Source organism: Mobula hypostoma, chromosome 13 (genome assembly GCF_963921235.1).
Source record: "Mobula hypostoma chromosome 13, sMobHyp1.1, whole genome shotgun sequence".
In the NCBI taxonomy this organism is placed as follows: domain Eukaryota; kingdom Metazoa; phylum Chordata; class Chondrichthyes; order Myliobatiformes; family Myliobatidae; genus Mobula; species Mobula hypostoma.
Window position 1 is genome coordinate 25666119 of NC_086109.1, and position 127766 is coordinate 25793884.

General features: G+C 41.1%; 1 protein-coding gene and 1 long non-coding RNA gene across 4 annotated transcripts; one reads left to right on the plus strand and one right to left on the minus strand.

The window, feature by feature from the left end:
- Nucleotides 1–24227: 24227 nt before the first annotated feature.
- LOC134355921 (uncharacterized) lies at nucleotides 24228–40011 on the minus strand. Its single transcript, XR_010020219.1, has 3 exons — nucleotides 39761–40011; nucleotides 25759–25819; nucleotides 24228–24356 (listed from the first exon to the last, which is right to left on the minus strand). It is a non-coding gene; the product is annotated as an uncharacterized LOC134355921 (long non-coding RNA).
- On the plus strand, nucleotides 36916–110535 carry alx3 (ALX homeobox 3). Of its 3 annotated transcripts, XM_063066461.1 has the most exons (5): nucleotides 36916–37266; nucleotides 82798–83087; nucleotides 85515–85643; nucleotides 99858–99927; nucleotides 110459–110535. In XM_063066461.1, exons 1-4 carry the CDS (start codon nucleotides 36945–36947, stop codon nucleotides 99912–99914), a joined length of 798 nt encoding a protein of 265 aa, XP_062922531.1. In that variant the 5' UTR covers nucleotides 36916–36944; the 3' UTR covers nucleotides 99915–99927; nucleotides 110459–110535. The 3 variants fall into 3 exon arrangements, with proteins under 3 accessions (XP_062922531.1, XP_062922528.1, XP_062922529.1); XM_063066458.1 differs by lacking the exons at nucleotides 99858–99927; nucleotides 110459–110535 and adding an exon at nucleotides 89869–92677; XM_063066459.1 differs by lacking the exons at nucleotides 99858–99927; nucleotides 110459–110535 and adding an exon at nucleotides 89869–92677 and having other exon boundaries at nucleotides 82798–83003.
- Nucleotides 110536–127766: the final 17231 nt, after the last annotated feature.

Sequence of the window (127766 nt, forward strand, 5' to 3'; positions counted from 1 at the left end):
GCAACATCCTGGTAAATCTCCTCTGCACCCTCTCCATAGCTTCCACATCCTTCCTATAATGAGGTACAGAACTGAACACAATACTCTAAGTGTGGTCTCACCAGAGATTTGTAGAGTTGCAACATGACCTCTCTACTCTTGAACTCAATCACCCTATTACTGAAGCCTAGCATCCCATAGGCCTTCTTAACTATCTATCAACCTGTGTAGCGACCTTGAGGAATGTATGGATTTGAACCCCCTCTGTTCATCCACGCTCTTAAGTAACTGACCATTAACCCTGTACTCAGCTTTCTGGTTTGTCCTTCCAAAATGCATCACCTCACACTTATCCAGATTGAACTCCATCTGCCACTTTTTTGCCCAACTCTGCATCCTGTCTATATCCTCTTGTAACCTTCAACAACCTATAGCTCCATCCACAACTCCTCCAATCTTCGTGTCATCCACAAACTTACACATCCATCCTTCTGCCTCTTCATCCAGGCCATTTATAAAAATCACAAAGAACAGGGGTCCCAGGACAGATCCTTGTGGCACTCCACTAGTCACCGACCTCCAGGCAGAATACTTTCCTTCCACTACTACCCTCTGCTTTCTTCCTGTAAGCCATTTTTTTTTTATCCAAACAGCCAAGGTTTCACTAATCTCATGCCTCATGACTTCCTGGATGAGTCTCTCGTGGGGACCTTGTCAAATGCCTTGCTAAAATCCATGTAGACCACAACTACTGCCCTACCCTCATCAATTTATTTTGTTACCTCTTCAAAAATCTCAATTAGGCACGTGAGGCACGACCTTCCCTTCACAAAGCAATGTTGACTATTCTTGAGTAGACTGTAATTCTCCAAATGCTCGTAGATCATATCCTTAAGAATCCTTTCCAATAGTTTGCAGACCACCGTAGGACTCACCGGTCTATAGTTCCCAGGATTCTCCCTATTACCTTTTTTAAGCAAGTCATTGCATCTGCACAGAATCAGTAAATCCATGGAGCATTATTAGGTCAAAACAGGATTACTGGCTCAGTTTGTGATCATTGTATCAATATACTCATTAGATTATATGGGAATAATGGGATCAGGTCAAGATTATCGGATAAATGCAAACTCATTAGATTATTACCATATTTTAGATCAAACCAGGATCAACACTTATTATAGGATCAAAGCGTAGTTTTTGTATTAATGCAAAATTACGTGGCAATGTAAAATCTTTGATTCAATACATGGACCAAAGAAAAATCATTGGACAAATATGAAATCATTCAATCGGTGAAAGATACGTCAGTTCAATAAATTGATGTGGGATCTACAAATGAATGGTGACTTGTTGGATCATTGCTGAGAAATTGGATCAGTTTTGAATTGCTAAAACCTTAGAGTATCTGAAAATGTTATAAGGTACATGTTACAGCATTTAATGAAATCAGGGAAGAGTAGAAAGAGAAAAAGTGGGGGAGGGAGGATAAAATTCAAGACAGTAAAACATATTCTGCTTTCCACAGCAGTATTTCATTTCATTTTCAGTTGGAATGCCAAGACAGACAGTTAGGCTGAAAGGCAGTCAGAGGTCAATTCAATTACCTCAGGAGCTCAAAGACTGCAGACAGTTAATTCAATGCTGGATTATTTTTGTGGCATTGCACAGTATCTTTCCATCAGAGGGAACCATGCTTGTTATGGTTCAGTCTGACTGGCAGATGTTAGCCTGAGGGGTCATGGGGGAAGAAGGCAACAGTGGAAGTAGTTAAATGAAAAAAAATTCTGAGGCAGGCCTTTGACTGACAAGGTGCGGGCATGCTGAATTATTGTGGCGTGGCTCAGTACTGACCTCTCGATGGTCGTTAGGTCAATGTTCCTCTCACCATGTTCAGACATAGGTTTGAATGAAATGCAGGCACATTTTATGATATACAGAGCATTTTTGATAACATTAATGCACAGCCCAAATCCCTCCACACTAGTCATTTTCCGTAATGAATTTTATGGGAATATAAATCCAGATATTGCTGCATTTTCGAGCACAGACTGCATGGATCACAGTGTGTATATTGGAATTTATCAGAGAACAGACATTATATTGTGTTACTTTCAGAGTATAGCTTACATATTGTAGTTTCTTAAAGCCAAACCTACAATTTGAAGTCTGTTAGGTTACAGTTCACATATTGTTGTGTATTAGGTAACAGCCTGAATAATGTTATGATACACATATATTTTTATGACTGCACCATCTACATGATTTACTCTATTAAAATGTAGTCTGTATTACTTTATTGCTTTGTACTTCATTGTCGCCAAACAATTGATACTAGAACGTACAAACATCACAGCGATATATTGCCGTGTATATAGATATACTACACAAACTGTAGTCTCTGAGAAAATATTAGATGCTCTGATATTATGCATTTGAGCACGGATCATGCATTGTTGTATATCAAGTTATTGTTCATATTGTGCAGCCTTAACAGAATGCAGAATAGATTTTGCCCTGTGGCAGAACACAGCCTGTATAATCAGTCAAGTAGTGCACAGTTTACTTATTGCTGCGAATTTCAGAAAATGCTGGAGGAACTCAACAGGTCAGGCTTCATCTATCGAGAGAAATAAATAGCCAACATTTCAGACTGAGGTTCTTCATCGGGACATTTCTCAGGATGAGTCTTATTCTTGTGTAGTTGCAACCCAAATGGTGAAGTTGTTTTACAGTTGCACAATGCAGCTAGAGGGTAAGAGTATTGTGACTCAGCTACAATAAACAGTGGTATATTTCCAAGTCAAAATGATGACCATGTCATTGAGAGCAACTAGTAATCAGTGGTGTAATCAAGTACCTGTAATTCTTGTATTACTGGTTGGTGCATGTTAGTGCTTTAGGAGATGCTCTTGGAAAAACTATGCTCCAGTAAGAAGCTCCAGGTCATATGCTGATAATATATGTTGCGACTGCGGGGAAGTCATACCATTGCTGAGATCCAGAAAGGGCATTTCAAGATAGCAAAGGAATTCACAGGATGAAACCCGGGTGTAAATCTTTGTGAAATTTCCTTTAAGCATCTGTGCTCTGGATTGTTTTGCACATGGACAGTCCTCTACTGACTTCTAACACCTGCAATGAAGTGAATGAAAATCTCACAAAAGGCATCCATACATGTATTAGGTAACATGGAGTGTGTCAGAGTCATCCATATTAAATGTATGGTTGAATTTGGAATAAAATAGATGAATTTGTTAATTCCTTGGTATTTAGTTCTGTAGAAATGCTATCATGCAGTGCAAAAAATTATCATGCTAAATTATCTTATTTCTTAGTAATTATATGTGAGTGTATGTGTATGTTTTCGTAAATACAATTATGTTCGTAATTGGATATGTTTCTTTACGTGGAGGGCAGAGTTTAGATATGTCTAAGTATGTCTTTTGTGCTGGAACTTGCTTGTGGATATTCACAAGAATAAGTGAATGGGTGCAGTTGTATTTAATTATGTATGGGAATGTCTGAATAAGTACTTATTTCTCCTGTAATTAGAAATTGGTCGTAGCTGATGATATTTAATAAAAATAGGGCTGGGTTTCAATTGGGTCATTTGCATGCTGAAAGATCAAATTTAGTACTCTCAGACTCTAGAAGTCTTGTAAAATTTACCACATACAGTTCCTAGGCTTAAATATATCTCTGTAGTTGTTTTTCAGAAATCAAATTGCAATAATATGAGTATAGGGCATCCGTTAGTCTTGCGAGACCATGGATCTGCGCCTGGAAAGTCTTCACTCTCCATGGCGCAGGCCTGGGCAAGGTTGTATGGAAGACCAGCAGTTGCCCATGCTGCAAGTCTCCCCTCTCCACAACACCGATGTTGTCCAAGGGAAGGGCATTAGGACCCATACAGCTTGGCACCGGTGTCGTCACAGAGCAATGTGTGATTAAGTGCCTTGCTCAAGGACACAACATGTTCCCTCGGCTGGGGCTAGAACTCACGACCTTTGGGTCGCTAGTCCAATGCCTTAACTATTTGGCCATGTGCCCACCAAATGTGAGCATAATACAACCTCAAACCATAGGACATGGATCTTCAATCTACCACTGCTGTGGACAGAGGTCCCACCTACTTCAAAGGGCAGCAATCATAATGGCACCCAGGAAGGGCAGGTTGAGCTGCCTCAAAGCCTATCACACAATAGCTCTCAAATATACCATAACGAAGTCCTTCAAAAGATTGGTTATGGCTGGAATTAACTCCTGCCTGAGTAAGGACCTGGATTTGTGTAGAGCAGACACAATCTCACTTGCTCTCTACTCTTCTTTGGAGCACCGAGACAACCATAAGACATAAATCGGGCCGATCAGCATTCAACACCATCATCCCCTCAGCAGTACTAATCATCTTGCCAAATCAATACAGAGGTAGTTTAATTCCCTTAACTGGAGCATAGCAATGACATTGGCACCTACAGCTGCTGCACTATTGCTTGGATTCAGAGCCAGGAAAAGAAAGCTGGTGCTTACGTTCTCCTATGAACACAAAAGAAAAACAGCAAAAAGGGATCAATTCCCGCCTCTGCCTGTAAGGAGTTTGTACGTAAGTCTGTGGGACTAGGCAGAAAATAATGGGACTAAGCAGAAAATGGTTCGGCACAGCCAAGAAGGGCCAAAAGGCCTGTTTCTGTGCTGTAGTTTTTCTATGGTTTCTATGGTTTCTATGGTTATCCCCATGACCGTATGGGTTTCCTCCAGGTGCTCCAGTTTCCTCCCACAGTCTGAAACAGTGCCAGTTGGTTAATTGGTCTTTGTAAATTGTCCCGTGATTAGGCTAGGATTAAATTGAGGGATTACTGGGTGGTGCAGAAGGGCCTATTCCGCACTGTATGTCAATAAATGAAATAAGTAAATAATCTGCCCACACATGGTCTACATCCTTTCATCTCTGTCTGTTCAGAGTTCATCTGAATGCCACTTAAACGTGCTGTCATATCTATTTCCACCACTTCCCCGACAGTGCATTCTCTGTGTGTAAAAATATTGCCACGTAAATCTCCCTTAATCTTTCTCTTTAAACTTTCACCTTAAAGCTATGCCCCCGCAGCTTTTGGCTTTTCCACACTGGGAAAAAGACCCAGACTCTCGACCCTATCCGTGACACTCATAATTTTATATACTTCTATTGGGTTACCCTCTCAACCTCAGACACTCCAGAGAAAGCTTATCATACTTTTCCTTATACCTAATACTTTCTTATTGGGACAATATCCTGGCAATCTTCTTCTGCATCCTCTCCAAAGCCTCCACATTCTTCCTGTGATGTGTCAACCAGACCTACACACTGCACTCCAAATCCAGCCAAACCAAAGTTTTCTACCGCTGCAACATGGCATCCCGACATTTACTGTATACTCCACCGATAATGGCAGGGATACGTATACCTTCTCTACTACCCTATATACTTTCAGGGGGCTATGGACTTGCATACCGAGATACTGCAGTACATTAATGCTCCTTCATAACTTGTGAACGTTCCCACAACCTATGAGTTCCCACTGGTTTCAACAACAGCTTTCATTTATATATCCTCACTAAGTCATGCCAAGCCACCTTGTAGATACATTACTAGGCTGAAGTTGTTACATCAGTGATTTCCTTAGGTTCACAATGTCCATGCTTTCAGGTTGAACTGGGCTTATGTACAACGTGCATTTGTGAAATCGGTTGATACAAAGCGAAGTAATTGTGTGCAGTCCGGAAGTGATATACTGTGATTGTTTTGCAACTGGCACTTTACTTTCAGTATTTTTCTCATTTGCTACCCATAACCTCTCACAAGGTCAGTATGCTGATGATCGCTGAACGCTCATATCCCCCATTCGTATACTGTAGGCATCTGAGGAGCAGTGTTGTGGATCTTCAAGAATTTCCCATTCCTCATTATAGAGCAAAGGGGCATGAGATATCTTTCCCTGCTTTTCCATCTCTCCCATTCCAGCTTCTCACTTCATCCCCCCTCCTCCACCAATCTACCTTCCCCATCACCTGGCTTCACCTATCAAAGTTCAAAGTAACCGTGACATTCATTTTTGCAGGCATTCACGGAAAATATAAGATAGAATTAATGAATGACTGCACCCAATCGGACAGACAAATAATCAATGAGCAATAGACAACAAACTGCAAATACAGAAGGAAACAAAGAAAGTAATGGATAGATAGGTAGATAGGTAGCTAGATATGCAAGCAAGCAATAGGTATCATAAACATGAGAAAGTGAGTCCATAGTTTGTGGGAACAGCTCAGTGATAGGGCAAGCGAAGTTGAATGAAGCTATCCCTCTGGTTCAAGGGCCTGATGGTTGAGGGGTGATAACTGTTCCTGAAACTAGTGGTATCACCTTCCAGCTTGTACTCCTTCCTCTCCACCACCATCTTATTCCAGCTCCTTCCCACTTTCTTTCCAGTCCTGATGAAGAGGTTGGCCTGAAACATCGCCTCTTTATTCCATTACATAGATGCTGCCTAAACTACTGTACTGAGTTCCTAAAACATTTTGTGTGTGTTACTCAGGGGCTCGCGAGATTGAATAGAAATAGTGTCACACAGTGCAGAAAATTATTGGGTCATGCAAGCTTATTTCTTGGGAATTATATGTGATGGTCTTTATTACTTGGCTAGTAATCCCTCAGTGAGAGTTTAAAAGCTACAAAGAGAGTAAAGTTGTGGTCAGGAACCTATAAAGGAGACAAACCCAATGCTACAACATGTTTAATGATGTTGCCTGGACCGAACACCAGATATCAAGAAGAAGAATGAAGAAGTATTACGGAAGAAACTAAAAGGTAGGCATTCAATCTTGGTTGAAAGTACTAATGTCAACCTTAAGTTTAATTGTCATTCACCAATTCTTAAAAACCCATGAATACAACCAAATGAAACAGTGTTACTCTGAGGCCAAGGTACAAAACATAGTACCAACAGTCATACACAGCACAGGGCAAATATAGTGCACATAAGATAGCAAGCATATATAAGATAGCAGTAAAATACAGTCACACAAAAAAAATAGTGCAAGTGCCTGAGTCCATGAATGTTGCAACAGTCTGCTGTTGAATGAACACCGGGAGGCAGCAGCGACTGCAGAATGTTCATTACACAACACCACCTCTGGTACTCCGCTGAGACATCTGACTCCAAGGCCTCCACCTGGGTGGCTGCAGAAAGGTGACACCACAGCTTGAGGCCCAGTCCTTGCTACAGACGAGGCCACACAGCTCTCTTGCCATTCGCCAAAACCCAATGAGTAAGACGTGCAGCATTCCACGTCACCAATGTCTGACAGGGGCTTGCGATCACAAGAAAAGCAACTAAGATGATCACTCACTGTTAGACTGCATACCGCTTTCACGCACCAACCCTGATGCAGGCAGCAGCATGGTCCACACCAAATCCAGTTCCTTCAGTTTCTCCACCAATGAGTAACCCGTTGATGGGAGTAGACCTGCAGTACTTTAAATTTGCAATGCCCAGAAAGATCTTGCAATCGTAAAAAATGTTTAAAAAGGACAATAGCACCCTTTTATTTCGTTGACCCCAGAGAAGCTGCTGCATCTGAACGCATCACCATCTTACCAGAAGAGTATATCCAACATAATAGTAGTTGTAGAAAATTTTCCTTGGTGGTTTGTGCTGTACATACATTTCTGAAATTCCATTCCACTGAAAAAGCAGAATACAGCACAGCGGCTGCCACACTGCACATATAGCACAGGCAACCGACAGCACATTCTTACCCATTCAGAGAGGTTTAGAACATAGCGCACTACAGCACAGTACAGACCTTTCAGACGACGATGTTGTGCCAACTTTTTAACCTACTCTGAGATCAGTCAAATCCTTCCCTCCTACATAGTACTCCACTTTTTCTCATCCATGTGCCTATCTAGCAGCTTGTTAAATGTCCCTTATGTATCTGCCTCCAACCCTGGCAGTACATTCTATGCACACACAACTCTCTGTGTGAAAAACTTACTTTTGACATCCTCCCTATACTTTCTTGAATCACCTTGTAATTATATAACCATGTAACCATATAACAATTACAGCACAGAAACAGGCCATTGTGGCCCTTCTAGTCTGTGCTGAACTCTTACTCTCGCCTAGTCCCACCGATCTTCACTCAGCCCATATGTCCTATACCTGGGTACGAGACCTGGGTGTCATTATACACCAGTCATTGAAAGTGGGCATGCAGGTACAGCAGGCGGTGAAAAAGGCGAATGGTATGCTGGCATTTATAGCGAGAGGATTCGAGTACAGGAGCAGGGAGGTACTACTGCAGTTGTAAAAGGAAAAGACTGGTAAAGACAAACGTAGGTCCCCTGCAGACAGAAACAGGTGAATTGATTATGGGGAGCAAGGACATGGCAGACCAATTGAATAATTACTTTGGTTCTGTTTTCACTAAGGAGGACATAAATAATCTTCCAGAAATAGTAAGGGACAGAGGGTCCAGTGAGATGGAGGAACTGAGCAAAATACATATTAGTAGGGAAGTGGTGTTAGGTAAATTGAAGGGATTGAAGGCAGATAAATCCCCAGGGCCAGATGGTCTGCATCCTAGCGTGCTTAAGGAAGTAGCCCAAGAAATAGTGGATGCATTAGTGATAATTTTTCAAAACTCGTTAGATTCTGGGCTAGTTCCTGAGGATTGGAGGGTGGCTAATGTTACCCCACTTTTTAAAAAAGGAGGGAGAGAGAAACCGGGGAATTATAGACCGGTTAGCCTAACGTCGGTGGTGGGGAAACTGCTGGAGTCAGTTATCAAGGATGTGATAACAGCACATTTGGAAAGCGGTGAAATGATCAGACAAAGTCAGCATGGATTTGTGAAAGGAAAATCATGTCTGACGAATCTCATAGAATTTTTTGAGGATGTAACTAGTAGAGTGGATAGGGGAGAACCAGTGGATGTGGTATATTTGGATTTTCAAAAGGCTTTTGACAAGGTCCCACACAGGAGATTAGTGTGCAAACTTAAAGCACACGGTATTGGGGGTAAGGTATTGGTGTGGGTGGAGAATTGGTTAGCAGACAGGAAGCAAAGAGTGGGAATAAACGGGACCTTTTCAGAATGGCAGGCGGTGACTAGTGGGGTACCGCAAGGCTCAGTGCTGGGACCCCAGTTGTTTACAATATATATTAATGACTTGGATGAGGGAATTAAATGCAGCATCTCCAAGTTTGCGAATGACACAAAGCTGGGTGGCAGTGTTAGCAGTGAGGAGGATGCTAAGAGGATGCAGGGTGACTTGGATAGGTTGGGTGAGTGGGCAAATTCATGGCAGATGCAATTTAATGTGGATAAATGTGAAGTTATCCACTTTGGTGGCAAAAATAGGAAAACAGATTATTATCTGAATGGTGGCCGATTAGGAAAAGGGGAGGTGCAACGAGACCTGGGTGTCATTATACACCAGTCATTGAAAGTGGGCATGCAGGTACAGCAGGCGGTGAAAAAGGCGAATGGTATGCTGGCATTTATAGCGAGAGGATTCGAGTACAGGAGCAGGGAGGTACTACTGCAGTTGTACAAGGCCTTGGTGAGACCACACCTGGAGTATTGTGTGCAGTTTTGGTCCCCTAATCTGAGGAAAGACATCTTTGCCATAGAGGGAGTACAAAGAAGGTTCACCAGATTGATTCCTGGGATGGTGGGACTTTCATATGAAGAAAGACTGGATGAATTGGGCTTGTACTCGTTGGAATTTAGAAGATTGAGGGGGGATCTGATTGAAACGTATAAGATCCTAAAGGGATTGGACAGGCTAGATGCAGGAAGATTGTTCCTGATGTTGGGGAAGTCCAGAACGAGGGGTCACAGTTTGAGGATAGAGGGGAAGCCTTTTAGGACCAAGATTAGGAAAAACTTCTTCACACAGAGAGTGGTGAATCTGTGGAATTCTCTGCCACAGGAAACTGTTGAGGCCAGTTCATTGGCTATATTTAAGAGGGAGTTAGATATGGCCCTTGTGGCTACGGGGATCAGGGGGTATGGAGGGAAGGCTGGGGCGGGGTTCTGAGTTGGATGATCAGCCATGATCATAATAAATGGCGGTGCAGGCTTGAAGGGCCGAATGGCCTACTCCTGCACCTGTTTTCTATGTTTCTATTATATTAGACATTTCTGCCCTGGGAAAAAGACCACTTGATCTGTACCTCTTGCCATCTTATACACTTCTATCAAGTCATCTCTTGTCCTCCTTTGCTCCATACAGAAAAGCCCAAGCTCACTCAACCTATCCTCCTAAGACATGCTCTCTAATCCAGGCAGCTTAACCATAACCTTTCCTCATCATTATGTGTATTTCAATGCTCAAGTCATTCGGCTCATCGTCTTCATTGTATCAAGTCTGGACTATACAAACAACAAGTTCTTGCAGGTTGTATAAGTGAATACTGCTTTGAGTCCAGGACTATCTACTGCTTCAACGCACACCATTGTAAACAGCAAAGGAAGCTTTAAAAGACACCAGGGTTTAAATCCATAATCCCCTGTAAACTGAGTGGAAATTAACGGCACGGATGGATCTGGAGTTATATACATCCATATCTTTATTGAAGATTAAAGATGAGCTTTATTTGTCACGTACATCAAAGCATCGAAACACAGAGAGAAATGCATCATTTGCGACAATGACCAACACAGACTGAGGAAGTGCTGGGGCAGCCCGTGAGGGTCGCCATGCTTCTGGCACCAGTATAATATGCCCACAACTTACTGACCCTAATCCATATATCTTCTGCAACGAGTGGGAAAACTGAATCACCCAAAGGAAACCCACGTAGTCACTGGAAGAACATGCAAGCTCCTTACAGCGGCAGGAATTGAACCCTGATCTTCCGATCTCTGGTGTTACACTACCAGCTAAGATTTCTTTCCCTGAATTACCTTAATGAACCAGATGAGTTTAAAGTGCTAACATGAAGAAAGAAAAATGCTTGGATCTACCTGTTATCATTAAATGCAAAACGCAAAATGATGCATCTCACTATACGTTTCAACGTACATGCAACAAATAAAGTTAATCTTACAATCTTATCTTCTCTTATCTTTAACATTTAGAAGCTGGATGCTGCCATCTCTGAGAGAGTGGATGCTCTAGGCATCTAACCGTCTTCCACCATACACAAATAGATATGACAGGATGGCAGAGCTTTGATCTGACTGGTTGGCTGTAGAACCACTTAGTTTTCCTCCATGCTGTCTCACAACAGGACCTCTCATGAAATAGCATAGAGGTACTTGATAGACTATAAGGCAAGATTTTGCCTTATATGATGTTCCAAGCTGAGATTTGATGCTTCTCTCTGGGGAAACTGACACACTGCATCATATTCTGCCTCTGGAGTCAACAGAATGAACTTCAAATACAGGGTGTAACATTCTGAGGTTACTCAATGACCATTACAGTCCAAGGCTGTGCTGGGCTCAGCCCACAAGTGTCGCCATGCTTCCACAACTTACTAACCCATATGTCTTTGGAATATGGGAAGAAACTAGGGCACCTGGTGGAAACCCACATGGCCACAGGAAGAACATAACAACTCCTTACAAACAGTGCCGAGAATCAAATTCTGATTGCCATCGCTGATTCTGTAAAGCATTGTGCTAATATTATGCTAACTTGTCCACTGACATGACTATGGTATGCTAAGTGGAAAAGACAAGGCTGGAGCATTAACATAAATGTTTATCCAGGAATGCCAAGTGTTAATTTCAGATTCCTGAGAACTCGTCAATGCAGAAACCAATCTTCAGCATATTTGATTCATTGCATATGGTATCAAAAAAATGATAAAATCACTGAATACCATAAAATACTGTGGGACCAGACAACTTTGTAGCTGGGGTAGTGAAAATGTGCACTCCAGAAGCAGCCCATCATTAACCAAGCTGTTCCTATTATTATATTGACATCAACCAACCCATGTGAGAAATTGCCATGGAACAGTATGCTATTTAAAAAAAACGTTACCATCAAACCTGCCAACAAAGGGGATGCTGTTGTAGTGTGATGGACTGACCTCTACCTTACTGATGCCAGATGGTGTTTCTCTGACACCCATTAATACCTACCCCTTGAAGAGGACCCCACTCTGGACCATCAGAAAACTGTCTCGAACACCATCACTGACCCCTTCAACTCTGGAGAACGCTCATCCACTGCCATCAAATTCATAGTTCCCTGCCTGCATTTCTTGCTTCTACCTCCTACCTAAGATCCACAGACCTGACTGTCCAAGTAGGATCATTGTCTCTGCCTGCTTCTGCCCCACCGAATTCATCTCGTCATACTTCAACTCCAATTCTATCCCCCTTGGTTCAGTCCCTTCCCACCTACAACTTTGTCATTTCTCATGCTTTTGATCTCCTCACTAACTTTCAATTCCCATTTTTCACCATGGAGCTCTGTTCCCTATAACTTGTATCCCCCCATCAAGAAGGAATTAAACCTCTCCATTTCTTTCTCAATAAAAGAACCGGCTAGTTCCTCTCCTCCACCACCCTCTTCTGTCTGACAGAACTGGTCCTCCTCCTCAATAATTTCTCCTTCAGCTTCTCCCACTTTCTCTAGACTTGAGGGGTAGCCATGAGCACCAACATGGGCCCCAGTTATGCCTGGCTTTTCGATGGTTACATAGAACAGTACATGTTCCAAGCCTTCTCAGTAATGCTCCCCATTTCTTCTTTCACTACATTGACAATCGCATTGATGCTGTTTCATGCACCCATGCTGATCTCGTCAATTTCATCAACTTTGCCTCCATGTTCGACACTGCCCTTAAATTCACCATTTCTAACACCTCCCTCCCCTTTCTCGATCTCTCTGTCTCCATCTCTGGAGACAAACTGCTGACCAGCATCTTATATAAACCTACTGATTCCCATGGCTATCTTGACTATGCTACTTCTCATCCTGTCTCCTGTAAAAATGCTATTACCTTTCCTCTGTTCCTTTACCTCTGCCGCATCTGTTCCCAGAGCGTAGGAGATGTCCTTCTTCTTCAAAGAATGGGGTGGAGCTTAGAAGACAATGGCACCTAATGGTGACTCCTTTGTTTGCATCTTTGGAACCAGCTCTACCTCTATCTTTAATATCTCTATTTAATCCTTCAGGGTTCTTTTGAAGACCCTGACCTTGAGATACACGCTGACTTTGGTTCTTTGCAGGAATGGGACCCGCTCTCAGGGTCTCATGACTGGCCGTTATTCGATATACCAAGGATGCGGCCTAGAAGATTAGCGCGCCTTTGGAGTTTCGGGATTTGCTGGCTCTGGAGGCGGGCGGACTTGAGGTTGGTGCCTCTGCAGGAGATCATGTGTCGTGGGAGACGGAAGTTCTCTGGCTGTGTGCCCAGAGACCTGACTTCTTTGGGCACAGAGCTCAGAAAAAGCAATGCAATGGACTCTCAACATCGTAAATCAGCAAGGTGTTTGTTATGTCCCCCCTCTCACTGTGAAACGGAGACACCTCTTATTAGGGAGAGAATAAGAGCCTGTGGTATGTCGAATTACCGGTGAATGTATAGTCTTTGGGATACTGCAAGTCTGTGTCTTTATTGATGCTTTGCTGCACGCTTCAGTGCTTGTTGGAGGGCACTGATGCTTTTTTTGCTGGTGGCGGGAGGGGGGTTCGTTGCTTTGCTGCTGCTTACACGTGGGAGGGGGGAGCTGGGGGGGGTCTTTGGGGTTCTAGCATCTAACTGTCATTCATTTTTTGAGGCACTCCTCTGTTTTCAGGGATGGTTGCAAAGGGAAAGCATTTCAGGATGTATATTGTATACATTTCTCTGACATTAAATGTAGCTTTGAAAGTGTCCTCCACCATTGAAACGGTCCTCACCCACATCTCCTCCATTTTCCAGACATCCGCACTCATCCCATCATCCTGTCACCTTAACAGTGATAGAGTTTCTCTTGTCCTTACCTTTCACCCTGAGCCTCCACATCCAACACCTTAATCTCTGCAAATTCCACCATCTCCAAAGGAATCGTACCACCAAACACATCTTTATCTCCTCCCCCACCCCCCCCCAATCTCTGCTTTCCACTTGGAGTGCTTCCTCCATGATTTCCTTGTCCATTCATGAATCTCCCCCCGCAAGTGGCCAAAGTGCTACAGCTGCCCATTCATTTCCTTCCTCACCTATATTCAGGGTGCCAAAGAGTCCCTCCTGATGAGACAACACCTAACCTGCGAATCTACTCAGGTCATCCACTGTATCCAGTGCTCCTGATACAGCCTCAATAGACAATAGACAATAGGTGCAGGAGTAGGCCATTCAGCCCTTCGAGCCAGCACCGCTATTCGCTGTGATCATGGCTGATCATCCACAATCAGTATCCAGTTCCTGCCTTATCCCCATAACCTTTGATTCTGCTATCTTTAAGAGCTCTATCTATCTCTTTCTTGAAAGAATCCAGGAACTTGGCCTCCACAACCTTCTGGGGCAGAGCATTCCATATATCCACCTTTCTCTGGGTGGAAAAAGTTTTTCCTCAACTCCGTTCTAAATGGCCTACCCCTTATTCTTAAACTGTGGCCTCTGGTTCTGGACTCACCCATCAGCGGGAACATGCTTCCTGCCTGCAGCGTGTCCAATCCCTTAATAATCTTATATGTTTCAATAAGGTCCCCTCTCAGCCTTCTAAATTCCAGAGTATACAAGCCCAGTCGCTCCAATCTTTCAACATATGACAGTCCCGCCATCCCAGCAATTAACCTTGTGAACCTACGCTGCACTCCCTCAGTAGCAAGAATGCTCTTCCTCAAATTTGGAGACCAAAACTGCACACAGTACTCCAGGTGTGGTCTCACCAGAGCCCTGTACAGCTGCAGAAGGACCTCTTTGCTCTTATACTCAATTCCCCTTGTTATGAAGGCCAGCATGCCATTAGCTTTCTTCACTGCCTGCTGTACTTGCATGCTTGCTTTCAATGACTGATGTACAAGAACACCTAGATCTTGTTGTGCTTCCCCTTTTCCTAACTTGACTCCATTTAGATGATAATCTGCCTTCCTGTTCTTACCACCAAAGTGGATAACCTCACATTTATCCACATTAAGCTGCATCTGCCATGCATCCGCCCACTCACCCAGCCTGTCCAAATCACCCTGCATTCTCACAACATCCTCCTCACATTTCATATTGCCACCCAGCTTTGTGTCATCTGCAAATTTGCTAATGTTACTTTTGATTCCCTCATCTAAATCTTTAATATATAATGTAAACAGCTGCAGTCCCAGCACTGAATCCTGCGGTACCCCACTGGTCACCGCCTGCCATTCCGAAAGGGACCCGTTAATTGCTACTCTTTGTTTTCTGTCAGCCAGCCAATTTTCAATCCATGTCAGTACTCTGTCCCCAAAACCATGTGCCCTAATTTTGCCCACTAATCTCCAATGTGGGACTTTATCAAAGGCTTTCTGAAAGTCCAGGTACACTACATCCACTGGCTCTCCCTTGTCCATTTTCATAGTTACATCCCCAAAAAATTCCAGAAGATTAGTCAAGCACGATTTCCCCTTCGTAAATCCATGCTGACTCAGACCGATCCTGTTACTGCTATCCAGATGTGTCATAATTTCATCTTTTATAATTGACTCCAGCATCTTTCCCATCACTGACGTCAGGCTAACCAGTCTATAATTCCCTGTTTTCTCTCTTCCTCCCTTCTTGAAGAGAGGGACAACATTAGCCACCCTCCAATCCACAGGAACTGAGCCTGAATCTATAGAACATTGGAAAATGATTACCAGGGCCTCCTCTACATTGGTAAGACTCATCATAAATTGTGGGACTCTTTCGTTCAGCACCGCCTGACAGAGCATCTACCAAAAGTGGAATTTCCCAGAGGCTCAAGGTTTTAATTCTTATTCCCATTCCTATTTCCATTCCAACACGTCAGTCTTTGGTCTCCTCCTGTGCCACTTTGAGATCACCATCAGGGTGGAGGAGCCACAGCTTATATTCCATCTGCGTGGCCTCCAACCTGATGGCATGAATGTCAATTTCTCCTTCTGATTAAAAAAAATTTCGCTCCCAGTGCCCTGTTCTTCCATTCCCCACTCTGGCCTCTTCCATCTGTTCACCTGCCTATCACCTACCCCAATTGTCTTCTTCCTTCCCTTTCTCCCATCGTCCATTTTCGTCTCCTATCACATTCCTTCATCTCTGGTGTGTTTACCTTTCCCACCCACCTGGCTTCATCTATCACCTTCTAGCTCTTCTTCTTCCCATTCCCCTCCTTCTTGTTCTGCCATCTTCCTCTTCCCTTCCAGTCCTGAAAAAGAGGAACTCAGCCCTAAGCATTGACTGTTCACTTCCGTGAAAGCTGCCTGATCTGCTGAGTTCTTCCAGCATTTTATGTGTGTTGCAGGGAAAATTCAATTGAGTTAATTAGTGCTCAATCAACCAATATTGAATCGTGAGCAAAATGAAGGAGGATATTGATTACAATGCAAACAGGTGGCACCTATTCTCCAATAACCTGACTATCGATGCCCAGTTTAGACATTGCCAGGAACACTCTGCACCAGATTTCATCACAGTCAGGGACCAAAGAGCTGAATTCCAGATATGAGGTTTCTCTGTTGTCTGTTCTTGACATCAAGGCAGCATTTTATTAAGTATGACAATCAAGGAACTTCACAGATACTGCACAAAGGAGTTAACACCATTTGGCTGAATGGTGTAATAACAACTACCTCTCACTCAATGGCAATAAGACTAAGGAACTGATGGTGGATTTCAGGAGAGGGAAACCAGAAGTCCATGAGCTAGTCATCATCAGAGGATCAGAGGTGGACAGGGTCAGTAACTTTAAATTTCTGGGTGTCACTATCTCAGAAGACCTGTCCTGGACCCATCATATGAATATTATTGTGAAGAAAGCACGATAGTGCCTCTACTTCCTAAGGAGTCTGTGGAGGTTCAGCATGTTATAAAAAAAACTTTGGCAAACTTCTATAGATGTGTGGTGTAAAGTGTGTTGACTGGCTGCTTTATGGCCTGGTATGGGAACACCAATGCCTTTGAGCAGAAAATCCTACAAAAGGCAGTGGATTCAGCCCAGTATATCATGAGTAAAGCCTTCCCAACCATTGAGCACAACTACATGAAACGTTGCGATAGAAAAGCAGCAGCATCCATCATCAAAGATCCTCACCACCCAGGATACCCCTTTCTTGTTGCTGCCATCAGGTAGAAGGTACAGGTGCCTCAGGACTCAGATCAGCAGCTTCAAGGACAGTTACTAACCTTCAACCATCAGGCTCTTGAACAAAAGGGGATAGCTACGCATTTAAGAACTTTGTTATATGGTTATTTCATGCTCATTATTTATTGCTATTTATTTGTACCTGCATTTGCAAAGTTTTCTTATAGTTTACAGTTACTATTCTATAGATTTAATAAGTAGGCCCACAGAAAAAAAATCTCAGGATTGTATGTGGTGGTGAGTATGTTCTCTACATTTTACATTGAACTTTGAACTTTAAATGCAAAAGCAAAGAATGCATCTCAGAATGAATTTCCCCAAATCTCTGCTTACTGCCAATGATCACTTACCATTCAAGAGTGCAGTTTGAGAAACTTGCATTGTGAAAATATTCACAGAAGCTAGTAGCTCCAGTTCTGTGTTAAGAAGCTTCCAAGCAGATGGAAGGACAAGGTAGAGAACCTGGAGTCATGTGGTTTGGATGGTTGGACATGGCGTGTTTGAGCTGGGACTTGATTGTGGCTTTAATGATAACCATGTGTTCCTTCGTAGGATTGGCTCACAATTAAAATCTCGGGTGTTCACTGGACTGGATTCACTGATGGTGCCGCTGAGTCTGATTTTCACTAAACAACAAATGATCCCGCAAATACTGCCCTCATTTCATTGAAGCCCAAAAGTCAGTTGGAAATCTGGAAGTAGAAGCTCAATGCCCAGAATCTGAAGACTGATTATTAAAGGCCCGGAAGCCAGTTCTGGGATTACAGTAGAGGGCTGTCCATGCGTGTTTATGGGTGGCTGTGATGGAGGAAAGGGCTTGCTTTGTTGTCATTGCTCTGTTACTTGTTGGGTTCTGCTTTGTGATACTCTGTGTTGTTCTGCCAAGCATTGTCAGCACTGGAATGTGTGGGGACACTAGCACGCTGTTCCAAGCACATCCTTAGATGTTAAGGCAAATGACTCATTAAACTGTACGTTTCTCTGTACATGTGATAAATAAATGAATCTTAATCTGGACCATACAACATGGGTATTTGTTGTGCAATATGCAATCCAATTTCAATTTAGAATCAAAAGCAAACACAACTAAAAATGAGAGAATTAAGCCAGTCACAAAAAGTCTTCAATTTTTGCTTAGGACTCAAAGAGTAATTTGCAGTAACACAGTCATCATGCAACGTGTACAGAGCATTCGGAATTTCCAATTTTATCCATCTTATCCATAAAACCCACCAGTTATTCATTCAGAAACAGGCTTTCCCAGTCTCTGGGAGGATTATTTCTCCATGCATTCATACAGTCCTAAAACTGAGCTGGAAATTCTTGACAAGTAGGTCCCCCTCAAACAGCTCTACACTCTGCAATTCCAGAATATGCCAAGGAGAGGCCTGTCCAGTAGCACAGGATGCCTTTGGGCTCCTGCCAACTAAATTCCTAATGATTGTCCCAGGAAAATACATTTATGAACCTGAAAAAAATCAATCTTGGAAAAAAAAACAATTTAGAGGTGTTGACTAATTTCTGCCAGTGCTTATTTGAATTCCTACTTTCACAAAGTCACAAAAAGCATTACAATCATTGTTAATAATTCCGGCAGTACGGTAGTGTAGTGGTTAAAATAACACTTTACAACACCAGCCATCCAGGTTCAACTCCCACCACTAGTTGTAAGGAGTTGGTGTGTTCTCCCCGAGTCTACATGGGTTTCCTCCAAGTGCTCTGGTTTCCTCCCACATTCCAAAGACATACAGGTAATGATCAGTATGTTGTGGGTATCCTGTGTTGGCGCTCAAAGCATGGCAGCACTTGTGGGCTGCCCCTAGCACATCCTAGGACTACACTGGTCGCTGATGCAAATGGTGCATTTTGCAGCATGTTTCAATGTACAGAAAACAAATAAAGCTAATCCTTGATATCTTTAATCTTTAAATTACTTTCGAGGTGTATTCACCATTGTAGTATAGGAAGCATGGTAGAAAAGTGAAGGAGCATTGGATGGAACTGTGAATCTCAAGTCAATGCACTGGGAGCAGACAGAAATAGAAGGAATAACTCCCAAGACATCCACAACAAATCCTTGCAATCAGCTCCAGTACTCTTGTGGAAAAATGGGCAGACACACATTTGTCAGTTACCAGTTTCCCTATACCACCACTCTGCTCTGTCTAGCAGAATTAGTCCTTACTCTTAATAATTTCTCCTTTGGCTCCTCCCACTTCTTCCAAACTAAAGGTGTAGCTATGGGCACCCGTATGGGTCCCAGCTATGCCTGCCTTTTTGTTGGCTTTGTGGAACAATCTATGTTCCAAACCTATTCTGGTATCTGTCCCTCACTTTTCCTTCGCTTCATCGACGACTGCATTGGCGCTGCTTCCTGCACGCATGCTGAGCTCGTTGACTTCATTAACTTTGCCTCCAATTTTCACCCTGCCCTCAAGTTTACCTGGTCCATTTCCAACACCTCCCACCCCTTTCTAGATCTTTCTGTCTCTATCCCTGGAGACAGCTTATCTACTGATGTCTAATATAAGCCTACTGACTCTCACAGCTATCTGGACTATTCCTCTTCTCACCCTGTCTCTTGCAAAAATGCCATCCCCTTCTCGCAATTCCTCCGTCTCCACTGCATCTGCTCTCAGGATGAGGCTTTTCTTTCCAGGACAAGGGAGATGTCTTCCTTTTTTAAAGAAAGGGGCTTCCCTTCCTCCACCATCAATGCTGCTCTCAAACGCATCTCTCCCATTTCATGCACATCTGCTGTCACTTCATCCTCCCACCACCCCACTAGGAATAGGGTTCCCCTTGTCCTCACCTACCACCCACCAGCCTCCGGGTCCAACATATTATTCTCCGTAACTTCCGCCAGCTCCAACGGGATCCCACCACTAAGCACATCTTTCCCTCCCTCCCCCTCTGCTTTCCGCAGGGATCGCTCCCTACACAACTCCCTTGTCCATTCGTCCCCCCCATCCCTCCCCACTGATCTCCCTCCTGGCACTTATCCGTGTAAGCAGAACAAGTGCTACACATGCCCTTACACTTCCTCCCTTACCACCATTCAGGGCCCCAGACAGTCCTTCCAGGTGAGGCAACACTTCACCTGTGAGTCGGCTGGGGTGATATACTGCGTCCGGTGCTCCCGATGCAGCCTTCTGTACAGTATATTGGCGAGACCCGACGCAGACTGGGAGATTGTTTCCACCTACGCTCTGTCCGCCAGAGAAAGCAGGATCTCCCAGTGGCCACACATTTTAATTCCACGTCCCATTCCCGTTCTGATATGTCTATCCACAGCCTCCTCTACTGTAAAGATGAAGCCACACTCAGGTTGGAGGAACAACACCTTATATTCCGTCTGGGTAGCCTCCAACCTGATGGCATGAACATTGACTTCTCAACCTTGCGCTAATGCCGCACCTCCCCCTCGTACCCCATCAGTTATTTATTTATATACACACATTCTTTTGCTCTCTCTCCTTTTTCTCCCTCTGTCCCTCTCACTATACACCTTGCCCATCCTCTGGTTTTCCCCCCTCCCCCTTTTCTTTCTCCCTAGGCCTCCTGTCCCATGATCCTCTCATATCCCTTTTGCCAATCACCTGTCCAGCTCTTGGCTCCATCCCTCTCCCTCCTGTCTTCTCCTATCATTTTGGATCTCCCCCTCCCTCTCCCACATTCAATTCTCTTAATAGCTCTTCTTTCAGTTAGTCCTGATGAAGGGTCTCGGCCCGAAACGTCGACTGCACCTCTTCCTAGAGATGCTGCCTGGCCTGCTGCGTTCACCAGCAACTTTGATGTGTGTTGCTTGAATTTCCAGCATCTGCAGATTTCCTCGTGTTTGCATTTTTGAAGACACACATTTGTCTCATCAGTCATCTCAGGCTCAACAGAATGAGAGTGAAAGCAAGTTATCCATAATTGCAAGCGACTGTCAGAAAAGGAGATCTTTCCTGTAATTTCAGATGAAAGACTATCATAAAATGAAGCTTAAGATTCATGACAAAACTTAAGAACGGCTAAGAAACTGTCTGGAGAATAGAAAATAGCATTTACTCATTAGAAGTTTCATTTCAGGATAGGGAGATATCGCCAGCAGCCACAGCCTCAGCCATCCTACAGGAGAAGAGCGAGAGATATAAGGGTCCAGCATCTCCAAGTGTCCCTCCAAGCCATACACAATACTTAGGTGAACATGTCGTTTCATCTACACCGGCAGTAAGAGCTGCAAAGACACCTGGAGCTGGCAGCAGTTCAAGACGATTCAGCACCTACTTCAAAGCACCATGGACTATGTATAAAAGCTCTGAATGTTGTGCCGATATTCGGTTGATAGAAGAGTCATTTATCCTAACCCAAATATACATGTTCAAGGACTATAGATGATTAATGATTGCCGTTGTTATATTCATCGACGGTTGATTCAATCCACGAAATGCACTCCGCGTGAGACTGACAATCGATTTAATGGACACATCGCATGAAGCAAAGCTATTACCTGCTCCCTTCAGTTTGAGCAAGACGAGAAAGAAGTCCCTAAAGGAGTTTCGGAGCGGTGTGTTAATTCTGTTTCCCTAATGTTATGCCATTCTATCAACATTTATTTATTTATGTGAAATGTATACTGAAGTGAAATGGATGTTTCCTCAACTCCTCGATATGTTAAACTTTGTTTCTATAGTATTCTCTCATGCAATTAAGTCGATTTTTCTTCCATCTTCTCCCTATTTGATTTGCAATCTTATCCCCTACATGCTTCACAGCTAGTTCTGTTAACACTTAACTCTTTGTGTATGCAATGTTATCATATCTGCTTATTACCCTAAGCATATAGACAGATTCTTTAGTAAACATGGCAGTAAAGTGAAGGATTCGGGGGAGTAGATTTAGGACGGAGATGAGGAACTGTTTTTCCTAGAGAGTGATGAATCTGTGGAATTCTCTGCCCAATGAAGCAGAAGAGGCTACCTCAGTAAATATATTTAAGACAAGGTTGGATAGATTTTTGCATAGTAGGGGAATTAAAAGTTATGGGAAAAGGCAAGTAGGTGGAGATGAGTTCGTGGCCAGATCAGCCACGATCGATCTTATTGAATGGCGGAGCAGGTTCGACGGGCCAGATGGTCTACTCCTGCTCCTATTTCTTTTGTTCTAGGAGCATTTGGTGGAACAGTGAATCTCATGTCAATGCACTGGAAGCACACAGAAATGGAAAGAATAACTCCCAAAATATGCACCAACAAATCCTTGCAAACAACTCCAGTACACGTGTGCCAAAAATGGGTTGGACCAGAGGTGCTGCCTTTCAGGTAACTTAATTTCTCTAGAGGATGTAAAAGGTGCTGTGGCGATATTCAAAGAAGAGCAGAAACATTCCTTCCAGAATTTTGGCTAACGTTTAGCCATCAACCTGCATCGCTAGTAATACGTTTATTTCATTAATTGCATGACTACGAATAAATTAACTGCCAAATTCACCTACGTTGTGAAGGTGTCCATCTATTAACTAAATATTTAACTTCTCTGGGGTGTTGCGATAAGTGCTAAATCTTTAGGGAAATGAAAATAAAATTACATCTAAAGAATTGTCATAAATTGAAAAATTATTTCAATACGAGATAAATGTGGGATTAACATCACTTGAAATAGACATTCAGTTTGAACTCTGGAGGAATAAAGCAAAGAATCCTTTAAGAACAAATTGAAGCTGTAACAGTGAGACTTGAATCTCTCAAGATTGACCTTCTCATTGTAAATATTAGGTGATCGTGTAAAAACAATGCCGGCATATCTGGATTTTAAATTGACCGTTCTTCTTTCTATTCTTTCTCCACTTTGAAGAGAGCGCGTTTTCAAACCGGGGTGACAGATGCAAATCGCCCCAGAACTTAAAAGTCTAAATCCCGTATCCAGCCATTTTTCATTTATCTTCGTTTGGTAGCCTTCAGAATTCGCAAAATCATTGTTTTAAGTAAACCCACGCTATCGCTGCAATCTATCAATGCGTTTAATCCCAACCTTTCGACGTCAGTAAGACAAAGACGATTTGCATCCATATCTTCCTTTGATCTAACGAAGTATTGGAAAAATTATCCACCTCAATACTGAACCGATTCCACAACCTATGGACTCATTTCCAAGAACTCTACTATTCATCTTCTCAGTATTATTTACCGTATCAGCCATTTATTGTTGTTATTTTGTGAATTTGCAGAGTTTGTCTTTTTTTGATGTTAATTTTACGGCAGCAGTACAATGAAATACATGATAAAAAAAAGTATAAAGAAAAAATTGAGCGATATATATCTTTTAAATAGATTAAGTTAAAACAGGTGGTGCAAAAACAGAAATAAAGTAAGTGTAGTGAGCTAGTGTTTACGGGTTCAATGTCCATTTAGAAATCATTGGTTGTTTGCCTGTCTGTGTGCAGTTCTTCATAGATTTGAATTGTGTTTCTTTGCATCTGATACGAATGCCTGCAAGAATGTACGTATTTGCGTACTTTGATAATAAATCTACTTTGTACTAAACCGAATTGACAAGATTTCAAATTTCCGCCTTCTCTCCAGAAAGAACTAACCGCGGCCACTTTTGTTATAAATTCCTCCCATAGTTTAAGTGGCGAACCCACTAATCGATTGACTGCTACAGTGCAAAACGGTGTCAGGATGAGTTTGAACGTGCAAATCTGCTCATGGCCTCCAAACCACAGGCATTAACTGCTTGGTTCAGATGTTCTGGACCTGCTTTGCATATCCCAGCTATTTTCCTTCCTATAGTATTTTAAACGAATTGACCTTAGATAAAGGTCAAACACGGATCATACAGTTAAAAGTACAAATCTCAAAATGCAAACATTTAGCAGGAGAAAACCAGAAGGAACTTCAAATAAATTCAACAAAATACGAACAACTCGAAAAAAATCTAACTCGTTTCAGTAAGTGAGTCAAAACATAGTATGGTCAATCATGAAGTGGTGCTCTTTTCATTTTAATTGTTTTTCTGCGGTTACAGATTCAAACAGATTCCATCGGATCTACTTTAAATCACATCCTTCCCAAGATCTTACAGTTGTATGTTGTGAATAGCTGTAAAAAAAATCAAAGTATGAATTTAAGTCATGCGGTAATTTTTAATTCTAACCTTGATTACCAAGATAAAAATTGCAGAAAATACTTAAATAAAAACATGCTAAAATGTTATAATCCCCCTTTCGATAGTATGCAATCAGAGTTTACCACAAGTTTCAGCGCGTTCAGCTGGGAATCTCAAATTAAATTGACCAGAGGAATTTTTTTAAGTGCTATAATCATGAGATTGAGTCCTTGAACTTGGTCATGATCAATTGGCGGGTATTTTAAAAAGTGAGGTGAGTGGATTGGTATCAGATACGACGCTTTCAATTAAATATCGAGGACAGAAGTTGCTCTCTTCGCCTGCACGGTTTATATACGGATCAACTATTGCCTGGTCACAATTACAATTTGCTTCATTTAAATATTATTTTTGAATTGTTAAAAATTAAACCCATTTTCTGGGGTAGGTTGGCTTTCAATGCCGTGCCTTGCTCAATACCCTACACCATTTCTCAAATTCCAATTTCTAAGTTTTCAAGATTTTGCAAGGATTATGATTCACTCTTTATGCTGCGTCCATAAATCATGTGTAATCAATGCGATTCATAAACTCTCGTGCTCTGGGGAGTATTTATGCCGACCTAAGCAAGAATTATTTGATGAGGGTAATTAATTTAAAAACACCAATGCAAAACTGATTTCACAATGATATTTATTTGCTGCAATTCTAAGAACATTTTTGTTAATAGCCGAATGCGTTCAGTTGTTAGATAACATCTGAGCTCGAACTGCGTTAACTATCTAAATCTTTAAGAGTTAAACCTTGCAGGAAATCTTGCGTCTTCGTGAAAGCAATTTATAGAAGTTCCCAACCTGTTTAGCGGCGCATTTGTCAATGAATTGTAGCTGACCCGACAACGAAAGAAATCTCCAAAATTCGACTAGTTAATTTTAATGATCTCCCGGAACAATGTCAACATCCCTCTTCAAAATGTCAAAAATGGGCCCCTAATAGGAGGACCCTCGGTGTTTTATTGGCTCTCTGCAATAAAGTGTTCTTTTTCTGCTCATTACGCTTTTGAAACAAACTTCTGAAATGCGGAATATGGCGGGTGCTGGAAGCCAGAAATAAACACAGAAACGTTGGAAACAGTTGGCAGGTCAGGTACGGACAGAAAAACAAAGTCAACCTTTCGGGTTAATAACCTTTCATCAGAACTTCGAACAGAAAATATTTTACAGCTAACAAGACATTCTAGTGAAAATACTTAATATTCTCGGACGGAATCTTTGATCATATTGTTCGAACCAGGAAGAGTGGATCTTTTCTGGAACTGCAGATGTGTCCTGACACACGGTAATAAATGTAATGAGTATTTACGTCGGGAACGTATGAAGGCAATTCCATTGTTACCTGACAGCAGCTCCTCTTGATTGACATTGATCCCAAATTGCAGTGTATCTTCAAGTCGTTTCTATGTTTAATAGAAAGTATTTTGTGTTACACATCAGATTATACGTCAAATGACGAGAACCGCGACAGTTTACAAGGAACGTAATTGTCTCATAAAAATGACCCATAAAATTAATCTGTCGGGGTTTTTTCCAACACAATTGTAAAATCTTAAATCATGATCAATTGAATATGCAGAGTTTGAATTTACATAAAGTCTTTCACAAACTTGGGAGCGGCCAAATGTACTGAAAAACATATTGAGAGCCGTAGTCATTATTGTACGTAAATATTTTGGTTTGAACTGGACGTAACTAAAGTCGAGGATAAGTACGAGTGCCCCGTCCCATCCCCAATCAATCACATTTAGCAGCCTGCGAAATTTCGAGCTTTCTCGTTATAGTTTTTTTTCTGTAATTTATCCCACAAGTCATTTAAGAGTTCCAGGATGTTTGTACTTTATAAAGCAAGATCTTATTATCAAGATATAATTGAGTCAAAACGAATGAACGGTGTGTAGCTTCCTATTTATCACATTATCCTCACTGCCCCTCCCCCGTGAAATAAGAACCTGCTATTTACTTTTCAATTCTGCAACTATTTTAAAATTAAATCACCTACTCTACCTCACTCAGGTGTAGAGAAACAGAAGAATAAACCTTTCCACCATCTACCATATAAGTAATCAATTTATATCTTTATAGCTGCAACGTATTATGTTTACATTTAAAATTAGAGTGGAATTATATCTAAAGAATTGCCAAATGTATTTCTAAATTAAAACATGAATACTTTACATTAAAATAACCATCTTAATTAATTGGCAATTATTTAAAAAGGAGTGAACCTTTTAACAGACCTTAAAGAAAATTTGAACCCTCCTTAACAATGGCTTCTTGATCCCCATGAATCCCATGTCACCCATTTTCATCCCTACCCAACCAAATCCACATCTACATTATCACTTTTGCACAAAATGTTTGCACTATTTTCAAACAGTGCAATCCTGAAGTGCGGCTAACAATATTTTGTCAATGTAAATGTGCGCACAGTGGCCACTTCCTCAGGTAACTCTTGTGTACAGTCGGGTGGCCACGGATTGTATGTTCATGGTCTTCTGCTGCTGTAGCCCATCCACTTCAAGGTTCGATGTGTTGCCCATTCAGAGGTACTCTTCTGCATACCACTGTTGTACCATGTGGTTATTTGAGTTACTGTCACTTTCCCGTCATCTTGAACCAATCTGACCATTCTCCTCTTACCCCTCTCATTAACAAGGCATTTTTGCCCACAGAACTGCCACTCACTGCTTTTGGGGGGGGTTTGTACCATTCTCGGTAAACTCTAAAGACTTCTGCACGTGAAAATCCCAGATCAACAGTTTCTAAGATACATAAACTATAACAATCTGGCACCAACAATAATTCCATGGTCAAAGGCACTTTTCTTCTCCCTTCTGATGTCGAGTCTGAACAACTGATCCTCTTGGCCATGCTTTTGAGCTGGCTGATCATTAATGAGCAGGTGTACCTGAACTCAACTGGTAAAATTATCATAATACTTGTTAAAGGGGATATTAGCATGTGTGGAGTCAAATTACTTGAAAGCAAAGTTCTGGATCAAATACTTCTGAATTTCTACAATCAGTTAGCCAGAAAGGGACTGGGAGATGCAGAAATTATTTGGATATTTACTGTCTATCCTTGAAACTATTTAGAATACTAACTGGATATATAAGCTCAATAAAAATGTATCTAGCTTAGTTGTTATAAAGCAACAGATGTTAGCAGATGAATATTACAGAAGGAACAATGGAAAACATGTGGTGCAAATGTACAAAACAAAGTGAAGTATTAAAGCAAGCATTAGATACTTGACCAAGTAACTGTAATCCATGATAGAATGGGGGAAAAGTGACAAAGTTCCAGTTCACTCCATTTATAGGAATGAATGAAATCTCCCTCATACTGGTATTTCGTAGATAAACCTTTCGCTTTTCTCTGGATAATGCTTACATGTGAGAACTTAATAGAATTTAAGTAATTTCAGTGGCTGCTGGTATTTTATTGAGTACTGTTTTGCTTTTATTTTAAGGTTATTGCAAATACGAGACTATTTTTGTTCTGTTTCCTAAACTAAGTTTTGGTATAATTACAGGCAATTATTGGGTGGACGTTATCGTAGAAACATAGAAAACCTACAGCACAATACAGGCCCTTCGGCCCACAAAGCTGTGCCGAACATGTCCTTACCTTGGAAATTACCTAGGGTTACCCATAGCCCTCTATTTTTCTGAGCTCCATGTACCTGTCCAGGAGTCTCTTATCATAGAAATAGAATGGGAGAGGAGGAGGGCAATGAGCCTATCAGTCTACGTCTGCTACTTTGGAGAGAAATCTGTTCCCTTCTCTGTCCTCAATGTACTATTTCCTCTTTCAAATATTTCTTGAGGATATGCCTTAGACTTCATCTATCAGAGCATTCATAATAAAAGCATAAGACATAGGAGTACAATTAGGCCACTAAGCCCATCTAGGCTGATTTATTATCTCTCTCAACCCCATCCTCCTGCTTTCTCATCGTAATCTCTGACACCCTAACTAATCAAGAACCTACCAACCTCCACTTTAAATATTCTCAATGACTTGGCACCCACAGCTATCTATGGCAATTAATTCCACAGATTCACCACCCTCTGGCTAAAGAAATTCCTTCTCATCTCTATTCTAAATGGTCATCCATCTATTCTGACGCTGTACCCTTTGGTCCTAGACTCATCCACTCTTAGGAAACATCCTCTATGCATCAACTCTATTTAGGGCTTTCAATATTTGATAGGTGCCAATGACATTCCCCCCCCCCCCACTTCCTCTTTTCCCCACTCTGAACTTTCACTATTTCTCACCTGCCTATACTTCCCCCCTCCTTCCCCTTCTCCTATTGTCTACTCCCCTCTCCTATCAGACTCTTTCTTAACCATCAGTTGTCTACTCCCCTCTCCTATCAGATTCTTTCTTTCCCACCCACCTGGCTTCACCTATTACCTTCCAGCTAGCCTCTTTCCCCTCCTCTCATCTTTTTATTCTTGCATCTTCCACCTTCATTCTCAGTCCTGAAGAAATGTCTTGGTCTGAAATATCAAACGTTTGCTCTTTCCTATGGATGCTGCCTGTCCTGCTGGGTCCCTCCAGCAGTCGGTATGTCTTGCTTTGGATTTCTAGCATCTGCAGACTTTCTTGTGTTTATAACATTACATTTGCCTTCTTTACCACTGACTCAACTTACAAGTTAACCTTTAGGGAATCCTGCACAAAGACTCCCAAGTCCTTTTGCACCTCTGATTTTTTAAATTTTCTTCTCATTTTTAAACTAGTCTATGCCTTTACTCCTTTTATCAAAGTGCATGACCATACACTTCCCTACACTATATTCCGTCTGCCACTTCTTTGCCCAATCTCGCAATCTGTCCAAGTCCTTCTGCAGACTCTCTGCTTCCTTATCACTACCAGTCCTTCCAGTTATCTTCATCTCATCTGCAAACTTGTCCATGCCTTCAATTCCATCATCCAAATCATTTACATATAATGTCAAAAGATGTGGTTCCTATACCAATCCCTGCAGAACACCACTAGTCACCGGCAGCCAACCTAAATTGGCCCCTTTTATTCCCATTCTTTTACTTCTGCCAGTCAGCCAATCTCCGATACATGCTAGAATCTTTTCTGTAATACCATGGGATCTTATCTTGTTAAGCACCCTCATGTGAAGTGCCTTGTCAAAGGCCTTCTGAAAGTCCAAGTAAACAACATCCACTGACTCCCCTTTGTCTATCCTTCCTGTTATTTCCTCAAAGAATTCCAAAAAAATTGTCAGACAAGATTTCCCATTAAGGAAACCAGGCTGACCTTGGCCTTTGCTATCATGCACCTCCAAGTTCCCCATAACCTCATCCTTAATAATGGACTCCAACATCTTGCCAACCACTGAATTCAAGCTAAATGGCCTAAAATTTCCTTTCTTTTGCCTCCCTCCCTTCTTAAAGAAGGGAGTGACATTTTCAATTTTCCATTTCTCTGGAAAAATTCCATATCTAGTGATTCTTAAAAGATCATTGCTAATGCCTCCATAATCTTTTGGATACCGCTTTCAGAACCCTGGGGTGTAGTGCATCTGGTCCAGGTGACTTATCCACTTTCAGACCTTTCAGCTTTGCAAACACCTTTGCAACTACACTCACTTCTGTCCTCTAAAACTCTTGACTTTTTGGGATATTGCTAGTGTGTTCCACAGTGAAGACTGATGCAGAATACTTATTAAGTTCGTCTGCCATTTCTTTGTCCCTCATTACTACCTCTCCAGCATCATTTTCCAGCAGTCCGATACCCACTCTCGCCTCCCTTTTACTCTTTATATATCTGAAAATCCTAGACCTAACCATGCACAGGCTAGAGTACTTTACCTCCTTCACAGCTCTTCCATTTCTTTTACAAACTATTTTAAAACTGTGCTCTTTGGCATTTATAAATATCTCCTCTAATAAACTGGAATAGAAAAGATTTAAGTTCCATCCACTATAAAAGTTTCTCTTATTACTTCTGGTTTGGTTGCTAGCTTTCAAAAGGCAAAAAAACGGATATAGTCTCTCCAAATTAACCACAGAAATGTACATCCATTTCTGGAACCATTTTAGAAAATCTCTTTTCTGTGTTCCCCAAAGCCTTTCTAAAGACGGGTATTCAGAGAGACTGATCTATCTGCAGCTCATGCATTCTTTTGGTATAACTGCCTTTGGCACCCCTTGGCATTATCTAAGAAGCCTGTAATCTCATTACTTTGGAATTGCTCAGTTAACCTCTAAATATTTGTGGGGAATCATCTTCTTTCATCCCATTTAAAACTGTTTCACCTACCTCATGCTGTCTCTCTTCATTCTTCCCACCTAAATGTTTCACTGTAAGTATCACTATTGTGAATCTCCCCCATCCCAATAACTCATTCAAGTCAACATTATTCTTTTCCTGAAGAAGGGTCTTGGACTGGACCATTAGCTGTTTATTCATTTCCATAAATACAGCCTGGACTGCTGAGTTCCTCCAGCATTTTGTGTGTGGATTTCCAGCATCTGCAGAATTTCTTGTGATTAATATTTTTCCCACTGTTCAATACACCTCCAAGCAAATCTTCCCCACATTTCAAAGTTGTACTTTATCCCCAAGGTCGAATTGATAAATGGTTGACAATATGTTTGTATGATTCTGCCTTCACGAGATTTGGAAAAGCAATTCAAATGTATTTTGTGTCACTGACCCTTACTGCAAGGGCTTCAACTTTGGTAACTGCATATTTTGTAGCACCTTATCAATGGTATTTGGATGAAGTTTTGCCTCAACAGTTTCATTTAAGTTCTAAGAGTACAAAAATACTTTAAAAAGTAGCCAAGTTTCCATCAAACTCAATATATAAGTTTGCTGATGACAAAACAATTGTAGGCCGTATCTCTGGTAATGATGAGTTTGAGTACAGAGAGGAAATTAAGAACCTGGTGGCATGGTGCGAAGACAATAACCTATCCCTTAACATCAGCAAGATGAAGGAATTGTTTGTTGACTTCAGAAAGATTAGTGGACCGCACGACCCAATTTACATCAGTGGTGCGCAAGTGGAACAGGTCAAAAGCTTTAAGTTCCTCGGGGTCAATATCACCAATGACCTGACTTGGTCCAACCAAGCAGAGTTCACTGCCAAGAAGGACCACCAGCATCTTTACTTCCTGAGAAAACTAAAGAAATTTGGCCTGTCCCCTAAAACCCTCACTAATTTTATAGATGCACCATAGAAAGCATTCGTCTAGGATGCATCACAACCTGGTATGGAAGTTGACCTGTCCAAGATCAAAAGAAGCTGCAGAAGATCGTGAACACAGAGCAGCACATCACACAAACTACTCTTCCGTCCATGGACTCACTTTACACCGCACACTGTCGGAGCAGTGCTGCCAGGATAATCAAGTACACGACCCACCCAGCCAACAGACTTTTCATCCCTCTTCCCTCTGGGAGAAGGTTCAGCAGCTTGAAGACGCATATGGCCAGATTTGGGAACAGCTTCTCTCCAACTGTGATAAGACTGCTGAACGGATCCTGACCCAGATCTGGGCCATACCCTCCAAATATCCAGACCTGCCTCTCGTTTTTTTTTGCACTACCTTACTTCCCATTTTTCTATTTTCTATTTATGATTTATAATTTATATTTTTAATATTTACTAATTTTAACTATTTTTAATATCTTTAATATTTAATATTTGTAATCCAGGGAATTTGATTCTGAAGCGCAGAATCAAATATCGCTGTGATGATTTACGTTCTAGTACCAATTGTTTGGTGACAATAAAGTATAAAGTATATAATATAATTATGAAAATAAGTCAGGTGCCAAACTAAAACTCTTCTTGCATCAGTTGTTTAATTGCCAGCTAAGCAAACCATTTCAGAAGCCTATCACATTTAAGCTATAATTTACTTTATGTTGTAAGCCTATTACCATGAGGCAGATTTACACTATTGTTGATGATGTAAGCATATGCGTTACCTTTTTAGAAAGAAATGAGTAACATGATTAATATTTTAGATGTTACAAAACTATTCATATTCCATTGTGAAACAGAAAAGAACAAAAGTTGGTCCTTTATAGTTAAATGAACAAATATGCAATTATATAGTAACTATTTACATTTATGAGTTATTTATATGTTATATATAAAAATGATGTTAATTGCTACATGTAGCTTTAAGGAAACGTTAGGGAATCCAGGAGGATGTGTTCAGTCATGTTGGTTATTTCTGCATTATAAACACTAAGTTAACTACAAAATAGGACAATGACTCTCAACTAGATCCTTCTTAGATATTGAAACAAAGATCCACAACAATTAGTCATTAAAGTAAATTAACCAGTGATCAAAAATATATTCCTTTTGATTTGAACTGGGATATCTGGATGCTTGAGTAAGTTAAACAGATTGGAAAGAATATGAATCATTCAGACTGATGCAACACTGGTGATGACCACTGTGACAATTATGTTTATTTATACTTTTTGAAAGACACTTCCAGTTAATCCCAATCTAAACTTTCTTTCCCCACCATCTTGTACTTTTCTTTTTTAATATGAATGAATGCATTATTATTGGGTGCTTCTCTGTCTCTTAAGCAACACATTCCAAGCACATTGACTTGCTAAGGATTAATTTTTCTCCTCATCTTTGTGACAGATTATCAACTCCTCTGCAAGTAAAAAGGATTTCTCCCAATTTAGAAGACTTCATAATTTAAGAACTAAATCTCACTTTTACAAAAGAAGAATCAAAATAAGAATACCATCTCCATTCTATGGAAATATAATTGATTCCCAATTCCATTCTGGTATATCTCTACAAGGTTTAACAATGATTCAAAATAATTGTGCCCAGAATTTGATGTAATACTGTATGCTGAATAAAGCCTTGCTAGTGATTAGTAAAGTTTTCACTTGGTTTGTACAAAGTGATGTTCAACATACAACACAATAATTGGCTATTCAATACTGCATTTCATTCTCTGTAAATCTCCCAAAGTTTACTATCTCATCTCCTTTTATCAACTTCTATTCCATTTTCTTTCATGACTCTTCTGAGTACTTTCTAAAAGTATCTAAGCCATTTCCTTCAACTATTGTCTGTGTTTGGTGCCATTTTCTAATACTTAAGTAATACATCAGTATTTACTCTAAATCAGAATGGCATTATTTTTAAAAAAAATGGTGAAATAACCATAACATGAACAATGACATAACAAAACCATTTGCCTCCCAAAATTTTGTATGAAATGAGTGAGGATTTTTGCAGAAGTTCTAATGACAATCTTGCAAAGTTATCCAGATTTGGAAACAGTCTATAGATTAGAAAACTGAGCATGTTATCTGCTGCTTGAGAAAAGTGAGAGAGGAGAAACCAGTAGGTTATAGACTGTAGCATGAAATCTATGGGTGAAAAATTACCAGAGTTGATAGTTTTGTGGAGTTTGTCTCAATGCATGAAAATCTTAAGCCGATCTGAGGCAGGTGGCATAGTTTTCTTAAAGAATAAATCATGGCTGAAAACTTTGACTGACTTTTCAAATTGTAACTAAATTGGTGGAAAAGTAGAATATGTGATTTACATAAATGTAGACTTTTATGAAATGATTTGATAGTCCCTATGAATACAGGCAAATTGTGATTTTTGAAAGTGGACTGTAAATAGACAGAGCAAAATAATTCCTAATGAGGCAAAAGTTGGAAGTTATGTGTGGCTGTATAGAAACCTGGGTCCTTGTACATATTTATTTCAATGTCACAACAAATGTAGAAGATAAACAAATAACTAATGGAATGTTTGCCTTTTATCAAGAAGTCAGAAGTACAAGAACATAGAATAAAAAATAGAAAATGCTGGAAGTACTGATCAGGTCAGGCTACATATATGGGAAGAGAAACAGAGATAGTATTTCAGGTCAAAGACCCTTCTGTCAGTAGTACTTGCTTGAAACCGTGGGAAGATATAGTGAACTTTTACCAAAATGCCCCGTGAAGGCTCATGGTTAAATAATGAGCAATGCTAATTCCAACCATATCTGCATTCCCTTAGATTGAGAGGGCAAAGGACTGAAAAAAAAATCAATTGAAAAATGGAGAGAAATGAGTCCCACCAGCTGGGATGCTTGGAAGCAGCTAACTTAGGCCCAAGATTTTCAGGACTGAATTGCAGAAATACTTCTCAAAATAGAAGGTGGTTAAAAGAATTGAATTCTTCTCCACTAACCAGAAATAATGTTGTCAGTTGTTAATTTTAACCCTGAGGTTGATCATTTTCTTGTCAACCAAAAATTTCACATTGATCTATATGCCATAGATCAGTAACATTCTCATTAAACAATAGAGGAAAATCAAAGACATAATGCTCTTTTTCTTTCACGTTCAATGTTTTTATGGAAGCATTGTATGAGCAAAGAAACTTTTTTTTCCCTTTGGATTTATTAATAACGATCTTATTGTTGGACATTGGACATGACAATAAAATCTGTACATTTCAAACATTTTTAATCTTGAAAATCTCTATTACATCACGCTTTAATTTCCCCCTTTTATTTAGACTTCCCTAACTATTATATTTTCAATTGGGTACAGTCCTGTAAATCTTTTTTTTCACTTTCTGCAGTAGTTTGTTGTCCTTTTCAATGCACGAAGGCAGATTTCATGTATATTTTAACAGCAATATCCACTTGTCCTGCCAATGTAAAAGAATTGCAGATATGAAGACCTTGTTTTTCTTTTGCTTTATTCTGTTTCCATGGCTCACACCATCTTCTATTCTAAAGTTACCCGTTATTTCACGGTTAACAGCCTTCCTTTCCACCAACCTTTCGGTACTTTTCACGTTTTCTTCTTTCTAACAGCGCGTCCCAATCTGGACAAACCGAGTTTATGGTATACCCCCCTCCAGTCTCAGTCACCATTCGCTGCTTTTACCTTTTAGCTGGTATTATATATCCGTTCCATTCCAGTCTCTTTAGTTTCATAGGATTTAGTTTTGCTATGAATTTGCCGGGTTTTTTTTTTGTTTGTTGATTTGTCTTTTTTTTCGTTTCCTTTCTATTTGATTTAAATTCGTTGAATCATTTTAATTAGTTGCCTGTCCAAAACCACGTTTGCTGCAACAGTCTGCTTTCTTTCAAGGTCATTGCTTTTTTAAAAAAAAAATAAAACGTTAGTACAAACGAGGGTGTACTACCTGAGGGAAATGAGTGCATGCGCCGATTGGGTCGAGAATGCAAATTAATTGTTATAAAATTCAGCGGGTCACTCGATTTAAGTTTCCTGCGTGCGTTGAAGCTTTCAATGCACACCTCCTGCTCGAGGTTTTACTTCAATTAAATACTTATCATTCTTTCAAGAACAATGGTTTTAAAGAAAAGAACAAGTCTCCGAAATTAAAACGCTACAGTCACTGTGTATTTTTCCCCTCAGATTTGGAGGAGATGTATAACTGTGAGGGTTTATGATTAGCACTCGCTGCCGAGAGATTAAAGTGGCTTCGATCCATCAACAGCTTCCCAATATCAGATGAACAAAAATTAAAATACTCACGGACACAATCATTCACGGCCCCATCGACTGGGCGTTTCAAAGCAATTTCAAACTAACTGTGCATGATCCACTTAAACTGGGTCAAAACAGGGAAGTGAATTTATTTCGCCTCAGATGTTTTGTTCAGATAATTTCCTCGCGATACCGGCGGACAATTCTGTTTCCTGGCAGCCTTCTGAGATTTCGGATGTCGGAAAACAAAACTTTCTCTGAACCAATTTTTCTCCGAAATCTCGCGGAGTCAGCATCTTATTCAGTGTTCCGCTCACAATGTGACTCGATGTGTAGCGAGGGGTGTTTTTCAAATTACATTGTTTAATTGATCCAGCAACGGGTATTGTTATTACCATGTTCAGTATACTGTTCAGTTTGTGAACTTCATGCGAGCAAGGAATTTCAAACCATGTTATTCGGGTTAACATGGTGCATTTTTCAAGGTTTTTTCTCCCCTGGGAATATTCATGGTATTAGTTTTTAGGTAGTATTGGGACATTGCTCCGAAAATTTCATAATATATTTATTACTCTTGGCATTCTGCTCGAAGTGCTGGGGATATCGTTCAAGATACGGATCATGTCAAGACTCAGATATTATTGTCGGTATTACTCAGGATACTGTGAAGTATAATGCTGGAAATATTATTCGGAATGTTACTGAGCGCACCAAAAACTTTCACATGTGACTGGATATCAAATCCATCTTTTTAAACAATGATCCTTAAAATACTTTCACGTTAAAGGTTCATGAGCGCGTTGATATATTTGAAATTGAATGTTACCTTGGACCACGGGGATGTGAAAGAGTTAATTGAGGCGGCGAGTGTTCCACGTGATTGAAGTTTTAGGTGGTTATGTCACAGATATCTGAACCCAACCCCACCCCACCCCCTTTGCCCCAAAAGGTCCCATTGTCTTATTTAGTAAACAACCCGCCCATTTCAAAAGGGAAAGACGGAAGAGAGAGGGGTAGAGCATAGAGTTTAATATGAAACATCAGTACAACGGCGGCGAACTGGTCATGGAGTCCCGGGTCTGTTTACCGTACCGCACCCCTTCCAGGCAGACTCACGCAGATTCGGAGCCCAGTGCTACAGCGTTTTATTCCCGTGACAAGCTGCACGGCGCGGCGGGTACCCGCAGCAGCTGCTGCAACTCTCGATCCTACGGAGTTCCGGGGACCCGTTGCGATTACTTGTACATTGATGGTCATCGGAGGTCGTCAGCGGGGAGCCCGCCGAAGTACTTGGAGAGTATCGAAGGAGGTCGGTCCGGGTCGTTAAATGGCGAGGTGGACGCCAGCCCTGAGGGTAAGTTTTGCCTCCAAAAGATAGTGTGCTCTCAGAGCTTCTAGTAGGTGAATTATACTGATCTAAAGCGAAATTCCGCAGCCGGTGCCGTATACATTGAAAACTGCGAGCCGTAGTTGAGGTTAATTAGACCAGTACCAGTTAATTCTGAAGTGGACGAACATTTAAGATTCGCATTTAGATTAGTGTATTGTCAGACACCAGGGTGTAATGAAAATCCCTGCTGGTGCGAAATTCTCAAATCATGGTAATAAGTACAATATTGCCGGATTCATTCACGTCCCTGCATCAGTTACGGATAGCAGAAAATCGCTTTGTGGGAGTATGGATGCGAGCGTTCATTTAATTGTTTACGAAGTGTGCGTTCGTTCCATTGTATTCCTGACTCGTTCATTCGCCCCAATACAAATTGTGTGGAAGCGGATATTGCACGTACGATCTTCTATCTTTATATTTGAGGTTGCAACAATTAGCCGAGAGTATTTTACTTCTAGGGTTGAGATAATAATTTCCTGTTCCTGAGTGGAGGAGTTGTGTTGCATCGTCCGTGTCACTCGGAAACCGCCAATCGATAGCTCTCGTGTGTCAGATCTAAAGCTTTCCCAAATCAATACAGTTACACATTTATAAGTATACTGAATTTTACAGAGTTTGGGTTCAGCGTGTCCGTATGATATTAGAATCGATGCTCAATGAATATAATTACGCTACACGTCATCCGATCAAAATATCTTTACAGTGGTCATCCGGACAACGCGTCTGCCCTCGTCCACGAACATCCAGATTCGTTTTTCTGCTTTCCACCGTCAAGGATGAGGATGCTGACATTTGTTCCGTAGAGAAACAACATTCTGATTTGGTTTCCGACCAGATTTAACATTTTACAAACATTGATTACTCTAAACTTGATTCTCATTTTAAAACCTTTCCTGGGGCGAGAGTGGGACTACGGTGTGATAGCGTCGCAGCACCGAGTCACCGACCGACCGAAGGAGCGCAGTGGTTACTTATTTTGAAACATTGTGCGTAAAAATAATGCGCAGAGGAAAATAAGTAACGTTAAAGAGGCAAGATTGTGTTCTCCTATAATTGCGAAACCACTATTTTGGTCACATCTAATTCCTTCCTAGTTGAAAATGACTACTTCGCTATCTTCTCCCCGGGAATAAGAAGGAGTTTTATTTATCTTTGTTGCGATGTAGTCTGTAGAAAATAATCCCACCCTGTTAAATTATTATGACCAGAAGGGCATCTGGTAGATCCACATTCGAATTGCCACATTTAGTGTCTTAGGTCACCCCAAATCTCTCGCCCTCCGGCTGTGGTTACCATGGAGAAAATTGCTTGGTTTGCAATAAGTATGAAGAATTTCTTAAGGACCTGCTCGGCGTTTACCGCGGGCAACTTGCAATGCAACTTAAAGCAGAACGTATTCCGACTTGATCCAGTTGTAAGGTTCATTGGATTGTCGAAGGTACAGCACATGCTCCAATACGCAACAAGAAGGATTGGGGAAATTCTAGAAGGTTTAACAATCGGGGTATGGAGAATTCAGGATTGCTTGGGATAACGATATTAATTCTCGTGAGAGAAAATTTATTCCATTGGGTTTGCGTGAACTATTCCCAAGAGTATTTAAATTCCCAATTCCCTTGTACTCTTCCTCACCCACCACCTGCAAGATTTCTCCTTTCAGTAGTTATTCGAACTTTTCTAAAGGCTTCTGTTCACTCTACATCTATCACCCTCTCAGGCAAAACACTGTATTTCCTAACCATTCCTCCGTAGAAAACGTTTTACCTGTCACCAGCCATTTTTTATTGGGAAACCATTTTCTTATTTTATATACTAAAGGCAAACTTTGCATGACTTTCAACGTCCCAACACGTCTTACTTTTTTCTCTCTCCAAGATGAACAACACCAAGTTTGACTGGCTCACATAACTATTAATTCATCTTCTCTGGGGTCATTCTAGATTATTTCCCGATCTTCACAAAAACCATGAGAGCTTTCCTAAATATGGTAACTTGAATTGGCCAAGATTCTATAACAGGAGCTGGCGTATTATTCTATATGGATTTGCCAAAGTTTCCTATCTTTTGTACTCTGTGCTGCTAGTTATGCCAAGTTTATCCATCAACTTCAAATACCTGTGGTTCCTAGGTTTGTAGCCTATAACTATACCACGGAAAATGAATATTGCCCCTCCTCATCCAAATGTATCACTGTGCAATTTCTGATGCTCAATATCAGATTAAAATTGTGATTTATTTATCACATGTACGTCGAAACAGGCAGTGAAATATATCGTTTGCGTTAACAAACAGGCACTCCCAAGGATGTGCTGGAGGCAGGCACGCAAGTGTTGCCACACATTTCGGCGCTAACGTAGCATGCCCACTATGTTCCACAGAACAACACAGGCTGCAGCAACAGCAATAAAACAAGACAACAGCTAAACAAGCCCCTTTCCCATCCCTCCCACTCACACACCCAGGAAAGCCTCCAACTCCCGGACAGAAAGCTTCCGGACCTCAAGTCCCGTTCCCTGGATCGCAGGCATTAGGCCTCCAACTTCACCAAGAATCAATGACCTTCGGGCCTCCACTTCCGGACTCGCACGGATACCGTACGGACTTCCAACCCGGGACCGACCGGTCTCCGCCCAGAGAATCGCTGGTCTCCTCAGCATCTTCGACCGCAGGCGCTTCGACCTGGACTTGAACTCCTTCCCAGACCCTTCACTTACCAGCCCCGATCTCCAACTTCCCAAATTCTCTGCCGCTAAACTCTCGTCTGACCCCCCAACTCTCACGACGTCGAAGGACATCATCCGTCATGTGAGCCTATCTGCGTTGGTAAAGACTGATTTTGAAGTCTATTACTGTATCTCTCATTGTTTACTGCACTTAGAACTATTAATGGCACGGGGAATGCAAGTCACAAATTTAAAATTGTGTCCTGTATCCCATTGCATGACTGTATTTCGGAGCTGGAGTAGTTAAGTTAACTCTATCCACCCCAAATGGAAAGAAAATACAGCCCTTACAGAATTTCCCATCTATTTCTTGTTGAAGTTATGTTGATATTTCACCTCATGTGTGTTAATTTTGCTAACAAGCCTAAAACGTAACGCACACAAACTGCTGGAGGAACTCAGCGGGTCAGGCAGCATCGATGGAAGACAGTAAAACATCGACTTTTCCAGACCCTTCCTCGGGACTGAGGAGGGGGAAGATGCCTGATTGTAAAGGAAGTGGGAGGGGAAGGAGGCTAGCAGGGAGGTGATAGATGAAATCAGGTGGGTGGAAGAGAAAGTACTTGATAGGAGAGGAAAGTGGACAATAGGAGAAAGGGAAGAAGGAGATCGGGAGAAGAAATGAGCTGGTGAGAAGAAGTGAAAAAGTCAGAGTGGGGACTAGAGGAGGTTGGGGGGGAGGTGGAAATCTGTTCACCAGAAAGAGAAATTGATATTCATGCCATCAGGTTAGAGGGTACCCAGATGGAATATATGGTGTTACTCCTCCACTTTGAGGGTGGCCTCATCTTGGCACAAGAAGAGGTCATGGATCGACACCTCTGTCTAAAATGTGCCAGTTTTGGAAGTCCATTGAAACTGCAAATCACCATTAAAGTATTAATCCAGTTACATGACACTGACAAACCTGCTTCAGTTATGTAGATTAGTTGTTCCTTTATGTTTTAATTTATATTTGAAATTGTTCCTGTTTCATTTCAATCCTACTGTCACTTTTTAAAGCTGTTGTTTTGCAGTGTTGGTTTGCACCATATCACAGATATTCATTGACTTTCGTCACAGGAAAGTGTCCGTACTTTGACCGTTATGATGAAGGGTTACTAACCTGAAATGTCAGCTGTTTCTTTCCATCCCTGCCCCTCACACCTCACCCTAGATGCTGACTGTCCTGCTAAGCACCACTAGCATCCTCTGTTTTTTTTTCAATCTTCTTATGCTAGCTCTCTATTATTAGTCTATGCTTGTCCAAGTCACTGTTAGTTACCTTTGGGATTATTTCATTATCACCTTTAATAATAGACCAACTGCTCACCATTGTGAAATTATTATTTCACTACATTTTGAATAAGACTTAATCACTTTAAATTATTTAATCCTCGGTTTCCACCCATGTATTAAAAAAAATTGAAAATTGAAATTCCCACCCATACCTCCATCAACAAAGATGCATCTGATGCAAGCTGGTGATTTAATTATTTTAAACACCATCAACATATCTGCAGTTAGTTTGATTAAATGAAGAACATGAGTAGCCTCACTCTTTGGCAAAGTCCTCTTTCTCGGTAAACATCAGTGTAAAATACCATAGCTGTGGCTTCCATCTTGATCAGTCTCCATTTTGATTTCCATTTCATCCTGGTGCTCCTCTATCTGGTCTATATAACTCAACACAGACATAGCACCAGCGAACTATCCTTTTTGCTGTTAACATACACTGACAAGTTCTCTGTCTTCCCTCCTGTAGTTACACCAACTTGTTCTAAACCAGTCTCTTTGACATTCTTAATTTTTTCTTACTTCTCTATGCATTTTGGATATTCCAACTAGTTTATACTTCTTATTTTCAGGATTTCATCTACCAATGCCCCTTCGTTATTGTACAGAAGGCATACTGATACTGAACACACTTAAAAATCATCTACTGACAGCACGGTTATTCCCCACATTCAACATCATACTGATTGTTGCTACTTTACAGGATGTTTCCTGCAGTGAGGAAGTCGAAGTCTACAACCAGAGGGCACAGCCTCAGAATACAAGGATGTCCTTTAGGGCAGAGATGAAAGGGTGCCAAAGGGTGGTAAATATGTGGAATTCATTGGAATGATGACTGTGGAGGCCAAGTCATTGGGTATATTTAAAGTGGAGGTTGGTAGGTTCTTGATCAGTAAGGATGTCAAAGGTTATGGGAAGAAGGCAGGAGAATGCAGTTGAGAGAGATAATAAATCAGCCATGATGGAATAGTGAAACAGAATTGATGAACTGAATGACTTAATTCTGCCCCTATGTCTTACCATCTTTTTATAGTTATTTTCCTCTATAATTTCTTAATCAATTGACTACTTAATTTTCTTTCTATTTAGTCATACATTAAATACAGCTTGGCCTTACAGTGCCTCCATTTTAAAGCTTGTAAAATTCTTTCTGACATTTGATCTCATTTATGTCATATATAGAAATGTTTGTTATATAGAATTTCAATGCACTAAAGGGAGACATTTCAGCCAATATGCTTCCTGCTTATGTTCCATGTGAACCTAGTTCCATACTAACTCACCTGGTTCCATAACAACACTTTGCGTATCATACATGTGCTGACTGTTTCTACTTAATTGTCACTAGCTATTCTCTTTTAAAATGTATTTTTTAAAAGAATGTGCAGGTACTGGAATTTTGCATTAAACTCCACTGGTCATGCTACTGTCCAGTTCACCACCCAGCTTTGTCATTGCCTCGAAAGCAAATGAAAACTACAGACCCTGAAATCTGTCACAAAATAGAAAATGCTGGAAATACTTGCCAGGTCAGGCAGCATATTTGGTGAGAGAAATGAGTTAACATTTCAGATTAAAGAATTAAAGACTCTTGGTCAGCAATCCAATTCGGTGAGCAGTTACACAGTTGTGTTTAGCCATCACTAAATTTCTCTTAACTCCAAACAATTTCTTCTTGACCTTTCAAGACAGTTCCTCTTTCCAGTAAAGTAATATTATCCATAATCAAAATTGTTACTCCTCTTCTTACTCTCTCTCATTCCCATATAACTCTTTGTTATTCTGAATCAGGTCTCCGTTAACAGATTCAAATTCATTTGTTTATAATAATTCTATCAAACATACAGTGAAATGTATTGTTTATGTTAATAACCAACACACCTAAGGATGTGCTGGGGGCAGCCTGCAAGTGTCATGCACACTCTGGCGCCAACATGCCCAACGTGTTCACAGAACACACAAGCAACAACAAACAAACAGCAGCAACATTGACAATTGACCTACCAAACCACACATCTTTAAAATATGGGAGGAAGCTGGAGCACCTGAAAGAAATCCATGTGATCACAACAAGAAAATGCAAACTCCACATGAACGGAGCACTGATGGTTCGGATTGAACCAGGTCACTGCAGTTGTGAGGCTCCAACAACAACTACAAGACAATGCATTACTACTATCCTTTATATGACAATAAAATAAACAAAGATTGGACAAAGGTATCAAGAGCTTGGAGGAAAGATAAATGGATGTGAGATAATGATTGGGCTTGATTTGAATGACAGAACAATGAAGGGTTAATACCCTGTACCTGTACCTGTTCATATACAAGCACATAAGAAAATAGGAGCAACAGTAGGCTATCTGGCCCCACTAGCCTGTTCTTTCATTCAGTATGATCGTGGTTGAAGTATCCTGGTCTCAGACCTTCTTCTGTTCCCATGAAGTCAATCCTTAAAACAAAAATAATCTCTTTAAATGCTTTCAATGATCTACTCCCTGCAAGCCTCCAGAGAGTTCACACACTCTATGAAAAGGAATTCCCACACCTCTCAAAGTTAAATTACTGCCCCTTTATGTTATAACCATACCCTCTCAGTCAAGGTTCTCCAACTAGTTGAAGTATCTCAAACTCTATCCTGTCATGTCTGCTCGGGATCTTATATGTTTAAATAAGACCACCCCTCTTCCTTTGAAGAATACAGATTCTTTAGCTGTTTGTGATAGAACAAACCTCTCACTCCAGGAATTAGCCCAGTGTATCATTTTTTGAACTGTTTCTGATGCAAGTATATTCTTTCTTTAAAAAGGCAGTCAAAACCAACCCTTGTAGAGTGCAACAAACTTTCCTGTATTGAAACTCCAATCATTTTGCAATAAAGGTCAATAAAAAGATAGATGAAGATTGGTTTTAAGATGTTAATATATCAAACAAGACAATTAATATTTTCAAACTCATACATTTTCTTCCGTCAACTTTGATTACTTTCTGTCAATCACAGAGATGTTTGGTACAAAGGAGTTCACAGCTCAGAAATTTCATCCTATTTGCCTTGTGTTTATGTTCCAAAAGTACCTACTCCTGCCAACTTCACAATCCACCCTATGTTCTGTTGATCCCTCAGTTATTTACTCAATATGACCATGCTGTTCTCCTTTGTTCCATCATGTTGCAGCTCCCTCAGGTTTACACTGGGGTGGTTTCAGTCCTAATCACCGGAGCTATATCTGTGTGAAGTTAACACATTCTTGCGGTGACCATATGGGCTTTCTCCAGCTGCTCCAGCATCCTCCCACGTCTCAAAGACGCATGGGTTGGTAATTTAATTGGAAATTGCCCCTAGTGTATAGGCAAGTGATGGAATCTGGGGGAGGGGGTGTGACAAGGAGTCAGTGGCAATGTAGATAGAATATATGAGATTACTATAGGATTGGTGTGAATTACTAACTGTTACCATGCTGTATTTCTATATCACTCACTGCACATATAAATAACTTTCCCCTGAATATATCAGTTGCTCTCTTGTATTAAGCTCTCCTAATTTTATCTTCCCACATGCAATTTTCTTCTACATTAGAACAATGAGGCCCTTATGTGATTTAAGGTCTGTCAGGGTGTTCACTTCCCAAAAGTTAAAAAATTAAAATGTTTCCTTTCACTTCAAAAAAACTGAATTTTAAAACTTAATCTTTAACTTACAGTAACAGCAGAATGCATAGAAGCAGATTAGACAAGTCAACCTGTCAAGTCTGCTACCCCATCAAGAACATTGTAGACAATCTGTTGTCTCAACACCATTTTCCTGTACTCAATCTATAACCCTTAATCAATACCTGAAAATCAATTGATCCCCACACATTTTTAGATAGTATTCCCAGAAGGAATAAGATGGGCCAGAACATGCTACTATCTGGTCAGTGATTCCATCCTCTACACAGGCTAACTTCAAAATGGTGCCTATTTCTGTGGAACCCAAAGGCAATTTGACCTCTCACTTTCCTATTTCATTTAGCTTTTTGCATTCAGCCCTCAGCTTTACACTGGAGATTCACTTTAATCTGATCAGTCTCCTTGACTAAAATGATAAGGAATGTGGATACTTACTTATTTTGTTTATTTATTCTTTGCGTCATTAATTAATTTATGGCATCTTAAGCTGTATTTAAGTTACCCTATATCATTTTTTAAAATTATTGAAATCTAAATGACCAATGTTTAAGTGGCTGGTTATCAGAAACATTTTAAAAGAGTTAGAAAGATTTTTTTCAGCAGTGAGCTGTCAAAAAGCAATCAGGCTAGGCCTTGAAGCCTTTTGCTTGTGATCTAGTAGCTACCAAAAGTCTTTCTCTGTCATTGAAGGGAGAGGGTACAATCTTGTTTGGAATTACAGAGATGCACATGGTAAGTGTGGGGAAAGCACAGGAACTGAGGGGAGAGGGGTAGGGTCATGGTAGGAATGGTTGTGGGTGTGAGTAGGCAGCAGGCAAGATGGAGCAGAAGCAAAATGAAATTAAGATTATCCAGGATGGTAACAAGGCTAAATGGTTAAATTATAAAGAACAGTTACTTCAATGATGGAAGATGTGATCTATTTAAAGTCAATACTTTGTGAAGAATTGAGAGGGTTGATGTAAGAAAATAATCCTGGTAATAATGTTTGGTATCCTAATCAAGAGGCTGAACATAATTCAAGCAAGGCAGTTAGCAGCCAAAATGTGTGTGTGTTTAGAAATCTGCAACTGCCATTTCAAATAAAATGAACACTTCTTCATAATATTGTGAAGGTGATACAGCCAGAAGTAGGCTGTGTAACCCAAAAGGTTGATGGCAGGGTTTACATCCCACATGGGCTTCCTCCAACAGCCTTTCTAAAACCCTGATAACATATCCTTCTCTCTTAGGTGTGTATCCATCTTACTGATGATTACGCATCCAGACTGTTCACCTTGCTGGATACCTGTCTGGAAATGAGTTACAGATTGTAACTATTCTCTGAGTAAAATTTACATTCAACAGGGAATTCTGAAGAAACCAATGCATGGTAAGATAGTGGAACTCACCAGTATAGGAAGTGCTTGAGGCGAATTGCATTGATGTATTGAAGGTAAGACAGGCACATCTTGCAGGAGGAACGGGAGAGTTACCATTATTTATTTAGATGTGGAAAGGTAGATCAGACTGAATGCCTCGTGTCTTCTCCTTATGTCCCAACGTATAATCTTTGTTTCCAGCTACTCCCCTCCCAGAGGGTAATTGGGGAAAGGGGGAGTGAATTCTTGAATATGGCCCTTAATTATTTGCTTGCGAACATCTGGCAAGGGAATTATAGGAAGATGGTCCGATGTACAATGTCATAAATCCTTTCAATACAGCATTGTAAATTAGTTGTTTGCCTGCAAATGCATTTATCGCCTATTTTCTTCCAGTTGTCAGTCCTCCAAGAAACTAGGAGAAGCGTCTTGAACTGTGACAAGGTTATTATTGTTGGATCTGTTGTGTAGTCGATATTGTCGTTGCCTTGAGTTCATTTGCAGAACTAGAATTTGTTTGTTATAAATCACATGTGCGAAGATAAGTGGAAAGTTTTTGATTGCCTGACATCCAGCCAGATCACTCCGTGCTCACATCCAGTACATGGAGGTATTAAAAAGGAAAGCAGAGTGTACACTGTAGCACTACAGTTACAGAAAATGCCGTGTTGCCGACAAGCGCGAGAGCCACCCTAAGGTCGATGAGAAGATCAAGAGTTCATCTTTTTTATGATAAATCGGATTACAGCGGGATCCAAACTCTCCTTGAGCCTGCTGGTCTTAGTAAAAGGATGTTGCAGAACTTCGAGCGCGCAAATTTACACTCAGCCCCTCAGCTTTATACTGAAGATTTGTCCGAATAGAATGGCTGTGCTTGATTGAAACGGTAAGGACAGATGAATAGTTTGCTCCCCACCCTCCCTTTTATTCTTTTTTACCACTGTTGCTGAAACTCCATGTTCTAGCAGCACACACAAAATTCTGGAGAAACTCAGCCGGCCAGGCAGCATCTATAGAAAAAAAGTACAGTCGACGTTTCGGGCCGGTCTGCTGAGTTCCTCCAGCATTTTGCGTGTGTTGCTCGGATTTCCAGCATCTACAGATTTTCTCTTCTGTGTTCTGTTCTTGCTGTTGACGTTCCAAATTTCAACTGCTGCCGGCATTGCCCTCGATCCCTATTTTAGTCGAGCGAGGGAATTAATATTATGCAATTGTACGTCCCTGTGAGTGATTTGATCGCAGACATATTCCACAAAATGAATCACGAGAAATAAGAAAATTGAAACTTTTATCAAAATATATGTGCTACGAAATCATACAGTAATTTATGTCGGCAGAAGTCGGAAATCTGAACACATATGGATTATGAGTCCCGTGAAGTTCCCCTAACACCCCACAGACTCTGTTCCTGAAGCCTTGGTACACAATGTGCCTTGGAGAATTCTTATTAATTTACAGCTTCGGAGCGCATATAAATGCATATAAAACGCACTAGTAAAATTCATTTAACCCTGAAATTAAAAAAAAAATCTATTTTAAAAGCGAGAACCGCTTCACTGAGCTCGGAGAAATTTTACCTGTCCTGGATTCATGAATCCCGGCCTGCGGGGTTAGTCCCAATCCTGCTTTACCGAATGCCGAGCACCGGAGGCTTAAATCTCAGCCCCCAAGCTCCAGAGCTTCAGTCTCAAATTTGAGTCCTGGGGCCCCAGTGGTTTGGAAGAAAAAGTGTATATCTAGTTATCAGAACATTTTCGTGCGTTCCAAGGCGCCGATTGTAATCACTACTAATAATTTAATGTAACGCTCACTATCGGTTATCTTAATTAATTTGTACCAATGAATCTAGTTATCGAATTCCTTTCTGTCTGGGATGGTATTGACTATGATTATTATTTTGTTTGTAATGATAGTCCAATTTGAAGTAACAGGAGTATGTTTCAGCAAATCTTTATAGCTGATATTGAAGTGACTTGGATAAATCCTGCAATAAAGTTGTATTCCAACCGAAGCTCGCGATTTTCCGCTGAAGAAACGAGTCAGGGGCATTCGAGCAGATTGTTCACAGTGAAACGTGCAGGGAAGTTCGGAGGGAGCTTGCTTTCAGAATGGGCGATTCTGGAAAAAAAATCTTTTGACGGCGAAACCAGTTGGGATGTTTCCGTCAAAAGCGATCAGCTTGCTAAATGAATGCGTTCTCCAAAAATATAATGTAAATTAACATTTGAATAAAGTACCTTCACCTGAATTTCTCTGCACTATTTGTTTAGACAACGCGACTTGTTCTTTTTTCCCGCTCTCTTTTCTACCTCAGCTCTTTGTTTCCCCTTCTCACGGCAGAGCTGCTAGTAATCCCAATGAGACGTGGTTTAAATTAGATCGAATTTTATCTGCAATAAATAAAGATTAAAATGCAAGATAATGCTCTGGACAAATCCCTGCTTAGTTTTTTCAGTGAAAAGGGCTGTGTGTGTCTGTCTGTGTGTGTGTGTGTGTGTGTGTGTGTTTGTTGTGGGTGGGGGGTGGGCGGCGGGGTGGGTGAAAGATCTGCACAGTGGAAGCTTGGATAGATTCATTACAATTCCGGGACAGAGAGAAAGCCTGCAAGACACGAGGGGAATAGCCGGTCGTCAGCAAATGTCGTGTTATATAAAATACTAAAAAAGGGCATTTCGTGTGTGACGGGATATAATCAGAACTGGTTCTCATTCTATTTGGATATCTGTGCTATAAAAGTCTGGAATGGTACATTGAATAATTTTGTGGTAAAATGACATATCCGCTAACGTGGCCCCTTTAAAAAGGTAAACTGCTATCAATCATCCTAAATAAGTCTGACTCACTGAACCGGCATGCGTTAGCGCAGCAACCAGTGCGTAAAATCTTCAGGAATTCCTGACGTTTTAATATTGCCCCAATGTGCCAGATTTACCATGAATGTATATGAGGTTCACTCTGAGAGGAGTGCTTAAGTACAGTACCTTGGGTAGAAATGCCATTTCACCGGTCTTCTACTGGCCTCTCTGCAGGTCCTGCTGTAGGAAGGGTGGAATGGACCCGGGAGCTTCGATCCGCTACGGTGGAGGCTAACTGGAAATTCGTTTGTGCCCTAATCTGTGTAGTTTCAGTTTTCTTGACCTGACAGTTCAAAACATAATCGGGCTCCGAACTGTTGGACAAATGTGTCTTGCATCCGATTTAGTGGCGCTAATTTTGGATGGCAATTTCTGTTGTAATTCGCATTATCGCTTTAAATTCCGGTGAACATCGCGAATTCCCCTTTCTACGATTTTACCATTTAACATTATAACTCGATGAAGATAATTGATGCTATCAAACTTTTTTGACCATTATATCCCTTTATGAAACCTCTAAAATATTCTTAAAGGCTTTGATTTACTTTTACGCATTTAAAGATGGATTTTACAAAGAGGAGAGAATGGGTCGGCGGAGATTGTTTGGAATGCTGAAGGTTGAAGGGGAGCTTGATTGATGCGTACAAAATTGTACAGAACTGATAATGAGAAACATTCCTCCTTAGCGAAAGTACCGATAACTAGAGGACATAAGTTTAATGTAAGGGGTAATAGATTTATAAGTTATTTAATCACCGTTAATAGAGACTGATGGAGGCATGGATTTTCACAACATTTATGAAGTATTTGTACTGCCACGGCCTCGGACGGTCCAGACAGGACGATGGAATATGGGGTTGGCTTAGATGGGTATTTCATTTTCAGCACAGATAGAGTGAGCCCAGCAACCTGTCTCCTTGCTGTGTGATTCCGTGACTTTATGATGAAAAGAATCATAAGAATTCAGATAAGAATCTGAATCGGGTTGTTTTGTGGCAGTAGTACATGCAATGACACAAAAATTAGTAAGGCACAATTTTTAAAAAACTAGTGCAAAAGAGGAATGGAGAGTGGGTTCATGAACCATTCAGAAATCGGATGACGAAAGAGAAGAAGTTGTTCTTAAATCTTTAAATGCCGGTCTTTAGACTCCCTCTGTGATTTACTAAGAACAAGTTGAATGAAGAGTTAAGGAACGTGGCCATTTGAAGAAAAGTTGTATTTTCTCCCCCTAAGGGAAAGCGTCATGTTTGAGGATAGCACCATAAAGGAGGAGGGCATTGGGGCCATGTTAGTTGTTCAAAGTTTCTATCCAATTCACTGTATTTTCTGCGCTTTTCCCAACAGCGCCACAGACTCTTCCCACTTTTCAGTGTTAGCGCAGCTACATTTCGCTGCTACCATCTTTCACGCAGTCTGTCCCAGCTAATGTGTTTGTGCGTATATTCTGAGGCCGTTCTGTTTCCCCGTCTCAGCGTCACCAAGGATATCCAGATTCCGGCTATTTGGAAGCTGATTAAATAAGAAACGACTGTCGCTATTAATGACTTTGAGCAGTGTTATTAAATTTCTCCTTGTGCTTATGGAAAACTTTCCAAAGTATTTAAGTAACTGCACTAAATTTTTTATCACTGGTACCTATCATGTAAATCTCTTCTCCTTTATAACCTTGACATCCGCCTTAAAGTGCGATTCCCAGCATGAGACGCACCATTTTCTACGTTCAGAGTAAGTTAATCAACAAAGTAGATATGCCACTCTGAGATTCGTTTTCTTGCAGGCATTCACAGGAGAAAAAAAGAAATACAATGGGAATCAATAAAAAACTACTCACAAAGAATGGTAAACAACCAACGTGTAAAATAAGACAAACTCGGCAAATACCTTAGTACGAAAACACTAATAAATTTATTTATTAATAATAAGTAAATAGTACTTAAAACATGAGTTCTTGATTCCTTACAAGTGAGTCCACAGTTGTGGACTCAGGTCAGTACTGAAATGAGTTAAGTTATCCTCGCTGGTTCAGGAGCCTGATGGTTGAAGAGAAACAACTGTTCCTGAACCTGGTGCTGTGGGACTTAAAGTTCCTAAGGTTAGCTGAGGCATAATATTTGAAAGTTACAGAATGAAATAGAATCAGAGGAGATGGAGGGAATAAAGGGAGAGGGGTAACTGGGAAAAGAACAAGTGTCTATTAGGAGAGACAGAAATAAAAGCTTGCGTATGGATACAAGAGAGAAGGGCAAAAGGAAGGGAAGCAAGAATGGACCGTAGAAACTGGACAAAGGGGCGAATTAACAAATCAAACAGAACGACCAAATGAGTCAGACGGAGTGAGGGAAGAAGGAAGGGCGAATGGAAAAGAGAAGGAAGTCAAAGAAAGCCTTTGGTTAGTGCCATTAACAAAACACTAAATCTGGATTTTCAATAAGTGAGTCAAAGTCACAGGTTTTAATCCCATTTCTGAGTTATAAGGAGCTTAACTCAAGTGAATCCACATGATTCACCGTGGTTCAAATGGTTAAATTCCTTTTGCTTTTGATGACGTTCATACAATGGATTAATAATAGTTTAAGGTAGTGGAGAGGATCAAGTTTAAAGGCAGGAACTTAACTGATCAGACTTTAACCCACAGCCACAGAAATGATCTGTGCACATTCAAAAAACTTGTAATACCTGTTACATGCGTTAATGATATCATAGACTATGCAAACATATACAAGAAGATTCATATCATGATCATATGACCATAAGATTGTAAGACATGGGAGCAGAATTAGGTTACTTAACCCATCGCATCTGGTCCGCCATTTCATCATGGCGGATCCAATTTTCCTCTCGGCTCCTATCTCCCCCCTTCATGACCTGGCCAATCAAGAATCTATCAACCTCTGCCTTAAATATACATAGAGACTTGGCCTCCACAGCTGTCTGTGGCAAAGAATTCCGTAGATTCGCCACTGTCTGGCTAAAGAAATTCCTCCTCATCTCCGTTCTACTTTGAGGTTGTGTCTTCAAGGTCAGACTCTCCGACCATAGGAATCACCCTCCGTCACATCCATCCTATCAAGACTTTTCGCCATTCGATGACAGTGATCATCAAACATTTGAAAATGATTATCATTTCAGTAAATATGAGGGGATAATGAACTTTATATTGAATTTTACTGAATAGTTTTGCAGAATAACGATCTGATTATTGCAGCAATCTTAACAATTGTTCAGTTATTGTTACAGCTCGGAATTTTAATGAACGCACTCGCTGGTTAAAGTGTAAAAATGGGAATGCTGTTAAAAATTTTTGATTACCCAAATCTTATAAATGTAGCCGCGCACCAGCACGATCATTTTAATATCGGATTCCCTGCAGAATATTCAATATAAATTTACAACCAAAAATGTTCATGGACATTGCAAGAGGTTTCCATGCAATCGTGTCTGAACTGTCCGGTTTGTTGATAATTAAGGATGATGTGTGATTCTGGGCACCGCTATTGTCATTAATAACGTATCTCACACTTAATGCAGTTGTTCCTCCCTTGTTATTTCAGCTAGCTCCATTCTACTTCTGTCTTGGCTAAAGGCTTTAAGATAGCACTTGAAATTTCAACTGATCGGTGAGCGCGCCCCGTGAATGTATCGGCCAGGTTTCTTACCTGTGAAATTATGTACTTGTGATGGAGGGATTGCAGTGAACGTTTCTTTGGATACGGGGTGAGTGTTGGGCAGGGGTTGTCCCATGAGAGGACGTTAGGCAGTTAGGCCTGTTCTCTCAAGACCTTAGCAAAATGGAAGGAATTTTATTCTTAAAGGGCTTGTCCGGACTGGCGATTCCTTGACTGAATTTTGTAAGATTAAGGGTCATAATGTCGACAAAGGACATTTCTTCATCTAACGGTGGTATATCTTTGGAATTCTCTCCCAGGAGGCCTGGGGAGACTAGGCCGCTAATTATATTTAAGACATGGATCGATAGATTTTAGATACACTGGGAATGGAAGGCGGGGTTAATGTAACGCTTTACAATGATCTCAAGGCGGCAAGCTCGAGAGGCCAACTTGGCTGCCCCTGCTTCCGTTTCTTGCGTTCATGAAAACAGTTATCTGAACAAGGAACAAAACCTACAAACTATTGGTAAGCAGGAAGAAATTCAGTACTTTCCCGCGCCGTCCAGTCTCACCAATAAATTGAAAGATAAGACAATTAAATTTATCTGAATTTAAAATTATTAGCGCAATACTGGAGCTGGTTGAAATTTAGAGAGCAGTGCGGCAATGGGCAGCCGATTATACGCTTCATGTTTCGAGATCTGTTCGTTTTAATGTTATATTCGCCCGGCTGGTATATGAAATTAAATCGCTGTTTCTTCAGGTCACCCAGGGACAAACATGAAATTTCTGCTCGAACTTTCACCCCGTGATAAAGGCAGTTTAATGAAGCAATGTTTCACCATGGTAGCTCATCTTCAGACTATATATATAAACAGCAGTATGAGAACACGAAATTTCCTCACAATAACACGTGAATGAAGCTCTGGATATTTGACGCCAGTACAGTACATACAGGCACCGCATTATATTTTTCTCTATGAACCGTGTCCTCGTCTAGAAACTTTACTCTTTGAGTCGCAGTACAGAATTGGATAAGTTTGGCAGTTAAATACTGCAGATTTGCATTTAGTTGTCCGCAATGTTTATTGTTGACTCATTTTTGCACAATTCGTAAATTATATAATGTTAACTGTTGTGTGTGTGTGTGTGTGTGTGTGTGTGTGCGCGCGCGCGCTACACATTGAGAGTTGAAATTCTGTTTGCAAACTATACGGAATATTTTATCACAAACAAGGGAAAACTTGCAGGTGCTGGAAATCAAAGTAACACACACAAAATGCTGGAGGAACTCAGCAGGCCAGGCAGCATCTATGGAAAAAAGAGTACAGTCGACGTTTCGGGCCGAGACCCTTCAGCAGGCCTGGAGAAAAAAAGATGAGGAGTCAGAGTAAAAGGCTAGGGCGAGGAGAAGGAGAATCGCAAGGTGATAGGTGAAACCGGGGAGGGGGAGGTAAACCGGGAAAGTAAAGAGTTGAGAAGTTGACTGGTAAAAGAAATTCAGGTCTGGAGAAGCGGGAATCTAACAGGCGAGGGCAGAAGGACATGGAAAAAGAAAAAAAAGGGAGAGGCACTGGAGGAGGTTGATGGCCAAGCAAGGAGATAGAAAAATAGAGAATAGAGAAGGGGGCATTACCGGAAGTTCGATAAATCGATGTTCAAGCCATCAGGTTGAACTTCCATTAATATCCCAACCTTCTCTATTCCCCATTCCCATTTCTCTCTCTCACCCTATCTCCTTGCCTGCCCACCTCTTCCCTCCAGTGCTCCTCCCCTTTTTTCTTTCTTCCATGGCCTTCTGTCCTATTTTATTAGATTCCCCGCTTCTCCAGCCCTGTATCTCGTTTCAGCTCGTAACTTCACCCCTCCCCCGTCCTTTTATTCTGACTCTTTTTTTTCTCTGCTGAAGGGTCTCGGCCCGAAACGTCGACTGTACTCTTTTTCCATAGATGCTGCCGGAATATTTTATTCTCGTAAGGGAATGGAGACAGTTTGTAGGAGTGGAGTGGGTGGGACTTTTTGTGTTTGGGTATTAGGAATACAAAACAAATTCGCATGTACGTTTTTTTTATGATCTCGAAACTTTGCACTTTACAGCTCTGCAAAGTCATTTCTCTACAAGTCATTCAAAATGCTGGAGGAACCATGGAAAGGAATAAACGCTGGCCGTCCTGATGAAGTGTCTCGGTCCGAAACATCGACTGTTTATTCCTTTCCTTGACCTGTTAGATTCCTCCGGCAGAATTCCTCTGGATTCCCGGCATCTGCGGAATCTGGTGTGCTCTTATAAACCCCCGTCTCTCATAATCCTGAACTTCCTTCCCAAGTACTCATGTACCGCTCAGCTCCATCGGTATGTATTATCCCTCTCTTTACGTACAGTCCTCTGCCGCTTCTCCGCCCTCTTCTCAAAGGCATTGTGTACATGTATTCGCCGATCCGTAGCTTTCAGTTGCCGCTCGCACCACAATGAAGATTCCTCGCTCTCTCCTTATTTTCTCCACGTAGGGCCTATCCTCCTGTTTGTGTAAGAAAGGGCCGAGAACGCATTAACACTCACAACACGCTGGAGGAACTCGGCAGGTCGGGCAGCATCCGTGGAAACGATCAGTCAACGTTTCGGGCCGGAACCCTTCGTCCGTTGACTGATGGTTTCCACGGATACTGCCCGACCTGCTGAGTTCCTCCGGCGTGTTGTGAGTGTTGCTTTGACCCCAGCATCTGCAGAATATTTTGTGTTTACAGTTCACATTAAATCGGTCAGTTGATGTAGAAACGGGAGCTGGCGTTTCATGTGATGTTGGACCCATTAGTTTGTTCCTTTTAAAGTTGTTTATCCGCACTGCAAAATACACAGAAGACCTTGGACACGACAAAATCTGCAGATGCTGGAAATCCAAAGCAACACACACAAAATGCTGGAGGAACTCAGCAGGCCAGGCAGCGTCTATGGAAACAACCCTAATGAATGGTCTCGGCCCGAAACGCTGACTGTTTACTCTTTTCCGTAGATGCCTGGCCTGCTGAGTTCCTCCAGCATTTTATGTGTGTTGCTTTAGAAGACCTCGAAGTCGGTATTCCAGGTGTATATTTTTCCCTCTAGATTTCTGGAATAACATCACACAGGAGGTTAGTTATTTCAAATCCGTGTATGGAAATTTTATAAACTACTTGCAGTGAGACATCTATTCATGAGAAAACGTTGGCTTGCATTTCCAGCTGCGAGTTCGGAGTGCAATGACATCCCTCTCATCAACACCTCAAAGACATTTCCTCTCCAGTCCCTATGGCCAAGTACTGTTGTTTCACGATTTGTAATTTTTTAAACACAAGGGACTCTACAGATGCTGAAAATCCACAGCAACTCACACCGAATGCTGGGGGAATTCAGCAGGTCAGGCAGCATCAACGGAAACGAGTCGATGATTCGAGCCAAGCCCCTTTATCATCTCTGGAAAGGAAGGGGGGAAAGATGCAAAAATAAGAAGGTGGTGGTGGGGGAAGAGGAGTACAAGCTAGAAGGTGATATAGGAAGTAAGGAGGGTGGAGGGGGGATGAGTTAAGAGCTGGGAAGTGATGAGTGAAAAAGGTAAAGGGCTAGAGAAGAAGGAATCTGATAGGAGGGGAATGTGGACCATGAAAAAAAGGAAGAAGGGCACCAGCTGGAGGTGATAGGCAGGTGAGGAGCAGAGGTAAGTGGGCAGAAAAGGGAACTGAAGAAGTGGGAAGGGGAAAGGGATATAAGGGACCTTGTATTCCGTTTAGGTAGCCACCAAGCTGATGGCATGAACTTAGCCTCTTCTTCTGGCACAATGAGGCCACTCTCAGGTTGGATAGCAACACCTTATATTCCTTCGACTTCATAACCAACCTGATGGCTATCATGGTCCGGATCGGGGTCCCTTCAAATTTAGCTTGTTTATGTTACGATCCGGACCGTTGATTCCCTGTTTTCCCGTGTCCCTCGACTTTGGTGATTAGAGGCAATTAACACTCGGCTGAACCGGTAGTTTATAGTCTCCGGCTTTCAGCCGTTCGGTGTGGGAGCGTTTGTAAAGTTACCAAGGTACGGCGTGCCAATGTCATCTGGCTGGAGTAAACCTAGTCTCCGCCCGAAGCGAGTGCTGGTAATTTCGCCTCTCCTCACCGGAGAAGCTTTGTCAAGTTACCTCGCCAAAGCGAGCCTGTAAAGTTTCCTTACCGACGTGGGTCTGTCAGTTAACCCGCCGGAGAGAATCAAGAACCGCTGTCTACTGTTCCCCGGCCGAGTCTAGAGCTCGGCACTACGCGGAGGTTCCAAGTACCACGTCCACGTCCTGGCCCTGGCGGCTTCCCAGTTCTGAGTCAAGTCCTGGCCCTGGCGGTCTGTGATTCCTGCCCTACCCCCCCCCCCCCGTCTGAATCCGTTCTCTGCCCCTCTTGCCTCTAGCCCTCGTCTGCAGCCCCTGCCTGCACTTTGGTCTAGTTCCATCACTGGAGATAGATAGGTACTGTCTGGTGTTCACTTGTGTTGGTCTTGTCCTCGCCTCTGTGGGGTAAGTCAGGCTGTCTTGCTGTTGCCCTGTGGAGGGTCATGAGTCCTGGTCCTATGTCCTGTACCCAAGGAGGGGTCCTGACTCTGTTCTGTGTACCTGCTCTCCTGAGACTGAGGCTCTGTTTTCCATGTTCCTCCTCTCCCTAGCCCATGTCATGTCCATGCCTGGTTCTGTGGTCTGAGCCTGAGGCAAGACCTGGGTACTGGGTCCTTGCCCAGTCTCTGGCTTGGAGTCCATACCCTAGCCTCTTCATGTCTCCTCTAGTTTGGGAGCTGATTCTGAGTCCTAGCCTAGACACTTGGTCCTAGCCTAGTTGTGGTCCTAGCCTAGTTGTAGTCCTCAGTCCTTGTCTAGTTTGTTACTTCTGCTCCTGCCTAGCCCTCCTGATATCAAACAATAAACTAAATTTAATTAACCTGGAGATGTGTCTTGCATTTGGGTCCACCCTTTCTCCCAATGCCCCTGCCAATGTGACAATGGCAGGAACATTGATTTCACCAATTTCTGGTAATTCTTCCCCCCCCCCCACTTCCCCACTCAGCCCCCTTGCCTCTTCTCCTCACCTGCCTATCACCTCCCCTTAGTGCCTGTTCTTCCATGGTCCACTCTTCTCTCCCATCAGATTTCTTCTCCAACACCTTACCTTCTCCACTTACACCTGTCGGCTTCTTACTTCACCCTCCCCCTACCCCACATCCACTCAGCTTCATCTATCACTTTCTAGCTTGTGGCCTTTCCCCTCCTCCCTCCCCACCTTCTTGTTCTAGCATTCACCACCCCCCCCCCGTCCCATTGAAGGGACTCAGCCCAAAACGTCAAGTGTCTATTCATTTTCATAGATGCCACCTGACCTGCTGTGTTACTCCAGCATTTTGTGTGTGCTGATTAGTATTTTTTTTCAATGATCCCAATCCTGAATCGATGCAATAAAAAGGGTTAATGTACATTGTTGGTTTTCAGGCTGATTTTGTCAGTTATTTAGTGATAAGTTATTTTGTTCATTTTCTCCTCCTTGAAACTCTCTGGGTTGGAAAGCCAACACTGACATCAATACATCAGTGAATGATTCTGAATTCATTGTATCATTAAACAAATTGGGTACTTTTTCCATGTCCTGTTGCTCATTATATCCAAAATGACCATCTTCTTTCCCATTCTCTTTCTAATGACCAAGACCCACCCCTGTTTTATATTAAAAAAAAACAGCCGTTCATATTCCATGATAATTACTATATCCCTCTCCAGGTGCAACATCTCTCTAACCATCCTCAAGATCTCTGACTCCATCCCACTATTCCCATTCACTCTCCATTTCCACTTTCATAACCTTCCCCCATCACTGACCAGACATTTTCTCATCCAGTCTTCAGTTCCTCCTCAAAAAGGGGAATAAACAGAACGATGTTCAGGTTTTGAAGGAAACAATAAATTCAAAGCTTTAGTTTCAATGAGAATGGATCTGTGCATCAATTATGGAAGTCAAGGTGAATTTAAATCACTAGAACATAGGACATACTGTAGAAGCAGAATTAGACTGCTCGGCCCATCAAGTCTGCTTTGCCCTTTCACCATGGCTGATTCATTAATGTTCTCAACCTCTCCTTCAGCCTTCTTCTCATAAACTTTGATGCCCTGACTAATCAAAAACTTATGAATTTGCATTTTAAATATATGCAATTACTTTGCATCCACGGCCATCCGTGGCAATGAATTCCACAGATTCACCACCCTCTGGCTAAAGTAATTCCTTGTCATCTCTGTTCTAAATGGACATCCTTGTATTCTGAGCTGTGTCCCGTCCTAGACTCACCCACTATAGGAAACATACTCGCCACATCCATTCTGTATAGACCTGTCAATATTCGATATTTTCAATGAGGTTTCCCCCTCATTCTTTCAAATTCCAGTGAGTAAAGTCCCAGAGCCATCAAATGCTCCTCATATGTTAACCCTCTCATTCCCAAGATCATTCTCATAACTGTCGTCTGGACCCTCTCCAATGCCAGCATATCTTTTCTTAGGTAAGGGGCTGAAACTGCTCACAACACTCCTAGGACAGTCTGACCAGTGCCTTATAAAGCCTCAGCATTACTTTGTTACTTTTATATCCTAGTCTTCAAGAAAAGGATGCTAACATTGCATTTGCCTTCCTTATCATTGACTCAACCTGCAAGTTAACTTTTAGGGAATCCTGCATGAGGTCTTCCAAATCCCTTTGTACCTCTGGATTTTGAATTTTCTCCCTGTTTAGAAAATAGTCTTTGCCTTTATTCCTTTAAACACAGTGCATGATCGTACACTTCCCTACACTATATTCCATTTCCACTACCTTGCCTATTCTCCTAATCTGTCTAAGTCCTTCTAAATACTCCCTCCTTCCTCAACACTACCTGCCCCTCCACCTATCTTTGTATCATCTGCAGAAAAGGCCACAAGGACATCAATTCTATCATTCGGATCATTGATATATAATGTTAAAAGGAGCCGCCTCAGTCCTAAGCCCTGTGAAACGCCACTAGTCACTGACAGCCAACCAGAATAGACCCCATTTATTCCCACTTTTTTTCCTCCTGCCAGTCAGCTAATCTTCTATCCATGCTAAAATTTTTCCTGAAATACCATGAGCTCTTATGCTGCTAAACTGCCTTATGTGCAGCAGCTTGTCAAAGGCCTTCTGAAAATCCAAGTAAACAACATTTATTGACTCTCCTTTGTCTATCCTTCCTGTTATTTCCTCAAAGACTTCGAACAGATTTGTCAGGCAAGGCTTCCCCTTAACTAAACAATGATGAAGAGCTTGAAGTGAAAGGGACCTTATTGCTGCTGTACCTATCGTCGTATGGATTTAACAGACTTGAGGAACTGAATGGACTATTCCTATTATTAAGTATTCAGGGCTTCTATCAATTTTTTCAAAATATCACACAAGTCATACAATAGTAAATGGTACAGTCTATTATATATGAGCTATTCAGTTCTTTAACTGGACCTTTTCCCATAAAGCCATCCGTTAGTCTTGCGAGACCATAGATCTGCGCCTGGAAAGTCTTCACTCTCCAGGGCGCAGGCCTGGGCAAGGTTGTATGGAAGACCACAGTTGCCCATGCTGCAAGTCTCCCCTCTCCACGACTCCAATGTTGTCCAAGAGAAGGGCATTAGGACCCATGCAGTTTGACACCAGTATTGTCGCAGAGCAATGTGTGGTTAAGTGCCTTGCTCAAGGACACAACACGCTGCCTTGGCTGGGGGGGCTCGAACTCATGACCTTCAGGTCGCTAGTCCAATGCCTTAACCACTTGGCCACGTGCCCACACATCCTTTTCCCTTAAAGCGTTTTAAAAACTATCAAACTATACATTTCCAGTTCAAGGGAGCTCTCATTAGCACTGAACTCCATTATCTTTGAATAAGCTGTTCATGAGAAAGGGAAGTATGCATTCGTGCACTCACCTGTCCATTAATAGGTCATTACGGGATTTGAGCACTTCATTCAGGCTGACTTGATTGGCTTGATGAGTAGCTGCAGCAATGCTAAGGATGTAGTCTTTTAAATTATTCGCGACATAAAGGTTGGGTGTTATCCACGTCAGGGTAAGAGATGGCAGTTTATACTTTAACGAAGATTTATGGGAGTTAACTTGGCCATCTGGAAAACACTTACTTCTGTACTGACATTACCAGTACTGTCTCATTTGCTGTGATGAGATCTGTGCTGGTAAATTAGTTGCCATTTTTTTCAACATAATATATACAGAACTAGTTCAGAATATGCTGAAGGATTTAAAGATTTTTCTCTAAACAGATTTACTTTCATTGCTTTTGTTTCCAAGATATTACCACTCTCCAGCAGTCTCATGTTGTTCCTCATGATCTACTGATCCATTTTAATCTGACATCTGAGCTGTACCTAAACCTCTAAATGACGGTATCTATCTATGCATATTTGCAGGTTTCAACAGAAATTGCCGGATAATGGCTCATGGCATTCTTTTCACTCCCACCACCATCTCACACTATCCTTTCACCACCCAGCATCATTAGTCTAAAGGATTTACAAACTAATTATGATCTTGTCAATGCATTAGCTGCCTTCAGCTTTCTGACGAAAAGAAAATAAAAAAACAATTTACTACTAAATCTTGAAATACGAAATGAGAAATAACTTGAAATTTTCAATCATGAAAGGCAAAAATGTTAATATTTTAGGCACAGCCCTGACTGTTTCTGAATGTTTCCTGCATTATTTGGATTTCCATATTATCACTTGGTTCAGTTCTCAATTTACATTGGAAGCCTGTTCAAGTTCATAATAATCTTCATTTTATCGCCTGGTGGTGTTCCAAGTCAACTTTCTTTCTATTGTTCAGAAGCTATAAACCTGATTTTATTTGAAAAACAATCAATATCAAAAGCATCACGGAATTGTTACTGTGCAGAAGGAAGCCAAATGGGCTTCAATCCAATCAATCGCATTCTCGCTTTTTCACCAGAGCTCTGTAAATGATATTATCTCAAATGTGCATTTAATTTCCTTTTCAATGTCCTGATTAAAACAATTTTCACCATTTCTACAGGCAGAAAGTTGCACAACATTAACCACATTTTTTTCTCATATCTCTCCTGTATATTTGGTCATTGTGTTAAATCTGTGTTCCTTAATTTTTGAACCATCCATAAAGAAGAAAAACTCTTATTTCCCCTCTGATGTTTAATCAGGGGACAAGTACAGTTAGATGATTTCATGGCAAAAAAACAGACAATGGAAGTAAAGGGTAGCTTTACTTCCTTCCTTAGCAGTCCCTCAGACTCAAGAGGTGCTTCCACTCATGCTTCCAGGATTTTGAGGAGACTGGCTTTGCTAGGAGGCACTTGATGAGGTGGCAGATTGGTAATCTCTCACTGCTATGGGCTGAAATTCCCACTTGCTTCAAAAAGGCAACAATTATACCAGTGCCTAGAAAGAATAATGTGAGCTGCTTTAATGACTATCACCCAGTAGCGCTCATATCTACAGCGATGAAATGCTTTGAGAGGTTGGTCATGACTAAACTGAAATCCTGCCTCAGCAAGGACCTGGGCCCATTGTAATTTGCCTATCACCACAATAGGTCAACTGCAGATGCAAACTCAATGGCTCTTCATTTGGCCTTAGACCATACAAACACCTATGTCAAGATGCTGTTCATTGACTATAGCTCAGCAATTAACACCATCATTCCCACAATCCTGATTCAGAAGTTACAAAACCTGGGCCTCTGTACCTCCCTCTGCAATTGGATCCTTGACTTCCTAACTGGAAGACCACAATCTGTGTGGATTGATGTTAATATCTCCTCCTCACTGATGATCAACACTGGTGCACCTCAGGGGTAGGTGTTTAGCCCACCGCTCTACTCTCTCTATACCCATGACTGTGTGGCTAAGCATAGTTCAAATGCCATCTGTAAATTTGCTGACGATACAACTATTGTTGGTAGAATCTCAGATGGAGACGAGAGGGCATACAGGAGTGACATACATCATCTAGTGGAGTGGTGCCACAGCAACAACCTGGCACTCAACGTCAGTAAGACGAAAGAGCTGACTGTGGACTTCAGGAAGGGTAAGACAAAGGAACATATACCAATCCTTGTAGAGGGATCAGAAGTAGAGAGAGTGAGCAGTTTCAAGTTCCTGGGTGTCAAGATCTCTGAGGACCTAACCTAGTCCCACCACATCGATGCAGTTATAAAGAAGGCAAGACAGTGACTATACTTCATTAGGAGTTTGAAGAGATATGGTATCTCAATAAAAACATTCAAAAACTTCTATAGATGTACCATGGACAGCATTCTGACAAGCTGCGTCACTGTCTGGTATGGCGGGGTGGGGGGTGGGTGGTGGCGGGGTGGCTACTGTATGGGACTGAAAGAAACTGCAGAAGGTTGTAAATCTAGTCAGCTCCATCCTAAGTACCAGCCTACAAAGTTCCCAGGACATCTTCAGTGAGTGGTGTCTCAGAAAGGCAGCATCCATTATTAAGGACCCCCAGCACCCAGGGCATGTCCTTTTTTCACTGTTACCATCAGGTAGGAGGTACAGAAGCCTGAAGGCACACAGTCAGCAATTCAGGAACAGCTTCTTCCCCTCTGCTATCTGATTCCTAAATGGACATTGAACCTGTGAACTCTACCTTATATTTTAATATATATAATTTTTGTTTTTGCATGATTTTTAATCTATACAATATAGATATACTGTAATTGATTGATTGGTTTATTTATTTGTATATATATTTTTCCTCTTGTATATTATGTATTGCATTGAACTGTTGCTGTGAGGTTAACAAATTTCCTGACACATATCTGATTCTGATTTTGCTTCCACTATCTTTGTTGGACTTCTGTGTGCCCCATACAAGGAGGTTCGAGATTCTCCGCATCATCCTGAATGTTTCTTCTCCTTTTGATCAGTCACAGGCCAGAGGTCGCCATGAATCAATAAGGACGTTACACCTTTTTTTTTTACCAAGAACCTCTGAGTAATCTGGTGTCTTGATGGAGCTTGGAGTAGGCTGATTGTTTAGCTGGTAAAGCCAGCTAAGTGTAATCAGTGTTATCAAAGTTGGGAATGTTGGCTCAACAGAGTACCAGGGTAGCGTGGCCATTAGCGCAATGCTACTACAGCTCAGGGTTTCGGAGTTCTGAGTTCAGTTCCAGCGACCTCTGGAATTCAATTTGTATGTTCCTTCCCGTGTGCTCGTGGGTTTCCTCTGGGTTCTCCAGTTCCCTCGCACAGTCCAAAGACATTCTGGTTAGTGGGTTAATTGGTCATTGTAAATTGTCCTGTGATTAGGTTAGGGTTAAATCAGTGGGTGGGGCGGCTCAATGTGGCCTACTCTGTGCTTTATCTCTAAATACTGTAAATTAAAACTAACACTGGTTTCCTTGCCCAACCAGTCAGAGTTTGTGAAGACTGCACCTTTGGTACTTCCCCAATGTAATGGGCACCTGTTGGTAAATGGTCAATGACTCAGTAGTGTCTGAAAAGTGGGAATCGTTGCTGTCAAATAGAACATGAACTTTGTGCTGCTTTGAGGTCTTAATCTCTCTACACTGTTTTCCTGAGATGCAAAGGCAGTTCCAGGATATTGCAGTAGTGATGAGTTTCATCATTAGTGTGTGCCTTCACTGAGAATTGTTCCCACAATGAGGAAAATGTTGTACACCTTTCTCTTTCGGCTATTTATTATGAGGGAGCAGAGAGTTGTCGGTCATTGTTTTGCAGATATTTAATGTGAGGTTTAGTTTTCCAGACATTTTGGTGATGGAATTGGAGCTTGTCCTCCAAATGCATCTTACAGAATGCCTCTTGATTGTTGAGATTGGAATGAGCCTGGTTTTGGAATGATTATTATGTGGTTTCTCATTCATCCTATAGTTTATTCATTCATCATATATCCTAGTGAGAAGCATTTTGGAAATGGGATGCTGCATTGTGGTGAAATCAGATAAAGGATGTAGTCATGATGGAGCCTTCCTTAACTCCACTCCATACTGAGATTCACAGTAGCGTAGGTGGGCTGTAGTTCTCTATGAAGGTTCACCATTCTTCTTAATTTACACTAACAATTTAGACTTTGGAACTAAGTGTATAATTTCTGAGTTTGATGATACCACTGTTATTTGAGGAGAGGGGCAGTATGAGTGTGAGGGCAGTTTGCTGTTCTCAGTGTCGGATGTGGGAGGCCCTGGAGTCTCCAAGCCTCCCGGACGTCTACATCTGCGCCAAGTGATTGAGATGCAGCTCCTAAGGGACCGCGTTACGGAACTGGAGCTGCAGCTCGATGACCTTCGTCTGGTCAGGGAGAGTGAGGAGGTGATAGAGAGGAGTGGAAGGCAGGTGATCACACCGGGACCACGGGAGGCAGATCAGTGGGTCACGGTTAGGAGGGGGAAGGGGAAGAGTCAGGTAATAGGGAGTACCCCGGTGGCTGTGCCCCTTAACAATAGGTACTCCTGTTTGAGTACTGTTGGGGGGGACAGCTTACCTGGGGGAAGCGACAGTGGCCGTGCCTCCGGCACAGAGTCTGGCCCTGTAGCTCAGAAGGGTAGGGAAAGGAAGAGGAGGGCAGTTGTGATCGGGGACTCGATAGTAAGGGGGTCAGATAGGTGATTCTGTGGACGCAGTCCAGAGACCCGGATGGTAGTTTGCCTCCCTGGTGCCAGGGTCCGGGATATTTCTGATCGTGTCCAAGATATCCTGAAGTGGGAGGGTGAGGAGCCAGAGGTCGTGGTACATGTAGGTACCAATGACATAGGTAGGAAAAGGGATGAGGTCCTGAAAGGAGAATATAGGGAGCTAGGAAGGGAGTTGAGAAAAAGGACCGCAAAGGTAGTAATCTCGGGATTACTGCCTGTGCCACACGACAGTGAGAGTAGGAATGCGATGAGGTGGAGGATAAATGCATGGCTGAGGGATTGGAGCAGGGGGCAGGGATTCAAGTTTTTGGATCATTGGGACCTCTTTTGGCGCAGGCATGACCTGTACATAAAGGACGGGTTACACTTGAATCCTAGGGGGACCAATATCCTGGCAGGGAGATTAGCGAGGGCTACTGAGATGACTTTAAACTAGAATGGTTGGGGGGTGGGAATCAAATTAAAGAGGCTAGGCGTGAGGAGGTTAGTTCACAACAGGGGGATGGGAACCAGTGCAGAGAGACAGAGAGGTGTAAAGTGAGGGTAGAAGCAAAAAGTACTAAGGAGAAAAGTACAAGTGCAGGCCGACAAATCCAGGACAAGCATTAAAAAGGGCCACTTTTCAACATAATTGTATAAGGGCTAAGAGAGTTGTAAAAGAGCGCCTGAAGGCTTTGTGTGTCAATGCAAGGAGCATTCGTAATAAGGTGGATGAATTGAAAGTGCAGATTGTTATTAATGATTATGATATAGTTGGGATCACAGAGACATGGCTCCAGGGTGACCAAGGATGGGAGCTCAATGTTCAGGGATATTCAATATTCAGGAGGGATAGACATGAAGGAAGGGGGGGTGGGGTGGCGTTGCTGGTTAAAGAAGAGATTAACGCAATAGAAAGGAAGGACATAAGCCGGGAAGATGTGGAATCGATATGGGTAGAGCTGCGTAACACTAAGGGGCAGAAGACGCTGGTGGGAGTTGTGTACAGGCCACCTAACAGTAGTAGTGAGGTTCGAGATGGTATTAAACAGGAAATTAGAAATGTGTGCAATAAAGGAACAGCAGTTATAATGGGTGACTTCAATCTACATGTAGATTGGGTGAACCAAATTGGTAAAGGTGCTGAGGAAGAGGATTTCTTGGAATGTATGCAGGATGGTTTTTTGAACCAACATGTCGAGGAACCAACTAGAGATCAGACTATTCTGGACTGGGTTTTGAGCAATGAGGAAGGGTTAATTAGCAATCTTGTCGTGAGAGGCCCCTTGGGTAAGAGTGACCATAATATGGTGGAATTCTTCATTAGGATGGAGAGTGACATAGATAATTCAGAAACAAAGGTTCTGAACTTAAAGAGGGGTAACTTTGAAGGTATGAGACGTGAATTAGCTAAGATAGACTGGCAAATGACACTTAAAGGATTGACGATGGATATGCAATGGCAAGCATTTAAAGGTTGCATGGATGAACTACAACAATTGTTCATCCCAGTTTGGCAAAAGAATAAATCAAGGAAGGTAGTGCACCCATGACTGACAAGAGAAATTAGGGATAGTATCAATTCCAAAGAAGAAGCATACAAATTAGCCAGAGAAAGTGGCTCACCTGAGGACTGGGAGAAATTCAGAGTTCAGCAGAGGAGGACAAAGGGCTTAATTAGGAAGGGGAAAAAAGATTATGAGAGAAAACTGGCAGGGAACATAAAAACTGACTGTAAAAGCTTTTATAGATATGTAAAAAGGAAAAGTAAAGACAAATGTAGGTCCGCTACAGACAGAAACAGGTGAATTAATTATGGGGAGCAAGGACATGGCAGACCAATTGAATAATTACTTTGGTTCTGTCTTCACTAAGGAGGACATAAATAATCTTCCAGAAATAGTAGGGGACAGAGGGTCCAGTGAGATGGAGGAACTGAGCAAAATACTTGTTAGTAGGGAAGTGGTGTTAGGTAAATTGAAGGGATTGAAGGCAGATAAATCCCCAGCGCCAGATGGTCTGCATCCTAGAGTGCTTAAGGAAGTAGCCCAAGAAATAGTGGATGCATTAGTGATAATTTTTCAAAACTTGTTAGATTCTGGACTAGATCCTGAGGATTGGAGGGTGGCTAATGTAACCCCACTTTTTAAAAAAGGAGGGAGAGAGAAACCGGGGAATTATAGACCAGTTAGCCTAACGTTGGTGGTGGGGAACTGCTGGAGTCAGTTATCAAAGATGTGATAACAGCACATTTGGAAAGCGGTGAAATCATCGGACAAAGTCAGCATGGATTTGTGAAAGGAAAATCATGTCTGACGAATCTCATAGAATTTTTTGAGGATGTAACTAGTAGAGTGGATAGGGGAGAACCAGTGGATGTGGTATATTTGGATTTTCAAAAGGCTTTTGACAAGGTCCCACACAGGAGATTAGTGTGCAAACTTAAAGCACACGGTATCGGGGGTAAGGTATTGATGTGGATGGAGAATTGGTTAGCAGACAGGAAGCAAAGAGTGGGAATAAACGGGACCTTTTCAGAATGGCAGGCGGTGACTAGTGAGGTACGGCAAGGCTCAGTGCTGGGACCCCAGTTGTTTACAATATATATTAATAACTTGGATGAGGGAATTAAATGCAGCATCTCCAAGTTTGCGGATGACACGAAGCTGGGTGGCAGTGTTAGCTGTGAGGAGGGTGCTAAGAGGATGCAGAGTGACTTGGATAGGTTGGGTGAGTGGGCAAATTCATGGCAGATGCAATGTAACGTGGATAAATGTGAAGTTATCCACTTTGGTGGCAAAAATAGGAAAACAGATTATTATCTGAATGGTGGCCGATTAGGAAAAGGGGAGGTGCAACGAGACCTTGGTGTCATTATACACCAGTCATTGAAAGTGGGCATGCAGGTACAGCAGGCGGTGAAAAAGGCGAATGTTATGCTGGCATTTATAGCGAGAGGATTCGAGTACAGGAGCAGAGAGGTACTACTGCAGTTGTACAAGGCCTTGGTGAGACCACACCTGGAGTATTGTGTGCGGTTTTGGTCCCCTAATCTGAGGAAAGACATCCTAGCCATAGAGTGAGTACAAAGAAGGTTCACCAGATTGATTCCTGGGATGGCAGGACTTTCATATGAAGAAAGACTGGATGAACTGGGCTTGTACTCGTTGGAATTTAGAAGATTGAGGGGGGATCTGATTGAAACGTATAAAATCCTAAAGGGGTTGGACAGGCTAGATGCAGGAAGATTGTTCCCGATGTTGGGGAAGTCCAGAACAAGGGGTCACAGTTTGAGGATAAAGGGGAAGCCTTTTAGGACCGAGATTAGGAAAAACTTCTTCACACAGAGAGTGGTGAATCTGTGGAATTCTCTGCCACAGGAATCAGTTGAGGCCAGTTCATTGGCTATATTTAAGAAGGAGTTAGATATGGCCCTTGTGGCTACGGGGATCAGGGGGTATGGAGGGAAGGCTGGGGCGGGGTTCTGAGTTGGATGATCAACCATGATCATAGTAAATGGCGGTGCAGGCTTGAAGGGCCGAATGGCCTACTCCTGCACCTATTTTCTATGTTTCTATGTAAATATCAAAAAAATTACCATGAAGAGCAGTAAGCGACTAAAATCAATCAACATTTGGTGTGACCATCTTTTGCCTTTAAAACTGCATCAATTATCTTTACCACACTGTCGTGCAGTTTTTATAAGAAATTGGCTGGTATGTTGTACCAAGCATCTTGGAGAACTTGCCACGGCTCTTCTGGAGACTTTGGCTGTCTTGCTTGCCTCTGTCTCTCCAGGTAATCCCAGACAGCCTCGATGATGTTGTGATCAGTGGTCTGTGGAGGCTATTCCGTCTGAAATCATATAAAAATAAGACTGTGGCACATTACTGTACTGTCCTGAGTGCCATATTTGAAACAATATATAGAAGCTTTTGAGAGGGTGAAGAAGATTTATACAATGATGGTGTCAGAATAGAGGTAATGAATATCAGGAAATAGTGAAGAAACTGTATCTCTTCTCTTGAGAAAGGAAGACCAGGTGATGCAAAGACTAATTTAAAATCATGACAACTTTCGATGGATGGAGACAGAGAGAATGCTTTCACTTGTGGGGAAGAAGATAACAAGAGGCTATCAATTTGAGATAATTATCCAAAGGTCCAATAGTGAATTCTGAAGAAAGTTCTTTACTGAAAGAACATGAGATGGTCAACAACAGAGAGATCCATTTAGAAAAGCTAGACAAACATATGAAGAATAAGCAATAGACATTAGGTGAGGAAAGGCAAGAGGGGGCTTAAGTGGACCATAAATATTTGGCATGGACCGATTGGTCAGTAAATCCTGTTTCTGTGCTGTATTTCCTATATAATTTTGATCTTGTACATCTTCATCAAATAATGCAAGTGGCCAGCGTTGACATTTGTTCACTTTCTTCCAAAAGTACAATGTTCTGGGATTTCTGCTGCTATAAAACTGACTCTTGCAAAGCACAAAATGCAGTAAGATCATCTTTAACAGTCTGATCACCATGGGCTTACTGCACAGTATTCAATGTTAAATTGTGACTCATAGTTGAAAGTTCAAAGTAAATTTATTAACAATATACATTTTTGTAACCATATATAAACCTGAGATTCATTTTCTTCTGGGCATTCACAGTAGATATAAAGAAACTGCATAGAGTCAATGAAAAACCTCAGACAACAAGACAGGCAAACAACCATGTGCAAAAGACAATAAACTGTGCAAATACAAAAAGAAAAGAAAAAATAAATAAATAAGCAATAAATATTGAGAACTTGAGATAAAGAGCCTTGAAAGTGAGTTCAAAGGTTGTGGGAACAGTCCGGTGTTGGGCTCAGTGAAGTTGAGTGAAGTTACCGCCTCTGGTTCAAGAGCCTGATGGTTGAGGGGTAATAACTGTTAGAGGAAGGCAGCCAGACTGGGGAAGAATATAGCTTCAGGATGTAGGATGCTGTTGAAGATGTGCAGAGGGACAGCAGTAATGTGAGAGTCAACAGTTAATGGATGGACCTTGCCAGTTTCTTTCCACTAAAGGTCAGGAAAAGCTACTTGTGTCCTATATGGGGAAGAACAAGTTGGATCTCACAGAGATTGTTTTAATGATTATTGTTCAGATTGAAGGGCAGGATTAAGGGTATGGTAAATCCAAAATCACCTCCAAATACCATGTGCTGGTCGATGTAAGGGTTCTACTTGACAACGTCTCAATGGCCCCTCCATACAAAAGAATATTGTCAATGCATTATGATTTCTAATTTTTCCTATAACTACTGAGGTCATAGTTTCATATACATCACAAATGCATGCCTAGAAATTAGATTTCACTTCTTTTGATATGCGAAAACAACATGTATAGAAAGGAGTAAACGTTTCAGGCCGAAACCTTCCCTCATGTGTAAGAAACTGTTATGTTCATTGGACTTCTTAGGCCTTAGTCAAACAAGCAACTCAGATACTACGTAACTAATTCGCTTCATGTGTGCTCTGTTGTCTCTGAGAAAAAGGGCCGTATGCTTCATTCTGGTAGGATCTGTGCTGAGGGACTTCCTTCCATTCTATATGGCATTCCTTCCATCCCTATCCATTTCTGCTCATTAGATGATATTTGATAAATAACCCATTTATTATGTTTATGATGTCCCTTTGCGAGTTTCAATAGATAAGGTGAAATGCAAAGTTTAGGGTTTGTTGAGTATCAGAGATAAAGCATTTATATGTGTACATTCATAGTGCTGCAGAAAACAAGATTCAAGTTTGTTTTTCACATGTACCTGTACATCAAAACATACAATGAAATGTGAAGCTTACATTAGCAACCAGCAAACCCATGGGTGTTCTGGGGGCAGCCTGCAAGTGTTGTCACACAGTCCAGCACCTCCAGCATTTTGTGTGTGTTACTCTGGATTTCCAGCATTTGCAAAATCTTTGGTGTTTATAGTTTCTTATAATAGCTTTCCCTGCCTGACTCAGGAAATTTTACAAATCATGTGTCAAGTTAGAGAGCAACCGAACACTGTGCTGAGAGAAGGGAGTGTCTCTGTGCTTCTTTCCCATGAGGATGGTGAACCCTCCCTGCCCCTTCTCCAGCCTGGTGCCCCTCTGTCAACGTGTTCATACTCTTGGCCTCAGTGGAAGATACAAACTATATCAGCTGAATAACCAGATCTTGCACAAAATATGTCAGAAGAGATTATCAGAGAAGAATAAGAGGCAGCTTCAGAATAATTAAAGAAAATGTGAGGGAGATTATAGTGAACACAATATAGGCTACTCAGCCAACATCCAGAGTAAATGTGAGAGAGATGCCAATCAGACTGAAATCATCAAGAAGATCCCAGAGACTGAGAAACTTTTTGGTACAGTTGAACATGTAACTTATTAAATGTCTATGTATATGTAGGTCTGTAACACTGTAACAGTGAAGCTACTAGAACTTGATGTTTCAATCTCTATGGTAAGTTGGCACTCTCGATGTTGGCAGTGGGCTTGGAGTGGTGACAAGGAGGGAGGGTAGGTACGTCATCGGGGTCATCAGGTGGGCACCCTCCTGCTTTGACATTTCGTTGATAAGCCCACGACGTCTCCAGAGGGCTCAACGGTGCTACCTGGTGTCCCAGATACACCCCCCTCAGTTCCATACCCTCCTGTCTTCATCTTGCAGCCCAGTTGTTGTCTTTCCTTTTAATCCAAATCCAATTGCTGCTTTCTTCTGCTGCATTTGACAAGGACTTGATTGCTTGTTGGAGGGAGTGACCCCTCACCCCCATCTTCTTCAATAGAAGTTCTTTTATGCAGTGGGAAACTGTGTAATATACAGTATGTAGTATTGCTTGTAATAAGGCAACTGTTGCCTTAATCTTACATCTTGGGTTTGATGTGGAAATAGAACATGATCTACTGTATGTGAAATATAAATTGTCAACTTTCAGCAAGTATTTCTTAGTTCCATATACTTCGATGTCTTTTCCCATTCTATTTGAATGTCCAAAAGTGGCCAAGAAATCTCAACATTTACCCTTTCTCACACGCTCTTAAGTCCTTTTCTTTCTGTATTGGTTGGAAACGTAATCTTTGACACCATGTTCTCTCCATTATTTTCCTCTATTAGTGTGGTTGCACAAGGCTTAACCTTGTTCTGAACTAATTTCTCAGCTTGCATGCAACCCATGGTAGAGCGGGGCATTGGTCCTGCACATCAGCTGCAAGATTACATTTCTTTGCTTCAGAGACCAGTCCTGCTTGTTGTTCATTAAATGTCTCCATAAATTCTGCTTCACATTCCAGAAAAATTATTCTGCTTCTCCATCTGAAGCAGATGAAATGGTAATGTGAGACTGTTTAATGCCATTACTGCACATAAAGCCATTAAGTTGATTGGGAAGAATATAGGCCCTTTGTCTGATGCTGGATCTTTTGGTAAACCATAGGCCATAAAGATTAACCATAGTAGGTCAAAGGCCCTTTTCTGTGGTGGTTGATCCCAGTAGTCACATTTTCCACTGCTTAACTTTTCTATGTCCAGATATAATGAAGCAGTGTCATCTCATCTGGCAGAAGTAAACACTGACCCTTTAGCATAGTCTTGCAAAATACTCCTATGTCTCAACTGGTATCCTCAGGGGTTAGGCACTACAAACTTGGCAAGTTAACTTTCTTAATTATGTCTTAGTCTATGCCAGACTAATGAATAAACACATGTGTCATATGCACCATGCCAAAACACAGTTAATGGAACTCCCTTAAGATTCATCTTTCAAATACCCTAGGAGTAACCATCTAATTTCCACAAGTAACCCATTCTCGATTTGTAATAATTCATCTCATCTGTAGTATCAAGTTTAGTTGCATTCGGTGTTACCAACATCAGAATTGTTCCACCTAATGAAGGTACATTCATATACAGGGCAGCAGCTTTTTGAATGTAATGCATTGCAATTTCTTCAAATGTGACTGGGAAATCCTTCCTTAGTACCCTATGGAACTGCAGTGCGCGTGGCATCCATGCTCATTTGGGGGCTAGCCTCTCCTGTTGGTGCTGCCCTCCAGTGTTTGAGTGGTGGAATGACATGCTGGATTGTGTGAGTGGACACTGTCAAGAGACTGACCCAACAAATTGAGGGACCTGCCACTCAGGGTCTTGTACAATATGAGGCTTTTTTTTGCGTGACTTTTTTTTTGGCTTGCTATTTTGAGCTCGCTGTGTATGCTTTGCACCTTGGCCTCAGAGGAATGCTGTTTCATTCGGCTGTTTGCATGTGTGGTTGAATGGTAATTAAACCTGATTTGATTACTTTGTGGCAATCTGTGGTAAGAAATTGGCACAATATTTTAGTATGTCAAGGAATGTCATGAACTGAATGATGTTTTCTGGTCTGTGGGCATTTTGTTGTAGTGTCAAGGTGCAGTACATTTACATCTATTTTTGGCCCGAGATAGATCGACCTCCTTTTGCAGAAAGTTATATTTTTCCATAGTAAAATATCTTTAAATAATCTAAACGTACAGAGAAAATTTACGAGGATGTTGCCTGGATTTGAGAACCTAAGTTACAGGGAAGGTTGAATAGATTAGTACATTTTTCCCTGGAGCATGAGAGATTGAGGGGAGATTTGATCGAGATGTACAAAATTATGATGGACATTGATAGGGAAAATGCAAGCAAGCTTTTTCCCCTGAGGTGATTTGGGTGAGACTAGAACAAGAGGTCATAGGTTAAGGGTGAAATGTCATATATTTAACAGGAAACTGAGGGGGATCTTTTTCACTCAGAGGGTCGTGAAAGTGTGCATGAGCTGCCAGTGGAAGGAGTAGATGCAGATTTGATTGAAACGTTTAAAGAAAATTTGGAGAAGTACATGGAAGGGAGGGGTATGTAGGGCTATGGTCCAGGTGCAGATCGATGGGATGAGGCAGAATAACCATTCAGCATGGACTATACTTATGGGCTGAAGTTCCTGTTTCAGTGCTCTATGACTGTATAACCTAAATCATCTGTAGTTTTTGAGAGCTGTGACACTCAGTGGCTTCTGGATTACAGCAGAAACAAAGGAAATCCTGTAGCATCTAATCCATTACAGTGCAGAAGAACTTAACTTCACGGAAACATTGCATATGCATGCAAAAATTTTATAATTAGTAACCATCAAATAGCTTTGGTTCACAGCCCTAGCATGAGCTGGGAGCATGAATTCGATGCAAAGCTTCCTTAAGATCTTTGGCCCTGTCACCTTGCACTCAGGTCCTCGAATATACTGTAGGTAAGAGATGCTGGTCATCATCTATTGCACTGTTCAGAGTGACCTTAGAATCACTTGGAAGAGTTTTATTAAACTTTGGAATCAGATCTATTAATGTTGCCCAGACACTGTAATATTTTTTCAAAAGCATTTCATGATGCTCCAAGTCACAGATTCATTGTCATAGAAAAGTACAGCACAGAAAAAGGCCCTTCAAATTATCTAGTCCATGCCAAACCATTTAACCCACCTTGTCTCATCAACCTGCACCCAGACCATAGCCATTCATATTTCATATTTCACCCTTAACCCATGACCTCTGACTGTAGTCCCACCCAATCTCAGTGGAAAAAGCCTGCTTGGATTTTAGATCTCCCCCTCCCCCTCCCAGTCTCAAATCTCTTACTATCTCTTCTTTCAGTTAGTCCTGACGAAGGGTCTCGGCCCAAAATGTCGACTGTACTTCTTCCTATCGGTGCTGCCTGGCCTGCTGTGTTCCACCAGCATTTTGTGTGTGTTCCTTGGATTTACCCTATCTGTATCCCTCATAATTTCATATACTTCTATCAAATCTCCTCTCAATCTTCCACATTCCAAGGAATTAATTCCTAACCTATTAAATCTTTCCATATAACTCAGGTCCTCCAGACCCAGCAACATCCTTATAAGTTTTCTCTGTACTTATTTCTATCTTTCCTGTAAGTAGGAGACCAAAATTGCACCCAGACCTCCAAATTAGGCCTCACCAATGTTGTATACAACTTCAAAATAACATCCCATCTCCTGTACTCAGTATTTTAATTTATGAAGGACAATGTGCCAAGAGCTTTCTTTACGACCCTGTCTAGCTGTGCCGACACTTTCAATGAATTATGGACTTGTATTTCCAGACCCCTTTGTTCCACTGCACTCCTTAGTGCCCGGCTATTCACTGTGTCAGATTACCTTCATTGGTCCTACTGAAGTGCAACACCTCACACTTGCCTGCAAGAAATTCCATCTTCCATAGCTAGTCCAGATCCAGCAGCAAGCCCTAATAGTCTTCCTTGCTGTCCACTACACCCCTAATCCTGGTGACATCTTCAAATTTGCTGATCCAGTTAACCACATTATCATCCAGATCACTGATATAGATGACAAACAACAAAGGACCCAACACCAATCTCTGTGGCACTTGACTAGCCACAAGCCTCCAGTCAGAGAGGCAACCATCTACAGTACTACCACTCTCTGGCTTCTCCCACAAAGCCAATGTTTAATCCAATTTAATACCTCATCTTGAATGCCAAGCAACTGAAACTTCCTAACCAATTTCCAATGTGGGACCTTGTCCAGTGACTTACTAACGTCCATGTAGACAACATTCATTGCCTTGACTTCATTAACTTTCCTGATAACTTCCTCAAAAAACTCTTTAAATTGGTTAGACATCACCTACCACACATAAAGCCATGCTGACTATCCTTAATCAGTCCCTGTCTATCCAAGTACTCATATATCTGGTCCCTTAGAATGACTTCCAATAACATTCCCACTACTGATATCGGGCTCACCAGCCTATAATTTCCTGGTTTAATTTTAGATCCTTTCTTGAACAGCAGGACAAGATTAGCTATCCTCCAATCCTCTGGTACCTCTTCCATAGCTAAGAATGATTTAATTATTTCTGTTAGGGCCCTTGTAATTTCTGCATTTGCCTCCCACAGTGTCTGAGAGACCAGCTTGTCAGGCCCTGGGGATTTATCCACCTTAATTTGCCTCAAGACAGCAAACACTTCCTCCTCTGTAATCTGCTGCTTCACTGCTGCTTTGCCTCACTTCTATAGACTCTGCACCTGACTCCCAAGTAAATACAGATGCAAAAACATCTATTTAAGATCTCCCCCATCTTTTCTGGCACCGTGCATAGATTATCATTCTGATCTTCCAAGAGAACCAATTTTGTCCATTGCAATCCTTTTGCTCTTAACAAGTCTATAGAATCCATTAGGATTCTCCTTCATCTTGTCTGCAAGGGCAATAGACAATAAACAATAGGTGCACGAGTAGGCCATTCGGCCCTTTGAGCCAGCACCGCCATTCACTGTGACCATGGCTGATCTTGTGCCTTCTTTGAGCCCTCCTGACTTTTTTCTTAAGGGTTCTCATGCATTTCTTGCACTCCATAAGTACCTCATTTGTTCCTACCTGCCTAAACCTCCCATGCACCTCTTTTTTATCTTAACCAGTGCTTGAGCATCTCTTCAAAACCAAGGTTCAGTAAGCTTGTTATCTTTACCACACTTGCCAGATTCTTTCTGATACCATCAAAATTGGCCCTCCTCCAATTTAGACTCTCAAACCATGAACAAGACCTATCCTTTTCCATATTTACTTTGAAACTAATGGCATTAGAACCACTAGATGTTAAGTGTTCCCTTACATGAACTTCTGTCATCTGCTTGTCTCAGTCCCTAACAGCAGATCAAGTATCACACTCTCTTTCGTTGAACCCTCCAGGTACTGATTAAAGAAATTTCCCTGAACACGTTTGACAAATTCTATCCCATCTAGTCCTTTTACAATCTGTGAGTCCCAGTCAACATGTGGAAAGTTAAAAGCACTTACTATTACAACCTTATGTTTCTTGCAAGTCTATGATCTCTCTACGAATCTGTTCCTTTAAACTCTTGTGGACTGTTAGATGGTCTATAATATAATCCAATTAATGACAACATACCTTCCTTATTCCTCAGTTGCACCCATAAATTTACTAAACAAGTTTTCCTGTCTGTCCTGACTGAGCACTGCCAAGACATTTTCCCGGCCAGTAATGCCACCCTCCCTCCCCCTTTAATCCCTCCCAGTCTGTCACATCTAAAATAACAAAACCCCGGAATATTGAGCTGCCAGTCTTGTTGCACCAGCAACCAAGCTCACTAATGGCTACCATATCATAATTCCATGTGTTGATCCATGCCCTGAGCTCATCTGCTTTTCTTACGATACTTCCTGCGTTGAGATATACATATCTCAGGACATTAGTTGCACCATGCTCAATCTTTTGATTCCTGACTTTGTCTGAGGTCTTCACATCTGTCTCCACAACCACTCCACTATCTGTTCTGGCACTCTGGTCTCCTGCAACTCTAGTTTAATTTTTTTCTCTGTAGCACCAGCATACCTTCCCGCTAACATATTAGTCCCCTCTAGGTCAGGTGTAAACTGTTTCTTGCATTTAGGTCCCACCTTCCCTGGAAGAAAGCCCAACGATCCAAAAATCTGATGCCCTTCCTCCTGTACCATATTCTTTGCCACGTGTTAAACTCTATGATCTTCCTATTTCTGGCCTCATTAGCACATGGCATGGGTAGCAATCCTGAGATCACAACCCCAGATATCCTGCCCCTTAACTTAGCACCTAACTCCTTGAACTCGTTTTGCAGAACCTCGTCACTCTTCCTACCCATGTCATTAGCACCTAAGTGGATCACGACCTCTGGCTGCTCACTCTCCTACTTAAGAATACTGAGCACTCAATCAGAGATGTCTCAGACCCTGGCACCCGTGAGGCTACATACCATCTGGAAATCTCATTCTTGTCCACAGAAACTCCTTCTGTTCCCCTAACTAATTAATCCCCTTTCAACACAATGTGCCTCTTCTCCACCCTTCCCTTCTGAGTCACAGAGTCAGACTCAGTGCCAGAGACCTGACAACTATGACTTTTCCCCCACAGGTCATTGCCCCCCCCCCCCCGCCATCTCCCCACAGTATCGAAAGTGGTACACCTATTGTTGAGGGGAATGGCCACAAGGATACTCTGCACTGGCTATGTAATCCCTTTCCCTTTCCTGACTGTCACCCAGTCTCCCAAGCCCTGTACCTTTGCACCTTGGGTGTAACTACCTGTCTATATGTCCTGTCTATCACCCCTTCAGCCTGCCAAATGATCTGGACTTCATTAAGTTCCAGCTTTAACACCATAATCTGGAGTGTTAGAAGCTGCAGCTAGAGCCTCAAATAATCACTGTCCACTCTAACAAAGGCTGCTCCAACAATGGCCACAGCACTTGCCCCTGCCTTATATTTATTTGTTCTTGCCAATCGGTTTGATCGCTGATTGGCTGCTTCTCAAACACCAAAGCACTGCGACTTGATGTCTTATGTACTCAATCGGCAAATCTGGGTGAGCTACATCTTCTCATGCTTCCAATCACTGATTGGCCAGTGCTCATACACCAAACTGCTGGAAGTCGACGCCTTTAGTTCATTCTTTAGTACAGTCCTCTTCCAAGTCCTTTAGTCCAGGTCTTAGCATATAGAAACATAGAAAATAGGTGCAGGAGTAGGCTATTCGGCCCTTCGAACCTGCACCGCCATTTATTATGATCATGGCTGATCATCCAACTCAGAACCCTGCACCAGCCTTCCCTCCATACCCCCTGATCCCCGTAGCCACAAGGGCCATATCTAACTCCCTCTTAAATATAGCCAATGAACTGGCCTCAACTGTTTCCTGTGGCAGAGAATTCCACAGATTCACCACTCTCTGTGTGAAGAAGTTTTTCCTAATCTATGTTGATTGGTTTTGCATCTTGCCAGATGGATCGTCAAGAAGATGGCCCTTTGATAATACTTTAAATCCAGGGTGTACTTCCAAATCATTTCCAGACCAGGATGTACTGAATTAACATTCTATGTCTATCTGTGCCTAGTAAAACCTGGGTGTTTTTTTACTCTGTACCCAGCAACATTGATCTTTAGTTTTGTCTGCTATAGTCAAATTTAATTTTATATATTGACATCGTTAATAACAATATATGTCACTTTGTTGCCCAGTGTTTATCATCATTTTGAATAAATATGTACGTAATACAGTGCATCTGGTTAGCTGAACTACATGTACGCTTCAATTTCTAATTAAGTAAACTCATATCGACTCAAGTTTCAAGATTTTGGCTATTGACTCTGATAATCTTCTTGAAATTTTTTTCATGCTTTCTGTCATTTAAAATCTAAAGTCATAGGTTTGATTCACATCAAAATTCTGTGGAATACCTCTCTGTGATTGCATATTAAGATGGATTCTTTGGTATGTAAATACTGATGAATTGATGTTTTCTGCACTCTTTATGTTTTGTCTGTCCTTGCAAATTTGTGTTGTGTCTTTCAGACTGTTAGAAACATTAATGGGCAGAGTTGAACTAAATGATTGCCCTCCATTGAGAACAGTGCTTCCTGTCCTTTGTATCCAAGTCCCAATATTAAACTGCCACTATTGCCACACACATCGGATTAAACAGAATAAACATACTCATTTTCCTCTTCCACGGACAGGAACTGTCTGGCTTTCTTTAATAGCATTTCTGCAGCAATAGCAATCTTAACTGAACGTGCTCATCTGTAAACCTCCAGGCAAACTGAAGCCTCAGTGCCCAACCTTGGAAAAATCTGAAAGTGTTGTGCCACCATAATTTCTTTAATAGACAATAGACAATAGGTGCAGGAGTAGGCCATTCGGCCCTTCGAGCCAGCACCGCCATTCACTGTGATCATGGCTGATCATCCACAATCAGTATCCAGTTCCTGCCTTATCCCCATAACCTTTGATTCCGCTATCTTTAAGAACTCTATCCATCTCTTTCTTGAAAACATCCAAAGACCTGGCCTCCACTGCCTTCTGGGGCAGAGCATTCCACATATCCACCACTCTGTGGGTGAAAAAGTTTTTCCTCAACTCCGTTCTAAATGGCCTACCCCTTATTCTTAAGCTGTGGTCTCTGGTTTGGACTCTCCCATCAGCGGGAACATGCTTCCTGCCTCCAGCGTGTCCAATCCCTTAATAATCTTATATATTTCAATAAGCTCCCCTCTCAGCCTTCTAAATTCCAGAGTATACAAGGCCAGTTCCTCCAATCTTTCAACATATGACGGTCCCGCCATCCCAGGAATTAATCTTGTGAACCTACGCTGCACTCCCTCAATAACAAGAATGTCCTTCCTCAAATTTGGAGACCAAAACTGCACACAATACTCCAGGTATGGTCTCACCAGGGCCCCGTACAGCTGCAGAAGGACTTCTTTGCTCCTATACTCAATTCCCCTTGTTATGAAGGCCAGCATGCCATTAGCTTTCTTCACTGCCTGCTGTACCTGCAGGCTTGCTTTCAGTGACTGATGTACAAGAACACCTCGATCTCGTTGTACTTCCCCTTTTCCTAGCTTGACTCCATTTAGATAATAATCTGCCTTCCTGTTCTTACCACTAAAGTGGATAATCTCACACTTAACCACATTAAACTGCATCAGCCATGCATCCGCCCACTCACCCAGCCTGTCCAAGTCACCCTGCATTCTCATAATGTCCTCCTCACATTTCACACGGCCACCCAGCTTTTTAACTCAATGATACAAATTCCAATCGCTTCTCTAGGTTTTTCACCACAGTATGTAATTTATAGATATCAATAAGTTCCAAGGGTGTTGGATTTAAGAGGGTCCACAATAATTTAACGACCTTGATGAATGAGATATTGATAGCATTAATAAATTTATTATCATTGCATAGGTATTCAATTCTTTTGACTTAGAAGTGTTTTCTACTTTCATTTGGCTTTGTACTGTTTCTTAAATCTTTTTCTTACTTCCTATATAATATTGTTAGTATGCTAAGCCATCCTCATTCCCTCCAAATGTATACTAAATGCTACTCAAGTTTTCAAAATAACTATCGAATTTTTCCAATATATTCAGCTTGACTCTGGTCAGTCATTTTGTCAAACTTTGTTAGATCCACTGGTCCTCGCTCGCTGAAGCTGAGGTCTGCTTTTAGACTTGGTGTGCTTTTCATTGACTCATTCAGTTCCCCTTATAACCTGAACTTTCACAGGCTTTAACTATGTTCCAGTGTGCTATCTGCACTCAGTGGCCACTTTATTAGGTACACACCAACACCACTTGTTAATGCAAATACCTAATCAGCCAATCATGTGGTAGCAACTAAATGCATAAAAGCATGCAGACATGATCAAGAAGTTCAGCTATTGTTCAGACCAAACATCAGAATAGGGATGTAATGTCATCTAAGTGACTTTGGCCATGGAATGATTGTCGGTGCCAGACAAAGTGGTCTGAGTTATCTCAGAAACTGCCGATCTCCTGGAATTTTTCACACACAACAGTCTCTAGAATTTACAGAGAATGGTGTGAAAAACAAAACAAAAAGTCTATCTCTTCATCTATCTATATATCTATCTATATGCACAACATGTCGGACCTTGAAACGGATTCAGCAGTAGAGGATCACCCCAGGTTCCAGACCTGTGGCCATATTATTAGGTACACTCCTATACCTAATAAAGTGGCCACTGAGAGTATGTTCCCTGTTTGAGTACAGATTGAAGTGTTGAACAAATCTGCCAAGACTCAGGAGTTCTAATGAACTCTATTTATTACACTAACTCATCCAGACTTACTGTGGAAGCTTTTGTGGATACTGTTGTAATCCAAAGAGCAGTCATGCTGTGTAAAGAGACAGACATAAAGCATCATTTTATTTTACAACCAATACTACATATACTACACCTCCTTTGTTAGAATCTCCAAAAAGTACTGTTTATCATAGTCTAGGCATTTTGGCACTTTCCAATGAGTCTCAAAGCTGTCTTGTGAAGTGTGCAATTTAAAACTGAGTGTTCTGATAACTCATAATGTAGAATGCAGTATGTTGTGTTCCTATTTTTATTTTAGTTGCCAGGTGACGCTTTCAGCATCTGGGTGCTCCAGTTCATGTCAGAAAGATAGATTAGGTGCACACCTGATGCAAAGAAACTCTGTGATGGAAACCAGCTCCAACTGTCTGTTCAGTTTTGTGATTGGTGTGATTATATCCAGAAAAAATCACTAATGTAGATTATTCTGGTTTATATCAGCACGCATCAGATAGTGCTCGTAAAAAGCACAATTCAATTCAATTTCTAGGTAACAGTTCCTACAAGTTCACTAACCTGATCTTTTTCTTTTAATAGCCTCAATTTACACTCCCTTTATTTTTCATTAGCACTGAATATCAAGGTTTCGAAATCCATTGACTATCAACTTATGGACTCTGATCGCCAAGATCCGCTGAGAATCTGTGGAAAACTGAAAGAGCCCCCAGGAAACGAGGTTCCCAGTGAACGGAGCGAGGGAGATACCAGCAGCAAGAACAAGAAGCGGCGGAACAGAACCACGTTCACTAGTTATCAGCTGGAGGAGCTAGAGAAGGTGTTTCAGAAAACTCACTATCCCGATGTGTATGCTCGAGAACAGCTGGCTCTGGGCACTGAGCTCACCGAGGCCAGAGTTCAGGTAGGGCTGGATGAAAGGTGGTGATTAAGCCTAGATGTAATGGTATAACTTGGACATTTCTTCTTGATAATCACCACTGAGCTCTGACTTGAGACTGGCATCATAGGGAGGCTGGTTTACTTGAATTGCTTGTGGTCCGCTGGAGAAAGTTATAATGAAGTGGCAACAGTCATTTGTAAACTTTATTTTTGTGTAAGAACAGCAAAGTAATTTGTTGCAATTCGTGAAGTATAGCCGTATGCCTAAAGAAAAAGGTTTCTACTGGAGAAAGATGAGAGGAAGTGGCAAGAATCTGATGAGCCAGGAAACTCATGAGATACTCTCACAGATCCTCAGGTTTACACAAAACTCGAAGGAATAAAGGGTGTAGAAGTTCAGTTTACCATGACACTACTGCCTCTCTAAAAGAACTCTCCAACCCCACACACATTGACTTACACATGACACACCTGTCAGCACAGGTACAAAAAGGCATGGGCAGAGAAATAGGTGAATATATAGTGCATGCAGAGAAAGAAATATATATACCATCCACTAACACAGCATATACCAGATGCAGTTGCTGTGACAGGTGCATGCATATACAGAGACCTGTTTAACTCATGGGGACTGGCACAGTTACAATCAGCTGCAGCTACGTGGACAGGTAAATGTATGAAGGTAAATAAATATAATCATAGGTAGGGAGATATAAACACAAAGAAAGATAGGTATATAAATTCTGCAGAGAGGGACAACTGATTAGACAAACAATGATAGTCATTCAGACATTCTGAGATATAAAAGCAGATACAAATTCCAAATGCAAGAATATCTCTTGCATTTATTGGTGATCCATTCAGGATCTCCCATTTACACATTTGCTGTTTATCTGCAGTTTTTTGTGCTTTCCTGTTGAAATTACCCTGCGAATAGAAGAATGTCATAGAACCGCAGCGCCCACAATTTTGTAGGATCTGTTTTTGCCAGATGGTAGCCAATCCAGTGAATTCTGAGCCAGAATTACATGTGCTGAAACTCCAGGAATGGGACACATCATCTGGTTTATCATTGCATTGCATTGTGGAGGACGTGCTGACACTAACCCTTGGGATGAAACATTAAATGTTAGCTTTAACTAGTGGAACTGGGAACTGTTGAAGATTCTTTTGGAAAAAAAGTGGAAGAACAGAATGTTCTCCTGATTTCCAGATAGACAATAGACAATAGGTGCAGGAGTAGGCCATTCAGCCCTTCGAGCCAGCATTCACTGTGATCACGGCTGATCATCCACAATCAGTACCCCCTTCCTGCCTTTTCCCCATATCCCTTCAGTCCGCTATCTTTAAGAGCTCTATCTAACTCTTTTTCGAAAGAATCCAGAGAACTGGCCTCCACTGCCTTCTCAGGCAGAGCATTCCACAGAACCACAACCCTCTCTGTGAAAAAGTTTTTCCTCAACTCCATTCTAAATTGTCTACCCCTTATTCTTAAACTGTGGCCTCTGGTTCTGGACTCCCCCCAACATCCGGAACATGTTTCCTGTCTCTAGCATGTCCAATCCCTTAATAATCTTATATGTTTCAATCAGATCCCCTCTCATCCTTCTAAATTCCAGTGTATACAACCCGAGTCGCTCCAATAGACGCTGCAGTTAGACCTTCCTCCCTCAAAGAGTCCAAATTAAAATACAAGCCGTCTTACTAATTTTTCGGATCTTGCCAAATTTCAAATTAGATGTCCTAGTTAACACCAGTAATGGAATAATACTGTTGAATGCATATAAATGTCTTTGATGCATTTCAGAGTGATACAATATCTATTTACAATAGCAATTACAGTATCTTTCATTTTTCAGCTGGGTTTGTACTTTCGCTAGAAATGTCAGAGGAAGAATTGTGACATATGTGTGAAATCCTTATTCTGAGCGCAATGTGATTATCATCCCATTTGACAGATTTACTTTGCACTTTGATAATGGTTTATGCCCTTAGCAAGACATTCAACAAATCCAGATCGCTTGAGAAATCCAGAAAGCATTTGTTATTGAGTTGCAAAGTTATGTTGGGAATTGATTCAGTGAATCTTGGTTTATATTGGCAGACAAAGCAAAACTTATTGCTGGCACCAATTGAAGGAAAAATAGATTTATGTACTCGTGGTCAATGAATACTGTTTCACTATAGTCACCATTCTAATGTAGTTAACTGCAGCTATGATTCACTTATAACAGGGCTGCACAAGACAGCACTGAGATTAGGAGAAACCCAACAAGTCCCATACCAACCACAGCATCCAACCAGCTAGTTCCAATATCCTTGTATTTGGCTATTATCCCCCGAAGACACACCCCGCACCACCACCGCCATGAACATATTTAAAAGCATAGCTTTATTAAACTTTCTCCATCATTATCACTGATCTCTTTTTTTTTGTTATATTCATTAGGTTTGGTTTCAAAACAGAAGAGCCAAATGGAGAAAACGAGAACGATATGGAAAATTTCATGAAGTCCGAAACCACTTTGCTGCGGCATATGACATCTCGATCTTCCCAAAACCAGAAAATTATCCTCAGGTAGAGCATTCCAGCATAGAGTGGTGGGATTAAATGGTAGAAAATTCATTAGGTTACACCATTGAACTGTTGATATCGTCAAGCACCATGCCTATTAATTGTAAAAAGTGACTCAGATATATTTCTTGAGGTACCTTATATGCAAGTCCCCACTTATTCTTATTTCATTGTTTGAATGTATTTTTTTTCTTATTGTCTATCATATTTTACATCCCTAATTCACAAATAACCTGACTTTAATTTCAAGTAGCTTTCCCAGATTTTATTCATAATAAACCAGTGTCCAGAAGGTCTGTGAACAAACACAATGACATCAATAAACTTGCTAAATATTTTATTTGCGCATCATCCCTTTTCAAACCTGTTTCTCCTGTGTTTTGATGCAGTAATTAAGAAGAAATTGTTTTCATGGGCAGGAGATTAAAATAGCGACTTAAAGTTAGTTGGTCAAAGAAAAACGGAGAAGATGAAATAAATATATTTTTATGCAGCAAGTTGTTAAAATCTGGGATGCTCTCAGAATAAATGTAGATTTATTAATGACTTTCAAAACGGAGTTAAAAGAGACCTTCAAGTTCAGAAATGAACTGAAGAAAGAGCAGATTGAATGAATTAAATGTTCTTTTTAGAAAACTAGCATAATACAGTGGATTGAATAACTTCCAAATGGGCTGAATAATCCTCTTGTTACGAAATCACACACAACCTCTGGTGGTCCCAGAACACAGTCAGGAAAGCTCACCAACGCCTCTACTTTCTGATGAGGCTGAAGAGAGCTGAACTTTGTACATCCGTACTCATGATATTTTGCAGATGTGCAGCAGATAGCATCCTGACAAGCTACATTTCCGGTTGGTACAGAAGCGACACAGCAGCGGACAGGAAGGCTCTACAACGGGTAGTCAAAACTGCCCAACAAGTCACTGGCACCAGCCTATCCACTATCAAGGGCATATATACAGAAAGGTGCCAGAAAAGGGCCAGTAACATCATGAAGTATCCTACCCACCCTGCTCATGGACTGTTTGTCCCACTCCCGTCAGGGAGGAGGCTACAAAGCATCCACACCAGGACCACTAGACCCAAAAACAGTTACTTACCCCAAACAGTATGGCTGATCAACACCTCCACTCACTAACTCCACAACTACTTTATTATTTGTTGTCAGTCACCTTATGTAGAGCCTAGCATCACTTTATGGATGTACAATCTATGTATATAAGCTATCTTATGTATTTACAGTACATGTCTTGGCACATGTAAAAAAATTCTGTAAAGCAAAAATACTTAAAAAAATAATGAAATGAGAAGATTCTAAATATCAAAAAATACTTTAAAGAGCAGTAAATGGTAAAAACTAAATCAAAGCAATATTTGATGTGACCTTTAAAACTGCATCAATTATCTTAGGTAAAATGCAGTTTTATAAGAAATTCAGCTGGTAGGTTGCTCCAAGCATCTTGGAGAACTTGCCAAAGTTCTTCGGCAGCCTTTGGTATCTTGCTTGCTTCTCTCCCTCTCCAGGTAATCCCAGACAGCGTCAATGATGTTGAGATGAGGGCTCTTTGGAGGCCATACGATCTGAAACCATATAGAAATAAGATCTTTCCACAGTACTGTACATTTACTGTGTTTTTAAAAAAAATGATTGTGTTCTTTATCTTTTGTTTTTTTTTTGGTGCTGTATCAGATCCAGACTAACAATTATTTTGTTCTCATTTACACTTGGGTACAGGAAATGACATTAAACAATCTTGACTATAAATAATGTGAATATTATTTCTCCCTCTCCATCTTTATAAAATTATTGGCATTCACAGGATGGAAGGTAATTCAGGCCCTTGGCCCACCGTTGGCTCTTTGCAATGTCTGTTCAATTTTATCCCATTTCTTTCCCTACAGCTCTGCAGATTAATTCAAGCACTTGTCCATCATATTCACTGCAGACATTGTGGGCCTGTTCGTGTGCTGTACTGTTCTATACTACATGACATTTCCCCGAATGGAGGACAGTATTAATAAGGAAAGATTGGAAAAGCTAGATCTATTCTCACTGGAGGCTAAGGGATGACCTTACAGAGGTTTATGTGGAGCGTACATATAATAGATAGAGTAATTTTCCCGGGGTAGGAGAGGAGAGAACAAAAGTACACAGATTTAAGGTGTGGTAGGAGAAAGTTAAAGGAAATCTGAGGATTATTTATTTTAAACCCAGAGGGTGGTGATCATCTGGAATAACCTGCCAGGAGAGGTGATGTAGGCAGATACAATTCATCATCAGGTGCCATGCCCAGTTTGAGCTTTGACTGCCGTGTTCCACACTCTCCTGTTTCGGGTCAAGTGGATCAATTCATTGGTATTCATTTCCAGTTCTCTGGCTGCTGTCTCCATCATCATTTGTCTTTGCCTTCCTTTTGCTTTCTTCCCTTCAATCTTTCCCATTATTACCGTGCATTCTAACTCCTCTTTCCTAATCACATGTCCAATGAAGTTACGTTGCCTTTTCATGATCTCATACATTATTTTTCTTTTTGTGCTTGCTCTGTTCATGACATCCTCAATAGATATTTGTTTCGTCCATGGTACAATAACTCCATTCGAAAGGAATCGGCCAGATACCTGGATAGCCAAGATATAGACAGATATGGGCCTAATGTAGACAAATGGAATTAGTGTAGATCAGCATCGCAGTCAGCGTGGATGAGGTGAGCAGACAGGACCAGCACTGTTTAGTCTATGACTCTAAGATGAATTTGCATAGAATTTCTCCAGGGATTTTTTTTTCCCTTTGCTCCTTAATTTCCTCAGAAGACCAGCACAAAGCACAGGGACATGGTTTATCGTTTGGTCCTGCCTTATCAGACAGGCCTAGGGGAATCTCAATGGAAATTAATGTTGATTGATTTGTCAATAATTGCGTGTCAGAGTCAACAACTGTGGAGGAGAGAACAATTTTAGATTCTTCAGATGCGAAGCTTAGCATTTGTACGTGTTAAAATTCAAGCACTGAATGTCAGTTCTCAGTAAGTCAGCTTTCCTAATACCAACATCAAGTACAGCATTGACTTACTCTCAGAGAGACTTCTATTTTTCAAATATTTTCACTATTCAGTGTTTATCAATATTGCATTTTTGTCTGTAGATCTTAAAGCAGAGTATTGATTTCAGAATCAGGTTTAATATCAGTGGCATATGTCATGAAATTTGTTGACTTTGTGGCAGCCGGACAATGCAATACATAATAATAGAAAAAAACATGAATTACAGTAGGATTATATATTAAATAGTTAAATTAGTGCAAAAATGGAAAATTAAAAAAAGTAGTGTTGTAGAGTTAATGGATTCAGTGTCCATTCAGAAATCGGATGGCAGAGGGGAAGAAGCTGTTCCTGAGTCGTTGAGTTTGTGTCTTCAGGCTTCTGTACCTACTTCCTGATGGTAGCAATGAGAACAAGGCATGACGTGGGTGATGGGGTTCTTAATGATGGACTCTACCCTTTTGAGGCATCACTGCTTGAAGATGTCCTGAGTACTATGGAGGCTAGTGCTCATGATGGAGCTGACTAAGTTTACAACTCTCTGCAGTTTATTTCGATCCTGTGCAGTAGCCATCGCACCCCACCCCCCACCATACCAGACGATGATACAGCCAGTTGGAATGCTCTTCACGGTGCAACTGTTGAAATTTAAGAGTGATTTAGGTGACATACCAAATATCCTCAAACTCCTACGAAATATAGCCATTGTTGTGTCTTCTTTGTAGCTACATTAATATGTTGGGTCCAGGTTTGATCCTCAGAGATATTGACACCCAGGGACATGAAATTACTCACTCCTCCCATTTTAAACATTCTAAGGATGGACTAAATTGTATAACAACTTATTAAATTAAGTTAATTAAAAGTTTCCATAGTTGCATTACAGCAGTGAAATGCCACTCAAAACTCACAACAATACTGAAAGACTGGGAAGAATAGTTAACCCATCTACTAATTTAGATCAATATTACATCTACCGACTGTGTATCTTGATTTTGAGAATTAAAGGATAGTTTGGCAGTTACATGGATAGTAAAGGTTTAGAAGGTTATAGGAGAAACACTGGAACTAGCTTGGATGGACATCTGGTTGGCATGAACCAGTAGGGCTGAACAGTGTGTTTCTGTGCTGTATAATGCTATGACTCTGTGTACTTTATGCTCCTAAATATATCTGTTCTATTTCAGATACACAACAACCTTTGGTCCAGCAATGCAACCAACACTTCTACGGTTTCTTCATCCATTTTGTCCCAAGAACCCATGTCTTCATCTTGCATGACACCTTATTCACATTCCCATGGGAATGTTAATGCATTTATGGGGATCTCCGGCTCTCCTTCTCACCATAATGGCATCAAGAGTCTTTATTCCCTTCATGGATTTCCCAGTTCACATGCCAACCATGCCTTTGAACCAGTTCCTGAATCTGACTACAAAACATCCGGTCTTGTTGCTCTTCGAGGGAAGCCAAAAGAGCCACCAGCTTTTCTTTCATGGACTAGGTGATTGAATGGCAGGAGATGACTGCTTTGACTCAAGTTCTTTTTATCATTGAAGAGCTTATCAATATCATTGTGCTTTTAATTCTGAGTGATTATGAGTTACTTCATGGAGAGTCAAACTGTCACATCACACACATGAGGAAGGACTAGATTAGAAAGATTTTATTTTTCCTCTTCAGTATCAAGATTCTTACCTCTTCTCTTTGTTGCCTCAACCAACAATCTAATTCATTGAAAGTTCCATAGATTACAAATTCTACCACGGACTGCACGTCGCAGAGCAGATTTGCATTGAGTTATGATTTTTTTTATTAAGCGAAGTGAATGTTACTGACCTAAACTCTTACATGTCAAAGAGCAGCAAATTTAATTTAAAGCACTTCATGCTGCAAATATTTCCGATTTGTTAAACTTTATTAATTTGGTAAATCTGTTCCAAATGCAAACTGCTATTTTAGAAGAATAATTCAAAACAATAATGTTCAACCGTTACACAATAGCTGTAGGAAATATTGTATGGTGATCATGAATTTCTTAAGTAATTTGTATACTGCTTGGAGTAGCACGGAAACACACAGACATGAGGTCCCATGTCGAATACTCTGCCTCTGATCGTTGAGCTAGGACAGGATATCTGGTGAATGATATTTTAACTGGACTTAAGAGGGATAACAAGTCAGATAGGGGTCCAGCACTTGTTTATTTTGAGTGATACCTGTTGCAAGTATCAGGCTATGCAATAATAATGGCATTGAAATACCCACCAGTGGCCATTCACCCCATTCATCTGTATTGGTACTTTCCTGGAACAATCCACTGTCATGCTGAACATGTGTACACATCTCAGAGATAAAAACATTGCCAACTCTCTAGATTCAAGCATAGAGAAAGAGCACTTGGATAGGCTCCTGCAGGAATCTGATAACAGTGGAATCATATCAGGGCCTCCAGAAGAGAAAGGGTCCAACTGACGGGTGTGGAGGTTGCAACTCCTACACGTGCTGGATAAGGGGGAAAAGTGCCAAGGAGAGGTTCTGCCATATATTACATATTATACATTCTCCATATGGAATTCCAAGTACCTCTGTAAACCTGGGTCATATGTACTGTGTGGACGCACCAATAATTTCTTTTGATGTGAAAGTATTTATTTTTGTATTTGTGATGAGATGAACACTGGCAGGATGCTTTGCATTATCTAACACTGGTTTGCCCCGGTGGCAACCAGAGTGAACCATACAGTGCAGGACCAGTCATTTGTAGTCCAGACTAGGTCAGGGTGGCTGCTTTCCTTCTCTGAAGATGAGTAATCAGCGAGTTTTTCTTTAAAATTTCACTTGCCATGTGCACTTTTTATATGGTGTCAGCCCCAAAATTAGAGATACATTAATTTTCCATAACATTCTTATGCTGGGATTTGGAATGCTATATACAGTTTAAACCACCCTATGCTTTAAAATATCCAAAAGCAGTTTTCCTAGATTTCTGAGGCTTGATGAATTTCCAGGGCAGACACTGAAAATGCTAAACTGAATTGTCAATCCAGATTATATACTCTAGTCAATCAGACTCCAGGCTCAGTGACACTGAGTTAAGCTGTGTAGAACTGCAGCATACCAATTTATGCAATCAATTTTACATTATAAAATTTTAGAGTACGGAAAAAGACCAATAAGTTTACCGTGGTCTTTGATCCTGTACATTAAAAAAAAATAATTTGCTGCATGTCTACTTCCCTATTAATAGCTGTTACACATTTTCTTTCTGTCTGGTTTTTTTATTCTTCAGCATTCAATATCTAATCAAAATCTCTGTAATAAATTTTTGGTTTTTTTGACTCTAAGGATAAATTTTGTGCTCTGTTGATACTGATTCACTGGCAAGTTAAAATAATTTTATGCATTATCAATATCTTTGAAATGTTAATGATCTATTAGATCTCCTAAAGTGTGATGTGATTTTTCTGGTCTTTCCTCATGATTAAAATCCTGGAATTGTTGCTAACATTGGTTTGTTTCCAGTGCTGATCTGCTTTGTCTGTCTATGATAGAATTCTTCATTGTATGGTATATAAAGTCCACTTATAACCAGCTTATATAGGAAATCCTAATTATAATAGATCACATATGTTGCCCTTTAAAGTAACATTCTGATACGCCTTTCAGCGCAGTCACATACCATTGTATACCTCTCCACCCAGCTATGCCTGTTTCATACGGCACATAACACTAATCAACTCTTGCATAATCTGTCAATCATAGCAATACATCCACTGTTATATATCACACATGCCACACTTTCACATAATAATAACATCCTCACATAACTTCAGCTTCTACATTATTGAAAAAGACCTTAATAGCTTTCATCAGAAATGTTCAGCTTGTCAGAAATCTCTCAGTCAGTTGCACCCACCTATCAAATAGCACGACCTGCTTCACACCCTCCACTTATCATAGTAACCTTGCTTAGTACTAATGGACAGTGGAGCACATTCAATTTTTTTAATAACTGGTAAAGATTTTCTAAAAAAGTACTTCAATTTTTCAGCAATTTCTAAATACAAAGTAATGGTTTAAATAAAAATTTAAATCTCAAAATGCATAAATATTAAATTATTGATTGATTTCTTTTTCTTTTGCTTAACAATGAAAATTTCCACTCATGCCTAAGGTTTCAAACAAGAACAGCTGCAAACTTTGCTTTGTGTCCCATTGAAGTCAATGGGACACAAATTTCATGAGCTGCAGTGTATAATGCACACATGGTACTGTATTATGTTTAGCATAAATTAGTCTAATTTATACTTTTTTTATAAAATGGAACTTCATTAAACTTAAAGAAGTAATTCATCAGTGCAAAAAAGCTTTGGTTTGCACCTTGTTGAAAATTAGGAAGGCATAAGTGCATATTAGCTGCTGTTTTAACTCCACGGACTACTTAGCACAGAGTTCAGGAGGGCCTGCAGATGGGCAAGTAGCTGACTTGAAACACTATAAAGCTGCTGAATTATGCACATTAATTTTCAATACTGCTTATGTGATCCAAAGACTACAGCTCTGCCCTTAATACCATCATTCCAAATAAACTGATTCCTAAGCTCCGGAACCTGGGCCTTAGCACTCAGATCTGCAGCTGGATCTTCAACTTCCTCACAGACAGGACCCAGGCTGTAAAAATAGGGGACAAGCTCTCCTCTACAATCACTCTGAGCACTGGTGCCCCACAAGGCTGTGTACTCAGCCCCCTGCTGTACTCACTGTACACCCATGATTGTGTAGCCAAGTTTCCATCGAACTCAATATATAAGTTTGCTGATGACACAACAATTGTAGGCCGTAGCTTGGGTAATGATGAGTTTGAGTCCAGAGAGGAAATTAAGAACCTGGTGGCATGGTGCGAAGACAATAACCTATCCCTCAACGTCAGCAAGACGAAGGAATTGGTTGTTGACTTCAGAAGGAGTAGCGGATCGCACGATCCAATTTACATCGGTGGTGCGCAAGTGGAACAGGTCAAAAGCTTTAAGTTCCTCGGGGTCAATATCACAAATGACCTGACTTGCTCCAAACAAGCAGAGTTCACTGCCAAGAAGGCCCACCAGCGCCTTTACTTCCTGAGAAAACTAAAGAAATTTGGCCTGTCCCCTAAAACCCTCACTAATTTTTATAGATGCTCCGTAGAAAGCATTCTTCTAGGGTGCATCTCAACCTGGTGTGGAAGTTGTCCTGTCCAAGACCGAAAGAAGCTGCAGAAGATCGTGAACATGGCGCAGCCCATCACACAAACCAATCTTCCGTCCGTGGACTCACTTTACACTGCAACCTGTCGGAGCAGTGCTGCCAGGATAATCAAGGACATGACCCACCCAGCCAACAGACTTTTCGTCTCTCTTCCCTCCAGGAGAAGGTTCAGGAGCTTGAAGACTCGTATGGCCAGATTTGGGAACAGCTTCTTTCCAATTGTGATAAGACTGCTGAACGGATCCTGACCCGGATCTGGGCCATACCCTCCAAATATCTGGACCTGCCTCTCGGTTTTTTTGCACTACCTCACTTCCCATTTTTCCATTTTCTATTTATGATTTATAATTTAAAATTTTAATATTTTCTAACTTTAACTATTTTAAATATTTTTAATATTTAATATTTGTAATCCAGGGAGTGTGAAGTGCAGAATCAAATATTGCTGTGATGATTGTACGTTCTAGTACCAATTGTTTGGCGACAATAAAGTATAAAGTATAAAATTCATTAACAAATAAGCAGAGTTCTATTTCCAGGTTCTATTTCAGAGTTCTATTTTCATGTTGTCTTGGTTGTAGGCATCCAAGGCAATGCCTCTGGAAGAGGTTAGTGTTGGCCTTGCTAATCAGCTGGGATGCTGATGCTGGACGCAGGTACACCTCTGCCTTGCTGTGTTATTGGTTAAAGTGCCCATGCCATCATTAGCGCCATTCTGGAGAAGCATAGTTGAGACAGGTGATGGAAAAGTTTTTTTTTTGTTGCTATTGCCAAAATTTTGAAAGATTTAAAAAGGAGATACTATTCTCAATGGCAGAGCAGTTAGAAACCTTAATGTACTGCTACAAGTCCTGTTGTGAAAGATACTCAGTGAGAATGGAATTTGGTTACTTAGCCTTACCATCAGGGTCTGATTCCAAGTGCACATTCCCATTTGGCCAACGGAAGAAGTTCGGTTTAATATTTCTGTAATTCATGGATACACACATGTCAGAGGATAGAATGGCCACTGGGTGAGGCACTAAAGTCTGGCCAACAATGATGCGTCAAAGCTTGAGGTCTGAATTATGATGCAGAATGAGCAAATGTCTCTAAGGATAATAGAAGAAAAATTGAAATTTAAAGAGCCAAGAGTTTTTTTTCTTTATCGTGGGGTAAGGAAATATAAAGCCCTCACTGCAAAAATAAACATCGGAGACCAGTTGTGCATATTTATGTTAAAAGCTCACAAGGAACAATCTCTGAATCTAAATCCTCTTAAGGGTGTAGTCCTTTAAGTGAATAAATAAACCGGTGACCTTTCACTACCAGGGAAAACACTCCCTTTATTTTCTCTGAATGCTGTTTTCATCATAATGTTTGGTCCAAAGTCTTTTTACCCCATATTGAAGTGCCTTCACCAAAGATTAATAATTACAAATGTTTGTATTACAGTATTATTGTCAATTTAAGCTGTGATTAACATAAATCTTGTATCTAGAATTATTTTTAATTAGTATTTTAAACACAAGTGAAATATTATTTTGTCTTTCTCATTATGTATAACAAACGTAATTCAAAATGGAACAAAATGTAATCCTATATTTATTTGAACTAAATAAGTTTTACAGACTTTCTGCAAAATATGATTTTTTTTAAGCGGGGACCATGTGTTATAGATTATCTTTTCTCTGTTCAAACCTTACTTGAGCTTCTGGAAGGAATACAGTTCTGTTGGCTTTAAGGATTTTGTAATCATCAAACTGCCATTGGCTTGGCCTGAATTTGGAAGGGTGACAGAATAGTTAGTGGGCTGGTTTCACTCTTACAACAGAAGTGGCAGCCCAATGCTAAATGACATTTCATTTAACATCTTCCTAGGCTGTGAATAGTTGCAACCTGAAACAGTGTGTTTGGCCTCTCCAAACCAGGATGCAAAATGACATTGATTTTTTTTTGCAAAAAATAGTGTAATCTGCAGTCACAGGCAGAAATCAATTTGATTCCAAATTTGTGTTTTAAATGAGGGAATTAAAATGGAACCAGTGCATGAAGCAATTCTGTTTGCACAGGAAGGAATGGAGAATTTGGGCTAAAAGTAAACCAGAAGATGCAGATAAAAATTAAGTCTATTGCCTCCCCCTTGTGCCCCTCCTCCTTCCTTTTCTCCCATGATTCACTCTCCTCTCCAATCAGATTCCTCCGTCTTCAGCCATTTACTTTTTCTCACCAATCATCTCCCAGCTTCACACTTCACCTTCCTTCCCCCCCACCCCCACCACACATACCTGGCTTCATCTATTTAAGGTGTTCCTTCCCCTCTCGCTTATTCTGCTTCTTCCCCCTTCTTTTCCAGTCCTGATGAAGAGCATCACTCTGAACTGTTGATCGTTTACCTTTAACTTCCCCCTTTACTCTGAGGAAAATGAGAGAAGGAGAATTAACTGTGGTCTTGCTGATGATATTCTCCTCTCATAAAGGATGCTGAGAGAAGGAGCAGACAAAAACAGAACCACATAAGAAAGAGAAACAAAGTGGGCCACTCCAAATCATGGCTGATCTTTTCCCTCATCACTGCTATTTTTGATCCTAAACAAAGTGTTAGATATCATTATTACTGCTTTGGCAGTCAGCCACGGGTGACACTATTTTGAGCAACCTTCTTTGCGTTCCCATTGCATGATTTCAAAAAGCACTTGCTGCTTGGGGCAGAATTAGTGATTGGGGAACTGAGATAGAGTGCAGAGACATGGATAAGAAAAGGGAAGGAGATGGGATTGTTACATACCCCGTAACTGGGTTGCCAAACCAGCAGAAATGGATCACTCAGTTGGAGTCTGGATTACTAGAACTAAGAAAGTTTTATTAAAGAAACAAGCAACAACACAGTACTCTAATCAAAAGGATAATGAATGCAACAGTTCAGCAATGATAAACATACATGTACGCAGAATTAAGATAACAGGATCAATCAAGCTCTATCGTTGTTTAGGGGTAAATGACCAGTTTCAAAGTGACGCAAAGTTCAGTTCAATTTAGTTCAGTTCAGTTCGCAGTAATCGCTGCCGTGGCGATGGACAGTGGGGGGAAAGACAGAGAGAGCAAAACGAATGAATATTCAAGGCTTCCACACAGACCTTCGCAGTCAGCTTCCTGGCGAGCCCTTTGTGATATCATCTGAGGTCACCGACCGTGACCCCTCCGTTTCCAGATGCGATCGTTTCTCGGCGGTGAACCCGGCACCCAGGCAAGGGTGGGCACACACCAGGTTCCCGCCGATCGTGCCTTTCCACCCTGTGTGTCTATGGCCTCGTCCCGCAACCAGCCTTCCAAAAACTTCCCACCGACTTGTGAGAGACGCACCGCTTCCAGGGTCTCGTTACCTCGGGTGTCGTGTGTGTCCTGCCTTAGTGAACCTGTCCCTTTTTATCCCCCTGCTGGGGTATTGCCTGTCCATCACTTCAAACAGTTCAGGGTTCAAAGGGGGAGCCGCTCTTGACAGCTCTCCTTCTGTTACTCTCTGTCCCGTCCCTTCATTAACATCTCCAAATGCTGCACCATTGTTTTCCTTATCTCTCTCTCTCTCCTGAAGACAGGTGGCAGACCAACTGCTGATCCCACTGGTGCCAGCACAGGACAGCTAACATCTTAATCTATGTGTATTCTTGTCACAGGATGTAGCTGAGAGTGAATGGAGTGAGATAGAAACAGGGTTTCTCTTGCTCAGTCTATCACAAAATTAGATCAGTCTCTTCATCAGTACATAGGCCCCGACTCTGGAAGTAATGAACAAAGCTAAAGAGGAATTCTACTCAAACTATGAGTAACCCTTAACTCAGATCCCATTAGGAGACCAGTTGGACATCCTGAGAGATGTTGCTGCCAGAATTGGAAAAATGAAAGTCTTTGTGATTGTGAGGAAAGATCAGGGAAAGTTAATTCCAACTGTCCTCTGACTAACAAATTACATTAAACATGTTCTTGCCCTAACCAACACCCTGTTTTGTAGAGACAAGTAGAGGGTCCATGGTACCATCCGTAGTACAGACATTGCCACCTATTAGATGCATCATCATCTGGGCAAGGGACCCATATCACCAACACTACAAGAGGAGCTGACGACATGGAGGTTAAGTGCAAACAATGAAAGAGCTGTATCATCATCCAGGCAGTCCATCAATCCATATTATGACATTCCACTCACATCTCACTGATTTTAAAGTCCGTGGTATCTTTTAATCGCCTTAGAACCCTCAGAATTATCATTCTCAACCCTAAGGGACTGTCCAGGAAGATTATCTTCTGCATTCCGCATCTTACCTGCATGCATCAACACAATGTGTTTCTAAGTTTAATACAGCCTTAACTGTTTACTGATGGTGTAAGTTTGGATTACTTTGATTATTTGCCTGAGGTCTCTCCAGTTGGCTACTTGTGATGTGTGATTCACCTCAACTACAACACTGTGAGTCAAACAAGTGCCATTAGGAGCATTCCAATCCTCTGAAATCTCCGCTATGTGGTTTGTCTAAATCAAAACAGATTGCTATGGAATAATGGTGGTGCCTGTTGGATAAGACTGAATAAGGACGAACTGTTGCCAAGAATTTAACAACACCTTTAGATACGGTTCGTGTGTTTCTCTGCTCCAAGAAAGATGTGGAGTTTTGGACAGAGCATGGAAGAAATTAATCAAAATGGTTTCTGGGATCAGTTACGTGGAAGGTCAGATTGTCCTCCTTAGAACAGAAGAGATTCAGAAATTTGGTGTAAGTGTGGAAAATCAGTAAATGTATGCCAGAGTACATCAAAAAGTTTGAATTGGTGGAGGTGCTCAGGACTATGGGAAGGCAACTGGCAAAAGCAGCATGAAGGAAAAAAAAAAATCATTTTTTACATGGCAAGTCCAGGATGCACAGCCAAATGTAATGGAGGGCACACATTCAAATAGAGCAGCAGAGGGGGTCTGTATAGGTATCTGAAAGGGAAGAACTTACAAAGATTTAAGGAGAGTTTGGGAAGAGGTACCAGCTAGGCTGTTTTTGCACGAAGTGAGTAAATCTGAATAAACCAAATGGTTTCTTTCTGAACTGTAACTGTTTTGTGATTCTGTGAAATATAAGTTAAAGAAGATGAAGCTGTGGTTTATGAAATATTTCTGTTGAGGATAAATACCATCCTCTATTTTATCAATGTTTGCAGATTTTGACATGTGAGTACTGGGAATCAACAGACCTGTGTGAGAATTTCACTCTGAATGGAGGGACTAATAAAACAAAATTGCCTGAGACAAAAGGCAGTTACATTATAGTTTGGAAGATGCGTATCACAAATGATGTAATCATTAGGAGAACAGATACCTATACATCTCTCAGCTCAGATCAAGACGAATTCTCTCAAATCAACATCATGAAGGATCCCACCCACCCTGCTCATGGACTGTTTATCCCACTGACATTAGGGAGGAAGCAATGTAGCATCCATGCCAGGACCACCGGACTCAAAAGCAATTACTTTCCCCAAACAGTAAAGCTTATCAACACCTCCACCCACTAGCCCATGCCACCATCACTACTTCATCATTTCCAGTCTGAGTTACCTTATGTACAGACACTCCTGGGCCTAGTGTCACATTATGGACATACAGTAATATATATTACTGTATATTAGTGTGTGTGTGTGTATATATATAAATATATACACACACACACACGTATATAAAACATAGAAATATACAGCACCTTCCAGGTCCTTCAGCCCACAATGTTGTGCCAACCATTTATGTGTATAACTGTCTTGAAGCTTGAAATAACCAAACTGAGCTTGACGGCACCAACTGGGAGTTCTGGAAGTTTCATGTTGCTTTAAAGGATTGTGAGATTGTGATGTACTTTTGAAGCTTCTCATTTTACTGAAATGTCCAATCAATCAGCATGTATGCCCTTTTTAGGAAATACCAGTGCAGAATTGGACTGTGCAGATCCCAAATGTTGAGTGCAGGTGCTGAGGAATGGCTGCAGGTAAATATCCTTCTTTAATATCTTCACCATACTGCAAGCTTCCTTTATATCCCACACCACTATACCCAAGCTAACTTAGATCTTGACTCCACCTCCCTACCCACCACAGCTGACTTCCATGTTGCCCCATCTAACTATGACTCCAAACATTTCCAGCCTCCATTATACTCTCATCCAAACTGTATCTCAATCACCCTGAACTAATGACACCCCTCCCACACACCAGCCTCTCTTCATCAGAACACTCCTCGCAGAAGACAACTGGCCAGCCCTTGGTTTCCTCTGAAGAGGCCTTGTGTGCAAGGGAATTTTACAGCAGCGAATCCTCATGGAAAATATTCATGGTCTACTTCACATCACCTCTTTAATTCATCTTTCCCCAGCTGAAGAGCTTCTGGGCTGTATCCATCTGGGGAGAAAAAAGAATAAGTATTTCAAAATAACCATTACCAGTTGTGCATATGATGGTAACAGAACATCAAGAATTCTTAACGTGGTTTTCTGTAAACCATTTACCTCAGATACATGAATAATTCTTGAGCATGAAAGAGTTAATGCAGACTTAAGTAAACGAATCGCAGCTGGTCTGAGGAAACGTGGAACTCAAATCAACCTCTCCCTTTTGCATCTTGTTACCTCAGGGAACACAGCAATCCTGCTTGAATTCCACACATACCTACAGCAAATTAGGGTGATTGTTGTTTCAGTTGCAGATTCTAAAGGAAAACAGATCAATCCTATCATTTTTAAAAGATTAGCAACTATTAGCCACCACAAACACACACTAACCCTCCAATAGCTTGTACAAAAATACTTTGCGAATAAAATATCCCACAAGCTGAACATCTTTGGTTCATGCAGCTCATTTTCAGGGGATTCTCCAAATATCAAGTTACTCCCCGCAAAATGTAACTTTACAGAAATTCATTTATTGGGAATACCTTTCAGTTCAGAAGCTTGGCCTGTAGCACTATTTAAAGGGAAACGGACGCGGATCTGAAGAAATTCAAAGAGGATGAAGAAGAGAGAAATCAGAATTTATCATGAGAGAATCAGAGAAAAAGCGAGAGAGAAAAACAAATTGAAGGAAAGAGAGGCAACAAAAGAATAAAATTTGGAAGGGAAGATAAAGAGCATGATTTGAAGAGTCCAATTTGAGTCTCAGTTTTCTCAATGTGGTAATTTACTATCATTTGGTTATCGAGCCAAACCATCAGACCGAGCAACTACTCTCCTGTGTAGAGCTCGCGGTTTATCCTTAATCCCAGTACCTTCTCTGACTCAAATACTGGTCCCTGACAGGTTCTTGCTAAAAAACAACAACAGCATCACAAGCATTCTTAATGGCATCATGGGCTTCATTACCAACTCCCATCTCCTCAGAATCTTCCATCCCACTTTCTGCACCGGTTGGACTTCCAGCTCTCCACTCTCTTCCCCCTTCTTTCTTTCAACCTTTCTACTTACACCACCACCTACCCATACCACCTTTGGCTCATCAGCCAATTATGTATCTTTTCCGTGTTCGTTGGACTCGTTGGGATTTCCAAACAAATGAAGAGAAGGCCTGGAAGATACTATTTGTTTTATTTGGAAGATCTTTAGGTAAGTTTACACAGGCTTTTCTTTGGAATCAGAGAGGCAGAAAGGAGACTTCAAGTTGATGAAGAACCTGGATCGAGTACCGATCTATTTTCTTAGTTAAGCCATTAAAACCAGCATAGATTTAAAGTAAGAAGAAAAATTTTCTTTTCTCTTGGAAGAAGGTTTGAAACTCACAACTGAGAAGCATAGAAGAGGGAAAAACCCTTGTCATATTTTAAAAAATACTAGAACGAATGCTTGAAGATCCAGGATTTGTGGATCTATTCAGAACATGCCCTCTTATAATTTCTACAATCAGAGAGAAGGTACAGGAGCCTGAAGATACACACTCAATGTTTTAGGAACTCCTTTTTCTCTTCTGCCATCAGATTTTTGAATAGTCCATGAACACCACCTCAATATTATGCTCTTTTTGCAGCCTTTGTTTATTTATACATTTCTTAATGTAACTTATAGCTTTTTAAAATTTATTGCACTGAACTGCTGAGACAAAACATTAAATCTCACAACATATGACAGCGGTAATAAACCTGATTCAGATTTGGATTCTGATTCTGTCTCAGGTCAAGAGGTGGAACTAGGATAGATAGCTGTTTATTGACTAGCACAGATGCGATGGACCAGATGTCCCAACCTACCTCATACAAATAGTATATGTTTCTATGAATTTGTGACCTTCCTGGTTCATTGAGCTGAGCTTCACACGGGGTAGGGCATTTACAAACCGAGTTATCAGGAAGGAGGCAGAAACTCTCATCATTTTTTTTAAACTCATGGGCAGGGAACCAAGACAACAAGGCCTCTCATACTTTAGCACTCCGCCACAATCCATTTGCCCCCGAGCTGTTCCAGATGGACAGACCCCAATGCTCACATTGATTTCATTTTCAACATTTTTTATAATGGGTTACAGAATTTTCAACCTTCTCTGTAATGAAACATGGCTTTGTTAAGCTTTATTAAAACCAGAACTTCTGCAGGTTTATTTTTTGGCTGGTTTGCTAAGCTCATTATCAAATGTGAATTAGGAAAATGATCCCATATTGCTGGGTAAGAGTGAGAGGGCACTGCTCCACTGTTATCAAAATGCTACAGTGACTTACTGGTTTTGACCTGTTGATTAGATTATGAGGACACTCAGTCCTCTTTTATTGTCATTTAGTAATGCATGCATTAAGAAATGATACAATATTCCTCCGGTGTGATATCACAGAAACACAGGACAGACCAAGAATGAAAAACTGACAAAAACCACATAATTATAACATATAGTTACAACAGTGCAAGCAGTACCATAACTTGATGAAGAACAGGCCATGGGCACAGTAAAAAAAGTTCAAAGTCTCTCAATAAAGATTACATAGCTGACTAACCTGCCCTGGCAATGCTGAGCACCATAGAGAGGACACTACCAAAATGGTATAAGTTTTAAAGACCTGCTAACAATGTGTGCCTCAGTTTTCTGCTGCAAGGTTTGAGAAATAGGATGTTGAGAGGGAAGAGGTTCAAGGGTGAAAGCTGAAATGTTTAAAGGGAACACGAAGGGGATCTTCTCCAATCAGAGGATGTTGAGAGCTGCCTGTGGAAGTGGTGAATGCGGGTTCAATTTCAACATTTAAAAGAAGTTTGGAAAAGTACATGGATGGGAGGGGTATGGAGGCCTATGGTCCAGGTGTGCGTCAACAGGACTAGGCAGGACAATTATTCGGCACAGTCTAGATGGGCCAAAGGGCCTAGTTCTGTGCTGTGGTGCTTTATGACCCAATGATTCTTTGTACAGAAGGAACATTTTCGTCATGCCCAGAATAGATGGGTAAGAGACCAACTGAAAAGGAAATAAGGGGGACTCCATCTTCTGGAAATGCACAAATAAAGTTTAAAGAATAGCTTTTTTGCCACATGTACATCAAAGCATCAAAACATACGGTGAAATGCATCATTTAAATCAGATCAAATCAGCGAGGATTGTTCTGGGCAGCCTGCAAGTGTCACCAAGCTTCTGGCACCAACATAGCATGCTTACAGCTTACTTTCCCGAACCCCTACATCTCTGAAATATGAGCGGAGACCAGGGCACTGGAGGAAATCCACACAGTCATGGAGAAAACGTACAAACGCCTTACAGACAGCAGCGAGCATCGAACCCCAATCTTACAGCTGGTGCCCTAAAGCAATGCTCTGGCTGTTACATTGCTGTGCCAGTACAGAAATACTCTTCACAAAAAGGTACTGTACTTGAACTTACAGGAGTTAACAGAACAAGGACCAAAGTTCAGCAGTATAAGGAAGGGTTTTATTGCACACCTCATACTGAAAATGGTTCATCACAGGAGGAGAATTCAGACATCCTTCAGTAGATAGGATATCCTTGAAAAGAGTGCTATTGAAAATTGGAAGTGAAAGTCAACACATGTAATTCAGGGCACTCTTAATTTTCTGAACAATAAAATCAACCCGACACTCTCTCCACTGCTATATATCAATCCAACACTAAGTTCACTGTTGCACATGGTGGTGTAGAGGTTAATGTAACACTAATAAAGTGCCGTCGAACCCGGTTCAGTTCTGCGGCTGTCTGTAAGGAGTTTGCATGGTCGCCCTGTTACTGCGTGGATTTCCTCCGGGTGCTCCGGTTTCCTCCCACATCCCAGAGACGAACGGATTAGTAGGTTAATTGGGCAAATGGGTTTCAACTGGGTGCCGCAGGCTCGTTGGGCTGGAAGAGCCTGTTTATTTACTTATTGAGACACAGCGCGGAATATGCTCGTCTGGCCCAGCAACACCCCCCGCCCATTAAAACTAGCCTAATCGTGAGAGAATTTACAATGACAAATTATCCTACTAACCGGTACATCTTTAGACTCTGGGAGACAACCAGAACACCAAAAGAAAACACATGCTTTCCATGGAAGTACAGGCTCCTCTATTTAAACTAAATTATCCTTATTGTCCTGATAGTCAATTTCAATCTGTTTCCACTATCCCAGTCCTCTTGGTTCTGCATCACTCCTGAAGTATTCTCACTGCCCATTCCTCTGCCCCCTTCCTTTCAGCTGTTTATTGCCCTCCTACCTGCTGCCTGACTTGTTGAGTTCCTCCAGCATTTTGAGTGTTGCTCAAGATTTCCAGCAACTGTAGAATCTCTTCTGTACTTCTTCACGAATCAGAATCAGAATCAAAATCAAATCAGGTTTATTATCACCGTCATACCTAATGTCATGAAATTTGTTGTTTTATGGCAGCAGTACAGTGTGGCACATAAAGCCTGATTTATACTTCTGCGTTAACTCGACGCTGTAACCTACGCAAGTGACTTACGCGCATTGTGAGCATTTATACTTGTGCGCTGGTGTGTCTGCATCGCTCTGCAATTCGCGCACGTCACGCATGCGCACACACCTACCCTCACAAGGCTTCATGATCATGGTAGTCTTTCTCGGGGTAAGCAAGAAGCCGGCGTCTTTTTTTGTAAAAGCGAAATATGTCCTCAATAATTCTGGAGGTCTGTAAAGCTTTATGGAAAGCATTGCAACCAGAGCTCCTTCCCTGCCCTTCAGTCGCCCAATGGGAAGCTATTGCAGTGTAGGATGAAATGCGATGCTATCAAGCAGACTAATCACAGTTTTTACAGTCTGCGTTGCTGCGACGCGCGGTTACATTTTGGGAGAGGTACGCGTCGCAGCAACGCAGGCTCTGGCGTAGGGATCCGTGTCGGCTTTGCGTAGGGTTTGCGGTGACGCAGTACTTACGGCATCATGTTGACGCAGAAGTATAAATCAGGCTTAAAAATACTACAAATTACAATAAGAAATATTTTTTAAAAGTAGTGCAAGAAAGAGCAAAAATAGTGAGGTAGTGTATATAGGTTAATGGACCATTCAGAAATCTGATGAAAAAGGAAGAAGTGGTTTCTAAAATATTGAGTGTGCGGCTTCTGGCTTCTGCATCTCCTCTGTGATGGTCCTAATGAGAAGAGGACATGTCCTGGGTGGCGAGGTCCTTAGAGATGGACGTCACCTTTTTGAGGAATTGTGTTTTGAAGGTGTCCTCAATGGTGTGGAGGCTAGTGCCCAAGATGGAGATGGCTGAGGTTATAACCCTCTGTAGCCTTTTTGAATCCTGTGTATGGATGCCTCCATACTGGACAGTGATGGAACCAGACAACAGTTTCCTGGACGGCAAGCTTTCATCTAATGTGCTCAGATCTATGCCTCAATTACTTTCAAAAGGCAACACCTTCCCTGTCCTAGTCACCTTCTCCATAAACAGTCTGATCCTGATCTCTTCTCTCACTCTCTTGATAACTTTGCATTGTGCAACTTTGTGCCGTCACCTAATTTAAAATATCACTTCCAGTGGAAGTAATCAGCATTCTAAGCAATGGTGCAAATTTAGCCACTGTAACTAATATGCACGGCATACAGCGGAATTGTGATTGCAGCAAATTGATTTCTTATTGCTTGCACTCTGACCTTTCACCCTCTTTCTCTTGAAGGTGCAATGATGTAGCATTAATTAAAGGTGAAAGCAGAAAGCTTGTAGCCTTGGGGGAGGGGAAGCAGGCTTGTCAAAACTCATTTCCAAGTTGCAGTCTAGAGGTCTCATTACTTAATGTGTTTATTACTGGAATAAAAAAGTTCAAAAAGCATGGGGTGTAGGTCACAAACATTTGGCTTGATATGCAGGCAGATATACAATGGGCATGTAGCGCAGATAAAGGCCATTCAGCCCACCTGCCCTCTACAGATGCTAGTTAAGCTATTCTAGTATCTGGGAAAGAGACTATAACAAAGGGTTTAATTAAAGGCAGGAAAATCAAATACATTGGCCTCCAAGATCAAAGATACCTACTGGAGGTTCACGGGCAAAGATCAGTGATTTATCACACTCCGGTGAAAAACTCAGAGATTGTGAACAATCTGAACATTCTCCAGACAGGAATAGAAAGAAAGGCTGCCTGACTGCCTGCATTCCTTCGACATTCCCTTAATCAGAATTCGTTGACATATGACGTTCTTAAAATTGAAAGAGCAGATGGTAGAGTGGTTTTGGGGAAAGGTGTTATTAAGCCTACATACAAAATCAGGAACTGAAAGATTGACTATTTTGGGACTCATATTCTGAATTGTGTATATTTCAATTCAAGGAGAATTTCAGGAAAAGCAGGTGAGCTTAGGGCATGGATCAGCATGTGGAATTATGACATTGTAGTCATTAGTGAGACTTGGTTGCAGGAGGAGCAGGACTGGCAGCTCATTGTTCCAGGGTTCTGTTGCTTTAGATGTGATAGAGCAAGAGGGAGGGAAAGGTGGCATTACTTGTCAGTGAAAATGTTATGGCAGTGCTCAGACAGGACAGACTAAGAGCTCATGTACTGAGGCTATATGTGTGAAACTGAGGAATGAGAAAGGGATGGCCACATTAATGAGATTACCTTGTAGACCATCCAACAATTCATGGGATTTAGAGGAGTAACTCTGTAGAGAGATTACAGACTGTTGAAAGAAACATAAAGTTGTGATAGTAGGTGATTTTAACTTTCCACACATTGACTGGAACTCCTATATTGTAAAAGGGCTGGATGGGACAGAGTTCATCAAATGTGTTCAGGAAAGTTTCCTTAATCAGTACATAGAGGACCCAATCAGAGAGAGTGTGATACTGGATGTCCTATTAGGGAATGAGGCAAGGTAGGTGACAGATGTTTGTGATGGGCAGGGGTTCCCAACCTTTTTTTATGTCATGGACCAATACCATTAAGCAAGGGGTCCGTGGAAACCCCTGGTATAGAACACTTTAACACTTTGCACCTAGTGATCATATGACATTAGATTCAAGATAATTCTGGGAAGGATATGTCTGGTCCTCAGGTTGAGATTCTAAATTAGAGAAAGGCCAATTTTGATGAAATTGGTAAGGATTTGGCAAGTGTGGGTTGGGACAGGCTGTTTACTGGCAAAGGTGTACTGGATAAGTGGTAGGTCTTCAAAAGTGAAACTTTGAGAGTACAAAGCTTGTATATTCCTGTCAGAATAAGGGCAGGGATAACTGGTTTAGGGAACTTTGGTTTTTCAGAGGTATTGAGGCCCTGGGTAAAAAAAGAAGGAGGTGCACAACAGGTATAGGCAAGAGGCAGGAAATTATAAAAGGAGCACATGAAGTACTTGAGAAATATAAGAAATACTAGAGCACACTTAAGAAGAAAATCAGGATGGCTTAAAGAAGGCATGAGGTTGGTCTAGCAGGCAAGGCGAAGAAGAATCCCAAGGGCTTCTATAGATCTATTAAGAGCAAAAGGATAGCAAGGGACGAAATTGGTCCTCTGGAAGATCAGAGTGGTCATCTATGCATGGAACCAAAAGAGATGGGGAGATCTTAAATGCATTTTTTTTTGCATCTGTATTTACTCTGGAGATGGACAAAGAGTCTACAGAAGTGAGACAAAGCAACAGTGAGGTCATGGACCATATACAGATTACAGAGGAGGAGGTGTTTGCTGTCTTGAGGAAAATTAGGGTGGATATATCCCCAGGGCCTGACAAGGTGTTTCCTCTGGCCCTGTGGGAGGCAAGCGCGGAAATATCTCTAGCAGAGATATTTAAAATGACCTTAGCCATGGGTGGAGGTGCAAATTGGAGAATAGCTAATGTTTTTCAGGGGTTTAAGAAAGGCTCTAAGAATAAGCCAGGAAATTTTAGGCTGATGAGCCTGACATCAGTAGTGGGTAGGTATTGGAAGGTATTGTAAGTGACTGGTTATATAAATATTTGGATTTACAGGGAGTGATTAAGGTTAATCAACATGGTTTTGTATGTGTCAGGTCATTTCTAACTGAACATAGAATTTTTGAGGAAGTTACCAGGAAAATGGATGAAAGCAAGGCAGTGGATGTTGTCTATACAGACTTTAGTAAGGCCTTTGACAAGGTCCTGCATGGGAAGTTGGCAAGAAAGTTCAATCAGTTGGCACTCAAGATGAGGTAGTAAATTGGATTAGACATTGGTTCTGCAGGAGAAGCTCGAGAGCGGCAGTAGATGATTGTCTCTCTGACTGGAGGCCTGTGACTAGTGGTGTGCCACAGGCATTGGTGCTGGGTCCATTGTTGTTTTCCATCTATATCAAGGATCTGGATGATAATGTGCTAAACTAGATCAGCAAATTTGCAGATGACACCATGATCAGGGGTATAGTGAACCGCGAGGAAGACTATCAAAGCTTGCAGCTGGATCTGGATCAACTGAAAAGCAGCAGATGGAATAAAATGCAGACAAGTGTGAGGAGTTGCAATCTTGGAGGACCAACCTGGGTAGTACTTACACAGTGAGCAGTAAGGTAGTGAAGAATGCGGTATAACAGAGAGATCTCGGAATAGAGATCCATAATTTCTTTAAAGTGGCATCACAGGTAGATAGGGTTGCAATGAAAGCTCTTGGTACATTGGCTTTCATAAATCAACGATTAGGTCCAGGATCTGAGATGTCATGTTGAAATTATACGAGACATTGGTGGTGAGGCCTAATTTGGAGTATTGTGTGCAATTTTGGTCACCTACCTACAGGAAAGATGTCAATAATATTGAAAGAGTGCAGAAAATATTTCCAAGGATGTTGCCTGGATTGAGGACTTGAGTGATAGGGAGAGGTTGAATAGGCTCGGACTTCATTCCCTGAACCACAGCAGAATGAGGAAAGATTTGATAGTCATACAAAATTATGGGTGATATAGATAGGGTAAATGCAACCAGGGTTTTTCCACTGAGGTCGAGTGAGACTGCAACTAGAGGTCTTGGATTAAGGGTGAAAGGTGAAATGTTTAAGTGGAACATGAGCGAGAACCTCTTCACTCAGAGGGTGACGAGTTTGTGGAACGAGCTGTCAGTAAAAGTGGTGGATTTGGACTAGATTTCAACATTTACCAGAAATTTGGATAGATACATCGGTGGGAGGGGTGTGGAGGGCTATGGTGTGGGTGCAGGTTGAGAGGATGAGGCAGATCAATATCTTGGCACAGACTGGATGGGCTGAAGGGCCTGATTCTGTACTTTAGCATTCCAAGACTTTATGACTCTTATAAACCAATAGTAACTTTGTCCTCCCAGATGATGAGAAGGCTCATGAAGAACACTTGTGCTTCCTCCCAGAACAGGGCGTAATTTTTCAAAAACTGAAGGGCCCAAGATATATGTTCGGCCATTGGTAGCTTCTTCCAAATACTTCCTCCTATAGGACAACTGTGAAAATGTGGGCAGGTTTGAGATACAATACGGTTTCAGCTGTGTTCTGGACCCCTCTAAAAGTGGCAGATTAGTAACCAATGAGATCTTCAGAAGACCGGTAATTATTTTGGAGCATAATTCAATTGTAAATATTTAGTAAGACGTTTCAAATGGTAATTTACTGTTCACATCGGCAGACATTAAAGCACAAGAAATCAAGCTCTCCCTCCTCAAATTCACAGCAAATTCCATCTTGCATGCTAATAGACGTAGCTAATGAGAAGTATTGAAATAACTCTCCAGACAGACTTTATCTCAGACTAAGGCCACTGAACACTACCAGACATGAGATTTATGAATGAAAAATACTAACAGTCTCATTAAAACTTTATCTTTGTTTTAACGGATCGTGTGAGACAATACGCATAACTCACTGGCTGCAAGATGAAAGCAACGTAACAGTGCTGAAACAGTGAATTGCTGCAATTTATCCATTTATGTTAGAAAGGCTTGTCCTGCTTTGAAGATTTGTACTTTCTCACTCTGACACTGCAAACTGAAAACCATAAAATGTTCCGACCTGTCAACAGACAGACTACAAACTAAATCTCAGATCAAGATATAATAAATAACTTGAGTGTCCATGAAACAAATTTGTGGAAGATTATCAATTAATATATGATTAAACTTGACTCTGCTCTCCTCCTCTAGAAACCTGATGCCAGAAGAAACTTGGACCCCTCACCCCTCTGAAGTAAAATATTATTTGAATCCAATAATGACACTGCTGGCTTTCTAAGGAATGTTATTCTTGGATCAGTATTTCAATAAACTGTGGACTAAAACAGATAATTTTGCCAAATCTTTGTGCTACATTCTTTTTAATCATGAAGTCAATTCATGCAATTAAGGCAAAGAACAGAAAACAAGACTTCTAACTTTTTCTCAGTGCAGTCTGGTTATAGGTTGATTGTAATAAGTGGGCTGAATCCTCAGCCTGGGATTTCTGCGTGATTTCATTAGTTCATTTAGGGCAATTCCACAATACCAGCGTGTCCTTTTACTATTCATTTAGGAACTGGGCTTCCAAGTAGGAGAATGTGACCTCATTCTCCACCAAAAAAAAACACTCTCCTATCCTTCCTTCCCACCCCTTATCATCTTGCCTTGAAGAGGGTCAAGGTAACGTTGAAAGAATGCATACACAAAGACATCTGCTTGGGAAAAAAAGACACAATTTCATTAGTCATTGGTGTGACCTTCTTAAGTAATTGTGGCTAGGACTGTAATGGAATTTGGATAAAGGACACTTTCCTTTCCACATCAGTGAACATAGGAATTGTTGGGAGTTGAGTATAGTAGCACATTGGTTAAATTCCTGCCCTATGAACCAGAAGCATAGACAACAGATCTGTATATATGAACAAATGAACATGAAAAAAATAGGTGCAAGAGTAGGTCTCTGGCTCCTCAAGCATGCTGGTATTCAAAATAATCATGGTCAAATCCCATTTCCCATGTTGTTGGGGAATTCAAATCCAAGTTATTTAACAAATCTGTAATAAAATGCCTATTTTAGCCGGAGTTACTATGAACCCTTCGGCTAAAAGTCCAGCTGATTCATTAATGCCCTCTAGGAAGGGAATGTGTCTTACTTGTATAGTCTGATCTATACATTGATTCCAGACCTACCAAAATAATTGATCTGTAATTGCCGTCCAAAACAGTTCACCAAGCCATTTTGTTCAGGGATGAACAAGAAGCTGGTGGCCTTGCCCTTAAATTCCATTTCCCATGCTTAAACAATGATATCATCAACACATGAGACATCCATTAATTATTTGGACTGAAATTGGCTCAGAAAGTTCTGACCTTTGATTTTAATGCTTAATAAAACAAGTGCATCATTCTGACTGCATTGAATGATGTATAATTTGATGTTTGTATATCCCTTTTAAATAAAAATCTTAGAGCAGACATTTGTGTACCAATATAGCCCATGAACAGATGCCTCAGTCTTTGGTCCCAATGGTTATATGTTTATATTAGTTATAACAATCTGATTTTACCTTGAGGGAATAAACTGTACATTCACCCTTTAGGAAAGGGCAGTTAGAAGTCACTGGGGGATGCTCTCTGGAGCTATGTTTCAGCAATAATAAAGCAAAACTAGAGATTTTTGTTTGAAGTAGGTAAGTATAAAGCCAAGTTGAAAAATGAACACCTTCACTTTCAATGTGTAGTAACTATTAGATATTCGGCAGTCCTATGCTGATCCATATCTTGATTAGACTGCTCTCTGCAGAGACTCTTGATCTGTGGCTTCAGAAGGTTTGACTGGCCTGTTATCAGAGCACACTGGCTGATTCATTATGCTCTTTCATTTGCACTACATCATATTTAATGGGGAAGTTGGCAGGCAGCAGACAGTCTGCACTTGTAGTTGATTTACAATACAAGTCAGGATGGTACCTCACTTCAGGATCCAGCCCACTTACATTTGCTTGTAATTATCTCCCCAACTTTTGCAAGACCAGATGATGTCATCCCTGCTGCCTCCATTGAGCTAATATTCATGTCTTCTACTGCCCTTTCTGATCTTCTTCCTGTCTAGTGTATCAACATTCAACATTATGTTTATCTGTCACTGCTTGGGTGAAATTCAGCCAGACTCTACACCAGATTAATGATGCTACCTCTGACATTAACTCACCTCCTGCTACATACCAGTTGAATTGACCATTCTATTTGGTCATTTGTTCCTTTATCTTCCAATTGCCAAACGGCTTTAAAAATTTAAGTTTTGGGGCATTTACTGAATCCTTAACATTTGTTGTTGCAATAAGTAAAAAGAAACACCCTTTTGTGAAGGATGTATTTTGTACTGATTGTAAAAGCCAAAGAAACTTGGGAGCCATGTATTTTTATCTATTTTCTGTCTGTGTTATATTTTGAGGCCCATTTATTATGATAATCTGTCACGTGGGTTAGGGTGTGGTAGAAGCAAATGAGTATAGTTGTGCATTCACACCGGGTTAGTTAGTTGTTAGCCAAAGGGGGTGAGCCACGGGGAATCATATTTTTCTGTTGTCCATTTAAATGCGCTAAATTAGTTAACTGAAATGTTAATTTAGTTTGACTGCTAATTATGCTTAGTATTGCTTAGTTCTATCTCTAATTAGAACACTTAGTTACGCTGATTTGAACACTAAGATCACAATATCGCTAATTTAGTTTCATTAGTTTTTATTGCTATAAGATTGTTCATCTTTGCTGATATCACAATAAAGGATCGCACATATATTTTTCGATTTGGAGATTCATTATTTGGAAGTATGTCATACAGTGTTGATTACCCTGGTTTAGTCTTTCAGCAGTTTTCGTTTGCTTTCAAGTAACCACCACTCACATATACGACACACTTACGTGTCAGGATGTCTGTCATACTTTTGTAAAAAAAAGTGCACTCCAGATAAAGATTGGCAATAATCACACATATTAGCGCAAACATCCAAAGGTGTGATTAAAGAAGTCAGTTTTGAGGAATTGCTTAAAAAGGAAAGAGATTTTCAAACGAGGCTTTGTATGAGAATTGCGGAGCCGAAGAGAATGGGCAGCTGAGGTCTACAGTGTCATTGCTGGAGTCATTAAATTTGGGGTGTTCAAGATGCCACATTTTGTAGAAACACGGATAAGCTGGGGGTCCAAGGATTGGAGGAAGTCCAGAAATTGCGATGCTACTAAGGTGAAAACATTCTCTGTTAGTGTGCATCTCTTCTTTAGATTTGGCACCAATATTGCTTTTAGATCTCATTGAAATCAGCTGCTTCAGATCAGCGCCTCTATTTTGTGGACACTTAGTGCTGCTTTTTTCTCTCTTTGAAATTCCAACTCTCACATTTTGCTGCATTCTGAAGGGAGGATGAAACAACTCTGGCTTACATGAGGAGTTAAGGATGGCATAAAAGCAAAAGAGCGGGTATACAATTTGCAAAAATTAGTGGGAAGCTAGAGGATTGGGAAGCCTTTAAAAACCAACAGAAAGCAACTAAAAAGAAATAAGGAGAGGGAAGATTAAATATGAACCTAAACATGAGAAAATCTGCAGATGCTGGAAATCCAAGCAACATATACAGAATGCTTGAGGAACTCAGGAGGCCAGGCAGCATCTATGGAAAAGAGTAAACATTCAATGTTTCATCATGAAGGGTCTCAGCCCAAAATGTCAACTGTTTACTCTTATCCAAATATGAACATAAGCTAGCCAATAATACAAAAAAGGATACCAAAAGATTTTTTTCTAAGCCCATCACCCCTGCTGGTGTATAAGCCACTGACAGCAGCTTGCCAGAGTTCCCTATCCAGGGCCAGTCTTTCAAGTTTTTCCAGGAGTAGTCCATCTTCTTGGTGTATCCTTCCTCTCCCAGGAATGAGGTCTTTGAAGCTTCTGTGGAGTTCAATGGTATTTTGCATATATATAAAGAATATAAGAAAGGCAAGAGTGGATATTGGACCGTTGGAAAATGATGCTGTAGGGGTAGTAAGGGGGACAAGAAATGACAGATGAACTGAATATTTTGCATCAGTCCTCTCTGTGGAGGACATTAGCAGTGTGCCAGAAATTCGCGTGTCAGGGGACAGAAGTGATTCTAGTCACTATTACTAAGGACAAGGTGCTTCGGAAGCTGAAAGGTCTGAAGGTAGATAAATCACTTGGACCAGATAGACTACACACCAGGGTTCTGAAGGAGTCACCAGAAAAGACCATGCAGGCATTAGTAGTGATCTTTCAGAACTCACTAGATTCTGGAATGGTTCCAGAAGACTGGAAAAGTGCAAATGTCATGCCACATTTTAAGAAAGGAGAGATGCAAAAGACAGGGGCAGATTATAGGCAGATTAGTCTGTCTTCAGATGTTAGAGTCCATTATTATGGATGGAGTTTGGGGTACTTGGAGGCAAAAGATAAAATAGACCTAAATCATCATGATTTCCTTAAGAGGAAATCTTGCTTGACAAATCTGTTAGAATTCTTTAAGTAAATAACAACCAGGATAGACAAAGAATTGACAAATCCAAAAAGGAACAGCAACTATGACACATCCTTTGGCCTAGGGACATCCACCCTGCTTGAATTATCTCAGCACATTTGTGTAATGCTTGTGCATTAATGGTGTTAACACAGTAGTTGATACTTGGTTTAAAGAATTCACCCTTGTTGCGTCAGGAGTCCATAATCTTCTAATCTTTTTAGCACTGTCTTGAGATTTTGGAGATGTTCTTTGCCATCCTCATCGGTAACAATGATGTCATCTACCATACTATGCAAAGGTCTTAGGCACCCTAGCTAAAAATATGTGCCTAAGAGTTTTACACAATACTTATCATTATCACATTTTTCACCATCAGCATGCAGATTACTACTCTTTTTGATAATTGCAATTTGACTTGTTATCTTTTTCTCTTCCCTGTGCAATCTATTTATTTTTATCTGCCCAACATGCGCTTTGTACATGTCCTAATTTTTTACATTTTCTGCAAGTTTCACCTTTACCTGCACTGAACTGGTGTACACGAGCCCCTGTCGCAATGGTAACACAATATGCTCGCCCAGGCCAGTTTTTATTTCAACACTGCAATTTTGTTTACACTCACTTTCTTTTCCTGGCTGCAACTCAATTGCATCTCGGGATGTTGTTTCCATTGATACGGTGATTTCAACTGCTCTTTAAAATGTGAGTTCTCCTTGAGTTAGGAAGCAGTTTTGAATGCTTTCTTGTAAGATTCCATGAAATAAATGTTAAACCCATCATTGCACTGACAATGTTCGGACAATTTCTTTAATTCAGTTACATAATACTAAATGGATTCTGCTTCCTTTGATTCCTCTAATGAGACCTAAAGTGTTCTGCAGTCACCAATGGTTTCAGTTCTAAATGTTCCTGCATTATGTTCATATCAGAAAAATGCATTTCGGCTTGTTTTGTTAGAGCAGTTAGAGATCTAAGCCATCTGTATGCTTTCCACTCACTGTAGTCAGCAACACTGGCATTAGTTTTTCATTGGCTATTTCATTTGCCTCAAAATACTGTTCAGTTCATTCAGTATACAACATTCAGTTATCTGTTGTGCAATCAAACCTGTCAATCTTTCCAATGTAGCCAGCCATTTCTGCTTTATTTATTTATTATTACCCAGTACTCACTGTTTACGTACCATGTTGCTGTACTCTTTGCTTGTTAATTTAATCAGTTTTCTGCCTTTTTTTAAAACTCGAGCACCTCTCTTCCAAACCGAAAATAGACATGCCGTGATTCAACAAGAAGGTTGTCACCTCGGGTTCATTTTAAAACTTTATCATTACCACTGTTATGTTTTGTAACCCCAGAAACTAATTGAAAGAGAAACACAGAAGCCAGGATACACATCTACTTAGATTTTCCCCCTTTTTTTCAGTGAGGCACTCGCATATGACGTGATGGTGTAATGACATATGCTTTTCCTGCACCTCTTATTAATAGCCCATACTGAATTATATAAACAAAAAATGCTTAATCAAGCAATATATTTACAATATTACTCAAATATGACTATAATATTAAATGTACTACACCTGGCTAGAGTGGACACGTAGAGAACATTTCCAATAGTGGGAAAATCTAGGAACAGAGTGCACAACTTCAGAATAGTGGACGTCCATTTAGAACAGAGAAGAGCAGGAATTTCTTTAGCCAGAGGGTGGTGCATTTGTGGAATTCACTGTCAAAGACAACTGTGGAGGCCAAGTCATTGGGTATATTTAGAGTAGATGCTGATAAGTTCTTGATTTGTAAGGACTTATGGGGAGAAGGCAAGAGAATAGTGTTGAGAGGGAAAATAAATCAAATAGCAGAGCAGACTCAAAGGGGTGAATGGCCTAATTCTGCTCCTGTCATGATTTTTATTATCTTATTTGTCATTTAATATTTCCTTCCACCCTCACACGCAATGTCACACACCTAACATTTTGTTCCTTGCTCTCTTTGTCAATTATATGGACTCTGTACTTGATTAAAAACTTATACATTTGCTACAGCTTTTCCAGTTCTGATGTAAGATCACTAACCTGAAATATAAACTTTAGTTTTTCTCAGCCTGTTGTTTCAGCCTGACTAATTGAGTATTTCCTGTATTTTCTGTTCCGTTTCCTGCTTATGGATTCCCAGACGATATCTGATATCACAGTAGGCTTGCTAAGAAGTCCATTCACTTAGGAAAAAGTGTCAGCAAACACACGGAATTAGCTGTGATGGGAAGCAGAGGATACAAGTCTGGGAGCTGGCTTACCTGCATTGATCAGTTGCAGTCCCACTTCTCATTTTAAAATCCTACTTGCCATTCCTGAGTCAAAATTATTTATGTAATATTCTGGCAGTAGTTCCTCTTTTCTTATAAGTAAGCTTTTACAAGTAAGTTTTCTTATAAGTAACTGCATTACAGTGAGAAGCATTAAAATCTATTCAGATGATAATTAATATATAAAGAGCAATAAGATGGTCACTTTAATTTCCCATCCACCTGCCTTCTTTTACATTGGTTTCTGACACTGCTCCAATGCAGCCCAATGTATACATGAGGAACCCACTTCTGACTACCCACATTTCACCCCTAAGGACTTGACATGGAACAATTTCAGTGAGTTGGCCTTTCCAATTCGTCAAAGAACGAGTTGATTCTGATTAACGGTCATCAAAGTGTAATATTAACTATTTTTTTCCATCTGCACAAATCATGCCTATTTTTCTGACTATTTCTATCCTATCACAAACATTCCTTTGCTCTTGTCATACAGCTCCCTTCCATTCTCTGCAACTTAAACTTGTTAGTTTCTATCTTTCCATGGCTCTCATTAAAAGTCATTCAGCTGAAGGCTAACTCTGTTTCTGTTTCCACAAGCACTTCCTGGCCTGTTGCATATTGCCAGAGTTTACTAATTCAATTCAGCTTTCAGACATCTGAAATGACTAACTCTGAAGGTATTTTTAAACTCCTAATGATGGTGAATTGGGCAGAAGCATAACAGGTGATCCTCCAAGAGAACCACAACCTTGTCGTAGGGTTTGGAGGCTTGTGTGCCTCAATGATCTGGAGAGCTCTGTTGCCTAGAGTCAGGGCCTTATGCTTTAGCACATGGTAGGGGTCACCCATGCCAAACAGGTCAAAGGGTAGAGGACAAGACCATGTAACATATAACCATGTAACAATTACAGCATGGAAACAGGCCATCTCGACCCTTCGAGTCCATGCCGAACTCTTACTCTCACCTAGTCCCACCGACCTGCACTCAGCCCATAACCCTCCATTCCTTTCCTGTCCATATAGCTGTCCAATTTAACTTTAAATGACAATATCAAACCTACCTCCACCACATCTGCTGGAAGCTCATTCCACACAGCTACCACTCTCTGAGTAAAGAAATTCCCCCTCATGTTACCCCTAAACTTTTGCCCTTTAACTCTCTAAGAGTGGTCTACTAGCTCTCCAGGTTTGGGGGCTCAGATCGGGGCAAACCCTGACTGATAAAACAAAATAGTTATGGAAAGAACAATGAAGAATCCTTCTAGTACTGTGTGCAGTTTTGGTCCCCTAATCTGAGGAAAGACATCCTTGCCATAGAGGGAGTACAAAAAAGGTTCATCAGATTGATTCCTGGGATGACAGGACTTTCATACGAAGAAAGACTGGATCAACTAGGCTTATACTCGCTGGAGTTCAGAAGATTGAGGGGGGATCTTATTGAAACGTATAAAATTCTAAAGGGATTGGACAGGCTAGATGCAGGAAGATTGTTCCCAATGTTGGGGAAGTCCAGAATGAGGGGTCACAGTTTAAGGATAAAGGGGAAGCCTTTTAGGACCGAGATGAGGAAAAACTTCTTCACACAGAGAGTGGTGAATCTGTGGAATTCTCTGCCACAGGAAATAGTTGAGGCCAGTTCATTGGCTATATTTAAGAGGGAGTTGATATGGCCCTTGTGGCTAAAGGGATCAGGTGGTATGGAAAGAAGGCAGGTACAGGGTTCTGAGTTAGATGAGCAGCCATGATCATACTGAATGGCGGTGCAGGCTCAAAGGGCCGAATAGCCTACTCCTGCACCTATTTTCTATGTTTCTATATCTGTGTGTGATGGTATGGACAGACAGGTGGAGGACCTTCATTGTTGCCCTAAACACCATCGGCGTAATGGGCAGTAAGATAACAGGTGGTGTTTGATGCCAAAAAACATTAAACAGCAACTGTTATGCTTCTACCCAATTTACCACTGGTGTAGGTCGCAATAGATATATTTGCAACAGGATGATAGACAAATGGATGGTTATTTAGGAGGGAAGGGTTAGATTGATTTTAGAGTAGGTTAAAAAGTTGGCACAACTTCGGGGGCCAAATGTGCGACCTAATGTGCTATGTTCTACGAATGAACAATACACTTCGCCAGCCCTATAATGGAAAGACATCCCATGGTAAATGGCATGATTTTGAAATTGTTAAATATGTATTGAAAACTCTGTCCAATTAGAACCAAGGTTTCCAACCTTTCTTATGCCAGGGACCAATACCATTGAGGAGTTTGTGGACCCCAGGTTGGAACCCCTGAATGACATAAATCATTAAATTTTTATAATATATATAAACATCAAATTGTACAGAAATTACAAGTTGCAATTCAAATTAAATATTGTGGACAGCGGAAAAGACGTAGAGAACATGGAAAACATGTAGAAATATACCATGAACTTACCGGGAGTAAGGGATATCACTCTTGAGTACATCTGCTTAGATTAGCAGTTCTGCTTGAGAAATTGGTGAATAACCTGGTAGAAGTTTTCAAAATGATGAAAGGCTATGATAACAATAGGTTAATCACTCTGAAAAATGGTCAATAGCCAGATATCATTGATTTAAAATCGTTGCGACAGATCTAGCAAAGAGATTGAGAGATTTTGCCTTCATTTTATACAGAATTGGCAAACTGTGAAGATTATTGTACGTAATTTTCAAAGGGAAGAAACTTGCTGGGGTATGGATAAGTAGGAATGGCGAGGGACTAATTATAACCACTTTTTCAGTGAGCTAGCTTTGTCATGATGAGCCAAACATGCTCCCTTAAGTATCGTGATTGGCCAGTCTGACAGAAATCTCTTACAAAGTAACTGAAAGAGCAATGTTAATGCAGTAGATGTAACACCTCAAGATTTTCTAAAGAACTTTAATGTTGTGCCTCATTGTAGTAGTCTCATGATTAATATCAGAACTTGGAAACGAAGATTAGCAACAGGATGGATAGCAAACTAACAATTGCAAGAATATGGTAAATTTGCCATATGGTTGATTGCTCACCCGTTGAATCGATTGGGTCTCCTATGCATGGAAGGCTTTCTCTTTTTGCATGAGCTTTCAAGTTTGCATATTTTCCTCTTGGCTCAGTTTGTAGCTCCTGTGCAGTAAATTGCCCATCATGCACAGTGGCTAACGTTGACCCAGTAAGAGTGTTTAAACCTACAGCTCCATTGTCGTTCTTGCTCCGCACGAACTTAGCAGAGACATAGGAGCAGAATTAGGCCATTCCTCCCATCAACTCATAGCTTATTTAATTTTCCTCTTAACCCCATTCTTCTGCCTTCTCCCAGTAACCTTGGATAAGCAGAATTATGCACAAAAGAAGGTATCCATATTGGTAGAAGGCATTCCACAAAGATCTGTTCACATTTAGCATGCAAAATTTTGGCTTAGCAGTAATAAGAATAGATTCAAAATTTGTAGCAATCACTGTATTGGTATATGGTTCATAGAGAAATGCAATAAATACCAGAAGATAATAAATTTGAAGAATGGATGCATAAATAACAAATTTTCTTCAACGTCAATAATTGTGAGATGCCTTTTAATACGTGATCCTTTATATATAAATGCTTGAACAGGCTAGATGTACAAAGTGATCTGGAGCACATAATAGTAAATAACTGAAAGAAGCAATTTCTGTTACAAGGAATTAAAAATTCAATTAAAATACTTTTGTTTATTTCTAGGTGAGCACAATTTAAACATGGGCAAGTCTATTTTAAATGCATATAATCTCGTTTAAATCACAGAGTGCATATTGTGTATAGTTTTAGCCTGTTGATTGTCTCAGTGCAACTAGAGTTAGACATGCAAGAGCTCACATTTTCATATATTTTTTAAATTATTTTTTTGCTCAGCATAACAAAACTTTCAATTTGCAGATAGATTTACATTTACGTTTCTTCCCCTCACAGATATCAGCTATCAGAACACTTCCATCAAAATATATATTACCCCAACATCCTATACAAAAGCCCTTATTAGTATAGCAGACAGGTTTACATCTACATACTGCAGAAAAGGTTGCCATGTTTTATGAAAACTATTTGTTTTTGAGTGTACCATACATGTCAAAAAGTCCAAAGGAATGTATTCCATGATTAATTTATGCCAACCAAAAAGTCCAGGGGCCTTAAATTAAAATGTTCTTCCTCGCACAAAAAGTCAGGATGTTAAAAGGTTTTTTCTGATGTGCATTAATAATACGACTGCTGGGTAAGCCTAAGAGAAAAGACACTGGGTCCAGTTCAAGCTCCACCTTCAGAATCTTTTCCATTTCACCCAAAATATCACTCCAGTATGCCTGAAGTTTGGGACAAGTCCAAAAACAGTGGGTGAAAGTTCCAGTATTTACTTTACATTTAGAACACATTGGAGAAACCCTCGTCTTAAATTCTGAGAGACGATCTGGACTCAGATGGACTCTATGCAGAATTTTGAGTTGCAGTGCTTTAGTTCTATTACAAACTGATATTTTCTTTGCATTATCACAGATATCTTCCCATGTTTCATGACAGAAATATTTCAAATGTCATTAGAAACGGGGATGGTGCCAGAGGGTTGGCGTATTGCTCATGTGGTTCCATTGTTTAAAAAGAGTTCTAAGAGTAAACCTAGCAATTATCAGCCTGTGAGTTTGACGTCAGTGGTGGGTAAATTGATGGAAAGTATTCTCAGAGATGGTATATATAATTATCTGGATAGACAGGGTCTGATTAGGAACAGTCAACATGGATTTGACAAATCTTACTGAATTTTTTGACAGTTGGCGAGGGTAAAGCGGTGGATGTTGTCTATATGGACTTCAGTAAGGCCTTTGACAAGGTTCCACACGGAAGGTTAGTTAGGAAGGTTCAATCATTAGGTATTAATATTGAAGTAGTAAAATGGATTCAGCAGTGGCTGGATGGGAGACGCCAGAGAGTAGTGGTGGATAGCTGTTTGTCAGATTGGAGGCTGGTGACTAGTGGTGTGCCTCAGGGATCAGTACCGGGTCCATTGTTGTTTGTCATACAAATTACTCGGCCTATTTCTGGGTGGGCATGTGGCCAAGGCATTAGACTAGCAACCTGAAGGTCGTGAGTTCGAGCCCCAGACGAGGCAACGTGTTGTGTCCTTGAGCAAGGCACTTAATCACACATTGCTCGGCGACGACACTGGTGCCAAGCTGTATGGGTCCTAATGCCCTTCCCTTGGACAATATTGGTGTCATGGAGAGGGGAGACTTGCAGCATGGGCAACTGCTGCTCTTCTATACAACCTTGCCCAGGCCTGCGCCCTGGAGAGTGAAGACTTTCCAGGTGCCGATCCATGGCCTCGCAAGACTAACGGATGCCTTTAATGATCTGGATGATGGGGTGGTAAATTGGATTAGTAAGTATGCAGATGATACTAAGATTGGTGGAATTGTGGATAATGAAGCAGGTTTTCAAAGCTTGCAGAGAGGTTTAGGCCAGTTAGAACAGTAAGCTGAAGGATTGCAGATGGCACTTAATGCTGATAAATGTGAGGTGCTATATTTTCGTAGGACTAATCAAAATAGGACATACATGGTAAATGGTAGGGCATTAAAGAATGCAGTAGAACAGAGGGATCTAGAAATAATGGTGCATAGTTCCCGGAAGGTGGAATCTCATGTGGATAGGGTGGTGAAGAAAGCTTTTGGTATGCTGGCCTTCATAAATCAGAACATTGAGTATAGGAGTTGGGATGTAATGTTGAAACTGTACAAGGCATTGGTAAGGCCAAATTTGGAGTATTGTGTACAGTTCTGGTCACCGAATTATAGGAAAGATGTCAGCAAAATTGAGGGAGTACAGAAAAGATTTACTAGAATGTTACCTGGGTTTCATCACCTAAGTTACAGAGAAAGGATGAACAAGTTGGGTCTTTATTCTTTGGAGCGTAGATGGTTGAGGGGGGACTTGATAGAGGTATTTAAAATTATGAGGGGGATAGATAGAGTTGACGTGGATAAGCTTTTTCCATTGAGAGTGGGGAAGATTCAAGCAAGAGGACATGAGTTGAGAGTTAAAGGGCAAAAGTTTAGGGGTAACATGAGGGGGAACTTCTTTACTCAGAGAGTGGTAGCTGTGTGGAACGAGCTTCCAGCAGAAGTAGTTGAGGCAGGTTCGATGTTGTCATTTAAGGATGAATTGGACAGCTATATGGACAGGAAAGGAATGGAGAGTTATGGGCTGAGTGCAGGTTGGTGGGACTAGGTGAGAATAAGCGTTCGGCACGGACTAGAAGGGCTGAGATGGCCTGTTTCCGTGCTGTAAATGTTATATGGTTTCAGCTGTAATTTCTACTCCCAGCTCTCCCTCCCAGACCCTTCCCAGCTGCTCAGCCTCTCCACAAGAACATTCCCTCAGGAGGCTGTAAAAAGTACTGATGGAGACTTCACCCTTAGAACAGAACACCCTCTTTTCTATGTCAGAGCTACAGAATCAGTTAACAATGATGGTTTTTTTCCTGTATATAATCTCTTATCTGAAAGAAACGAAAAAGATCCTTGTTGGGTATGTTAAATTTCTGTACTATTTGACTAAAAGACATCATCGTTCCTTTATCAAACAAATCTCCTAGATGGAAAATACCCTTAGAAATCCAAAGTTTAAATCTAGAATCCATTATGCCAGGCTGAAAATCTGGACTGCCGATTATTGGAATGAAGGGTGATATTTTCGCTGTGCTGCCCTCAATTTGTTACACCACTCTGACTGTATTAATTGTACATTTTCATATTTTCATTTGGTTTTCATTTCATGTTTTACTTATAAGCCAGTAAGGATAATGGTAAATAAAACACAATATAGTACTTTGAAAGCAGTTCACAATCAATCTGGACAAACCTAACAATGGCTCTTGGTTAGTCAGGGCATGAAGGGGTACAGAGAGAAGGCAGAAGATGGGGGCTGAGAGGTAACTGGGTCAGTCATGATAAAACGGCAGAGCAGATTCGATGGGCCAAATGGCCTATTTCTGCTCCTGTATCTTATGGTCCTATGATCTATGGTTCCCCATGTATAAGAAAGATAACAGGTAAAAGAAGGAACACCAGTGCCTGAAAACAAGAGTGGTGGTTCACATTTATTCGTGACTTGTCACAGTGACATCATAATTACAAGCAATTCCAACTTTTTCTGGTTTTGTTTCAGCGTGTTCCTGTGAGCATCCCGGTGAACCAAGACCTGGAGAATGTTGGACAGGGTTACATTAGGTAGCAAACTCTTTTACTGCCTTATAAGTGCCTTAAAAAAAAAGGTAGAATTCCACAGCTATAAAGATAATGTCAGCATTTAGCAAGTTGGCTGAATTTATGATGACATAAACTGGCAGGTAGCTTTGATCCTCCACTTAATGAAAACTCAGCTTTTGAAAGCAACCTGATTTCAATAACGGCCTAGAAACAAAGCTGCAAAAGATTTTGAAACACATTCAGAAACAAAACCACTTCTTGTGTGCATTCTACCCCATAAAATCAGGGGTAGTACAGGCAGTCAGCAAAGGTCAAACAATCTCCATAACTTGGTTCCTTTAGGGTCAATATCAAACCTCCTGTTTTCTGCTTTTTATATTTTTAACTATGTTCTTTTAATCAATGCCACCTTGCTCTCAGTTTCACAACCACAACTTAAACTTAAATAATTTGAGCACATTTTCAGTCTTCAAAGACTCTGTTTGCATTAAAGGTGTTATTTTTAGACATCAGGAAGACGGATAAAGATTTTGTAGACAAAGCAACACACACAAAATGCTGGAGGAACTCAGCAGGCCAGGCAGCATCTATGGAAAAAAGTACAGTTGACATTTCGGGCCAAGACCCTTTGGCAGGACTGGAGAGAAAAAAGCTAAAGGGGTAGAGTTAAACGGTGAGGGGAAGGGAGGGCAGGGAGAAACACAAGCTGATAGGTGAAACTGGGAGGGGGAGATAAAGTAAAGAGCTGGGAAGTTGATTGGTGAAAGAGATACAGGGCTGGAGAAGAGCGAGTCTGATTAGAGAGGACAGAAGGCCATGGAAGGAAGAAAAGTCAGGGAAGAGCACCAGAAGGGGGTGATGGGCAGGCAAGGAGATAAGGTGAGAGAGGGAAAGGGGATGGGGACTGGAGAAGGAAGGGGGGGGGGTCATTACCAGAAGTTCGAGAAATCGATGTTCATGCCAGCAAGCTGGAGGCTACCCAGATGGAATATAAGCTGCTGTTCCTCCAACCTGAGTGTGGCCTCATCACAACAGTAGAGAAGGCCATGGACTAACATTTGGGAATAGGAATGGGAAGTGGAATTAAAAATGGGTGGTCACTGGGACATCACGCTTGTTCTGGCGGATGGAGCGTAGATGGTCGACGAAGCAGTCTCCCAATCTACGTCGGGTCTCACTGATATACCGGAGGTCACCCCAGGAGCACCGGGCACAGTATACGACCCCAACAGACTCCGAAGTGAAGGATCGCCTCACTTGGAAGGACTGTTTGGGGCCCTGAATAGTAGTGAGGGAGGAGGTGTAGCACGTGTTCCACTTACAAGGATAAGTACCGGGGGGAGATCAGTGGGGAGCGATCCCTGCGGAAAGCAGAAATTTGGGGGGGGTGGGAGGGAAAGATGTAAAAGATGTGCTTGGTGGGGGGATCCCATTGGGGGTGGCGGAAGTTTCAGAGAATTATGTGCTGGACGTGGAGGCTGGCGGGATCTCCCAGTGGCCACCCATTTTAATTCCACATCTCATTCCCATTCCGCTATGTCGATCCATGGCCTCCTCTACAGTTGCGATGAGACCACATTCAGGTCTCTCCTATTGGACTCCCCCTTCTCCAGCCCTGTATCTCATTCACGAATCAACTTCCCAGCTCTTTACTTCATCCCTCCCCTTCCCAGTTTCATCTATCACCTTGTGACTCTGCGCATCTTTTTTTTCTCTCCGGTCCTGCCAAAGTGTCCCAGTCCGAAATGTTAACTGTTCTTTTTTTCCATAGATGCTGCCTGGCCTGTTGAGTTCCTCCAGCATTTTGCTTGTGTTGTTTGATTTCCTGCATCTGCAGATTTTCTCTCGTTTGTAATTTTGTAGACTAATGACTTGCTCATTCATTACATTTATTTGAGATCGATTTGAATTAACTGGGAGCCTGGGATTCATAAGATGACAGATTCTGTTTACTGCTCCCTCTGGTGGCCAGTGGTATTTTCCTGTTAAAGCTCTTGCTTTCTGCTTCACGCTGGCCTGGAATTCAACTTTAGCAAAAGTTAGAAACCCCATGACATGCAGAACTAGGTCCAATAGCCTTATGTTATCACAGGTCCTGTGGGTCTGCTTTAAACTACAATTGACTTTATCTACACATGGATACCAAAGCAACACCTGATGTTTATATAATAATTATTCAGTGCCTCACGTGCACAGTAAGTTTTTCAATGTCAATAATTCTTCTGCTACCACACACCATTTTAAATAATTCATACAAGAGTTCCTGCTGTAGATTCAGTAGACAAAGGTGTCAGTTCTCAATGCTGTAGGTCACTAAACTGAATTACAATACCTCCTTTTCACAAGTTGTCTGTCACTCTGTGCAATGCTAATTCATAACCTGCTGTTCAATACAATGCATAATAATCATACATATTTGGTTGTTAAGACTAGGGCATCATTCTATGTACATAAACAGCCCATAATATTTCAGCGGGATATTAATTCTGTGCCACACTATGTGTAATATGATTTATATACTGTCATGCAAAGCGTGGTACAGTATAAATTTAATATTCCATTGTCACACAAGAATTAATTTAAAATTATAGGATGGAATATTTGTCCCCCTTCAGTGTTATTATTTTCTTCTTTTTACTTAGAGCAATATCTAGCAACCTTCCTGACTCTGAGTCAAGATCTGGATGCTCAACTTCATGATCTTTTACCATTTTAAACACTGATGCAAAGTAATCACAATATGTCAAGCATTTCATATTTTCACTTATAGCATTACAATTATCAGTCTTTGGGGGCTCACGTTGCTTCTGTGTCCCTTCACTTTCCTAGTGACTCATTGAGATATTTTATCATATTTTGCAGTTTTGTATCTCTCGCAGCTACCTTATAAACATACAAATGAGGAACAGGAGTAGGCTATTTGGACTCATTATTGATCTGACTGCACTCTCATCTCTACATTCACCTCATCTGTCTAACATGGGTAACCTCTTACTTCTAAACACTGACCCCTTGTTCTAGATTCTACCATGAGTTAATTATCCTGTCAAGACCTCTCGGGATCTTTCTTTTCAAATCACCTCTCCTTCATCTAAACTCCAGTGGGTACAAGTCTAGTCTATCTGAACTTTTCTCATAAGAAACCAGCCCATTCTATGCAGTAACAGGATAAGATTTCTCTAAACTGTTTCCAACACATTGTTGTCCTTCATTTTTAAAAAAAATGCTCTAATGCCCTATAGTAACTGAAACATAGCTTCACTTCTTTTTGCAACAGTGATATTATCAGCAGACTTAAATATGGTGCTGGATCTGTAGTTAGCTACACAATCATAAGTATAGAATGCGTGGAGCAGGGGCTAAGCACACAGCTTTGTGGTGCACTGATGCTGATGGTGATTGTGGAGGAGATGCTTTTGCCAATGCATACAAACTGGG

Excerpts from the sequence above, each read along its gene's own strand:
- alx3 (XM_063066458.1), top strand. The coding sequence starts at position 36,945 with ATGAAACATCAGTACAACGGCGGCGAACTGGTCATGGAGTCCCGGGTC. Across the intron at positions 37,267-82,797 it reads GGTGGACGCCAGCCCTGAGG|CACTGAATATCAAGGTTTCG; the intron begins GTAAGTTTTGCC and ends ATTTTTCATTAG. Across the intron at positions 83,088-85,514 it reads TCACCGAGGCCAGAGTTCAG|GTTTGGTTTCAAAACAGAAG; the intron begins GTAGGGCTGGAT and ends TATATTCATTAG.